Source organism: Bubalus bubalis, chromosome 6 (assembly GCF_019923935.1).
Source record: "Bubalus bubalis isolate 160015118507 breed Murrah chromosome 6, NDDB_SH_1, whole genome shotgun sequence".
Classification (NCBI taxonomy): Eukaryota; Metazoa; Chordata; class Mammalia; order Artiodactyla; family Bovidae; genus Bubalus; species Bubalus bubalis.
In genome coordinates this window covers 55533459-55677637 of record NC_059162.1, presented here as the reverse complement: position 1 = coordinate 55677637, position 144179 = coordinate 55533459, and positions in this window count along the sequence as shown.

The window sequence follows — 144179 nt, the reverse complement described above, 5'->3', positions numbered from 1 at the left end:
TACTTCACTCTGTATAATAGGCTCCAGTTTCATCCACCTCATTAGAACTGATTCAAATGTATTCTTTTTAATGGCTGAGTAATACTCCATTGTGTATATGTACCACTGCTTTCTTATCCATTCATCTGCTGATGGACATCTAGGTTGCTTCCATGTCCTGGCTATTATAAACAGTGCTGCGATGAACACTGGGGTACACGTGTCTCTTTCCCTTCTGGTTTCCTCAGTGTGTATGCCCAGCAGTGGGATTGCTGGATCATAAGGCAGGTCTATTTCCAGTTTTTTAAGGAATCTCCACACTGTTCTCCATAGTGGCTGTACTAGTTTGCATTCCCACCAACAGTGTAAGAGGGTTCCCTTTTCTCCACACCCTTTCCAGCATTTATTGCTTGTAGACTTTTGGATTGCAGCCATTCTGACTGGCGTGAAATGGTACCTCATAGTGGTTTTGGTATGCATTTCTCTGATAATGAGTGATGTTGAGCATCTTTTCATGTGTTTGTTAGCCACCTGTATGTCTTCTTTGGAGAAATGTCTATTTAGTTCTTTCCTCTACATAGAAAACCCTAAAGACTCCACCAGAAAATTACTAGAACTAATCAATGATTATAGTAAAGTTGCAGGATATAAAATCAACACACAGAAATCCCTTGCATTCCTATACACTAATAATGAGAAAACAGAAAGAGAAATTAAGGAAACAATTCCATTCACCATTGCAATGGAAAGAATAAAATACTTAGGAATATATCTACCTAAAGAAACTAAAGACCTATATATATAAAACTATAAAACACTGGTGAAAGAAATCAAAAAGGACACTAATAGATGGAGAAATATACCATGTTCATGGATTGGAAGAATCAATATAGTGAAAACGAGTATACTACCCAAAGCAATTTATAGATTCAATGCAATCCCTATCAAGCTACCAACACTATTCTTCACAGAGCTAGAACAAATAATTTCACAATTTGTATGGAAATACAAAAAACCTCGAATAGCCAAAGAGATCTTGAGAAAGAAGAATGGAACAGGAGGAATCAACCTACCTGACTTCAGGCTGTATTATAAAGCCACAGTTATCAAGACAGTATGGTACTGGCACAAAGACAGAAATATAGATCAATGGAACAAAATAGAAAGCCCAGAGATAAATCCACGCACATATGGACACCTTATCTTTGACAAAGGAGGCAAGAATATACAATGGATTAAAGATAATCTCTTTAACAAGTGGTGCTGGGAAAACTGGTCAACCACTTGTAAAAGAATGAAACTAGAACACTTTCTAACACCATACACAAAAATAAACTCAAAATGGATTAAAGATCTAAACATAAGATCAGAAACTATAAAACTCCTAGAGGAGAACATAGGCAAAACACTCTCTGACATACATCACAGCAGGATCCTCTATGACCCACCTCCCAGAATATTGGAAATAAAAGCAAAAATAAACAAATGGGACCTAATTAAACTTAAAAGCTTCTGCACAACTAAGGAAACTATTAGCAAGGTGAAAAGGCAGACTTATTTATTTTTGTATTCCCAGATTTCAGCACAATACCCAGGAATATTGATTTAAAATTTCTTTAGTGTATAATGATTATACACTAATTATATAAAGAAATTATACCCTAATTTTTTTAGGGTATAATGATTACCTAAGAAGATAATATTGAATTATCAGAAAGGGTGTTAGGGTTAGTTTGGCAAGGCCAGTTGTAAAGGTCATGGATGGAAAGGCAACTTAAACAAAAATGACAAAGAAAGACTTTAGATTAGACACTAGAGGGCTTTTCTCATTGTCAGGGTAAAATACATTTTTCATGTTACATCACTCAAGATTGTGGTATCTCTTTCTTGTGGTATTTAATTTAATTTGATATTTTTATTACAGAACAAATACTATTACGGCAAATGGAAATAAGAAGAAAACATGAACCCAAATCCCTAGAAACTCAACAAATTATATTTACATTTATGTGGTGTTCTTCCTAGTCCCTGTAAACACACACACACACACAAATACACAAACTGAGTAGTATCTTACAAGTGGTAATCATAGTATATAAACAATTAATGTTTTTGATTCTTTTATGTGAATATTATATCCTAAATTTTGTACATAATGTTCACAATTATAATTTTAATGACTCATTAGAAATTCAGTCAATTTGAAAATGATGATCTGAGGACCTATCCACAGTTCAGAAAATTCCTATTGAAATAACAAAAATATATCAAAAAGAATATTTCAAAATCAGTTAATATATTTATTCCTTCATTAACCCAACAAACATTTATTGAGTGTAAGTCATGTGCTAGATAATTTTATAGACTTTGGATACATAATGGGAACAAAAGTTGATCTTTGATCTCATACTGATTCCAGTCTAGTGGGATGAGAGACATTTTCCCAAGGAACCTCAGAAAGATTCAGTTCTGGAGCTGGCAGGAAAGATAATCAGAAATGGGCTTTGGTGCATTGTTCAGGACAATTAAATAAAGGAATGTCTATAAAACAGCTGGGGCTATTGATCCCTCCACCTTCTATACAGGAACAGAGTAACACCTGCTCCTATCTTAACTGAATACTTAGGAAACTATTTCTAAACAAAGTGTTAAATTTGCCTCAGAGGGTCTTTATTGGGAAATGAGATTAAAGAAAGACCTGAGCTGGGGATAATTCTTGACCCACACAACAGTCCAAAGCAGAGGTGGAGTTTGAGGATGGGTAGAAAGACAGCTCCAGCCTGGCACAAGAATGAAGTAAAGAAAGCACTTTACTCCGAAGTCTGAGTAAATTCTCCCTTTCAATGGAATGGTTGCAAGTACTGAATGTGCCTGCCTGTTTCCTGCCCATACACTCCACAAGGAAGACTGATTGCTACAAGCACAGCCCCCTGTCAGCCTCATCAGGAAAAGGAAGAGTCCTTTGGTAAATCAAGTACAGGAGTGACAATAATAATCTTGCCACAATTTATGCTAAGTACACGGTCCTCATTTACTCATGTTAATAACAGCTACGTAACCAATAGCATTAAAGAGGATTATCAAAAGTAAACGAATATAACAGATAACCCTAGGGAAATAGAACTAGTTTAAGCTACAGAAGCGATCCTAAAAGGAAATCTAATTCATATTTTGGGAGATATTCAAGAAGATATTATATCCCTGAGTATATGTAGACCACTCTAAAAGAGAAGTAATCAGGAAGTTATATATATTTTTTTAATTAAATAAGATTTTTAAAATTAAAAACTCAGTAGAAGAATTGAATCATGTATGAGCATGGTTGAAAATGAATTTGGGTGATTTGGAAGACATAATTGAAAAAAACCTACCAGAACTAAGTAATAAGAGACTAGAAACCATGAGCCAATATAAAAGACAGGAAAGTTCAATCCAGAATAGACCAAAATAACTAATTAAAATTCCTGAGAAAAATATTATTTTCTGTCCACAGATGGGAGATATAATCAAATAAATTATAGAAGATTTATCTGGGCTAAAGATATAATTGACTAGGCAAATTGAAACAAAGACTTAGATGCATTTTAATGATATTTCATAATTTAAGAGCAATGAGAAATCCTTAGTCCCAGAGGGAAAATATAGATTATTTACAAAGGATCAAAAACCAGATTGACATCATTCTTTTTAATTAGGAGTAAAAGCTAGCAAGTAACTTATCAATCCTATTGGAAATCTCACACAAACTTGAGGATGTATTCCAGCAAAACAAAACAGAAATCCTGAAAAGTATAATTGAAGCACAGTAATACCAATATAAGACAGCAAAAGGAGAAGACAGTTATATAGCCAACTTAATCAGCTATGGGCAAAATTAGTGAGAGTGCTATATGGAAAAGTTTTTAATAAGAAAGACAATTCTATTACAAATCATGTGATTCAAAAATTGATCAAATAAAATCATGTGTCTTTTCCATTTCTCAATGAGGAAAATAGAGGCATTAAGCAGTTATAGGATAAAACAGATGCAAAGTCATAGTCCCAATAGCAAACACACTATAAGGTGAATGACTAAGATGTAAGAATCCACCTGCTATTGATGTTTAGAATAGATGCTCTCCTTCAAGGGGTAGAAATTAAGTGACACAGATAAACATAATTTTCTTTGTGGATCCAGTGGCTTCACTTAGATCTGAGGAGAATCATATATGCATTACAATGATATTATATATGTATTTATGTATTTTTAATTTATAGAATCAATTTACAGACAAAGCACAGCTGACAATTATAATTACAAATTATGTAAATGTAATATTACGGTTATTGTGGTTTCCAATGAGCTGACTCATTGGAAAAGACTCTGATGCTGGGAAAGATTGAAGGCAAAAGGAGAAGAGGGCAGCAGAGGATGAGACAGATACCATCATTGACTCAATGGACGTGAATTTGAGTAAACTCTGGGAGACAGTGGAGGACAAAGAAGCCTGGCGTGCTGCAGTCCATGGAGTTGCAAAGAGTTGGACACAACTTAATGACAGAATAACAGCCACAACAATAGTATGGTTAACAAGAGTTAAAATATAGAGGAAGAGGAGGAGGAAAATAGATGGAAAAAGCTAGGTTCACTAATTATCCTGCTTATCTAATGAGGAGTCAATTGATACTCTCTAAATTGATAAATAAAGAATAAGTAGAGGCCCAAGTAGCAATTGTGGTAAAGAACCCGCCTGCCAATGCAGGAGATTCAGGAGATGCAGGCTCAATCCCTGGGTCAGGAATAGCCCCTGGACTAGGAAATGGAAACCTCCTTCAGTATTCTTGCCTAGAGAATCCCATGGACAGAGGAGCCTGGCAGGCTACAGTCCATGGGGTCGCAAAGAGTCAGACAACTGAAACGACTTAGCATGCATGCATGCAGAGGCCTATATACATTTTTAAGTTATAAATGTAACTGCTAGAAGTATAAATAATATAACTAATAAAACAGAGATAAAAGTGTATCAAAATACTAACGTTTTATAGTTTGGCATAAACAGATACAATCTAAAGTTGATAAATCAAGAAATGGACATATAAGTATATTATTTAGAATTTACATAGCAATTCATGGTGAATGAACTTGATTATCATTACAACCTTGCTATATTGTTTCTTCTCAGCAGATTACTCAAGAGAATATCACTCAGTAATAAGTAATAAAAGGGCTCATAATTGTGATTCAATTTTGTGTCATTTCTCCAGGAGGAGAAGATTGCCTATGGTTTTTGTTCTGTTGCCTGATTTTAATCCCTATGTGAAGCACAAACTGATATAATGCCCAGTTCTGATGCAATGAGAATGATAGAAGAATTCTTTTAAGTAGAAGAAATAATTGGTGAGGAATCTGGTCCCAACACTTCATGGCAAATAGACAGGGAAACAATGGAAACAGTGACAGACTTTATTTTTGGAGGGCTCAAAAATCACTGCAGATGGTGACTGAAGCCATGATTAAAAGATGCTGGATCCTTGGAAGAAAAGTTATGACCAACCTAGACAACATATTAAAAATCAGAGACATTACTTTGCCAACAAAAGTCTGTCCAGTCAAAACTATGGTTTTTCCAGTAGTCATGTATGGATATGAGAGTTGGACTATAAAGAAAGCTGAGCACCGAAGAATTGATGCTTTTGAATTGTGGTGTTGGAGAAGACTGTTGAGAGTCCCTTGGACTGCAAGGAGACCCTACCAGTCCATCCTAAATGAAATCAATCCTGAATATTCATTGGAAGGACTGATGCTGAAGCTGAAACTCCCATATTTTGGCCACCTAATGCGAAGAGCTGACTCATTGGAAAAGACCCTGACGCTGGGAAAGAGTGAAGGCAGAAGGAGAAGGGGACAACAGAGGATGAGATGGTTGGATGGCATCACTGACTCAGTGGACATGGGTTTGGGTGGACTCCTGGAGTTGATGATGGACAGGGAAGCCTGGCGTGCTGCAGTCCATGGTGTCACAAAGAGTCGGACATGACTGAGCAACTGAACTGAATAGGAATTTTCAAAGGAAAACTAACTCCCCTGGGAGTACAAAAAAGACAATGAAGACCATGTGTCCAAAGTTTTTATTCTTAGTAATGTGTTCTGAATATGACACAGAAGACATGATCTTGTTAGGGTCTTTCAAAGTTCAGGCATCCTTCTCATGGTTTGTGACTAGAGTTTTGTTCATTAGGCCATTTATTTTTCCAAATACATCTAACTGATTTTGAAGAAAGATTTCACTTGAGACAGTTAATAATACTCATCCATCAAATGCAACGTGGATTCACTCTGGACAATTCAAATGACACTTTAAAGAAAATCTAGGTCTGCTATTTAGGGCCCTCCCTCTTAAGAATATTTGGCAAAGGCTTACAAAGTGACTGTGTCCAAATGCTCAGGGTATAGTGTCAGGTACATATCACCAGCAGTTGCAAACACCTAGGGCTATGGTCTCTCTTCCTACCATCTATGGCATCAACGTGCAGTATCATAAGCCAGACAGACCAGAGGACAACTTGTGAATCTTTCATAAATTGTGTGACCACTGGTAATTACAAATCCTCTCCAAAATCTCATTTTCCTCATTTGCTAATTGGACATATTGAAGATAATTTGGCATAACCTGCCTACTCATTGATTTGTTACAGTAATTAAATGAAACCATTTGTTAAAAGTTCTTTGTAAATTTAATGTGCTCTATTTATTACTAGTATTATCGTCTACACCATTGTGGGATAGATTTTAAGAAAACTCTTCTATTTGGCCTATTCTTCTCTATTTTGCTTTGGTCTAGCACTGAACATGTTGATGGTACAAAATTGCAGAAGGTTATGCCAGCGGCTTTCCTGCTCCCAGATCAAAGATGCTCCTCAAATCTTCCAAGCCAGTGAGATGGAATTTAAGTTACTTTGCTATAAATCATGACATGAGAGTTCCAATTCAGAATCTTTGTGGTTGGCTACTACTTCCATAAGCCAACCTCACATTTGGTATTTCCTTTTTCCGTCCTTCATTTCCAAGTTCTTCATCTTGTATTATTTCTAAATATGTCTCTCTCTACAGTCAATGGCTGGAAAAATTTTCTCTCTCTTTGATTTACTGGTCCCTTTGGCATTTTGGATTACTGTGATATTGAATGGTTTGCCTTGGAAACGAACAGAGATCATTCTGTCGTTTTTGAGATTGCATCTAAGTACTGCATTTCGGACTCTTCTGTTGACCATGATGGCCACTCCATTTCTTCTGAGGGATTGCTGCCTGCAGTAGTAGATATAATGGTCATCTGAGTTAAATTCACCCATTCCAGTCCATTTCAGTTCACTGATTCCTAGAATGTCGACATTCACTCTTGCCATCTCTTGTTTGACCACTTCCGATTTGCCTTGATTCATGGACCTGACATTCCAGGTTCCTACGCAATATTGCTCTTACAGCATCGGACCTTGCTTCTATCACCAGTCACATCCACAACTGGGTATTGTTTTTGCTTTGGCTCCATCCCTTCATTCTTTCTGGAGTTATTTCTCCACTGATCTCCAGTAGCATATTGGGCACCTACTGACCTGGGGAGTTTCTCTTTCAGTATCCTATCACTTTGCCTTTTCATACTGTTCATGGGGTTCTCAAGGCAAGAATACTGAAGTGATTTGCCATTCCCTTCTCCAGTGGACCACATTCTGTCAGATCTCTCCATCATGACCCGCCTGTCTTGGGTTGCCCCACGGGCATGGCTTAGTTTCATTGAGTTAGACAAGGCTGTGGTCCTAGTGTGATTAGATTGACTAGTTTTCTGTGAGTATGGTTTCAGTGTGTTTGCCCTCTGATGCCCTCTTGCAACACCTACCATCTTACTTGGGATTCTCTTACCTTGGGGGTGGGGTATTTCTTCATGGCTGCTCCAGCAAAGTGCAGCCATTGCTCCTTACCTTGGATGAGGGGTATCTCCTCACTGCCGCCCTTCCTGACCTTCAACGTGGGATAGCTCCTCTAGGCCCTCCTGCACCCGTGCAGCCAGGGCTCCTTGGACATGGGGTTGCTCCTCCCGATCGTTGCCCTTGGCCTCAGGCATGGGGGCGTGGGGTAGCTCCTCTGGCCACTGCCCCTGACCTTGGACGTGGGGTACCTCCTCTCGTCCCTGCCCCTGACCTCGGACGCTGGGTATCTCCTCTCGGCCGCGCCTCCCCCCCCCACCCCGCCCTGAGCTCGGACGTAGGGTAGCTCCTCTCGGCCATTCCTGTGCCGTCGCAGTTTGGTACTCTTGGCCACTGCCCCTGACCTCGGACGGGGGTTAACTCCTCTTGGCCACCACCCTTTGGGCATGGGGTCCTCCCAGCTTCTGCCCCTGACCTCGGACGTGGGGTGGCTTCTCTCAGCCGCGCTTAATAAAGCTGAAGAAGCTGAAGTTGAACGGTTCTATGAAGACCTACAAGACCTTTTAGAACTAACACCCAAAAAAGATGTCCTTTTCATTATAGGGGACTGGAATGCAAAAGTAGGAAGTCAAGAAACACCTGGAGTAACAGGCAAATTTGGCCTTGGAATACGGAATGAAGCAGGGCAAAGACTAATAGAGTTTTGCCAAGAAAATGCACTGGTCATAACAAACACCCTCTTCCAACAACACAAGAGAAGACTCTATACATGGACATCACCAGATGGTCAACACCGAAATCAGATTGATTATATTCTTTGCAGCCAAAGATGGAGAAGCTCGATACAGTCAACAAAAACAAGACCAGGAGCTGACTGTGGCTCAGATCATGAACTTCTTATTGCCAAATTCAGACTTAAATTGAAGAAAGTAGAGAAAACCACTAGACCATTCAGGTATGACCTAAATCAAATCCCTTATGATTATATAGTGGAAGTGAGAAATAGATTTAAGGGCCTAGATCTGATAGATAGAGTGCCTGATGAGCTATGGAATGAGGTTCGTGACATTGTACAGGAGACAGGAATCAAGACCATCCCTGTGGAAAAGAAATGCAAAAAAGCAAAATGGCTGTCTGGGCAGGCCTTACAAATAGCTGTGAAAAGAAGAGAAGCGGAAAGCAAAGGAGAAAAGGAAAGATATAAACATCTGAATGCAGAGTTCCAAAGAATAGCAAGAAGAGATAAGAAAGCCTTCTTCAGTGATCAGTGCTAAGAAATAGAGGAAAACAACAGAATGGGAAAGACTAGGGATCTCTTCAAGAAAATCAGAGATACCAAAGGAACATTTCATGCAAAGATGGGCTCGATAAAGGACAGAAATGGTATGGACCTAACAGAAGCAGAAGATATTAAGAAGAGATGGCAAGAATACACAGAAGAACTGTACAAAAAAGATCTTCACGACCCAGATAATCACAATGGTGTGATCACTGACCTAGAGCCAGACATCCTGGAATGTGAAGTCAAGTGGGCCTTAGAAAGCATCACTACAAACAAAGCTAATGGAGGTGATGGAATTCCAGTTGAGCTATTTCAAATCCTGAAAGATGATGCTGTGAAAGTGCTGCACTCAATATGCCAGCACATTTGGAAAACTCAGCAGTGGCCACAGGACTGGAAAAGGTCAGTTTTCATTCCAATCCCAAAGAAAGGCAATGCCAAAGAATGCTCAAACTACCGCACAATTGCACTCATCTCACACGCTAGTAAAGTAATGCTCAAAATTCTCCAAGCCAGGCTTCAGCAATATGTGAACCATGAACTTCCTGATGTTCAAGCTGGTTTTAGAAAAGGCAGAGGAACCAGAGATCAAATTGCCAACATCTGCTGGATCATCGAAAAAGCAAGAGAGTTCCAGAAAAACATCTATTTCTGCTTTATTGACTATGCCAAAGCCTTTGACTGTGTGGATCACAAGAAACTGTGGAAAATTCTGAAAGAGATGGGAGTACCAGACCACCTGACCTGCCTCTTGAGAAATTTGTATGCAGGTCAGGAAGCAACAGTTAGAACTGGACATGGAACAACAGACTGGTTCTAAATAGGAAAAGGAGTTCATCAAGGCTGTATATTGTCACCCTGTTTATTTAACTTATATGCAGAGTACATCATGAGAAATGCTGGACTGAAAGAAACACAAGCTGGAATCAAGATTGCCGGGAGAAATATCAATAACCTCAGATATGCAGATGGCACCACCCTTATGGCAGAAAGTTGAAGAGGAACTCAAAAGCCTCTTGATGAAAGTGAAAGTGGAGAGTGAAAAAGTTGGCTTAAAGCTCAACATTCAGAAAACAAAGATTATGGCATCCGGTCCCATCACTTCATGGGAAATAGATGGGGAAACAGTGGAAACAGTGTCAGACTCTATTTTGGGGGGCTCCAAAATCACTGCAGATGGAGATTGCAGCCATGAAATTAAAAGACACTTACTCCTTGGAAGGAAAGTTATGACCAACCTAGATAGCATATTCAAAAGCAGAGACATTACTTTGCCAACAAAGGTTCATCTAGTGAAGGCTATGGTTTTTCCTGTGGTCATGTATGGATGTGAGCATTGGACTGTGAAGAAGGCTGAGCACCGAAGAATTGATGCTTTTGAACTGTGGTGTTGGAGAAGACTCTTGAGAGTCCCTTGGACTGCAAGCAGGTCCAACCAGTCCATTCTGAAGGAGATCAGCCCTGGGATTTCTTTGGAAGGAATGATGCTGAAGCTGAAACTCCAGTACTTTGGCCACCTCATGCGAAGATTTGACTCATTGGAAAAGACTCTGATGCTGGGAGGGATTGGGGGCAGGAGGAGACGGGGATGACAGAGGATGAGATGGCTGGATGGCATCACTGACTTGATGGACGTGAGTCTGGGTGAACTCCAGGAGTTGGTGATGGACAGGGAGGCCCGGCGTGCTGCGATTCATGGGGTTGCAAAGAGTCAGACATGACTGAGCAACTGATCTGATCTGATTCCTGTGCCTAGGGTGACAAGAAATTCTGATTTGCCCTGGGGTACAATTAATGTCAGCTGGTGTGATATTTTATTTGGTTTTATATTATGAGTCCCAGATAACAGTTTCTTAAAATAAGTTGGAATAGGTTTGGTAGGCTTCCATTCTGTAATAAATGCCAGTTCTTGGCATGGTCTATTCCGTAGTGTGTGAGTAACGTGTGTAGTGAACCAAGTTTTCACTTTAACATGTGGTGAGAGATGAAAAATGACCAAGAACATTCTACTACATTTATTTCCAAATGCAGTATAACTGAGGCTTCCATTTCAAGGGAGCATGCACAGGTCCTGTAAGTACATAGCTGAGAACAGTCTACTTCTTTCTGGTCTCAGGTGGTACTGCAGGGAACATATGATGCCACCTACTTTGCCAATCATTGGTGTACAGGAGCCCCAGATCCAGCCTGTGAGATGCATAAAGGTACCATTTGCCAATCAAGTATCAATGAGAACTGAGGGAAACATGGTTTATGTATACATGAAATGTATGCATGAAATAAGACTAAACAGTTCTTCTATATAGAACATATATTGTATATGCTGAATATCCTTGGTATAGAGATTTTGCTATTGCTTTATACTGATATACAACTATTTAATTTTTGGCAAAGTTTATCAATTTTTGAAATACAACATTTCAGTAGCAATGAGCTCAAAATGTATGTTAAAGAAAGTGAAAGTGTTATTTTTTTATTTCTCTTGGTGACTTTAATGCTTAATTTTCTCATAATGCTTATCAATGTTTACTGCTTATTCTGGAAGCCATAAATTATATCAGCAACAAACTGGAAGATAAAAATCTGCCGATGTAACATCAGTATCTATTTCAAAAGTTAGTGATTGTTTCAAAATCTGGGCTGAAAAAAAGATAATTTAACTGATGCAGCTGCAGAATGTATGTTTTACAAATCACTCTAAGAACCAAGACTTTTCATTTAGATCAAAGGATTATAGTTTTAAATTAATTGTTTTTATTTTCAACTTACATTTTATTTTGAATGAATAAAAAGTGAAGCGATAGCTGTTAACATGTTGAGTTCATTGGCAGAAAAAGTAATACCAGTTTCCTAGCAGAATCATTAGATGCTTCAAAAAGAAAATAAGTTAATTTTAATGCTGGTTAAAATTTTTCATACCATACCTTAAATCTAAGTAAGGCTTTGGAAGTTAATAATGTTAAAGATAAAATATTGCCATTTTTGAATGCTATTGTGAAATAAATTTAATAGGAAAACCTTGAAGTCACAATTGCTTTGTTTGATAACAAAAATATAAAATTTTAAAAATACATTAGTATGGTAAAAACAGAGTTCTCACCAAATTAAGAGGTGTATGGAAAAACATAATTACCATATTATCCAGCAATCCCACTCCTGGGCATATAACCAGACAAACAATAATTCAAAAACTACTTCCACTCTTATGTTCAAGCAGCACTATTCACAATAGACAACACATGGAAACAACCTAAACGTCCACGGACAGACAGATGGATAAAGAAGATGTGGTGCATATATACAAAGGAATACTATCCAGCCATAAAAATGAACAAAGTAATGCCATATGCAGCAACATGGATGCAATTAGAAATTATTATATTAAATGAAGTTAAGTCAGAAAAAGAAAGACAAATATCATATGATATTACTTATATATGGAATGTAAACTATGGCACAAATGAACCTATCTACAAAACAGAAATAGACTCACAGACATACATAGACATAGAGATCAGATTTGTGGTTGCCAAGGGGAAGGGAGGGAAGGAGAGAGATGGACTGGGAATTTGGAGTTGGTAGATGCAAACTATCACATTTAGAATGGATAAACAGCAAGGTCTTACTGTATAGCACAGGGAACTATATTCAATCTCCTGGGATAAACACTAATAGAAAAGAATATTTTAAAAAGAATGTGAAAGTGAACTGAGAGTCACTCAGTTGTGTCTGATCTTTGCCGACCCCATGGACTGTAGTCCATGGAATTCTCCAGGCCAGAATTCTGGAGCGGGTAGACTTTTCCTTCTCCAGAGAATCTTCCTAACCCAGGAATCGAACCAGGTCTCCTGCATTGCAGGCAGATTCTTTACCAGCTGAGCCACAAGGGAAGCCCAAGAATATTGGAGTGGGTAGCCTATCCCTTCTCCCGGGGATCTTCCCAACCCAGGAACTGAACCAGGGTCTCCTGCACTGCTGGCAGATTCTTTACCAACTGAGCTATCAGGGAAGCCCAAAATATATGTGTAAAACTGAGTCACTTTGCTTACAGCAGAGGTTGACACAACATTGTAAATCAACTGCATCACAATTTTCTAAAAGCCTATGAAGCAGTTATATACTAGGGATTGATTTTGATGAACACATAATTTGTAATCATGTTCAAATAATTTGAGATAGACCACCAAGGAAAATAGAAGCTGTAGTTGTGTGTGCACATGCACACACACACACACACACACACACACACACACACACACAGAGTAGCTAAACAACAAAATTTGACAACACTGATGTTGAATTAAAAAAAAATAGAACTTCTATATAGCAATACAAGCTTTGTCTCTTCATTATCTATATCAAGAGGGTTTTAGAAATGTTTGCTCTTTTGAAGAACTGCTTTTTAAAGCAAACTTGTTTCATAAAGATATTATATGTTTTTATAAATGATCCCAAATTTTAGTTGTTTGTGCAAAAGCAGTTGAAAATATTTAATCAAATTACTACACTAATAGAGTATCAATAACCTTTTGAATTTTTAATAAATTGTAGTTGTGAACATAAAGGACAAATAAGATGATAAAATTTGTATAATTGTAAGATGTTATATGATAAAAATCTTATAACTGTGCTTGGGAATAGCTGTTTGTGGGAAGAATCCTACAATAAATTTCCTATTATTAATTGAATAAATCTGTGTTATATACTGAAATTGGGTGAAATTGAGAAGTTTTATGATTTTACAGCATCTATAGCTGGCAAAACATCCAAAAATCACGAATAGAAAAACTTATTTGGAGTTGTCAAATATTGCAAAAATATTTGTTAAAGAACAGAGACAAAAATATAGTAATTGTGGAAATATTTGTCCTAAACTACTTACATATTTCCATATAAAAAAAGTAAATTTGAGAAGATTCTTCATTTTGCAGAATAAGATCTGAAGTTACCTGATACCTTAACATTTATAGATAAAACATTTTTCTCATTTCAAAATATTGTAGAATAACAGAAAAATTAATTGAGGATGTCAAAGATTTCAAGTTTGTTAACTTTAGACCACAACTTCAAAGAACATTGCAAGGAATTTATGATAGCAAAAATAAAGAGATAATAATGAAAAAAAATATTCTTCTGAAAAGAACATCTTGTATTAGGATTCACCATGGTAACTGAAAGAATACAATGGTTTATATGTATATAAACAGAGAGAGACAGACAGACAGAGATACTCATGTGATTATGAAGGCTGAGAAGTTCCGCTAATGGTGTACTTCTAGCCCAATGGCAGAAGAAGATTAATGTTCCAGCTTAAAAACAGGCAGAGAGATGGAATCTCAAGCTTCCATCAGGTTGGATGAGGCCCACTCACACTAGGAGGGCAATCGCTTTACACAGTCTACCAGTTCAAATGTTCAGTTCATCCTGAACACTATTATAGACACATCAAGAATGAGATTTAATCAAGTCACCCTGAGGCTAAGACAAACTGACACACAAAATTACCTACCACATGGCTATAACATGGTGTTAAGATTTCCTTTTGTTCAGTCACTAAATCATGTCCGATTCTTTGCAACCCCATGGACTACACAGCACATCAGGCTTCACTGTCCTTCACTATCTCCAGGATTTTGCTCAGACTTCTGTCCATTGAGTCAGTGATGTAATCCAACCATCTCATCCTCTGTCATCCCCTTCTCCTCTTGCCCCAATCTTTCCCAGCATCAGGGTCTTTTCTAATGAGTTAGCTCTTAGCATCAGATGGCCAAAGTATTGGAGCTTCAGATTCACATCAGTCCTTCCAATGAATATTCAGGACTGATTTCCTTTAGGATTGACTAGTTTGATCCCCTTGCTGTCCAAGGGACTCTCAAGAGTCTTTTCCAATACCACAGTTCAAAAGCAACACTTCTTCAGTACTCAGCCTTCTTTATAGTCCAACTCTAACATCTGTACACCATTAGTTGAAAAAACATAGCTTTGACCATACAGATCTTTGTGGGCAAAGTGATATCTCTGCTATTTAATACACTGTCTAGGTTTATCATTGCTTTTCTTCCCAGGAACAAGTGTCTTTTAATTTCATGGCTGCAGTCACTGTCCACAGTGATTTTTGAGAGGCGTTAAGATAGGCAAGGCTAAGAAATTAATTGAAGTATCTAAGTTCAGTCAGTTCAGTCAGTTCAGTCACTCAGTCATGTCGGACTCTTTGGGACCCTATGACTGCAGCATGCCAGGCCTCCCCGTCTATTAACAACTCCTAGAGTTTACTCAAACTCATGTCCATTGAGTCGGTGATGCCATCCAACCATCTCATCCTCTGTGATCCCCTTCTCCTCCTGCCTTCAATCTTTCCCAACATCAGGGTCTTCTCAAATAAGTCAGTTCTTCACATCAGGTAGTCAAAGTATTGGAGCTTCAGCTTCAGCATCAGTGCTTCCAATGAATATTCAGGACTGATCTCCTTCAGAATGGACTGGTTGGATCTCCTTTCAGTCCAAGGGACTCTTAAGAGTCTTCTCTAACACCACAGTTCAAAAGCATCAATTTTTCGGCACTCAGCTTTCTTAATAGCCCAACTCTCATATCCATACATGACTACTGGAAAACCATAGCTTTGACTAGACGGACCTTTGTTGGCAAAGTAATGTCTCTGCTTTTTAATATGATGTCTGGGTTGGTCACAACTTTTCTTCCAAGGAGAAAGTGTCTTTTAATTTCATGGCTGCAGTCCCATCTACAGTGATTTTGGTGCCCCAAAATTAAAGTCTGTCACTGTTTCCATTGTTTCCCCATCTATTTGCCATGAAGTGATGGGACCAGATGCCATGATCTTAGTTTTCTGAATGTTGAGTTTTAAGCCAACATTTTCACTCTCTTCTTTCACTTTCATCAAGAGGCTCTTTAGTTCTTCTCCACTTTCTGCTATAAGGGTGGTGTCATCTGCATATCTGAGGTTATTGGTATTTCTCCCAGCAATCTTGATTCCAGCTTTTGCTTCCTCCAGCCCAGGCTTTCTCATGATGTACTCTGCATATAAGTTAAATAAGCAGGGTGACAATATACAGCCTTGACATACTCCTTTCTCAATTTGGAACCAGTCTGTTGTTCCATGTCCGGTTCCAACTGTTGCTTCCTGACCTGCACATAGATTTCTCAAGATGCAGGTTGGATGGTCTGCTATTCCCATCACTAAGAATATTCCACAGTTTATTGTGATCCACACAGTCAAAGGCTTTGGCATAGTCAATAAAGCAGAAGTAGATGTTTTTCTGTAACTCTCTTGCTTTTTTGATGATCCAGTTGATGTTGGCAATTTGATCTCTGGTTCCTCTGCCTTTTCTAAATCCAGCCAAATCTGGAAGTTCATAGTTCATGAACTGTTGAAGCCTTGCTTGGAGAATTCTGAGCATTACTTTACTAGCGTGTGAGGTGTGTTCAATTGTGCGGTAGTTTGAGCATTATTTGGCATTGCCCTTCTTTGGGATTGAAATGAAAATTGACCTTTTCCAGTCCTGTGGCCACTGCTGAGTTTTCCCAATTTGCTGGCATATTGAGTGTAGCACTTTCACAGCATCATCTTTTAGGATTTGAAATAGCTCAACTGGAATTCCATCACCTCCACTAGCTTTGTTCATAGTGATGCTTCCTAAGCCCCACTTGACCTCGCATTCCAGGATGTCTGGCTCTAGGTAACTGATCACACCAATGTGGTTATATGGGTCATGAAGATCTTTTTTTTTTTTAAAGTTCTTCTGTGTATTCTTGCCACCTTTTCTTAATATCTTCTGCTTCGTTAGGTCCATACCATTTCTGTCCTTTATTGTGCCTGTCTTTACATGAAATGTTCCTTTGGTATCTCTGATTTTCTTGAAGAGATCCCTAGTCTTTCCCATTCTGTTGTTTTCCTCTATTTCTTTGCACTGATCACTGTGAAGGCTTTCTTATCTCTCCTTGCCATTCTTTGGAACTCTGCATTCAAATGGGTATATCTTTCCTTTCCTCATTTGCCTTTCACATCTTTTCTTTTCTCAGCTATTTGTAAGGCCTCCTCAGACAACCATTTGCCTTTTTGCATTTGTTTTTCTTGGCGATGGTCTTGATCACTGCCTCCTGTACAGTGTCACAAACCCCTGCCCATAGTTCTTCAGGTACTCTATCAGATCTAATCCCTTGAATCTATTTGTCACTTCTACTGTATAATCGTGGAATTTGAGGACTTCCCTGGTGGCTTAGATGGTAAAGCGTCTGCCTACAGTGCGGGAGACTGGGGTTCAAACCCTGGGTTGGGAGGATCTCTTGGAGAAGGCAATGGCACCCCACTCCAGTATTCTTGCCTGGAAAATCCCATGGAGGGAGGAGCCTGGTAGGCTACAGTTCATGCAGTCACAAAGAGTCGGACATGACTGAACGACTTCCCTTTCACTTTCTTTCACTGTATAATCGTAAGAGATATAATTTAGGTTATTCCTCAATGGTCTAGTGGTTTTCCCTATTTTCTTCAATTTAAGCCTGAATTTGGCAATAAGGAGTTCATGGTCTGAGCCACAGTCAGCTCCTGGTATTGTTTGTGCTGACTCTATAGAGTTTGTCCATCTTTGGCTGAAAAGAATATAATCAATTTGATTTCGGTATTGGCCATCTGGTGATGTCCATGTGTAGAGTCTTCTATTGTGTTGTTGGAAGAGGGTGTTTGCTATGACCAGTGTAATCCCTTGGCAAACTCTATTAGCCTTTGCCTTGCTTCATTCTGTATTCCAAGGCCAAATTTGCCTGTTACTCCAAGTGTTTCTTGACTTCCTACTTTTGCATTCCAGTCCCCTATAATGAAAAGGACATCTTTTTGGGGTGTTAGTTCTAGAAGGTCTTGTAGGTCTTCAGAGAACCATTTAACTTCAGCTTCTTCAGCACTACTGGTTGGGGCATAGAAGTATCTAAATATAAATTTAAATAATTGCTCTGCTTATGTGATTTTAAAAAGTTAAGATGGCTAAAATTCTATTTTTACTTTGCTTATGTTATTTTAAATGTTCGAGTAATTGTTAGCAATATCTTTTTTTTCTCTTGACTTTCTGGTGGTACGTTAGTCTCTAAGTCATGACCGACTCTTGCAACCCCGTGGACTGCCAGGATCCTCTATTCATGGATACTGGAGTGGGTTGCCATTTTCTTCTCCAGAGACTCTTCCCCACCCAAGGATTGAACCCATGTCTCCCTCATGCAGGCAGATTCTTTTACCACTGAGCCACCAGGAATTCCATCTTGTCTTTCTAGATACATGGATAAATATGAAAGACTATAAACTCTGTTTTGTTTAAAACAGTTTGAGTTGGATTCCCTGCAGTTTGCAAGCCAGTGAATCCTAACACCATACTTACTAGGACTCTTTGGAAGAAGTTGGTAGATAATGGTTGTGAAGCATAGCATCCTGTGTCATAAATTCTCCACCAAGGCAGCTATTCCTATAAATCTGGCAAATAATTTCCAACAGATATGTATACAAAATGCCAAGATAGCATCAAGTCCCTAATAATATTTTAATACCATTTGGATAATGCTAATTACAACTCCCATGCATTCAACTTTTTCCCTACAGTTTCTCTACTTTCTCTAAGTACTCTGCCCTCCTTATAGCAGTAATCAATATTCATGGTAAAGAATTTGAAAGAGCTGGAGGAGTAGGCTGAGAAGTTAATAATCTCTATAGAGTAATTTAAGACCCCCTAGAATACCTACTATTCAAATATAGTTTCTGAATCATACATGAATTTAGGTAAATCTAAATAATATGGGATTTAACCCTACTTAACTGTTGTCTCCTCCAGCTTTTCTTAGATTTTGATGCATATGCTGGTGAAGAGGAAACTATTATAAGTAATTAGACATCTAGTCTTTCACCCAACAAAGATCTATTTATTTATTTATGAAGCACTTGTTGTATATCAGAATTTGATTTACCTGTTATGCACCAACCTAAAAAATAACATTCCAACCTTTGTGGAGTTTATAACCTGTGGGTAAGGGAAACTAACAACACTAATTTTAAGTGAATTCAATAATAAATTATAAGGAAATAAGTTATATGGGGAAAAATAATATATATATGGAAAGAGAGATCTTCTTCTTGGTGGATGGATCAAGAGCGAGAGGCAGAGGCTGGATTTTAGCAAAGACTTAGAGTGGACATCTGGGAGGAGAGAGTCCCAAACAGAGAAAACAGCTAGGATAAATGCCCTAAAGAGGGAGTGAGCCTAACCTGTTTGAGAAAGAGGGAGACAGTGTGGTTGGTTTGAGTGAGCAAAAGACAGAAGAGGTGATGGCATTGAAGGCCTTGACTATAACTCTGACAGAAATGAATTAATTTACAAATTTATCTTCTTCCTGGCAAGGGAGTTCCCCTCTACTTAGGAAGGAACTGAAAGCTGGCTGCCATGTGTAAAAAGGCAAAAGCACGTATTTGTTGGTAAAAGATGAAATAAAAACTCATCATTTTCCATAGAACACTCATGCAAATAGAATGTATTTCAACAGAATGCCCTGAAAAACAAAGAGATGCCAGCTGGAGGAGGAAAAGTGGCAGTTCTTCACGGGCAAGTGACAGAACATCAAAGCCTTGGACTGTGTTATTAGACCGAATGAGCCTCAGTCCATTTCCATGGCAGCCTGTGCACGAAGTGATTGATTCTCATCATCGTAACCTGGTGTACTTCCCACAACAGCAGAAGGCTAATAGAAAAGAGAATGAGATGTACGATTTCTTAATGTGTGGTCCATGGACCACCAGCGTAGTATCACTTGGGGACACTTATGAAAATGCAGATAACTGGATCCTTCCCAAGCATACTGGATTATGCTGTCTAGGTCACTTTTATGCATCTAAAGTTTGAGGACACTGAATAAAAAGACAACTTCCTAAGCAACTCTCTGGATTTCTATAAGCAGAGCGTCCTATGCCAGGTCCCCCAAATGTTTAACCCTGGTGTCTTTTGCTTACGACTTATCAGGGTCACTGATCTTTGAATTAGATGAAGAGGAAATAGTTGAGAAAACTACTGTAAGACGTGATTTAAATAAACGTTTAAATCACGGTTCATTTCTATAACTGTACAATCATTTCAAAATGTGCATTGTCATTGGGTAGAGGTCACCTTTTCATAGTGATGTTTAGATTCAAGTGTGTATTAGTTTCTCTGAGTGTGCTGTTGTTGACTCTGAAGATTGAGCCAAAGAGAAGTAATGATGGCTAAATACCCGAGATCTATTGCCTTGTTAGTGATGTTAACGGCCAATGACAACACAATCTAAAGAGATTTACCGTTTGGCTTTAGAAGAAGTATCAAGCTAAAAGTATAATTAAAACGTTTATTAACCTGCCAAGTTGAAAAGGGTAGGTTAAGAATTATGGTGTCTGAAGGGTAGCAATGATTTCTTTTCATTCTTTACTATGCCCGCGTTGTCTCGTGGAATATCCCTACCTAGTCTATAGGAACTGAGGAGACGGGCTTACTAATTTTCTTTAATTTCTAGTTTGAGCTCCAAAAGACTTTGAAAAAATTCTTTCTCGAAAAGCGAGCAATTGTTGAAATTCTCTAATTACACTGTCTGAGACCTTTCTTCATACTGGGGTGATGCAGACGGTCTCTCAATTTTTTAAAGGCCAAATTACTTTGCTTCAGGATCCTCTGGTGATGGGCCAAATGAGATGAGCCTAATTTAATATGTCTCTGCTGCTTTTCTTTCAATCCAAAGGGGCATCCATCATGGGCTTCTCATTCTGACTGGTATTGATTAGGTAATTGCCCTCAGCTTGTCAAACTATCATGATTTTTTATAAGAATGAGTCTTTTCTAGAGGAAAGTAGACCTAAGAGAGAGAGAGATGTAGATTTCAATTAGAAGTTTGCCCAAAAGACAGTCAAGGATGGAGAGAGGAGATAGGGGCCAAGGGAAGGAAGAGGGTAAGAGGAGAAAGAAGAAATAGTGTTGTATCCTTCTAAAAAGCAGTTGTGTGAATTACAACGATCCACTCTGTACAACTGAGAAAAAAGTTCCAGCCCAGCACATAACGCCACTTAGTGAAGGCCAGTTATGATAAAGCCAACCATGTGCTTGCTCAAAGCAAGCATTAAAAAAAAAAAAAAAAAAAAAAAATACCAGCCTTACTTAAGCTTCTGTCTCAGGATAAAGGTGGAGACTATTCTTGTGGCTCAGGATAACTGCTTTCTTTTTCTTTTCTAGTCTGATGTAAATAAACATTACCCAACACTTTCATTTATCCTAGATTATTAGGGGGAAGACAGAACCCCAAAAAGAAAGGAAAAACTCCTGTCAGGAAAGGAGTTTCTCCAAGAAACCACATAATGTAGATTTGGGGAAAGTCTTCTTAATGGGACAGACATCCCAAGCCCAGAGACATCTTGAGAGAAAAACTCTTCCTTCAAGACACGCTGAGCTGTGTACAAGACAAATTTGGCCCATATGGCTTTATGTGAAATAGAGCAAGGTTACGAGAGCTCATGTGAAGAGCCTAGAAAGTCAAAGAGAGCCTACATCTAGGGTATCATTATAGTTAACAACCTGTTCCAGGCAGTGCTGGGTGGCCATGAGCTGTATCAAGCCAGCAGGGAGAGCCTTCCTGCTGCAAAGTTTTCATATAATCATCCGCCATCCCCGCAGATATCCAAGGCTAGCTGGATGCCCTTCAATTGAGAGTGCTTAAGAATAAAGGATGCAGCTTGGTCACCTTCAGACAATTCTAGAAATAATCCCTTAAAACACCAGTGCCTTCTATAAAGTCACTTTAAAACAATTGACTCTTTAACCAGATTCTTTCTCAGACTTCACTGGCCTTAAGCCCTTTCACATTTGGAAGTCTTGCCCCTCTCCCCACCATACGTCAACATTTACTAAAAATATACCCAGGATCCACATTTAACCTAATATTGGTATGATTTTTTTCAAAAAAATACATGTAAATTTGCTTTTGAAATCATTTGGCTACTAGTAACTGACTTGATTCACAACTTGTTCTGAACTCTCAGCAATTACCATGCACAGTTGAAAATTTCACAAAGTGAGAAAATCTAAACCTACAAATTGTTTTCAAATGCAGTGAAGTTTTAATGAATACTAAATTTAACATTTAATTAAGTTGGCATAATATCACATAATGTTGGTATGTAATACCACATTTATTAAAATCCATTCTGCGACTTTCTTTGTGTATTTTGGAACCAATTTTCTGAGCAAAATGCTCAGTCTTGTCTCCCATCTCAAATGAAGATGCACTCTGACCTTGGTTCTTTCAATGGTAGTAACACGAGTACAATGGAACATATTGCTTGTTGGATCTTTATAGGAGTTTTGCAGTATAAATTGTAAAAGTTTGTCCCTTGCAAAGTGAATTTCATATTACAGCTCATCTCCTACTGGGGACCAGGAATGTCTGAGCAAATGGACAATTTTGTTGGACTAGGTACTTGGTACTGGATGTTCTATTACCCTAAGAAAATATAAACCAAGGATGAGTCTCGGCTCCACCTGAAACTACTTATCTGTTACCCAGAGAAAGATCATAGTAAGTTGGTGTTACTGAGGAAGAAAGAGAAGATACAGGAAAAATAACGAAAGGAAATGGAAACTGTTTTTTTGTTTTAGCTTGCATTTCTGGGCTTCAAGGTTGCCCTTTCCATTTTAATTTCTTTTTCACACAATCTCCTTTTTCTTATCTATGTCTCAAAATAATTGCCAATGGCATGTTGTAAATGTGTATTTACACAGTAAATACACGTAGATGAAGCAGATCAAAGATCGCTTCCATTGCATTCCTTCATTCTTCCAGGTTGCCTTCCCCCAGGAAAACTCCAATTATTGGTTTAGCTGACGCGTGTACCTGTGCACATCTGCACATGCACGTAACAGGTACACGGGCACACTCACAAGTGGGCACTCTCGGGGTTTTCCTGCTGGGATTCACCCTCCTTGGATGGCAGCTAAGGCTATAAACCTTGCATCAAGCTCGCCACCTGACCTCCCCATTCCACACTCTCTCCTTTCCTGGCTCCTGGCTCCAGCTGACTGGGATTACCAAAGAAATGGCCCACCACCTTGTAGTGTGCAGTCTTACTGCTGTACGTTTTCTGTGAATCTAGACAAAACTACTGAATAAAGAGTAAATGCTGTTTATTTATTTTGCTCATATTTCTTCCACTTACACGATATTGGATTTTTTCTCTCGTGTTCAGTCATAACGTATGTGTATATGTGTATGTGTACATATGTATATATATAGTCTCTGTGTGTTAATGTCTAGCCAAATTTACATTTATATCCTTTCATATTTTCAGAATTAGTCACATTTGAGCTTTCTCTCTTAAATTGGATGTCGAATGTGCCTTTTGGATCTTCCCTATGTAAATAATGTGTGAAATAATCAAAGCAACATCATGACCTGAAGGCTGAGTCCTTTGATGAACAAGACTTTATATGGGATTATCATATGGCATTTCCAAACTAAATTATGAGTCATGTAGAGTACCGTTGCATTATCAGCCCTCAGTTTGGAATTTGTACATTTTACAAGGAGTAAAATAAAGGAATAAAGTAAAAGACTTGGAATTGGGTGCCCTTACTTTTAACATGACATTTTTAAAAAAGAAAGAATGGAAGGAAAGTCATCATTTAACATCCCCTTGACTGTCCAGGTATGGTTCCTGAAACTTTGAAGGGAACCTTATGTTCTATATTGTCTCTTAGATTCTATTACCTCATATACTTAAAATCAACATGTTCAAACATCCTTAGAAATTAGCTAATCTAACACTCCCTCTTTACAAATGAGGGAACTGAGCAGAGCTAGAAACACAATCCAAAGCTCCCAACCCTTGAACATTTTTCCACTAAACCTCACAGCTTCCTTAGACAACCATATACACAGACAAAACTTCATCAAAACATCAAAATGACAACACATAAGTGAAACGAAGCAAAGGTATCCTACATATGAAATATCAGTTTCCTAAACAAAGTTATTTATACAGTTTGTGAACCATTTCTGAAAACACTGCACCATTCAAATGGGAAAATATTTTATTCTTGGCTAAATTCAATTTTTTTCTTGCTTTGACTATGCTGCCTGCTGCCGCTGCCAAGTCGCTTCAGTCGTGTCCGACTCTGTGAGACCCCATGGACTGCAGCCTACCAGACTCCCCCGTCCCTGGGATTCTCCAGGCAAGAACACTGGAGTGGGTTGCCATTTCCTTCTCCAATGCATGAAAGTGGAAAGTGAAAGTGAAGTCGCTCAGTCCTGTCCGACTCTTAGCGACCCCATGGACTGCAGCAAACCAGGCTCCTCCATCAATGGGATTTTCCGGGCAACAGTACTGGAGTGGGGTGTCATTGCCTTCTCCCTTGACTATGCTATTACTCTATAATTTCTTAGAAATGGTAACAGAGAAAACAAATACTGTTTCCCTCCCCCTTTTTTTTTTAAATTGGAGCCCTAAAAGAGAGTGACATGTGTCCTTAAGTATCCCCCTTATATTTCCTTCTAGTGGTCTGCAGCATAGACAGCCATTTCTGCCAGCTCTAACCCTGGTCTACTTGATATTGGGTTTGGTGTTGGAGAATTTACATCATCTCTAGGAGTGAGCAGATTAGTGGTAAATTGTGTACATTGAAGTTTGTATATCACATCACTCTTTAAATGTTCCTCCAAGGCTCCTTTAGACCATTAGAGGTTCCTTGTGGACCATTCTTCTGTAAAGACAATGCTATCCAATCAACTCTGCATTTGATAGTGTTGATATTCCAACAGGTAAGACCACCATATAATGTAGCAATAAAATCTAGATATAATTGCTGCTTTATCAAAAGCATGACTGTAAAAATCACTTACAAATCCATGAGTCACAAGAAGAGAAAATGTAATCCAGATATAAAACTACTGTCCTATGATACAGAATAAAACGGTTTCTTCTGCCCAAACCTACTCCATATAAAAATACAGTTCATCTGATCTCATAGCTGACCCATGTTGGATTGCCTGTATCATCAAAGCAGGATAATTTGACCTAAAATAAAATATATTATAGGGAAAGAGGCTTTATCAACCCTTATGGAAGAAATGTCTAAAACAGGGTACAGTCTTTCAAGAAAGTATTTTAAAAGTCCTTTCAGTTATCAAACTGAAAGTTTTGTCAATTGCTGGGATATTTCCTTGGTCCCTTCAGTGTGGGCTAATATTTCAAGGAGCAAGAGGGTCATAAGGCCAAAACTGACAAAGGTGTTGTAACTTCTCTCTTTGATATTTCATAAATATCAGCACTGGGATTTCTAAATTCTCAAAGCTTTCTTTCTTACCCTGATTCAGAAGTCGTACCTCTTCACTGAAAATGGCATAATCACTAAACCAGAAAGTGACTGTAAATACACACAAACTTGTGTGACCCAAAGGGGTAAAACAGAAACCATGACAAAGTGAAGAAGTAAAACAAAACAAAAGAAAAAAAAATCACTGGTCACAATTTCTTTTCCTTTTTATATATTCCTTCAAAGCAGACAGTCATGGTATCTCTCCAGTTCACCAGTATTGAAGTAGACAAATTTGGTTAAATGATGGGCTTCTAGCATGCTCAGGCTTAGTGTTACTATCTCAGATTCATTTGTTAAAGTCAAACAAAATAATCTACATTATATTATAACATTCACATAGCAATAAACTGAAACTTGCCAAATCCTCTATTTCTCCTGAACCAGTTCAGACTATGGATGTTCATTCAGAGAAACTCTGTCTTTGTAATCAATTATTTTCAGATAATTAAAAATATTTAGGAGCCAAGACCAGGACTCTCTTCATAGTGATCTTTAACAAAACTGAATGGCTTCAACATGGAACTGTGGCAATCAGAAAACCTCTCATGTTCACAATTATGTGTGAATGCAAATATCTCCTTACTCTAATGAAATAATGATGCCTTATTTTCTGCAGTTTCATTGACAAATAATATGAAAGATGTTTAAATGGGTGTGTGGCAGGGTGAGGGTTAAATCAGATTGTAATTAGATTGCAGTATGCATGGTCATGTGGTTAACAGTAAATTTTCCTTGATTAACTGGTCCTGTTTGTTAAGAGCCCCTATTAACATTAGTACTCTCCGCGTTGGCTGTGGAGACACACCATGGACCAGTGCAAAATTAATGAAGGCAGGTACGCATGCTGATTAGAATGTGGCAGTTTAATAAACTCTTCCAACATTAAATTATTTAATGCATTCATGCTCATGCAGGCTATTCGATGGTCAGCTTGACCACCTATGTGTTAATATTGGGAATTGAAATGCAGAGAGTGGAAGAGATATAGTGGTGTATGAGATAATTAGCTCTCATGTCTGATAAATGGGGCAATACCTATGTGTGCGCATGTTTTAGGACACCACAAATGGTGCTTTCATTAGCTGGAATCTTCTGTGGAAATTTTTATAAACGTTTAGTTTGATTTTTGCACCATAAACAGTGGGTCTGATGGCTGTAGTCACTGTCAGTAAAATATTTGAGGCAAATTTCAAGTCAGCTATAAAGTAAACTGTCTTATTAAAATAAATAGGTCACAAAAATTAAATAGGAAGCTTATCAATAAACATCTCTAATCTGGACATAATCTCTATCAATCATATAGAAAATATTTTATATAAATATAAATTATTTCAATATAGTAAATACAAATACCTATTAGACTGTGAGCAAAATAATAAACTCTTACATTTGTACAATGCACTATAGTTTATACAATGCGTGTACATATGTTTTTCCATTTAATCCTAATCATAGCCATCTTTGGTGCACAGTATTTGATAATAAGTAGCCAATCAGAGTCTTAAAATCTCTCAGTTCTTGTAACTCAAAATCCAGAGCTTTCTAGCACAATTCCACAAGTGCCCACAAAACCAGTGTTTATAAGAATAAACTATTGTTTATGAAACAAGTTCGTTTTTAGCAGTAAATGAGTATTCTGCAAACCTAACCTCTCTGGAAACAGGATGCTACTCAGGTTTGGTGGAAACACAAAGAGGAGATTTCTATACTTTAACACAGTCTAAATATAAACAGGCTTCTCTGGTGGCTTAGTGGTAGAATCCACCTGCCAGTTCAGCAGACGTAGGTTTGATCCCTGGGTAGGGAAGAAACCCTGGAGAAGGAAATGACAACCCACTCCAGTATGCTTGCCTGGGAAATCCCATGCCCAGAGGAGCCTGGCTGGCTACAGTCCATGTCATCACAAAAATGTAAGACACAACTTAGTGACTTAACAACAACAGCAAGTATCAACAAGTCCTTTAAATGACTTACATTTTCCTAGATCCGAGGATACTTTCTGGATGTAATTTAGGCATTCGTAGGGACTTTCAGTGTTTGCTTGGAAATAAGCATGCTAACACAAAAACAATGCAGATTCTGGACCTTGGAAATAGTGTAGAAAATATAAACTATGCATTTGTGAAGTCACCGAATCTAGGTTTACTGAGTGAAAAAACCACTCACTGTAAAAATAAGTCCCGGAAGAATGACAATACATTTCTCCATCTGGGATTTCTATTATTTTGCCATTCCCATCTTCAGTTCTTCTTACAATCTTAGGATGCCAGCTCAAATAACAAGGAGAAAAGGATTCTTGCTCTTACAAAATCAAAGGACAGTAGACAGGAAGCCTGGAAAGACTAATGTACTGAATCTAGTATAGCAAATCTATCTTCTAGTCTCAGACATTCCCAAGAACTGGCAGCATGACTTTGAGCAATTAGTCAGCTTCTCTAGGTCTCAATCTTTTCAAATGTAATTGAGGGGATTGGGGATAGGAAACTCTCAAGTTCCTCAAATCTCTAGCAGGATCTTCTAATTGTCTTTTACCAGGAGAAAGGATGCCAAGGGTCTTTTTTCCCACCCCCAGTGGATGAAAAAAGAGCCTGTGAAAATCTGTAGCAGACAAAAACACACCACCTTTGAACCACAGCCTCGGCAATTCCCCTTCTCCTAAGAGCCTGAATGGGTAATTTGGGGTTTTGGCTGGCCTCTGATTACTCCATGGGCCTTAACCAGCCTGGATGGTCTGATTGAATTCATTCTATTGTTGCGGGTTTTTTTGTTTTGGTTTTTCCATCTCTGGCTAGCTTCAAAGGCTGCCGTGATCATGAATTAATATTGTTCTGTTGGTTAGCTATTACAATGTTGGTTGCAGTATCACTGGTGCTTGTCCTCGCTGCTTTCCTTTGACAATGTGGACAGTTATTGATGTCTGGCACTTGTTATAGGTGGTTGGCAGCTATGTGAATATTGTAACTTATGATAGGCTTTCCACAACATTACTGTGGTGTCCATGAATTCTGACAGTTATTTGAAGGATATAAGAGGTGCCAGTCCACTTTTTGCAGTCATGGTGTTTGCTGACAAAATGGATTTTATCTTTCTCTGGAGTTGGCAGAAAATCTGTACAATTAGGAGAATAAACAATTTCCATTTGTTTGTAAATTTTGAGTCAATGAGCATTGTGGAAAATCACTGTATCCTATCCATCTAAATTATTTACTACAAAGTAAAAGTAGCAGTGGCTGCGCTATGCTGGAGCAGCTGTGAAGAGATATCCCACGTCCAAGGGAAGAGAAATCCAAGCAAGATGGTAGGCGCTGAGAGAGGGCATCAGAGGGCGGACAGACTGAAACCACAATCACAGACAACTAGCCAATATGATTTCACAGACCACAGCCTTCTCTAACTCAATGAAAGTAAGCCATGCTGTGTGGGCCCAACCAAGATGGATAGGTCGTGGTGGAGAGGTCTGATAGAATGTGGTCTACTGGAGAAGGAAATGGCAAACCACTTCAGTATTCTTGCTTTGAGAACCCCATGAACAGTATGAAAAGGCAAACAGATAGGACACTGAAAGATGAACTCCCCAGGTCAGTAGGTGCCCAATATGCTACTGGAGATAGTGGAGAAATAACTCCAGAAAGAATGAAGGGATGGAGCCAAAGCAAAACAACACCCAGTTGTGGATGGGACTGGTGATAGAAGCAAGGTTCAATGCTGTAAAGAGCAATATTGCATAGGAACCTGGAATGTCAGGTCCATGAATCAAGGCAAATTGAAAGTGGTCAAACAGTAGATGACAAGAGTGAACGTCGACATTCTAGGAATCAGCGAACTAAGATGGACTGGAATGGGTGATTTTAACTCATCTACTACTGTGGGCAGGAATCCTTCAGAAGAAATGGAGTAGCCATCATAGTCAACAAAGAGTCCGAAATGGAGTACTTGGATGCAATATCAAAAATAACAGAATGATCTCTGTTCATTTCCAAGGCAAACCATTCAATATCATGGTAATCCAAGTCTATACCCTGACCAGTAATGCTGAAGAAGCTGAAGTTGAATTGTTCTATGAAGACCTACAGGAAATAACACCCTAAAAAGATGTTCTTTTCATTATAGGGGACTGGAATGCAAAAGTAGGAAGTCAAGAAACACCTGGAGTAACAGGCAAATTTGACCTTGGAGTATGGAATGAAGCAGGGCAAAGGCTAACAGAGTTCTGCCAAGAGAAGGCACTGGCCATAGCAACATAGCAAACACCCTCTTCCAACAACACAAGAGAAGACTCTACACATGGATATCACCAGATGGTCAACACTGAAATCAGATTGATTATATTCATTGAAGCCAAAGATGGAGAAGCTCTATACAGTCAGCAAAAACAAGACTGGGAGCTGACAGGCTCAGATCATGAACTCCTTGCTGCCAAATTAAGACTTAAATTGAAGAAAGTGGGGAAAATCACTAGACCATTCAGGTATGACCTAAATCAAATCCCTTATGACTATAGTGGAAGTGAGAAATAGATTTAAGGGACTAGATCTGATAGATAGAGTGCCTGATGAACTATGGACAGAGGTTCATGACATTGTACAGGAGACAGGGATCAAGACCATCTCCATGGAAAAGAAATGCAAAAAAGCAAAATGGCTGTCTTAGGAAGACTTAAAAATAGCTGTGAAAAGAAGAGAAGCGAAAAGCAAAGGAGAAAAGGAAAGATATAAGCATCTGAATGCAGAGTTCCAAAGAATAGCAAGGAGAGATAAGAAAGCCTTCCTCAGCAATCAGTGCAAAGAAATAGAAGAAAACAACAGACTGGGAAAGACTAGAGATCTCTTCAAGAAAATTAGAGATACCAAGGGAACATTTCATGCAAAGATGGGCTTAATAAAGGACAGAAATGGTAGGGACCTAAGAGAAGCAGAAGATATTAAGAAGAGGTGGCAAGAATACACAGAAGAACTCTACAAAAAAGATCTTCATGACCCAGATAATCATGATGGTGTGATCACTCACACTCACCTAGAGGCATACATTCTGAAATGTGAAGTCAAGTGGGCCTTAGGAAGCATTACTACAAACAAAGTTAATGGAGGTGATGGAATTCCAGTTGAGCTATTGCAAATCCTGAAAGATGATGCTGTGAAAGTGCTGCACTCAGTATGCCAGCAAATTTGGAAAACTCAGCAGTGGCCATAGAACTGGAAAAAGTCAGTTTTCATTCCAATCCCAAAGAAAGGCAATTCCAAAGAATGCTCAAACTACCACACAATTGCACTCATCTCACATGCTAATAAGTAATGCTCAAAATTCTCCAAGTCAGGCTTCAGCAATATGTGAACCGTGAACTTCCAGATGGATTTAGAAAAGGCAGAGGAACCAGAGATCAATGGCAAACATCCGCTGGATCATTGAAAAAGCAAGAGAGTTCCAGAAAACATCTATTTCTGCTTTATTGACTATGCCTAAGACTTTGACTGTGTGAATCGCAATAAACTGTGGAAAATTCTTCAAGAGATAGGGATACCAGACCACCTGACCTGCCTCTTGAGAAACCTATATGCAGGTCAGGAAGCAACAGTTAGAACTGGACGTGGAACAACAGACTGGTTCCAAATAGGAAAAGGAGTTCATCAAGGCTGTATATTGTCACCCTGCTTATTTAACTTATATGCAGAGTACATCATGAGAAACACTGGTCTGGAAGAAACACAAGCTGGAATCAAGATTGCCGGGAGAAATATCAATAACCTCAGATATGCAGATGATACCACCCTTATGGCAGAAAGTTGAAGAAGAACTAAAGAGCCTCTTGATAAAAGTGAAAGAGGAGAGTGAAAAAGTTGGCTTAAAGCTCAACATTCAGAAAACAAAGATCATGGCATCTGGTCCCATCACTTCATGGGAAAAAATAGATGGGGAAACAGTGGAAACAGTGACAGACATTTTTTTGAGCTCCAAAATCACTGCAGATGGTGATTGCAGCCATGAAATTAAAAGACGCTTACTCCTTGAAAGAAAAGTTATGACCAACCTAGATAACATATTAAAAAGCATAGACAATACTTTGTCAACAAAGGTCCGTCTAGTCAAGGCTATGGTTTTTCCAGTAGTCTTGTGGATGTGAGAGTTGGAGTATAAAGAAAGCTGAGCACCAAAAAATTGATGCTTTTGAACTATGGTGTTGGAGAAGACTCTTGAGAGTCCCTTGGACTGCAAGGAGATCCAACCAGTGCATCCTAAAGGAGATCAGTCCTGGGTGTTCATTGGAAGGGCTGATGTTGAAGCTGAAACTCCAATATTTTGGCCAACTTATGCAAAGAGCTGACTCATTTGAAAAGACCCGGATGCTTGGAAAGATTGAGGGCAGGATGAGAAGGGGACGACAGAGGATGAGATGGTTTGATGGCATCACTGACTCAGTGGTATGGATTTGGGTAGACTCCAGCAGTTGGTGATGGACAGGGAGACCTAGAGTGCTGTGGCTCATGGACTCGCAAGGAGTCGGACACGACTGAGCAACTGAACTGAACTGCAAAGTAGCTCAAACCAGGTTAAGTGTTCACTTTTTACTTTCAAACCTTTGGCTTCTTGGAAACCCAAGTGTTAGAGAGCATTTTATCTGAATAAAAGTCTACTCCCAATAGACAGCAAAGTCACAGCAAACACACAGAATGAGTTCAAAACAGCAACAATAATTAAGCATTTCGAATGGCATGATTAGATGGCTGGGGTAATGATAATGTGGTTAACATGGAAATACAACTTTGATATCATACACAAAGGGCATTTTCAATGCCCTTCTAAGCTCAAGTAGTTTTCTTAGCAATATCATTTCCTTTGCATTATCTAGTGCAGTATATTCAGTATTTTCCAGGTATATTAAATTCATTTAACCCTTATGACAACTCAATGAGATGAGCAATTTTTGTCCATGGTTCACATATTAGGAAACTGAGTCTCAGAAAATTTCATTAACTTTCCCATGTTCATGGAAGGCCAAGATAGAGGCAAGATTCAGACTCAAGTTCTTAATCTCTGTAACTGTACATCAAAACCTATACAGTTCAATAGGTAGCCACTAGTCACATGTAGCTATTGAGCAGTTGAAATGTGCCCAGTCTGAATTCAAATGTGCTACTAGGGTGAAATACAGCTGATTTGAAGCCTCAGTATGGGAAAAATTAATATAAAATATCTCATTATCAATTTTGTTATATTGAGAACATGTTAAAATGATAATGTTTTACATATTTGGAGTTAAATAAAATATTTTGTTAAAACTAATTACACCTGTTCCTTTTACTTTTTAATGTATCTACTAGAATATTTATGCAAATATTACACACACACCAGCTATAGGTAGCTCAGTTGGTAAAGAATCTGCCTGCAATGCAGGAGACCTCAGTTCGATTCCTGGGTAGATCCCCTGAAGTAGGGATAGGCTACCCACTCCAGTATTCTTGGGCTTCCCTGGTGGCTCAGCTGGTAAAGAATCACCTGCAGTGCAGGAGCTCTGGGTTTGATCCCTGGGTTGGGAAGATCCCCTGGAGGAGGACATGGCAACCCACTTCAGTATTCTTGCCTGGAGAATCCCCATGGACAGAGGAGCCTAGTGGGCCACAGTCCATTGGGTTGCAAAGAGTTGGATATGACTGAGTAACTAAACACACAGCACATTGATTGATTCAGATTCTTCACCCACGTGGCTTCAGTTCTATTTGTTTTCCATATTTTCCATCATGGGAATATTTAATTTATACAAAGACCCATAGACAGCTGAGGGGTGGAGGGGTAGGAAAGCCAGAATTTCTTTTCCTTCAACCAAAAACCATGATGCTCTCAATATTGTCTATCTCCTGCCATGTTTCATGGACACAACCTCATGTGGAATTTAGAATAGTCGAATAGTTGTCCATCAACAGTAATTATAAACCGAAGTGAGCCTCTTCACCCTGTCATGGAACTCTTCTGATTTACAACAATAACCCGTACTGGCATCTTTTAAATGTTGGGAATTCCTGGCCAATCAAATGTCAGCTTCTATCAAGTGCAATTACCTAAGCTAAAGTCTTCAAGAGTAGGCATTATATATTATTTATTATTTTGTAAAAGAGACTAGCATAGGCTCTTTGGAGAATACGATAGTGGTAGTCAGAGACTTTGGTCCAACAGCACCAGTGAAATCTATTTAGGGAGGGAGAAGAAGAAATCCCTCACAAGGTATGAAAAAACAGCTCATTTTATTCACAACTGTACAAATATCTTATAACCAACATAATCAACCAAAACACATTTAGGCCATTTTCACACAGCAGTTTCCCTTTGAGGAAAAAAAAAATTGTCACAATTAACTTTGGGGGAAGTATTTGTTGCTGACTGACTGAACTTATCTTCTAAATGAAATTAAAAAGTCCACAAGAGTCATGAGGTACATGCACCAGAAAGAAAACTTTTAAAAACAATTATGCGAAGCTGCGTCAAAAGCAGAGTCTTGTTTACATTCTCACCAACAGAGCAGAGGGTGCCCTTTTCTCCACACTCTCTCTAGATTAATTGTTTGGAGATTTTCTTGATGAGGGCCGTTCTGATTGATGTGGGGTGATACCTTGTTGTAGTTTTGATTTGTATTTCTCTAATAATGGGTCATGTTGAGCATCTTTTCATGTATTTATTTGTCATCTGTATGTCTTCTTTGGAGAAATGTCTAAGTCTTCTGTCCGTTTTTTTTTTTTTTTTAATTGAATTGTTTATTTTTCTGATATTGAGCTGCATTAACCTATTTGCAGGGAAGGAATGAAGATGCAGACATAGAGAACAGACTTGTGCACACACCAGGGGAAGGAGAGGGTGGGATGAATTGAGAGAGTAGCATTGACATATATACACTACCAGTGTAAAATAGCTAGCTACTGGGAAACAGCTATATAGCACAGGGAGCCCAGCCTGGCACTCTGTGACAACCTAGAGAGGTGGGGTGGGACAGAGGAGGGAGGCCAAGAAGGAAGGGATGGGTGTGTGTGTGTGTGTGTGTATAATTATGGCTGATTCACGTTGTTGTACAGCAGAAACCAACACAACATTATAATTACCCTCCAGTTAAAATATAAATAAAATAAAAAAGCAAAGCCCAGGAACTATCGACATCCTCATGATAAGGAAACAACACATATGAAAAGCCAGAGAATAAGGGTTGTAAGCTTTAATGAACATGCATAGGACGTGGACTTATGCCCACATTGGACTTACATACTGCACATGAGTTAAGACATGAAAGAAGACTGAGATAGGTAGATGTAGGGGGAAAGGTATCAAACCTCCACTCATAAGATTCACTTTGACTTGAGTGGTAAATACATGCCATTTTAGAAATAACTGATCAAATAGAAAAATCCAAATTTAATTGTTTTTGAAACAGTAAAGACAAAAGCAACAAAATCTTAATGTTTTTTTCCTCACCTCTAGCTAAAAACCAGCTAAATTATCAAACCAAATTTGGCATGCCCTTGATGGCATGCTTTCAGCATGATGTTTTAAAAATTAAACTCTGGAGTGATCTTTAAACATTAATGGAGGTCACATGCAAACTCCATTCCTGCAACAGAATCATCATGTCCATCTCTTCAAATGTGAGTCTCAGGCCCCAGAGCTGGAAGAACACAAAGAGACATTCTTATCCTCCCTTCTCTTCCTCTTCTTTGGGTTCTCGGAACATCTTTTAAATATTTCTGTAGCACATCTAATTCTTCTCTAATACATTTTGCTGGCTTTGGTGTTCAATTTAATTTAAATCAGCAGAATAATCCAAGTGAATCTAGGTTGCTGTAATGTTACATTAGTAAGATCTGATCCATTTGCAGCTGAGGTAGACCCAAAGTCATTAACATTTACTCAATAGGCTTCCAGCAGGTGACTTTATGAGAGGAAGCAGACGCATCTGAATGTCACCTTACCACACATGCGACTATTAATAGATTTCTGCTCTGTCCATATACAATTGCTGCATCCCATTCTAAGGGAATGGATAATGCCATTAGTTTAATTTATTTTTAAATACATGGAATTATACAGAAATGTTCTTTAAGAAGCTTTGACAGTTAAATGGGTCCAAATTTTACACAGGAGCAGTGGGGATCGACCTCAATGGCTTTCTAAGTGCTAATTACTAAACTTCAATGCTGCATGACTCAAAGAGCTAAACCACAGAGAGAGTGGTGAGAGGTTGTGGGTTCTAGTCTCCACATCAATATAATGACCTAAAGCTGACTTTCTAGAACAGAAAAGTAAAAACAAACACTCCAGCTGTCTGACTTCTGCACCAGGGCAAGGAAATTGGTTGGAGACCTGTAGCCTCAGATATAGGTTCACACATCCTGAAGAAACTCAGCCCCTTGCCAAAAGGAGCTTTTATAACCAAACTATAAACCAAACTTTATAAAACCAAGCTAATTAATTAGTACAAAAATAAAGGAAAATTATGAATGCTGACAAAAATGTAGAGGGAATTCTATAAGTCCAGAGAATGAAGAAATCACATGAGCCCATTAGGCTTGTGGAAACATTCGGGGATATTGGGATGAGGTAAAGGGAACACATAGCAAGAATCACAGGACGTTATTAGTTCTAGTACTGGCATATCTCTGAGCCATGGTTTTCCTCCTGTATTAAATAGGAATGATAGTTCGTTCCTGACCTATAAATGCACAAAAATATTGTGGAGGAAACAAGATCATGAGTATGAAAGCATTCTAAACACTATAAAGAACTGAAGTGCTATGGAAACTGTTATGTATTATTGGGTTGCTGAATTGTGAGAGAAATGAAGCCTTCCTAAAACACACTTATTAAAAAGACAGTTTTCAACAGCACACTCAGATGGTTTGGGAGTATGTGGCATATGCCTCTGTGCAGAGCACCACAAGATACAGAGGGAGTAACGTTGCTAGTATCTGTATCTGTGGCGTGCTCATAATCAGGAGGAAAAATGGTCCTGCACATAACCCCACCCTATAAGTGAATAAACCCCACGTTAAACTAAAAGGAGAAGAAGAAAAAAATGGGTAAAAGAGAGGAAAGGAAGGCTGGAAGAAGTGAGGGTGGGAGAGAAAGAATGCAAACTTCTCCAAAGTCTCCTGGCTGATGGGAGTGTGAGCAGCAGTGCCTAGAGCTCAGCGGTCCAGCCAGTCACACCAGCTAAAGCTCCTCTTCAGTGTGGTGCCTCCTCCCCTCCTCTTGCCTCCCCTTCTTTTCACTTTCCCCATCCTTCCACATAAATTATCTACCTAAGTCTGGCCTCCCATTTTCTAAACAAATTCTGTTCCCTGCATTCTGTGTGACCCTTCTAATCCTGGTCAGTCTGGTCTTTCTTAGTTCTCTCCCTTTATTCACTTGCCCATGAACTTGAACAGCAAAATAAGATCCTAAGGACTGAGGAGACAAACTAAGATCTGTCTTACAAGGTGAGAGCATAAGGGAGACTGTAAATACCTCTATACAAATATAAGAGGATGACACACAAAGATCTGTGGGATTATAATAGTTTTCATTTATTGGTGCCTATCGTAGGCTAGGCATTGCTTCAAGTACTTTACTTAACTCCTTTAATTCCCTCAACCACCCTATGAGATAGGTAGTGTTCTTATCCCACCTTTATAGAAGAAGACAATGAAACCCAGAGAGGGTACCTAATTTGCCCAGTCACAAAGCTTCAAGTCTGACTAAGGAGTTTGCACTCCAGCCACTAGAGGAGACAGGTGACTAGTTAAAGAAATGAATCAATGATCAACATATTGAAGCGGGCTTTGTAGGACTAAGAAGCGAGGGCTGGAACATTGTGAAGTAAGGGTGATGCCTGCCGAAGGGGTCAGAGCCAAACCCGAGAGCACAAGCTCATTGCAAGCTCCTGACAAGGTACAATATTGTCCAAAGTCAACCCCTCTCTAGGCGATGTTTTCTCCAAGGCTGATTTGTAGGGTGAGTCATGTTTGAGAAATTAAATTTGTATTGGTTACCAATCTCATTAAACTCAGGGAATAGGAGAGTCAAATGAAGCAGAATGAGAACCAAGCTAAACTCAGTGAAGGCCATACATTAAATGTAGCCCAGACCCCCAAACTTATTACAGATCTGGGAAAAACCCACTAATCAGGGGCAGCAAAGCGTCACATTCCCAGGGGCTGGCATGGCATGAAGGTTTGATGTGTCATCTATTTTGGCTCATGCAGTATTCCCCCACCAAGCCTGTCTATGTTTATAAGATGTAAAAGCAATAGGGATTTGTTCCACAAGCTCAAGTAATCTGTATTAAAGGTGGTGGTATCTCTTCTTTTTTTTTTTTAATATTTGTAATTTTTTTCTCTTTGGTTTCATGAAGGTTTATACTATATGCAATATTGAGAGTTACTAAAATGAATTGTTTTCATGTATTTAGTCTTTAGGAGAAATTATTCAGATACATTCCAGAGACTAGTAATTGACTGTTATTAGTATTAATAGGAATTACACAGCCAAATCTCAATGCCATGCACTAAAAATTTGCCCCTTAGGATCAAGCCTCAAGAATAATTTGAACATGTTGAAATGTAATTTCCAGTTCACAGACCTTTCATAGAGGCTAAATAGATATGGGAGTTTAGTTTTGAGATAATAAAAAGAAAACTTCCTAGTTTGTGCTGCTTGGAATTAGAAATATGTAATAATTAATCATATTTTTTCAAAATGCAGGAATCCTTTTGGTATAATTCATAGCACTGAATTGATACACAGGAGAAGCAATTAATTCTATGAGGAACTCTTAACAGTGGGTATTCTCTATGCATTTCTTGAAATAAAGGTACCTCTGGCTATATTTCTTTCTTTAAGAACCATTTCCTTAGCTTTCAAATTTCTTTAACATAATATTTGAGTATCTTAAAAATACATTATTGCCTTGTAAGTAGGTTGTAAAAATTACCAGTCCACACAAATTTTATCAGTTTGTCTCATGCTAGATTTTACTTCTAATGCAAAATAAAGATATTGGCCTTCTTGCCTTTTTAACTGATAGATACAATTTGTTCTGTACCTTGGAAGAAACTGTAAGTCTGCTATACACAACTACTGATACATAATTTAAAACATCAGTAAAGTCTAAGGAGAGCCTCCCAGGTGGCTCAGTGGGTAAAGAATCTGCCTGCCAATGCAGGAGATGCAGGAGACATGAGTTCGATCCCCGGGTTGGGAAGTCACTCTGGAATAGGAAATGACAATCTGCTCCAGTATCCTTGCCTGGAAAATTCCACGGATGAAGGAGCCTGGTGAGCTACAGCCCATGGGGTCGCAAAGGGTTGGCCATGATTGAGCACACACACATGTGAGGAAGTCTAAGGAAAGGCAATCTTGATTTTGCTGATTTTGCCTATTGAGACAGGAAACAGGTAGCCCCTTTCATGTGTATATCCTCTGTGTTAGTCTGGTGCTTTCTGTTATTATACCACAAATCAACCTACCCCAGTTCTTCCACTGCTCTATATAAGCATCTTCCATGTTTTGAAACTTAATTCAACAATCATTCCACACCAGAGGATATATCGTGACTTGTGAAATGCTCAGTACCTTTCCATAAAAAAAGATGAACTAATTTTACATAAGCAAGTTTAAAATGTCAGGAGGACAGAAGTGGATCTATATGAAATTATTTCTGAAAAAGAATTTCATTTTTGTCCATAGTGCATGAAAAACAATGAAATAGCCAAGAAAACATTTTGATATTTTACGGTTCTTTTGGCAGGTCAGTCTTAGACTCTTAAACCTTGGTATTCTAAAATCATATCTATATGTTCAGTTAGAAGATAAAATATTCTCTGAAAGTTTGCTTTCAATAAAACCCAAAGTAGGTGAATGATAACAAAAAGGATTAATAAACTACAACATGTGCTATTTTACTGATGTGATGGGGAGTTAGGTTTATTACTTTTCAATTGCCTTAATTTTTCAAAAATTCCTGAATAAGAGGTCCTGGTAACATTTCCATTGTGAAGTATACAGTCTTGGAATTCTAGCCCCCAAAACTTTAAACAGATCTACTGTGAACATATGGATGTCTTCTATTCAAAAACAAAAAATGGAGACTTCTATGGTGGTCCAGTGATTAAAAATCTGCCTTACAATGCAGGGGTTGTGGGTTCAATCCCTGGTAGGGGAGCTAAGATCCCACATGCCTCATGGACAAACAACCAAAACATAAAACAGAAGCAATACTATAACATAGTCAACAAAGCCTTAAAAAAAAAAAAAAAACTAAAGTGATTTTACTAAAGCATCCTGGTAACCATGCTGCTGCTGCTGCTGCTAAGTTGCTTCAGTCACGTCCGACTCTGTGCGACCCCATAGATGGCAGCCCACCAGGCTCCCCTGTCCCTGGGATTCTCCAGGCAAGAACACTGGAGTGGGTTGCCATTTCCTTCTCCAATGCATGAAAGTGAAAAGTGAAAGTGAAGTCGCTCAGTCGTGTCTGACTCCTAGCGACCCCATGGACTGCAGCCTACTAGGCTCCTCCGTCCAAAGGATTTGCCAGGCAAGAGTACTGGAGTGGGATGCCATTGCCTTCTCCACTTGTAACCATAAGCCAGGTCAAAATGTCTTGGAAACTGCACATCTCACGTGTCTCCTGATAAATTCAAAAGTAGTGCCTTTCACCAAGAGGTATGTGAGAAAGAACATCATTTATGAAAAGCCAACTTTAGGTGAACCATAATTTCCTCTTTAATGTATCTGTCCTGGTTTGGGAAAATTGTTCTACTTTCATATCAACATTAGGTCTTTGAGTGTGTGTGTGTGTGTGTGTGTGTGTGTTTTCCTGAACTGCAAGTGAACTCATGAAGGTCTTTTTTTTTTTTTTTTTATCTCTTCTATAAGCTCTGAAAAACAATTATTTTCATTTTTAAGATAAGCACCCACTGGTAACTGTGGTGGTCTGTATTTATGGAGTAATATTACCTAAAAAGACCACAATGCTCTGCCTCTTGTGAAGTGACTCTTATTTCAAGAATCTCCAAAGAATGTATCCCTGAAACTTCACAGTGAATAAGTTTTAATATGTCAATATTTTAAAGGATAACATGATTTGTAAAGAGCCCAGGAGTGAAGTGGAAGCACTGCTATCAATGATACTTTTGAGAATGGAATATGTTGTCCAGGTTCCTTGAAATAGGAATCAGGAATGGGGAAAATTGCTCCTTTGTTTTTCATAAATTGGAGGAGATAACCTTCTAAGCAAGGAATGAGGGACACCAAGACACAGTGCTAAAAACAGTCTGAGGGAGGAATAGAAAGGAAATTCCATTGGAAAATTCTAAATAGTTACATTTTTTCAAAAGGCAACAGGCCTATTTAGCTTGATCAAACCCCTTTACTCCTCTCTTTTTGAGATTTACTAGTATTCCTATATTTTATTTTCATTTTTCAGTGTTCTTCAACATTTCTCTCTATAGCTGCATTTACCTAGCGTGGACTAAGCTCAGACATCAGAGTGGCCTCTCCTGGCCTAGTTGGTCTTCCCTGGCCACATCTTGAACTTTGGTGCCCTTATATTTTTGCAAAAGGAGTGCCTGAAGTAAGAATTGTCTCTTTCCCTATATTGTAATCCTCCCTTCTTCCAGGCCCCAATTCAAAGACTTCTTCAGTTGAGGACTTACCTTTTGTCTCCTGACATGTTATACATTGGGCATAAGCTTGCTATGTAATGGTTATTTTACCACTCGCATGCCACGTATCAATGTCACTACGTTTAAATGTCAGATTTAGTGTAAGTTCCCAGAAGAATGAAGACGTCTTTCACTTTAGTGCATCTTCAGTGTGTACGGCACAGATCTTTTCATATAATAAGAGGTCAATTATTGTTTCTTGAGTAAAAAGTAGGCAAGAGATAATATGAACAGAAAATATGAAGACTCTTAACCATGAGAAGCTACTCACATTTTAAAGCATATTCACACTTGGAAACAAGTACTGTAAGACTACAGAAATCTGAACTAAGCAGTGATCTCAAAGATTTCACTAAAGTAGATGTTGAAAGTGGAATGAGATTAAACTACTAAATTTGATAAGCAGTGCTCTAAATCTTTCAAAAGGAGATCTTTGAAAGACACACATAAATGAGGAAGAGGCAAACTATGATCTGAAAAGCTAACAATGTGTACGTCTTGATTCAAAACGCAAGTTACACTCCACCTTTTGGGCAACTTGGAGGGCAGAAAGGAAGGGAAACGTTATGCATTTTAAAAAGAATTTCCTTTAATTCCAAACAATCCTTCACATGGGAAGCTTAAAACCTATTAAAATGTCTTATCTGATAGTTTGATCACCTACTATGGTCATGTTGCATCTAGGGGCAGCAAAGCCAGAAGGTGCAGAAACTCTGAAGTCACACTGAGTGTCAGTAATCTGGCCAAGAGAACAATGCATCCCTTCCAAATCCTTGACTCATTCTTTGACCATGAGGCTATATTTTAGACACCTCTTATATAAGGAAGATAATAAGAAACATACTTTTTAAAGAGTTAGTCAGTTCAGTTCAGTCGCTTAGTGATGTCCGACTCTTTGCGACCCCATGAATCGCAGCACGCCAGGCCTCCCTGTCCATCACCAACTCCCGGAGTTCACTCAGACTCACGTCCATCAAGTCAGTGATGCCATCCAGCCATCTCATTCTCTGTCGTCCCCTTCTCCTCCTGCCCCCAATCCCTCCCAGCATCAGAGTCTTTTCCAATGAGTCAACTCTTTGCATGAGGTGGCCAAAGTATTGGAGTTTCAGCTTTAGCATCATTCCTTCCAAAGAAATTTCAGGGCTAATCTCCTTTGGAATGGACTGGTTGGATCTCCTTGCAGTCCAAGGGACTCTCAAGAGTCTTCTCCAACACCACAGTTCAAAAGCATCAATTCTTTGGTGCTCAGCTTTCTTCACAGTCCAACTCTCACATCCATACATGACCACTGGAAAAACCATAGCCTTGACTAGACAGACCTTTGTTGGCAAAGTAATGTCTCTGCTTTTGAATATGCTATCTAGGTTGGTCATAACTTTCCTTCCAAGGAGTAAGCGTTTTTCAATTTCATGGCTGCAGTCACCATCTGCAGTGATTTTGGAGCCCAAAAAATAAAGTCTGACACTGTTTCCACTGTTTCCCTATCTATTTCCCATGAAGTGATGGGACCAGATGCCATGATCTTCGTGTTCTGAATGTTGAGCTTTAAGCCAACTTTTTCACTCTCCTCTTTCACTTTCATCAAGAGACTTTTTAGTTCCTCTTCACTTTCTGCCATAAGGGTGGTATCATCTGCATATCTGAGGTTATCGATATTTCTCCTGGCAATCTTGATTCCAGCTTGTGCTTCTTCTAGCCCAACATTTCTCATGATGTACTCTGCATATAAGTTAAATAAGCAGGGTGACAATATACAGCCTTGACGTACTCCTTTTCCTATTTGGAACCAGTCTCTTGTTCCATGTCCAGTTCAAACTGTTGCTTCCTGACCTGTATACAGATTTCTCAAGAGGCAGGTCAGGTGGTCTGGTATTCCCATCTCTTTCAGAATTTTCCACAGTTTATTGTGATCCACACAGTCAAAGGCTTTGGCATAGTCAATAAAGCATAAACAGATGATTGTCTGGAACTCTCTTGCTTTTTTGATGATCCAGAAGATGTTGGCAATTTGATCTCTAGTTCCTCTGCCTTTTCTAAAACCAGCTTGAACATCAGGAAGTTCACAGTTCACGTATTGCTGAAGCCTGGCTTGGAGAATTTTGAGCATTACTTTACTAGCATGTGAGATGAGTGCAATTGTGTGGTAGTTTGAACATTCTTTGGCATTGCCTTTCTTTGGGATTGGAATGAAAACTGACCTTTTTCAGTCCTGTGGCCACTGCTGAGTTTTCCAAATTTGCTGGCATATTGAGTGCAGCACTTTCACAGCATCATCTTTCAGGATTTGAAATAGCTCAACTGGAATTCCATCAACTCCACCAGCTTTGTTCGTAGTGATGCTTCCTAAGGCCCACTTGACTTCACATTCCAGGATGTCTCACTCTAGATCAGTGATCACACCATCATGATTGTCTGGGTCATGAAGATCTTTTTTCTACAGTTTTTCTGTCTATTCTTGCCATCTCTTCTTAATATCTTCTGCTTCTGTTGGATCCATACCATTTCTGTCCTTTATTGAGCGCATATTTGCATGAAATGTTCCCTTGGTATCTCTAATTTTCTTGAAGAGATCTCTAGTCTTTCCCATTCTGTTGTTTTCCTCTATTTCTTTGCATTGATCACTGAGGAAGGCTTTCTTATCTCTCCTTGCTATTCTTTGGAACTCTGCATTCAGATGCTTATATCTTTCCTTTTCTGCTTTGCTTTTCGCTTCTCTTCCACTGTGATGTAAGTCTTCCTAAATCACGCAATCCAAGTATAGTACTGTTACTTGCCTCCTTTCTCTAGTTACTAAGGTGTTGTGAAATCTGATCACACCTAACTAACCAACATTTTTCTACCACTGAACAGTTGAATACGTAAAATACTTTTCTAATTTAATCAAAGTAATATAATCTTGACTTTTCAGATATATCTTAAATGTCTGAAGGCTCACCACAATGCCATGCACAAAACAGATGTCTAGTGTACACATATATTAACTGATTAAATAACTGAAACATTTTTTCAAAAGTGCTTGTGAGGTACTGGTAAATTGATGCATATTCTATAAGCTACTTTGTAATGTCACCATCTAACCCTCTGCATGTAAATATTTATAGGTTCAACAGCTCTAGAAAAAGTCAACAGAGGTCCCTTTCCCCATCAAAACCTCTGTGCTCTAAAACATTCCCCTAACAAGATTCTGGTTTCATCATCTCTCTCAGACAGGATTCTAAAGGCACTTCCATATTTAGAAGTGCTGAATTTATTTGAATACCAAAAGCCTAAACCAGAGTTTATTTGCCTTCTTACAAACACTTCAGTAAGACAGATCCAACAGCTATCAATTTAAGAGCAACATCTGGATCTCTCATACCTGCCTAATAGATGCAGAGTGTTCTGCTCAAGGATTTTAAGACAATACACAAGAAAAAGGATACAAAGCTAGCAAACCTTATGTACTACAGAATAAAAAGCACAGCTCATTCTTCCACAATTGAGAGGAATAGCGATTCTCATAGAGGCTTCCATTGCAATTACTTGGAAGATGGAATCTCTCAGAGGAGAGTTTGCATCTGTCTTGAGAGTTTGTCTGCAGGACAGGTATTTATAAATTTCCACTTCCCTGGTTTAATTTCAGTCTTAGGTGAGCAAACAGGCATTTGTTTCACAATGCATCTCTTCTTGCCAACCCTTCAGATTATCTCCTTTGCAGTTTGGTGATCAAACCCAGAGAAAGCTACAGTTGGGTCACTCATGGGTCACTTTCTTAAAATTCTCCACCCTGCTCTACTTGCATCCAGCAAGGAGACAGCATTTTTGGTCACTTGTTATCAGACCATTTCTTAGGTAAAGAGCAAGAGAAAACGCACAGTTGCTAATAAGCTCATTATTAGTGATGCAGACTGCCGGTCAGCTATTGCCAGTTAATGACCAAAAATCACCATGTAGACAACTGACATTTTGCCTGAACACACTTCTCTGGCCAGTGATAATTAACCTGGAGGTACAGAACCAGTCATTTTCTTAATACAACAAGGCACCTCTTTCAAAGTTGGGGCTCTTCCTGTTTTAATAATCAAAACGAAAAGACCTTTGGTACTTAATATTTAAACAAAATGTTTAATATTTACACAGTAAAGTTCTTCTTCTGATATTAAACCCACATTAAAGCAGGGATGGAAATTGGTTTATAATCTCTGACACTAGGCCTGGAGCCTTGTAGTGTAGTAAACAATGTCACTCTTCAGATGGGCACCACCTGCAATGGGTTCAGAAATGTCAACTGTAATTAAACATTTTATTTCAAGGATAATTCATAGGTTACGTACATGAAGGTTATGTACTGCTTTCTGCCATGAGAAATTTCAAAGTACTAGGCTGTGTAAATAAGAAGCAGGTCTTCCTTTTTTTTCTTTATTGCATGTTTTTTAAAAAGTGCATGCAAACTGACAGAGACCTAATTAATTTTATCCTTAAACACACCCATCGTATTTTGCAAAGATTTTTAAAGTGAATTTCATGAAGTTGACTGGTAGTGATATGTCTCTACCTTACCAATTATTTCTTCTAACTGCAAGTAAGAATACTATTGGGGGAAAAAAGGACATGATTTGCCACAAGCTCACATAAAGTAATGGCAACATTAGGATTGGCTGAATTTTCTGAATTTTACTTTGGGGCTTTAGTTTTAACTTATGGTTTCAGTGAAAGCCTAAAGAATATTTATTATTTTTAAAAGGATGGCAAGTTATTCAAATGTGTGGGGGTGACCTAGCACCTCCAAAAATGGCTCCCAATGGTAATGAGAATTTAAAATGAAATCAGTCAATTAAGAAATATGTGTTTGTGCATGTGTATGTCTGTGTGTGTACACACACATATACATGTACGTAAGAGGAATGTTATTTAACTTATATGCAGAGTACATCATGAGAAATGCTGGGCTGGAAGAAGCACAAGGTGGAATCAAGATTGCCGGGAGAAATATCAATAACCTCAGATATGCAGATGACACCACCCTTATGGAAGAAAGTGAAAGGGAACTAAAAAGCCTCTTGATGAAAGTGAAAGAGGAGAGTGAAAAAGTTGGCTTAAAGCTCAACATTCAGAAAACTAAGGTCATGGCATCTGGTCCCGTCACTTCATGGGAAATAGATGGGGAAACAGTGGAAACAGTGTCAGACTTTATTTTTTGGGCTCCAAAATCACTGCAGATGGTGATTGCAGCAATGAATTAAAAGATACTTACTCCTTGGAAGGAATGTTATGACCAACCTAGATAGCATATTCAAAAGCAGAGACATTACTTTGCCAACAAAGGTCTGTCTAGTCAAGGCTATGGTTTTTCCAGTGGTCATGTATGGATGTGAGAGTTGGACTGTGAAGATAGCTGAGTGCCGAAGAATTGATGCTTTTGAACTGTGGTGTTGGAGAAGACTCTTGAGAGTGCCTTGGACTGCAAGGAGATCCAACCAGTTCATCCTAAAGGAGATCAGTCCTGGTGTTCATTGGAAGGACTGAGGCTGAAGCTGAAATTCCAATACTTTGGCCACCTCATGCGAAAAGTTGACTCATTGGAAAAGACCCTGATGCTGGGAGGAATTGGGGGCAGGAGGAGAAGGGGACGACAGAGGATAAGATGGCTGGATGGCATCACCGACTGGATGGACATGAGTTTGGGTAAACTCTGGGAGTTGATGATGGACAGGGAGGCCTGGCGTGCTACAATTCATGGGGTCGCAAAGAGTCGGACACGACTGAGCGACTGAACTGAACTGAAGAGGAAGGAAGCAACTCTTCATTCTTTCTGTACTAGTAAAAATTCATTCACTGTTCCTTAATAGCAATTTCTTAAAAGCTAATATAATGATTCTGAGACTTCCAGTATACTTTCCTCTCCCTCCAGCTTAATAGTCTACATCTTTTCCTCAAAAACAAGGCTCAAGGGGAAAGACCTTAAGTGAAAATGTTTAAATATTTCATTAAAATAATAATAAAAAAATCTGGGTTGAAATGACACTTTTTTATGCTTTTAACACAGCCCATTCTCTTTAAAGAGTACTCTTTTCTCTAATTATTTAAGGCAAGAAGAAAAAGAATAATCTGTTTATGTCTCACTTGCTCTCTCTCCCTGTTCCTTCTGAGCTACTTCACAGACAAATATTTTATGACTTATGTCATCTACCAAAAAGAAGTCCTTACATACCTAAATGGGCTTCCCTGGTGGCTCAGATGGTAAAGAATCTGCTGGCTTAGGTTTAATCTCTGGGTCGGGAAGATCCCCTGGGGAAGGGAATGGCAACCCACTCCAGTATTCTTGCCTGGAAAATACCATGGACAGAGGAACCTGGCCTACTCCAATCCAAAGGGTTGCAAAGAGTCTCTCATAATTGAGCAACTAACACGCAAACGTCTACCTAAACAAGCTTGACCAAAAAAAGAAAAGAGGCGTTTGCTAAAAACAAGCAGAACCCCACTTCCACCAGGTGGGACTCTGCAGAGATGCCCAGTACTGACCCAATGAAAACATGCCCCTGTGGCACCATTTCTGAAATAAAATGCTAGTCTTTGTCTCTGTGAAAAATTCGCTTATAATAACAAAAAGCTTTAGACATAAACTCTTCAAAATCACTATTATAAGATGAGTGTTATACAGATATTATTATTAAAAGAGCTTTAATTGTCCTTCCTTTAATTAATGGTCTTTTCTTTTGAAAATATGATAACTGTAAAAGCTATGTGTAAATATGGGAAAAGGAAATCATACATTAAGAGATAAACACTATGAATTATATGATTATTGATTTTAAATTACATTATAATTTAAAAAATGATATTTAAGAGAAATACTTGAAGGAAATACGACAAGAGTATGTTAAAATGATGGGGTTACGAGTAGGAATTTTTTCCATTTCCCAACTTTCTGTAATGTGATTGTATGACTTTAATTACTAAACAGCTATGTCAAGTAAGGAGATAATCACCTTGGGGGATTAAAAAATCTGCAATGCATTCGTTCATTGAACCACAGTAATAAGAGGTAAAGAAGAAATTCAGTGAAAGCTTGAACCAGACACAATCTGTCTCCACATCTCTCTTGCAACATAGAATAATCCAAGAGTGTTGGCAAAATACAATGAAGAAAGAAGGCAGAGCATAGTCTCAGAATGTTAGTTGGTTTGAACCTGGAGCTTCTGTTTAACTAACTTTAGATTCGAAATTCTAAAGATTTCCTTTCTCTTCCTATTAAAATGGTGCTGTACTGGCTGCAAGATAGAAGACAAAAGCTTTCCTAGTTCAGCTATAACCAATCCTAGTTAGAAAAGTAGTAAGGACTGTGGTTTTGGTTACCTCCTGGTAGGCTGCAGTCCGTGGGGTCACTAAGAATCGGATACAACTGAGGGACTCTCACTTTCACTTTTCATTTTCCTGCATCAGAGAAAGAAATGGCAACCCACTCCTGCGTTCTTGCCTGGAGAATCCCAGGGACGGGGGAGCCTGGTGGGCTGCCGTCCATGGGGTCGCGCAGAGTCGGACACGACAGGCACGGGGGAGCCTGGTGGGCTGCCGTCCATGGGGTCGCGCAGAGTCGGACACGACAGGCACGGGGGAGCCTGGTGGGCTGCCGTCCATGGGGTCGCGCAGAGTCGGACACGACTGAAGCGACTCAGCAGCAGCAGCACAGCTATCACAAAAAAGGATTACAGCACAAACAACACATTTCAACTGCATAAATCTCCACTGAATCAGATCAGCCTTAAATGTTAAATTTACAGTGCATTTTCAAACTCAAAAAGTAGAAAGGATATGTCTAAAGCCACAATGCTAGCAAATGACAGAACCGATAATATGGCACAAATGATCACCTGACTGTTCCATGAACTTCTTCATTCAAGCCACATATGTACACATATGCATTCTTTGTCTCAGTCAATTAACATGTGGTGAATACTCGTCATGTGACTTATGTGAGTATCATGTTACTTATCATGAGTTCAATCTCATTTTACCTCTCAACCTAACATAATTCCTCACTGCCTCTTCCAACCACACTCTCTTCTCTGCAAAAAATTCCATGATTGGAGCAGATCGGCTACAATGCCAATGCCAAAAGCCTTCCATGCAATAAACCCCATTAGCCACCCTTCCAGATACAGGGTTTGAGCTCAAGACTTCTTACATAAAAAATGAGGTGAAGCTCATGGCAGCCATGGAAGAGTAATTAGAAAGAATATTCTTCCCCTAGAGACTTCTTTGCCTACTGAGATGGAAAGGCTTAGGAAGAAGAATCCTAAAGCACCATACCTGATCAAATAAGAAGAATTCATTTAGAACAAATACAACATTAAAAGCTAATTTTTTTCACCACAAAATTAATTGATTAACTTTTCACTCTACAAATACATTACTAAAACTTTCTCACTGCACAAACTCTCCAAACAAAATTAATGGTTTTGTTTTGAAAATTAATTTAGATATTAAAAAATTATATTTTCCACCAAGATCTCAGTTACTCAGATTAAATATTAACCAAAAGCTGTCTTCTGCTTAAATAGAATTTAGCCTTTGAAGTGTTTTTATTAATCTCTTCTGATGTAGGTGCTTGAAATTCTATGAAAGTGCTGCTGCTACCCGTTCTGTGCATCACTTACTGTAATTTATTTTCAGAACATAATTCTATTTATAAATGAAAATCCTATTAAAAGAAGACAAGAAAAATTAGTCCGAGACTTTGCATTGGTAGAGTAGAAGCAAAATGAGCGGCCTAACCTGAAGTGACATTTACAAATTACCTGTTAATTTAAACCAGGTTGAGGGATGACAGAATTTAGTCAGACTGACAGGAAGTACCGAAGGAATGACAGTTGGGTCTGGAGTGGTCATAAAGCTCTCACTGCTGGCACATTTATCTGTGTTCCTCTTGTATCCCACCACCTCCCCTGAAGCTTCTTGCCTAGTAAATAATATATTGGTAAAAATATTTACATTTTTGTCAGATTAGTGAGTAAAGGTTTTACACAGTCGGAAGCGCTCCTCTTTTGTTTAAGGGGAGGAAATCATTTATTTAAAAAGCCTTCAGGCTTTAGTCATGTGAGTGACCTCACTACACACACACAATCCTATTATTTAGGTCCACATATCAGTAGTTTTCTTTATGAGGGTTTTTGAATAAGCATGAGGGCCCAAGAAGACTATAGATAGCTGAATACCATTCATGGGCATATAGATACATCCCTCTCACTGTCCGCCTCAGTGTTTCTGAGAATAAGCTATCAGAAAGAGCTGGTGCTCCTTTGACTCCTTCTACTCATTTTTTGAAATGCAACATCCAAAAATATTTTGTAAATAAAAGTATAAAATACTTTGAAAAGGAAGCCAAAGAAGGGAAAACTGCAATAGGCTTGGATTTTTTTTTTTTTTTTTTTTGCTCTTTAGTTGCTCATTTATGTCCAGCTCTTTTGCAACCGCATGGACTGTAGCCCGCCAGGCTTCTCTGTCTATAGGATTTTCCATGAAGAATACTGGAGTGGGTTGCCATTTCCTTCTCCAGATGGACTTTTTAAAGTTCAATTTAAATTACTACCCTCCTTACTAAGTATCTATAGATATTATACATTTTTAAGTAGATTTTCACTTCAGTTCAGTCACTCAGTTGTGTCCAACTCTTTGCGACCCCATGAATCGCAGCACGCCAGGCCTCCCTGTCCATCACCAACTCCCGGAGTTCACTCAGACTCATGTCCATCGAGTCGGTGATGCCATCCAGCCATCTCATCCTCTGTCGTCCCCTTCTCCTCCTGCCCCCAATCCTTCCCAGCATCAGGGTCTTTTCCAATGAGTCAACTCTTTGCATGAGGTGGCCAAAGTATTGGAGTTTCAGCTTCAGCATCAGTCCTTATGAACATCCAGGACTGATCTCCTTTAGGATGGACTGGTTGGATCTCCTTGCAGTCCAAGGGACTCTCAAGAGTCTTCTCCAACACCACAGTTCAAAAGCATCAATTGCAACACAAATATATTATTTACAGTCATCTGTTTTCTCATGAACAAGACCTCTTTGTACCTTAAAATACAAAACTGGTGTTAATTTTTAAGTAGGGGACCACCTTTACATTCATCAATTAATGACAAATACATTTTGATAACATAAATATACGTTAAATAAAATGAGTGATAAAACAAAAATAGATCATCTTTGCATCCTTAAATTAATAACAATAAAACATATTGCTGTTTTATCTGCCTGCATACTAGCTAAGGCTCCTGCTCTTTTTTGTCACTTTTACATGAATGTCAAGAAATTTATGTATTCTTTTTTCTTGTTTACCCATTTTGGAATTCTATGGACTGTGCAGGGATAATTCTGTAACAGAAAAGTAATTGCTATGGATTATTCACACCCTGATTCTCAGAATCTTTACACAACTTTCAGCAAATATTCTGGGCTGGAAAATTACTGGGTGTAGGCTTTCTTCTCTAAACAAATATCTATTTGTGATAATGGTGCCTACCAGAGACTCTGAACCATGACTGTTGTTTCAAGAGCAATGTTACCAAAGTCAGAAAGAACTCTATCTTCAAATTTTGATCCATTGTTTCTGATGCTGTACCATTTGTTATCTAGCAATAAGGAATAATTCAATCTCTTAATACTAGCATAATCAGAATAATCACAGTAATTTTAGCTTTTCCCAATAAGAAACTAGTTCTTTTTTTAAGTTTTTTAAAGTTTTATTATTGGGGTATAATTGCTTTACAATCTTTAGTATTAGTTTCTGCTGAACAACAAAGTGAATTAACTATGTTGTTGTTTAGTCACTAAGTCATGTCCCACTGTTTGCAAAACCATAGACTGTAGCCTGCCAAGTTCCAGTATCCATGGGATTTCCCAGGTAAGAATGGGTTGCCATTTTCTTCTTCAGGGGATCTTCCCAACCCAAGGATGGAACCTGTGTCTCCTGCATTGGCAGGAGATTCTTTACCCCTCCCTCTTGCGCCTCCCTCCCCCACCCCATCCCACACCTGTGGCTCATCACTGAGCACGAGACTAAATGTTAAATTTGAGTGAAAAGTTTTGAAATCTGTGATTCTGACAAAGAGAGTCTGTTGGAAAAACAAATCCAGTTTCATTCAGTTCCTCAACCTAACTGGGTGAGAGCCAGTCCCATACAAATTCCATAATTTGTTCTCTCCAAACAAATTTCATAATTCCAATTATCAGGTCATTTAAAATTAATACCAAATTTTAAACAAAGTTCAGAAAGGATAATAAAGAGAAATTATTCAACTCTTTCTCATTCCTCCACAACCCAAATGCCATAGGAGCTTTCCTCCCACTTCCATCTTCTATAAAAGTGAAAGGCAAGAGACTCCCTTGTCCTCTTTGGCACATAGAGAAACACTTGTTATGCTAAGTGCTACTTTTGAGTCTTTCTTTAGTTTGAGTTTAGAGATAAATTATAAGTTATCTGTGTCTTAGACTCCTCAGTCATATTGCTGTCAAGAAGCATATGCCTGTTTGGACCTGGTTACAAGATTTATGAAATGTTACTCTGCTCCAAGATTGATATCCACGTCCTTATTCAGTATATCAAGGGCGTGTGATAATGGTAGCGATCAATGTTGTTTTAACACTGCACAAAGGCCAGAGTGTCAAGGCCATCACTTCATTAGACAACAGGACTATTGATTATTAACTAGAGACTGGCTAAAATCGAAGTACCTGTACAATCTCCCCATGCCAAAAAATTACTGGTAGGCAAACATATTACATAATCTGTCAACCACTGAAACTTTCTCAAAGCTAAACAGAGGGTATGAGGAACATTCCAAAGGGTATTTCATGAGCAATTTCTTCTTTATGGTCCCTAAGCTTCTGCTCTCCTATCTCCTAAAGTTGAAATAATTTAACATTTGCAGCATTGCTTGAATCCTGACCGTATGGTATAAATGCTCATTAAGAAATAAGGAAAAGGGGTATGAGAAACTGCTAAGGTTTTATTCAGTAGGTATGGAAGGGAAAGAAAGGAAGAAAGAGGTTACAGCTGTGAAGGGAAACAACTAAGGACTATTTATCCCCTACATTTCTCTAATCTTCCGATTTCTGCCTTTTAAAAAATAGTAAATGTTTTCTAAATATCACTAGGCTAAAGGAAACCACACAGTTTTCCTTCCCTATCCAGAGATGTATTATCATTTAAATACCTGATCATTTTTCACATGCAAATTTATCAGATGCCCATTCTCTTGGCCCTAAGCTACCAGTTATGAAATTTATACTCTTACTGCAGGTGTTAAAGAGGCTTCTCTATACTGGAGTTATATATTTGGATACTAAAGCAATTTCCCCATTATGTCTTCTTTAATTGGGCCATGCTTCCTAAACAGCACAATTTCCCCCTTGACCAGTCCTCTCTGTGCACACACTTAGAAAACAGGGAGTGGGTTAAAAGGAGGGCATTGGGAGAGAAAAAAAAAAAAACCTGTTTGAAATAGTGATTTGCACACCTCTAATGGAGCTCTAAGAACTCATCCTAAGTAAAGCAAATGGCATGAGGCATGTGGAAAACTGATTAGCGAGGACCAAAGCAGACATTTATTGCCCAGAGGTAGAAAGTCCACTAATCTTCCTGTTAAACCTCTGTTTTCATTTCCTTCTCAACTAACCTCATTCTGGACCAAATTCATCACCTGTCTTAAGCTTCCAATTGCTACTGAAATCGACGTCAAGGGAATAGTAAATGGGAATCTCATGGGGCATTATTTCCCCTTTCCTCCCCGAATTCCCAAAGATCATTTTGAAATGCTGAAATGTCAGGGCCTTGACCCTTTACAACTTTTATTACATTTCTGCTTTTCAGAAGTAGCCTTAGGAATCCCACATCATGGTTTGAGACCATTAGCAGTAGCCTTGAAGAAGGGTGATAAGACTGACTTCAGTGAGTTGTTGACCACGCAGAGCAGAAATCTCTAACTAATTACAACATGAGGATACAATGGAAGCCTTTGGTGTCATGAGATTAATTCCCAGGTCAAGCAATTTTTCTTTGGTGGTGCTAGACTGGTATGGTGGAGCCCTTTTGACAGGTGAGAGACCCTAAAACTGAAAATCTTAAAATAGATCATCAGGGAGTTCCCTGGCTGTCCAGTGGTTAAGAATTCACCTTCCAATGCAGGGGGTTTAGTTTCCATCCCTGGCTGGGGAGGCTAAGATTCCCACATGCCCTGCAGTCAAAAAACAAAACATAAAACAGAAGCTATATTCTAATAAATGCAAGAAAGACTTTAAAAATGGTCCACATCAGGAAAAAAAAATCTTTAGAAAAAGGATCATCAAAGCTGGAACAATTTGAGTAACAAAACAAGCAGCCATATTAGATTATAACTCTAAATATAAAATAAATATATATGAGCCCATATTGTTATAAATAAATGAAGGAATAAATAAATGAGAAGAGAAAAACGTCTTCGCAGAAGAATTTTTAATAATTGACACAGATATTCTCCCTTCCAGAAGGAGGCTTTTAGTGCCCTGTTCCGCATCCCCCACCTTCACTACCCTTGACCTGGACTGGATTTAGTAACTTTCTTCCAAAGAACAGAGTGTGCAGGGGAGGAGTGGGGAGTAAGTTTACAATGGAAAAATTTGCCAAATATTACCTACACCAGATGATCAAGATTAGTGTCACCAGTGATAAGTTATGTTGATAAAACAGAATCTGACAAGAAGAGCATTTCACTTTTGTGGTGCCGTGCCCTGCCAAGTCGCTTCATTCATGTCCGACTCTGCGACCCTATAGACTGTAGCCCACCAGGCTCCTCTGTCCATGGGATTCTTCAAGCAAGAATACTGGAGTGGGTGGCCATTTCCTTCTCCAGGGGATCTTTCCAACCTAGTGATCAAACCTGCATCTCTTATGTCTCCTGCTTTGGTAGGCGGGTTTTTTTTCCACTAGTGCTACCTGTGAAGCCCCACCTTTGTAGTTTTCTTCCCTAAAAGGTCTTCCAGTCTACTTCCCTCCAGCCTACTCAGAAGGAAAACATCAGACAATACCAAATTAAGGAAGTACAAAATAACTGACCACTAATCTCCAAAACTGTCAAGGTCATGCAAACAGAGAAAGACTAAGAAACTGTCACAGACTAGAGGAGACTAACATGTGACATTTGAATACAATATAGTGTCCTGAATTTGATCCTGAGACAGAAAAAGGACATTCATAGAACAACTAGCAAAATCTAAAGTCTGAGGTTTAATTGATGGTAATATGCCAGTGTTGGTTTCTTAACTTTGACAAATGAACTCTCCTGTATAGAATGTGGACGTTAGGGGAAGCTGAGTGAGAGGTACAGAGGAACTCTTTGCATTTTCTTTGAAAATTATCTGTAAGTGTAAAATTATTCCAAAGTAAAGAGTTTATTTAAAAAATCCAAAAATGTTTTTTAATGATCCACTAGAATTTTTCCCATTCTGTAAAGAAAAGAAATAGAATAGAAAATAAATACAAATGTTAAGAAAACCATGAAAGGGTGATAATCCATTTATACTATATATATATATACACATATGCTCACATGTACATATGTAGATGTATATGTGTGTGTGTATATATATATATATATAATACAGACACATGTATATTCAGTTCAGTTAAGTTCAGTTGATCAGTCGTGTCCAACTCTTTGCAACCCCATGAATCGCAGCACGCCAAGCCTCCCTGTCCACCACCAACTCCCAGAGTTCACTCAAACCCAAGTCTATTGAATAGGTGATGCCATCCAACCATCTCATCCACTGTCGTCCCCTTCTCCTCCTGCCCTCAATCTTTCCCAGTATCAGGGTCTTTTCAAATGAGTCAGTTCTTTGCATCAGGTGGCCAAAGTATTGGAGTTTCAGCTTCAACATCAGTCCTTCCAATGAATATTCAGGATTGATTTCCTTTAGGATGGACTGGTTGGAACTCCTTGCAATCCAACGGACTCTCAAGAGTCTTCTCCAACACCACAGTTCAAAAGCATCAATTCTTCGGCACTCAGCTTTCTTCACAGTCCAACTCTCACATCCATACATGTCACTGGAAAAACCATAGCCTTGACTAGACAGACCTTTGTCAGCAAAGTAATGTCCCTGCTTTTTAATATGCTGTCTAAGTTGGTCATAACTTTTCTTCCAAGGAATAAGTATCTTTTAATTTCATTGCTTCAATCACCATCTGCAGTAATTTTAGAGCCCAGAAAAATAAAGTCAGCCACTGTTTCCACTGTTTCCCCATCTATTTCCCATGAAGTAATGGGACCAGATGCCATGATATTAGTTTTCAAAATGTTGAGCTTTAAGCCAACTTTTTCACTCTCCTCTTTCACTTTCACGAAGAGGCTTTTTAGTTCTTCCTCACTTTCTGCCATAAGGGTGGTATCACATGCATATCAGAGGTTATTGATATTTCTCCCGGCAATCTTGATTCCAGCTGTGCTTCCTCCAGCCCAGCGTTTCTCATGATGTACTCTGCATATAAGTTAGATAAGCAGGGTGATAATATACGGCCTTGATGTACTCCTTTTCCTATTTGGAACCAGTCTGTGTTCCATGTCGAGTTCTAACTGTTGCTTCCTGACCTGCATACAGATTTCTCAAGAGGCAGGCCAGGTGGTCTGGTATTCCCATCTCTTTCAGAATTTTCCACAGTTTATAGTGATCCACACAGTCAAAGGCTTTGGCATAGTCAATAAAGCAGAAATAGGTGTTTTTCTGGAACTCTCTTGCTTTTTCCATGATCCAGTGGATGTTGGCAATTTGATCTCTGGTTCCTCTGCCTTTTCTAAAACCAGCTTGAACATCTGGATGTTCGCAGTTCACGTATTGCTGAAGCCTGGCTTGGAGAATTTTGAGCATTACTTTACTAGCGTATGAAATGAGTGCAATTGTGTGGTAGTTTGAGCATTCTTTGGCACTGCCTTTCTTTGGGATTGGAATGAAAACTGACCTTTTCCAGTCCTGTGGCCACTGCTGAGTTTTCCAAATTTGCCGGCATATTGAGTGCAGCACTTTCACAGCATCGTCTTTCAGGATTTAAAACAGCTCAACTGGAATTCCATCACCTCCACTAGCTTTGTTTGCAGTGATGCTTCCTAAGGCCCATTTGACTTCACATTCCAAGATGTATGGCTCTAGGTGAATGAGCACACCATAGTGATTATCTGGGTCATGAAGATCTTTTTTGTACAGTTCTGTATATTCTTGCCACCTCTTCTAATATCTTCTGCTTCTGTTGGATCCATACCATTTCTGTCTTTTATTGAGCCCATCTTTGCATGAAATGTTCCCTTGGTATCTCTAATTTTCTTGAAGAGATCTCTAGTCTTTCCCATTCTATTGTTTCCTCTATTTCTTTCCATTGATCGCTAAGGAAGGCTTTCTTATCTCTCCTTGCTATTCTTTGGAACTCTGCATTCAAATGGGTATATCTTTCCTTTTCTCCTTTGCTTTTCACTTCCCTTCTTTTCACCTTTATTTGTAAGGCCTCCTCAGACAGCCATTTTGCTTTTTTGCAGTTCTTTTTCTCGAGGATAGTCTTGATCCCTGTCTCCTGTACAATGTCACAAACCTCTGTCCATAGTTTATCAGGCACTCTGTCTATCAGATCTAGTCTCTTAAATCTATTTCTCACTACCACTGTATAGTCATGAGGGATTTGATTTAGGTCATACCTGAATGGTCTAGTGGTTTTCTCCACTTTCTTCAATTTAAGTCTTAATTTGGCAATAAGGAGTTCATGATCTGAGCCACAGTCAGCTCCCGGTCTTGTTTTTGCTGACTGTATAGAGCTTCTCCATCTTTGGCTGCAAAGGATATAATCAACCTGATTTCAGTGTCGACCATCTGGTGATGTCCATGTGTAGAGTCTTCTATTGTATTGTTAGAAGAGGGTGTTTGCTATGACCAGTGCATTCTCTTGGCAGAACTCTATTAGCCTTTGCCCTGATTCATTCTATACTCCAAGGCCAAATTTGCCTATTACTCCAAGTGTTTCTTGACTTCCTACTTTTGCATTGCAGTCCCCTATAATGAAAAGGACATCTTTTGGGGGTGTTCATTCTAGAAGGCCTTGTAGGTCTTCATAGAACTGTTCAACTTCAGCTTATTCAGCATTACTGGTCGGGGCATAGACTTGGATTACCATGATATTGAATGGTTTGCCTTGAAAATGAACAGAGATAATTCTGTTGTTTTTGAGATTGCATCCAAGTACTGCATGTTGGACTCTTTTGTTGACTATGATGGCTACTCCATTTCTTCTAAGGGATTCTTGCCCACAGTAGTAGATACAATGGTCATCTGAGTTATCAGTTCAGTCACTCAGTCATGTCCGACTCTTTGCGACCCCATGAACCGCAGCATGCCAGGCCTCCCTGTCCATCACCAACTCCCGGAGTCTACCCAAACCCATGTCCATCGAGTCGGTGATGCCATTCAGCCATCTCATCCTCTGTTGTCCCCTTCTCCTCCTGCCCCCAATCCTTCCCAGCATTAGGGGACTCATTTTCCAATGAGTCAACTCTTCACATGAGGTGGCCAAAGTATTGGAGCTTCAGCTTCAGCATCAGTCTTTCCAGTGAACACCGGGACTGATCTTTAGGATGGACTGGTTGGATCTCCTTGCAATCCAAGGGACTCTCAAGAGTATTCTCCAACACCACAGTTCAAAAGCATCAATTCTTCGGCGCTCAGCTTTCTTCACCATCCAACTCTTACATCCATACATGTCACTGGAAAAACCATAGCCTTGACTAGACGAACCTTTGTTGGCAAAGTAATGTCTCTGCTTTTGAATATGCTATCTAGGTTGGTCATAACTTTCCTTCCAAGGAGTAAGCATCTTTTAATTTCATGGCTGCAATCACCATATGCAGTGATTCTGAGTTATAGATAGTTGATAAATACATAGAGATATAGATCAAACCATCATGCCAATCGATCATACACTCATTTATTATAGTATTCATTCATTCACTATTACTGAGTCACTGCTATTTTGAAACTACTACATGTGAGGCACTTGGCTATGGACTTGGAATTCAACCATGACAAGAAGAATATGGATCTCCAAGGAGCTCTTATTTAAGTTCATTCTTTTGTGTTCCAAAAGAATCTTCCAAAACCTTCAAGGATTTCATGTATTCCTCAAAAGCATTGTTTTTTGTTTTATTTAGTAAAATTCCTGGATTTCTATCTGAATATATCACTTACTGAGTCTGTGTTCTGAGCAAGATTCTTAACATCTACCTGTATTTCTGTTTTCTAGTCTATAAAATGTGAATTATATAATTACTATCTCCCAAAGCTGTCTTAGATTTCCCAGATGCACAGTGGTAAAGAATCTGCCTGCCAATGCAAGAGACACATTTTCTATACCTGGGTTGAGAAGATCCCCTGGAGTAGGAAATGGCAACTCATTCCAGTATTCCTGCCTGGGAAATCCCATGGACAGGGAAGGCTGGTGGGCTACAATCCATGGAGTCACAAAAAGTCAGACAGGACTGAGTACACATATACATACACACACAAAGCTATCTTAAGGATAAAGTAAATCCTCACATATATTATAAATTGTTATGCAAATGCTACCTATAACACAAAGAACAGTTACTGTGCTATACTAGTATCCATTAGGAATAGGTAGGAGGAGGAAATCAGAGTACCAGAAAAAGCCTTCTCTACTACAAAATTTTCCTTGGTGTCAGCTCTGGAACTGAATATGTAAATATCCAGAAGAAAAGAACACAACAATTTTGCAAAGTAAGTAAAAATTACACATTGTTAGCCCCATAGATAGATGAGGTACCTGAGGCCAAAAGGTATCGAATAACTTGCTCAAAATTCCACACTGAGCCAGAGACTCATGAAAACTTAGAATTTAGTCCCCTTCATGTTGAGTGTTAGTACAAAGATTTTGTCATTTAGCTCACCTTTTGTGTTTATGCTTACTTCATCAGGACTCAGGATCTAAAACTGCAACTTGGATTTATCAGTGACTGTGATTGGGAGATTTATGTATGATTGTTTCACCAGATGACACACCAAAGCCCTCAAATTGCTATTCTCCTATGCATTTGCAATTAGCTAGAAAGTTCCTCACTGATTGCGCATGCTCTGTTTTATCATCTCAAATACCATATCACTAACTATCCATGAGAAGCTTCTACTGCAAGTTATATGCCAGTCCTTTCTTCTCTTCCCTTCCCTGTATTGTATGACACAATTAAATTATGATGTATACTGGTATTTTAATGTTATATTTATAACTGTACATATGCCCAAAGGCTTTAGCAGGAGTTACATTTTTATATCTTGAAAGAAATACATATTCAAAACATCAGTTTTTGAAAAGCAAGAAAATTCCTTTAGTAGTTTTCTTCTTTTTGCAAGACAAGACTAAAGTCAAAGTTTTCCCTAGGCTACTTTATGAAACATTAGATCAATTTGAAAAGTTTTTTGCCTTTAATGAAAAATATTCCAGTGGTTCTCCTAGCTATTCTTTTATACACAGGGCACATATGTGACAGTCTATTTCAAGTCAACATTTCAAGTCCATGGTCATTTAGTGAGTTCTAAGTTCTTGAGATACCAAAAAAAAAAAAAAAAAGATGAGTTTTATTCCTCAGAAAGTTTATTATCCAGTGAAGACAGAAAACAAAACAAACAGGAAGTGATATAATAATCTTGTGTTAGGCATACATATAAGATGCTGCTGAGGTTTATTTTAGCTGGGGTTGTTGGGGAGAAAATGAGGAAGAAAAAAGGTGAAGAAGGAGACATTTTCAAGCTGGATCTTGGAAAATATGTGTGGGTTTAATAGGAGAACAAGAAGAAGTACATATCTAAGCAGAGACAGTAATAGTAGCAGAGACCCAGAAAAATTTAGGATATTAAGAAGTGCATAAATTTAAGGAAACTGACACCAATGATCTCAGCTGTCTCTAGCATCTAAGTGGTGCTGAGGGATGGCAAGAGAATACCCAGAAACCTCTGGCAAACCTCATCTTTGCCATTACCCAATGCTTCACAGAAGCAAAGATGGCTTCTGATTCTCTTTTGCTTTCCATCTCCTGTGCAAATGTCTTTCATTGTTGGAACTACAGCAGATTTCTACTGGCAGAGACTCTAAGAAACTTAGTTCTTATGCTTCAAAGCCCTTGCAGCATTGGTAGTGCGTAGAAGACTGGAAATGGTATTAAGCTGCCAACAGACAGTCTGGTTCATTGTGTAAGGAAAGTCAATATCTGGGGTAAATATTATTTAAATGCAACCCATTGTAACACTTTCAGTTCTCAAATGTACTGGAAAAACAAACCAACAAATACAAAAAAAAGAGGACCAGTTTCCAAGAACTCTTGAACTCTGCTCTGCTTTATTATTGGTTAGTCGCTAAGTCATGGCTGACCTTTTTGTGACCCCATGGACTGTAGCCCACCAGGCTCCTCTGTCCATGGGACTTTCCAGGCAAGAATACTGGAGCAGGTTGCCATTTCCTTCTCCGGGCGATCTTTCCCACCCAGCAATGGAACCAGGGTCTCCTGCATTGCAGGTGGATTCTTTACCAGCTGAGTCACCAGAATTCTGCTTTACCCTTTTCTAATTCCCCAAAGTTTTTGCCAATTCAGGTGAATCGAAAATCAGTACATCAAGCCCCGTCCACTCATTGGGCCTTCTGAATCCAGTTCCAACTAACTCAGTCTCCAAAATTACTCAATGATTCATGAGACTTCTGAAGGTTTGAAAGACACAGGAAATGTTTAGTTTTGACATATTGAAATGGGATCAGGCTTAAGGATAAAATCTTATATGAGAATGATTGTGGATTCTAACAGGATTTTTTTTGCAATGTTCTTTAACTTATAGGAAATTTCCAAAAAATACTGCAATTCTGACCACTTACACAAACACACATACATAGATACTAGGTTCGTATATCCTTCTCTTGCTCCTCTTGCTCTTAGGATAAAGTTCAGATTTGTAAATAATGTCTACTGGGCACTGCAAATTATGGCCCTTGACTACCTCTCCAGGTTCATCTCACATCCCTCTGCTCCCCACAAGGACCTCAGAGTCTGCTTTGTCATTGTTCAGTCTTTCCTTACAGATGTCTTTCTTCATCTCCCAGGGACATCTTTGTCCATGCCTCCTCCCCTGCCTTCTCCCAATTATCTCCTCAGTGTCAGTTTACATGGGACTTTCCCTGTGCATCTCCCTTGCTCATCAGTCTAAAGCTCCTGTCATGGTCTAGGCTTGTTTCCCCATCATAGTCTATGCTTTTTCTACATAGAATTTACCTAGTATAATCACATAATTTTGTGCATAATTTATTGCTAATTGTTTGTTCACTTTCTATCTCTTTCAGTAGCTTTTATACAGGCTATGAATTCTGTTCATCTTGTTTATAATTGCATCTCCAGAATCTACCACAGAGTGTATTATAGTAGGCATTCAATAACTATTTGTTGGAACAAAAGACATAAAGAGTAAGGAAGGAAGAAAGGAAAGAAGGAAAGGAAAGGAAGAAATACTAGCACTTTCCCCCCATTATCATTTTGCACAATATCTACTCTTTCATTAAAAAAAGGTGGTGGAGGGGAGGGGGGCATTATTTCCTTGCATTTTCCCTTGATCTACAAAAACACTAGAAATTAGTGAGTTCTTTGATTTCAATTTGTTTAATGTATACATGTAAAACAGCAACCATTAATTCCTTTTCTTAGAGCAATTGAAATCTCAGTCTTTGGGGGGATATTCTTGAAATGTGGACCACTGCCTTGGGAATGAATTTTCTGTGTGAGAAAGAATGACAAGTTTCAACAAAAGAGAAACAAGAAGCCACATCCATAGACTCTGGATCAGACTCTGCCAGTGGACAAACTCTGAGGGGTCTGACATCTGGTCTAGGAATAAGAAGGTTTTTTGAGCAGCCGCAACACTCTCTTTGCTTGCAACTTCTGATCTGTGGCAGCTGCATCTTCAGAGTGGCAGTAAACCAAAAATGGGTGAAATTAGCAGAAAAACACAGTTATTTGCATGTTATAATCTAAAATAGGCCACGGGATGGTGAGAAGGAAAGAACGATTTGATCCAAAATTACTGTAGACTGTAGCCAGAAGTTGAACTGCTTCATTTCAAATGTGTTATCAATAGGTGATTGTCAAACAGCTTGTGCTTTTATATATAAACTAAATCAGAGATACAAATGCAAAACCCAGCATCCAGGGACATCATTTGGATTTTTAAATGCTCCCTAGGGAACCCAGAGCCCTTAAAGCAATGAATGGATTACAATGAAGCAAAATACACTATTTTCATTTCTGACAGATATAATCTTATTAAAAAATGGCCTGTTACTTAAAAGAAAATGATATCCATTTTTAGGAACCCAACATTGAAATTTCAAGAGTTAAGAACCCCCTCAGCTTGAATAAACTCATAAACATATGAAATTTAATTTTGTATTATTCCTTGAAACTTCACACTTAACAAGCAGCAAAATTGGCATTGACTTTGTTATTCCGTCAACTTAAAAGGAAAGAACACAATTAGGGATGTAGCAATTTTTCCACTCCTTTTTCTGTCCCTCAGCAGCTAAATGGCACTATTGTGGAGCAGTAACTTAAACAGCAAGCAGAGATGTTGATGATCTATGCATTGAGCAAATCTCACAAGATCAGGTTCAACAGATACATTTAGGAATCTGCTATTGGGAGAACCAACACACACACACACAGCATCTAGCAAAGAAACAACTACTAAAAATTGCCTGGATAGAAGTAAATCATAGAGGTGAAAATGATGGTATCTGAAGCTAGACTGCCTACGCCTTCCGCCTCTACTACTTCACAACAATGCAATTCCAAATCATTTGTACCGCTGTGCCCTAATTTTCTCATTTATAAAGTAAGATTAATACTATTATCTTGCCCAATGATTGTTGTGAGCCTTCAATGAGCTAATGAATATGAAGTGGTTATGATAGTCACCTGAAGCATGGTAACACAGAGATTTGTTATTGTTTGTTTAGTTGCTAGGTCATGTTCAACTCTTTGCAGCCACGTGGATTGTAGCCCACTAGGCTTTCCCAGGCAAGAATAATGGAGTAGGTTGTAATTTCCTTCTCCAGGGGAACTTCCTGACCCAGGGATTGAATCTCTGTCTCCTGCAATGGTAGGTGGATTTTTTTTTTTTTTTTTTTTTTTACCACTGTGTCACCAGGGAAGCCTATAATGTATAGATAATAGGTCTTATTAAGATGAGGACACTTTCCAATGAAAGTGTCCTAATTCTTGGACTTTTCCTCCAAAACAATCATATTTAGGGGTACCTTTCAGGATCTTCATTCATTGCTAAGTGCTCTGTCCTTCTGTATTATCCCCTGTTCAGTTCAGTTCAGTTCAGTTACTCAGTCATGTCCGACTCTTTGTGCCCCATGGATTGCAGCACGCCAGGCTTCCCTGTCCATCACCAGCTCCCAGACCTTACTCAAACACATGTCCATTGAGTCGGTGATGACATGCAACCATCTCATCCTCTGTCATCCCCTTCTCCTCCCACCTTCAATCTTTCCCAGCATCAGGGTCTTTTCCAGTGAGTCAGTTCTTTGAAGCAGGTGACCAAAGTATTGGAGTTTCAGATTCAACATCAGTCCCCCCAATGAATATTCAGGACTCCAGTCCATGGTACTCTCAAGAGTCTTCTCCAACACCACAGTTCAAAAGCATCAATTTTTTGGCACTCAGCTTTCTTAATTGTCCATCTCTCACATCCATACATGACTACTGGAAAAACCATAGCTTTGACTAGATGGACCTTTGTTGGCAAAGAAATGTCTTTTGTTTTTAATATGCTGTCTAGGTTGGTCATAACTTCTCTTCCAAAGAGAAAGTGTCTTTTAATTTCATGGCTGCAGTCATCATCTGCAGAGATTTTGGAGCCCAGAAAAATAAAGTCAGCCACTGTTTCCACTGTTTCCCCATCTATTTGCCATGAAGTGATGGGTCCATATGCCATGATCTTCGTTTTCTGAATGTTGAGTTTTAAGCCAACTTTTTCACTCTCCTCTTTCACTTTCATTAAGAGGCTCTTTAGTTTTCTTCACTTTCTGCCATAAGGGTGGTGTCATCTGCATATCTGAAGTTATTGATATTTCTCCTGGCAATATTGATTCCAGCTTGTGCTTCATCCAGTCTGGCATTTCTTATGATGTACTCTGCATATAAGTTAAATAAGCAGGGTGACAATATACAGCCTTACCTACTTCTTTCCCAATTTGGAACCAGCCTGTTGTTCCATGTCCAGTTCCAACTGTTGCTTCTTGACCTGCATACAGATTTCTCAGGAGGCAGGTCAGGTGGTCTGATATGCCCATCTCTTTCAGAATTTTCCACAGTTTATTGTGATCACACAGTCAAAGGTTTTGGCACTGTCAATAAAGCAGAAGTAGGTGTTTTTCTGTGACTCTCTTGTTTTTTCAATGATCCAACAGATGTTGGCAATTTGATCTCTGGTTCCTCTGCCTTTTCTAAATCCAACTTGAACATCTGGAAGTTCATGGTTCACATTCTGTTGAAGCCTGCCTTGGAGAATTTTGAGCATTACTTTGCTAGCGTGTGAGATGAGTGCAATTGTGCAGTAGTTTGAAGATTCTTTGGCATTGTCTTTCTTTGAGATTGGAAGGAAAACTGACCTTTACAAGTCCTGTGGTCATTGCTGAGTTTTCCCAATTTGCTGGCAAATTGAGTGCAGCACTTTCACAGCATCATCTTTCAGGATTTGAAATAGCTCAACTGGAATTCCATCATCTCTACTAGCTTTGTTTGTAGTGATGCTTTCTAAGGCCCACTTGACTTCTCATTCCAGGATATATGGCTCTAGGTGAATGATCACACCATCATGATTTTGTGGTCATGAAAAGCTTTTTGTATAGTTCTTCTGTGTATTCTAGCCACCTCTTCTTAATATCTTCTGTTTCTGTTAGGTCCATACCATTTCTGTCCTTTATTGTGCCCATCTTTGCATGAAATGTTCCTTTGGTATCTCTGATTTTCTTGAAGAGATCTCTAGTCTTTCCCATTCTATTGTTTTCCTCTATTTCTTTGCATTGATCTCTGAGGAAGGCTTTCTTATCTCTCCTTGCTATTCTTTGGAACTCTGCATTCAAATGGGTATATCTTTCCTTTTCTCCTTTGCTTCTCTTCCTTTCACAGCTATTTGTAAGGCCTCCTCATACAGACATATTGCTTTTTGCATTTCTTTTTCATGGGGGTGGTCTTGATCCCTGTCTCCTGTACAAAGTCATGAACCTCCATCCACAGTTCATCAGGCATTCTATCTATCAGATCTATTCTCTTGACTCTATTTCTCATTTCCACTGTATAATCATATTGGATTTGATTTAAGTCATACCTGAAAGATCTGGATGTTTTCCCTACTTTCTTCAATTTAAGTCTGAATTTGGCAATAAGGAATTCATGATCTGAGACACAGTCAGCTCCTGGTCTTGTTTTTGCTGACTGTATAGAGCTTCTCTATCTTTGGCTGAAAAGAAAATAATCAATCTGATTTTGGTATTGACCATCTGGTGACGTCCATGTGTAGAGTCTTCTCTTGTGTTGTTGGAAGAGGGTGTCTGCTGTGACCAATGCATTCTCTTGGAAGAGCTCTGTTAGGCTTTGCCCTGCTTCATTTTGTACTCCAAGGCCAAATCTGCCTGTTCCTCTAGGTAGCTCTTAACTTCCTACTTTTGCATTCCAGTCCCCTATAATTGAAAGAACATCTCTTTTGGATGTTAGTTCTAGAACATCTTGTAGGTCCTCATAGAACGATTCAACTTCAGCTTCTTCAGCATTACTGTGTAGGGCATAGACTTGGATTACCATGATATTGAATGGTTTGCCTTGGAAACAAACAGAGATCATTCTGTTGTTCTTGAGATTGCATCCAAGTACTGCATTTCAGACTCTTCTGTGGACTATGAGGGCCACTCCATTTCTTCTAAGGGATTCTTGCACACAGTAGTAGATATAATGGTCATCTCTCTTAAATTCACCCATTTCAGTCCATTTTTAGTTCGTTGATTCCTAAAATGTTGATGTTTATTCTTGCCATGTCTTGTTTGACCACTTCCAATTTGCCTAGATTCATGGACCTAACACTACAGGTTCCTATGCAATAATGTTCTTCACAGCATCAGACTTTACTTCCATCACCAGTCACATCCACAACTTGGTGTTGTTTTACTTTGGCTCCTTCCTTTCATTCTTTGTGGAGTTATTTCTCCACCGATCTCCAGTAGCGTTTTGGGCACCTACAGACCTGGGGAGTTCATCTTTCAGTGTCCTATCTTTTTGCCTTTTCATTATGTTCATGGGATTCTCAAGGCAAGAATACTGAACTGAATCATTCCCTGAATGATAATAATTCTCTCTTTATGATGCTGAGTGACATATGATCTAAGGCAGTTGCTGTAAAGGGCTAGAGAGTAAATACTTTAGGCTTTGCAACTACTGAAGTCTGTTGTTGCAATGTAAAAACTGCTCTAGACAATACTTAACAAATGAGCCTGATGTGTTTCCAGTAAAACTTTATTTATAAAAACTGGAGGTGGGCTAAACTTGGCCCCCAGACTGTAGTTTACCTACTCCTGATCTAATGGTTCCTACAACTAAGAAAACTTTGCAAAAGTAGTTTCCTAAATGAAAGGATTTAGAAAAGTAGAATTCAAATTTCTTTAGATATTTAATCCAAGGTTTCACAAGGCTTTCTCTCAAAAGAAGTCCTTCCTGATATTGCATTTAAACTCTCCTGAGGGATTTAAGAAGCCTCGGTTTCCTATCAAAATGCAAAGGACACTTCAGACTGATACCAGTTTACCTGTTAATAAATGTTTACTCTGAGACAGTCAATGTTTCAAGGGCATTATGGATTGTCTTACTTAACAATGATGATGGAAAAATCTCAGCATCAACACTTTCAGAATGTATCCACATCCTGCTCACTTCTCCTTACCTCCACCAGTACCCTCCTGATCCCAGAAAGCTTCAGGCCTGATGTGGTTTTATTAGAGTAATAACTGCTCTCCATGTTCTTACCTTTACTCCCTATGGTCCATCCCTAAATTTAACAGCCAGGGTGGTCTATATAGAATGTGTCAGATGATGTCATTCTTCAGCTTGAAACCCTTCAGCAACTCTCCTTCTCAACTCAAAGTAAATGCTGAATGCCTGATGTAGCCTGTGAGACCTCCAAGCTGGCCATTATCTTCTCTCTGACCTCATCTTTTACTATCGTCACCCTCTACTTATTCTGAGTCTCTTCCTGCTGGGAGGTTTTAAGTCACATGTGGCTTTTCCTAGGTGACATGAGCCTCCCGCCTTCACATGGTTGTTTAAATGACATCTTCCAAGTGAGCCTACTTTGATTTTTCTATTACAAAATGCATCCCACTCATCTCTCTCCTTATCCTTTCTCTCTACTTCATTTTTCTCTATAACTCTTGTTATATATTTATTTGTTTTTCATATGTGTGTGTCTCCTTCCACCCACTAGAATGAAAGCTAAAGGGAGTAGGGATTTCTGTTCACTTTTGTGTCTCCAGCGCCTACACATGGTAGGTACTTCACAAATACTTGTTGACACATGAGTCTATGAGACCCTTCCATGTTCCAGAGGCAGTTATAATGCTTTATGAGTATTAAGGTTCTTTAATCCTCACAACTTTGTGGATGCCTGCTATTAGTAACATAATCCACATTCTCAAATGAAACCAAAGTATTGAAAGATTAAATGATTTGCCCCAAATCACATGGCAAGTAGTGGAAGAATGCACTTGAATGTAGGTTATTTTGCCCCAATGTCTGTGCCACCAATCACCTCCTCCCCTTATATATCCTCTATTTTCCTGAGTGAGGGATGATAATTATCTGATTTTATAGGTAAGAATGGTGAAGCTTATAAACATTAAGTAATTTGCTCAGGCTCACAAAGCCTGGATATTACAAGGCTCAGATTGAAACTTGTTTGCCTATCTCAAAAACTGAAAATATTAATCACATTTTTGAATACTATGAGATGTGATAGGCTTTGACAAAGGAAGGCTGATAAAATTTTACAATTAGACCATTCACATAGTGTTGGGTAAGCCAACCACCTAGAAATCCTTTTTCCAACATTACTGGATATGACTAGTGTTTTGAAGTTTCTTCCAGAATTCAGGGAGTTGTCAGACAACATCAATAAGCCTGGGTAAAGACGCTGTTATCATACTCACTGCATTAAGGAGAAAGAAAGACAGAATGGTGCAACCTATGCACACGGTGACACAGCTGCCTGTAACGAAGGAGAAAATAAATCTAAGAACTTAACATTTCAAATTTGACCAAGTAGCTCATTCTGATGCTCCCAAATTAAATTCCAGCCACCTTGGTTCAGATACGCACTTGCTGGGATTCAAGAAGCACTCAAAGATGGTGGCAATGTGCAGAGAAAAAGAATCACTCCACTTGGAGCACAAGTAAAAACAATTCCTACCACTGAGCATATGTTGAGTTAGGATCTTATTTACATGAAGGGAAATGACAACAAAGATCAGGAGCAGAAGCAATGGCTGAAATGGACCCCTCGTCAGAAACAAGCATGGGCTGAGCAAATCCAAACAAAGGTAACAAACATGAAAGAAAAGTTGTTTTGATTTGTAAAAGCATGAAAAAGAAGGGACCATCTGGAAATTCTAATTTTTAAAAGGACATGGATAAACACAAATGCTTTATTTCGTATTTTATAAAAAAAAGTTAGGTACATAAGGAGGCTATAAATACTAAGGATGTGCTCTTGCTTGCATTTTAAAGCAGCTAAAATTACAATGATGCATCAAGAAGTATCACAAAAGACCTGGAATTTTAATAATTTGGAGAGGGCTTCTGATGCATGAAGGCAAGGGGAGGGATTAGCTTCTTGATATCCAGTTCTCATCACACCAGGACTCTCATATTAATGTTTGTTAGGAAAAGGAATCCACCATAATTCCTGCTGCCTTAACGTTGAACAGAAATGTCAATATGTTTTATTCAACCTTTTATTTTTCTTCATAAGGTAAAATCTGGCTCATATATCTCAGTGCATAATAACCCTCAAAAGGTCTAAAGAAAGACAAGAATTATCATTATTTAGAACGTACAACTACAAAAATATTTTATGCACATGTGTGTCTGTATATGTGTGTACAATGTGTGTATATATGAACACACAAAATCTTTTAAAACATTTCTCAAAAGGTTAAGGAAATAAAATACTATAAGAAAATCTAATATTATTTTAAATGTTACATGCAGAAGAACATTTTAAGCTGGTTCCGCTGTGTCTAGATATACATATGTCTGCACACAATCAGGATATGTATAATAAAAAGCAGTCACAAAATCTCAGAAACTTGACAATGATGAACAGAAATAATTTGATTAGAGAACATAATCTTTGAGGATAAAGAAAAGTACATAAAATCCTCAAAGCTGAACTCAACATTTGTGGGTTGGAGGGAAAGAGATGAGATTTTAAAAATATTTTGCTAAAGTTTCATAATTCAGAATGCTGCTCTGAAACTGATCAAAAAATATGAGCTATATCTTTACTATTATCTACAGCCACAGCCATGCATGCATGGGTGTGCACACACACACACACACACACACACAGTCACACACACACAACACTAAATGGAATTTGTCACTATGGGATATTTAAAAGCCAGACTTGCTGCATTTAAAATGTATGGAATTTATTTTTAAACCAACCATATCTGAATTCAATGCCTTATATTTTGAGTTTTAATTCCAATCATGCTAATTTTAAGTCACAAACATATATCTGCCGGTAATGAAGGTTGTTTAATTAGGTCCAGATAAAATAGCTCCAATTCTGTTTCTGATCCACCTGTCAAAGCAAATCAGTCTTTTACATGGCTAAAAAAAAAACAAATTAGACTAGCTGATGACTTTTTGAATATTCAAGTAGACACACCGAGGATAAATCCAAACAGAACTTGTGACTGAACAAAAGCCTGAAACGTGACCTCAAAGATGAAGATATCTTATTCTGCCAAAAGCACATTTGCAGGCAGGGTTATCCCAGTATTATGCAGTCAAGGATGGGGTACTAAGTAATGGAAGGATAACAAAGACTAAGCAAGCACTATAAGAAATCAAATATGCCACAGCTTAGAGCAATGCACCAGCTCAAACCAGTGCAAAATAAACACAAACAATGACAAAATTGTTACAGAGGGGGTCAGTTTAACATTCTTTCTTCCAAGGACATTTCAAAACCAGAGACAGCCTAACTCATGGAGGATACATTATCCAGTTACATATAAATTATTTTCAAGGCTACTACAGATAGAAAAACTATCCCCCTTACAAGTCTAGTATGACTAGTTCTAGTCTTATGGACTCTAGTTTACTTGTGTATAAAGCACTATGCATTTGATGATAGATCCACAATGCAGATGAGTAAAGTGTTTTGAAATTGGTACACTGGACACAGGAACAGGGAGCTTTAGATGGATAGATGCAGAGAGGAGGAGAGAAAGAATAACCAGAAACCCAGATTTGTGGACTCTGACTAGTAGTTGCTTCTACATAAAATTTTCAGTACATTCTGTCCTCATGTGGTTAGCACCTGAGCAGAAACGTGAGGTGGAGTCAAGGCTCCAGATGTGTGGCTATCCTCCTAATTCCTCATGACTGCATTCAGAAAAGAGATCCATGCTCAGCTCTCTCAGTCCCAAAGTGCTTCACATAGAGACACAAATATAAAAATAATGATCTATGCTGTAAACATTTCACAGAAGATACATAGATTTTATACACATACACACACACACACACACACATATATATATGCAATATCTTTATTTTATTATATATATATTACTTGTAATATATAGTAATGTTTTACATACATATACATTGCATATAATTTACTGGGGGAAAAGATAAAAATAATAGAAAAGTTGACTTCATTTGAAATAAAATTAGTTTCCATTCTTACCTTATACTATACACAAAATTAACTCAAAATGGATAATAGGTCTAAATGTAAAAAATAAAAATAAAATTTCATTAAATAAAATTACCAGACAAGTGTAGGATAGAAAACTTCCCTGGGGTAGATAAATGGGGTAGATAAAGATTTCTTAAAGACATCAAGCCCATAAGTCATAGAAGAAAATACTGATAAACTGGACTTCAAAGTAAAAGTCTTTGCTTTTCTAAACATATCATTAGGAAAATAAAATTTAAGGCACATGCAAAAATGTTTTTGCTATATCTATGGTGTGTTAGTCACTCAGTCGTGCCCAACTCTGCGACCCCATGGACTGCAGCCCACCAGGCTCCTCTGTCCATGGGATTTTCCAGGCAAGGATACTGGAGTGGGTAGCCATTTCTTTCTCCAGGTTGCTGTATCTATAGCTGATGAATAAGAAAAACAACTTAGCTATAAAAATGGTTAAAAGATTTGAATACAGACTTCCCCCAAACTGAATTGTACAAATGGCTAATAAGGACATAGAAAGAAGTTTATCATCATCAAGTCATCAGGGAGACATGCAAAGTAAAACCACAATAAAACACCACTCTACACACATTGGAATGGCTAAAACTAAGAGACTGACCAAACCAAATCTTGGCAAGGGCATGCAATAACTGACATTTTAATATATGCTGCTATGTGCTGTGCTGTGCTTAGTCGCTCAGTCGTGTCTGACTCTTTGTGACCCCATGGACTGTAGCCCACCAGGCTCGTCTGTCCACTGGGATTCTCCAGGCAAGAATACTGGAGTGGGTTGCCATATCCTCCTCATATGCTGCTATAAAGTGATGTAGACACTTAGAAAACAGTTTGATAGCCTCTTATAACATTAAAAATACACCTACCACATGACCCAGAAAATCTATTCAAATTTCACCCCTGGCTTGGGTCAAGTTTAGAAGTTACTTGACCCAGAAACTAGAAAAAACCCTACATATCTATCAAGAGAATATTGCCTGGGAAGGAGCACAAAGTAACATTCTCAAAGATGGGGATCTTTTTGTATCTTGAGTGTGTTAAATGTGTCAAAAACTCATTGAAATATACATCGAAATGGGTACATTTTATTATACATAAATTATACCTCAATAAAGTTGATTTTAAATTGGAGTTGAAAACACTTCAGAAGACATCTATTGTAACCTTTTTATATTATAGATGAAGAGTGAAGACCAAAGAACTTTGTCCAGCTGAGTCAGACGGTTTATAGATCTAATAGAGGTCAGCCAAAAATCCCACATCCTAAATCCCAGTCAAATATCCTGTGAAACCGCTACCTTTTCACTAAGCAAGAGAATCAATTTAAATGTGAGTTAGCTTAAGATCGTCTGGAAATGCGGAATTTTAACTCCTTGAAAGTTAGGAGATTTTGTGAGGGGAACAATGATGACGATAATGATGGTAAAGATGATTTTGTTTCTACATGTTCCATTCTCTCATTTCTAAAAAATAGACCCTAGTTTCCATCCATTGCTCCCCATTCTCCAATCATGTAGTGTGGGCATTGAACTTCAACTCCTGCTCCAAGGGACTGCATGTGACCCAGGTCACATTGGCCATCATTCCACTACGGTTGCCACTAGCCACATGTGGCTACTCAAAATATGGCTATGCTATAAATAAATAAGTTGAACTGATCTTTTACATGTCCTTTTTGGTTAAAAAAAAAAAGACTGTAAAATACATTTTATGTTGATCATATGTAAAAATAGTAATATTTAGTATATATAATGAAATATACTATCAAATTAATTTCACCTGTTTATTTTAACATCTCTATAGACATTTTAAAATTACATATACAGCTCCCATTTGTGGTTAGCATTATATTTCTGTTAGATAGCGCTGGTTTAGACAATTCAGGCATCCATAAACTTCATGTATGGTTTTTAGAAAGGCATGTCAGATTATAGCAGAATTGATTGTACTTTATCCAATAAATTATTATAACTTAGTTTGTGTGGGACTATCACTTGCACTTGAAAGTGTCCTACATATCATCATTCCCAAACTAGGTGTAAATCAAAATACTGAACTGCATTGTATAAGCCATGGTGGAGTTCTCGGGCACTTTCACATTCATTACCTTCTTTTATCAGGTAGTTATTATTATTATAAGGAAGCTGGGGTTCAAAGAGATTATGTGAGCTGACCAAGGACAAACTAAGAAATAAACTGAGTTGCTAAACCAGGTGTTTGGATGTCAGACTCCAAATCTTTCCTGTTTGGTACCACACTTTGCTGATCCACTTAGAATGTTACCTTTTGATGCTGAAGGTAACAGCATCAGAAGGTAAATGGAAATTACTTGCCATGTGTGGGTCTCTGCCCAGGAATGACTCCACCTAAAAGGTGATTTGCAATGTGCCTCTGATATTAATATGCATTCCAAATGTTACTAGGCCATATAAAGCAACTGGTGGCTACTTGAAATAGTCAGAAACACTATATTATAACATAAGAAACAGAAATTAAGAGAGAGTTCATTCATGAACTGAGCAAGGGTATTTTTTGGAAGCTTCTAATAACAATATAAAGCAGTGAAAGGTTGGATAGTAAGGAGTTTATACCTCTTCAGGGCTGTTCAGTGGAGAGTTAGACTCTATACATTGGGCCCAAGAATACAGGCCACCAGGTTCCATATAAAAGGACTGGGAATAATTCAATGGGTTCAACCATAGCCTTGGAAATGTCATTCTATGGTCTCTAAGCTTCTCAGATTATTTGGTTTCCTAGATGCCATGACTCAGATATTTCATGGAGACAAAATTTTAAAAGTGCAATTTTGAATGAAAATAAATAATTTCTATATTCTGTATTGTGTATTAACTTAAACAAATTCCCTGGAGAATGAATGTCCCATAAAGAGCAGTGATGTTGACATTTTGAATATGTAACACAGAGTGCGAGCGTGCATGCTAAGTTGCTTCAGTCGTGTCTGTCCCTTTGCTACCCTATGGACTGTAACCTAACAGGCACCTCTGTCCATGGGATTCTCCAGGCAAGAATACTGGAGTAGGTTGCTATGCCCTCCTCCAGGGGATCTTCCCAACCCAGAGATTGAACCTGCATCTCTTATGTCTTCTGCATTGGCAGGCACGTTCTTTACTCCTAGTGCCACCCAGGAAGCCCCATAACAGAGTCAGTTCAGTTCAGTCACTCAGTCGTGCCCAACTCTTTGCAGCCCCATGGACTGCAGCATGCTAGGCCTCCCTGTCCATCACCAACTCCCAGAGTTTACTCAGACTCATGTCCATTGAGTCGGTGATGCCATCCAACCATCTCATCCTCTGTCATCTCCTTCTCCTGCCTTCAATCTTTCCAGTGTCAGGGTCTTTTCAAATGAGTCAGCTCTTCACATCAGGTGGCCAAAGTATTGGAGTTTCAGCTTCAACATCAGTCCTTCCAATGAAAACTCATTGGACTGATCTTTAGGATGGACTGGTTGGATCTCCTTGCAGTCCAAGGGACTCTCAAGAGTCTTCTCCAATACCACAGTTCATCAGTTCTTTGGTGCTCAGCTTTCTTTATGGTCCAACTCTCACATCCATACATGACCACTGGAAAAACCATAGCCTTGACTAGACGGATCTTTGTTGGCAAAGTAATGTCTCTGCTTTTTAGTATGCTGTCTAGGTTGGTCATAACTTTCCTTCCAAGGAGTAAGCGTCTTTTAATTTTGTGGCTGCAGTCACCATCTGCAGCAATTTTGGAGCCCCCCCAAAATAAAGCAGTCTGTAACAGAGTACTAGGCCCAATTCTCTACCAAAATGCACAAAATGCACAGTTGCTAAGTCTTGTCGACTGTTTGTGACCCCATGGACTGCAGCGCTCCAAGCTCCTCAATCCTTCGCTATCTTCCAGAGTTTGCTCAAATTCATGTCCATTGAGTTAGTGATGCTATCTAACCATCTCATCTTCTGTCACTCCCTTCTGCTTTTGCTTTTAATCTTTCCCAGCATCAGGGTCTTTTTCAATGAATCAGTTCTTCGCATCAGGTGGACAAAGTACTGGAACTTCAGCTTCAGCATCAGTCCTTCCAACAAATATTCAGGGTTGATTTCCTTTAGAATTCATTGGTTTGACCTCCTTGCAGTCCAAGGGACTCTGAAGTCTTCTTCAGCACCACAATTCGAAAGCATCAATTCTTCGGCACTCTGCCTTCTTTACAATCAAACTCTCACATCTATACATGCTACTGGAAAAATCATAGCTTTGACTAGACAGATTTTTGCTGGTAAAGTGATGTTTCTGTTTTGTAATACACTGTTTAGACTTGTCAAGTTTTCTTTCTAAGGAGATAGTTTTTTGTTTTGTTTTGTTTTTAATTTCATGGCCACAGTCACTGTTTGCAGTGATTTATAAGCCCAAGAAAAGAAAATCTGTCACTGCTTCAACTTTTCTAGCTTTTATTTGTCATGAAGTGATGGGATCTAATGCTCTAATCTTAATTTTTTTGATACTGAGTTTCAAGCCAATTTTTTCACTCTCTTTCACCTTCATCAAGAGGCTCTTTAGTTCCTCTTCACTTTCTGTCATTAGAGTGGTATCATCTGCATATCCAAGGTTGTTGATATTTCTCCCAGAAATTTTGATTCCAGCTTGTGATTCATTAAGCCCAGCATTTTGCATGATGTACTCTGCATAGAAATTAAAAAATCAGGGTGAGCATATATAGCCTTGACATACTCTTTTCCCAATTTTGAACCAGTCCATTTGTTCCCTGTGTGGTTCTAACTGTTGCTTCTTGACCCATATACAGGTTTCTCAGGGAATAGTTAAGGTGCTCTGGTACTCCTATCTCTTGAAGAATTTTACAGTTTGCTGTGATCCACACACTCAAAGACTTTAGTGTAGTCAATGAAACAGAGTGAGTGAAGTTGCTCAGTCATGTCCGACTCTTTGCGACCCCATGGACTGTAGCCTACCAGGATCCTCAGTCCATGGGATTTTCCAGGCAAGAATACTGGAGTGGGTTGCCATTTCCTTCTCCAGGGGAATCTTCGTGACCCAGGGATTGAACCCAGGTCTCCCGCATTGTAGGCAGACGCTTTACCGTCTGAGCTACCAGGACCTGGATAATGTTTTTCTGGAATTATCTTGCTTTTTCCATAATCCAATGAATGTTTGCAATTTGATCTTTGGCTCCTCTGCCTTTTCTAAATCCAGCTTGTACATCTAGAAGTTCTCAGTTCACGTACTGCTGAAGCCTAGCTTGAAGGATTTTGAGCACAACCTTGCTAGCCTGTGATGAAAGTGAAAGTTGCTTAGTCATGTCCGACTCTTTGTTGACCTCATGGGTCCCTGGAATTCTCCAGGCCAGAATCCTAGAGTGGGTGGCCAATCCCTTCTCCAGGGGATCTTTCCAACCCAGGGATCAAATCCATGTCTCCCACATTGCAAGTGGATTCTTTATCAGCTGAGCCACGAAGGAAGAGAAATGAGTGCAATTTGTACAGTAGTTTGAACATTCTTTGGCATTGCCTTTCTTTGGGATTGGAATGGCATTTTCCAGTCCTGTGGCCCAAGGATACTTTGGGCAAAGGGTGATTCACTTCCCAAGTGGAACAAAGTTTGGCTGCATCACATTTTATTACACTATTCAGAATGGACACACAATTTAAAATTTATGAAATGTGTTTTTCTGCAATTTGCCATTTAACATTTTGAGACCACAGTTTATCACATTAACTGAAACAGCAGAAAGTGAATCCATGAATAAGAGAGAAAACTGTAGTTACAGTGATACACATCTTGGATTTACCAGAATAGCCCTAATTTCAAAATCCTTTATCATTGTCCCCTTGAGAGAACAACTTATATCCTAATTAAAATATATGTTCTTGTTTTTAGTTACAAAAATCTGCTTTATAGGGCTTCCCTGATAGCTCAGTTGGTAAATAATCTGCCTTCAATGCAGGAGAGCCCTGTTCAATTCCTGTGTCAGGAAGATCCCCTGGAGAAGGGCTAGGCTACCCACTCCATTATTCTTGGGCTTCCCTTGTGGCTCAGCTGCTAAAGAATTCACCTGCAATGCAGGAGACCTGGGTTTGATCCCTAGGTTGGGACTATCCCCTGGAGAAGGGAAAGGCTATCCATTCCAGTATTCTGGCCTGGAGAATTCCAAGTTCAAATCCTCATCCTCATGGAGATTATAATTTAGCGACAAACTGAGGAAACTACATGTACCAAAGGAATAGAAGGCAGGGGGATTTGTAGAAACTGCCAAAGGCAGGGGATACTCTTAGAGCATGTGCTAACAGTTGCCCAGCTTACCCTAGTCTCTTCAGCCTGAAACCTGGAGGGGCAGAAACATTTCCTATTAGGTGTCTGGACAAGCAGGGATAGTTGCCTAACCTCTCTGTGCTTCAGTCACCCTATCTATAAAATAAATATGATCATACCAATTTCACAGGGATGTTGTGGAAATTAAAAGTGTAAGTATAAGCACTTAGTGCTTGTTGTTATTGCTATTTAGTTGTTGTTGCTATTTAGTTGCTTAGTGTCTGACTTCTTTGCAACCCCATAGACTGTAGGCCCCAAGGCTTCTCTGTTCATGGGATTTCCCAGGAAGAATACTGGAGTGGGTTGCCATTTCCTTCTCCAGGGGGATCTTCTCGTCTCAGGGACTGAACCCAGGTCTCCTGCATTGGCAGGTAGGTTCTTTATCACTGAGCCACCAGGGAAACAGTGCTAGGTACACAGTAAGCACTTTGCCTTTAGCAGCCAAAACAGTATAGCAATATTCATTACCACTTCCTCTTGAGTGGGACTTAACTTCACTTAACTTTCCATAAGGAAAGACAGACTTATTTGTTGCTCCTTAAAAAACAAACTAGCAAAACTTTGCTTGGATACCCTGGGGAATATGTAAGTCGAGGAAGCTTTGGACTGAAATTTCCCAAAGTGAGTGACAATTAGCTTTGATTCTGCCCCTTGCCCCCAGCATGGTAGAGGAGCAGCAGCAAGACTAAAAAGTTATGAGTCAGTAATTTTACCTCAAGTATGTCTTTACAGCTTCCTTTCCAACTCAGTTTTCTCTAATGAAAGTTGCTGTATAAGCAAAAAATATTATTAGTATTAATAAAAATATTTCAGCCATGCTGCTTCTTGCATCATATGTAATTCATTAGCAGCAGCTCATAGATGAAGCAAAATTTTCATGTCAAATAATGTTTTATGGGTGTTTTTGAATATTATACTCACTGGGTGTCCCCACATCATGATGAGACCTCCCTAGGAGGGAAGACAGACAGTGGAGGCTTTTTGAAGCCCTTTCTTTTTCAGATTTGCTTGGGGGAAAGGTTTGTTTCTGTTTTTTGTTCAGCAGCCACAGTGCCGGGAAGTTTAGGTGCTTCTTAAAGGGCATCTGTTGTATTGTTCATGGAAATAGGATTTATAATGATGTTAACTCAAAACAAGAAATTAAATATAAAAAGGTTAATGAAAAGTTTCAGTCATGATTACAGTCACCATGATCAATCAAAGGCCATAGAAATGGTCTTTTTACAATTAAAATATCCCAACACATTGTTATTTATCACAATTGCTTTATTGCAGCAGCAGGCCACAATTAATCATATAAATCACCCCAATGAACTAAATTCTGAGATTTCCCTTTTGTCATATAAGAGGGCTATGTTATTGTTAAAGCTGATGAAAAGAAATTTATCATGATATTCTGATTTAAAATACTCTTATTAAAAGGATCTCCAGTGCAAAGATTATAGGGAAAACCTAAACAGGGAACTTTAGTAAATTTTTGAAAGCTCATTAGGTTTTAAGAATAGATAAATATCTCCCATGCAAATGCACAACAATGTTTTCATAAAGGTCTATCAAAAGATGAATTAACTGGGCCTTATGCTTGGCAGCCATTCCTTCCTTCATTCATTTATTTATTCATTCATCAACCAGCCTGAGTACCTACTATGTACCAGCCACTCAGCTGCGGCCCAGAGCTGCAGCATCCATGGTTCTAACCTCATGTAATTTAGAGTCTAGCAAGCAAGAATGCTATTGCAATAGTTATTGCAAAAGTGGAGAATGCTATGATAGAGTATAAAAGACCCCCCAAATTTATAGGAATTTGGGCTGGTGGGTGAAGAAAGGGAATTTCAACTGAGACGTGACAGACAAGGAAAAGTAGTTAGATAGGTCATGGAGAAATGGTCAGGCAGAGAAAATAGCTTGTACAATTGATTACTGCTGTATGGCTGGGACCTGGCACATTGTAGATACCTGATAAATATTTATGGAATAGATTAATGTAGACTGTTATACTTCCAGAGGTACTTGGCTTCTTATACTCAGTCATGCTCTAGAGATGTATGTGCCCCAGAACAAGGCCCCCTCAGCCACCTCCTTTTCTTGCCCATATTCCTGCACAGATAAAACCTCACCAAGATGAAAATGCCAGATTGAGGATAAAGAAAGAGAGAGATGTCATAAAAGGGCAACAGAGAATCTCTGTTGGGTAGGAGACAGGTGGAGAGGAAGGAACTTCGTATTGACAGTAGCCGCCCTATAGGTTCACCTGATGTTGGCACTGGGGAGCCAAGTATATGTCTATCAGAGCCTGGGGGCTTTGTCTTCCCATTAGAAGATGCCAACTTCCTCTCTCAATGTTGTCTGATTTTCTAGCAATCAAGAACATCACCTTTTTTAATTGCTTCTCCCCTTCTCCAAAAGCCAGAACCCAGGGCTATTACTCTCCTGGCTCACATGGCAGGATGAAGTCTGCTTCTGGCCCACTCTCTGCTCAATGGCAAATGAGCCTGAGCCCGTTAGGTCCAGGGTTACTATGTGAAACTCTGCAGTTCGCCCTATGCACAAAGGCAGTGAGTGGCAGCTGAAACAATCCTGGACTCTACTTTCCAAGTTGAAGGCCCTGGCACTGCCTGTTCCCTCACAGAGGTGGCATCTTTCTCTAATTTGTTCACTTGAAGATGATGCCTTTTTAAACTCCCACAAGTCACTGTATAATCCAGTTGCATCCCTGTTCTTTTGTATTCCCCATCCTTGTGGACACTTGGATACATGGATATTAGCTTCATATTTAACACAAGAGTTTTCACGTTAAAAAAAAAAAAAAACTGATCTAAACCAAATGACTACTTCAGCAAAATGGAAAAGTGGGACATGGCTATACTGGGGTTGGGGATGATGTTATCAAAGTGGAGGTCTTTGTAGTCCTAGGTGCAAGGCTGTAATTTGTTCTTCTAATGTGTTCCTGTGTAGATCCAAAGGCATTGTTGTAACATCACTGTCTCCATGGCAAAGCACCACCCAGCACTGGAAAGCCCTAATCTCACAGGCCTAATACATAAAGATTAAGGACATAGTTAATGCCGACAATGTATATCCCTTAAACCAAACAACCTCCAAGCTATCAAGAGAAGACACATAAAGCTAAAACACTTCCCCAAGACTAGGTTTCATAAAGGAAACAAAGAAGAATGAGATTTTGTCTCTGCTGTCCCTGCCTTTAGATAATTTAATCTTCCCAGGTGGTAATAGTGGTGAAGAACCTGCCTGCCAATCCAGGAGACATAAGAGACATGGGTTCGATCCCTGGGTCAGGAAGATCCCCTGGAGAAGGAGATGGTAATCCACTCCAGTATCCTTGCCTGGAGAATTCCATGGACAGAGAAGCCTGGTGGGCTACAGTCCACGGTGTTGCAAAGAGTCGAACACTACTGAGCGACTAACACTTTCACTTAAGATAATTTACATACAGTAAAAAATGGGAAAACAATTGTGTTTTCTACTGTGAATATACAGATAAAAATTGCCCAACAGCACAAATATAAGGTGGAAAGTAAAAATACTTCTTAGTGTGTATGAATATAATCAGGGAAATTCATGTCAAGAGTAATCACATGTCACATTTTGCCCCTGCTTTATTCATTTCAGAGTGCATGCACATATGATTCCCATTGAACCTCACAATAATCTTGTGAAGTTAGGCAGGCCAAATATTTTCATATTCATTTTATACCCAAATGAAGTAGTTCCTGGGAAAAAAAATTAGTGACTTGCCCAAAGTCACGGAGAACTCAGACCAGAAAACAGCCAACCTGACCCCGAGCTTTCTTTGACAAAGATGTAGACTGGAAAACAAAGCTACATGTCCCTTGTATGTATGTTTGTGAGGCCACGGGGTTGCTGTGACTATTCCTGGCAGGACTATTTTTGCCATAAATTATTATAAGTATCCAACAGAAGAAAACCTGGTGGATGAGAGGTGCCGACAACATGTGGCAGTTAACTGAACATACAATCAGGGGCTGCACCACTGTGGAGGCTCTGGATTATATCAACAGGCATAATGATGTTGCTAAAATTATGCACCCACAATTATCCCTCGAAGGTAAGGTGATAAATGGATTAACTAAGTACCGGGAGCACAAACCTTCAAATATTTAGAAATTGACTGCTGCAAAGTGTACAGAGACAGCAATGTATCAAAGAGTAGACATTCCAGGTGATTAGTATGCTCTTTATTCATGACAATAATTTAATAATATGTTGACATGTGTCCTCCATGTAGTTGAAACATTTTTTAAAAAGAAAAAAATTAAGCATTTATATGTTGGCACTGGCAAAAGGAGGCAAAAGCAAGTAGAGAATTGAAAAAGCATCAGATTAAAGCAGAGATGGTTTCCCAGACTGTATAGACAATCACTGCTTTGTAAAGAACAGTTATCTCAAGCACCAACAGCATTTCATATTTAAGTACCAGAAATCTGTATGTGAGCATTAACTAATCTTTAGAAGATGTCAAATCAAGATACAGGAAGAGAAGATGTGTGCTTGCCAAGAGGATGGCGAGCAAGCAGGTATCCTGGGCATTGTTGTGGTGGATTCCTGTGAGCCTCAGAAGAGGCATGGCAAGGTGGGAGTGGCCCGTCTGGAAGCACAGGAAATCTCAGGGATCAGACATGCCTTACTTGCAGTCCTCACATGGTTCTTACTAGCATTGCATACAATGCGCTTGCGCTTAGTCACTCAGTCGTATCTGACTCTTTGTGATCCTTTGGATTGTAGCCCATCAGGCTTCTCTGTATATGGGATTTTTCAGGCAAGAATACTGAAGTGGGTTGCCATTTCCTCCTCCAGGGATCTTCCCAACCCAGGGATCAAACCCATATCTTCAGCATCTCCTGCATTGCAAGCAGATTCTTTACCCACTGAGCCACCAGGGAAGCCCCAGGTGAGTATTTAATTCCTGTTAAGCCTCAGTTTCCTCGCTCAGTCATGCCCGACTCTTTGTGACCCCATGGACAGCAGCCTGGACCAAGCTCCTCCATCCATGGGATTTTCCAGGCAATAGTACTGGAGTGGGTTGCCATTTCCTTCTCCAGGGAATCTTCCTGACCCAGGGATCGAACCCAGGTCTCCCACATTGTACACAGACGCTTTACCATCTGAGCCACCAGGGAAGTCCCATCTAAAATATAGGAGTAATAATTGCTCCAACCTCATTGATTTGTTGTGAAGATTAAGCAAATAAATGTGAATGTTTAGCTCTGTACTTATGGAGTACGTACTCAGTAGTCACTGTCACCTTCATTATCATTATTGCTGCTCTGTCTCAGGCCACCAGGACATATGTATGCTATAGATGATTAGGAAAGCCTTACTTTTCTCATGGCATTGTGTCATTAATCAAGTGAGTTCCTACATCTGTCTCCATCAGTATCTTTACACTCCTTCATGTTTCAAAGGGATACACATGGTCATCAGGCAGCAGGCTTCTTTTGTTTGTTTATAGCATTTGACGAGAGGCTTTTCAGTCAAAATAAATAGGAAAGTGACCAAGATCAGCCAGTGTAGTAGTTATAGCTCAGTATTTGATAAGGATGGAGGTTTTAAATTAATCACATAAATAAGGATAGAGAACTGCCTCTGTTTTATGTTCATCCGTGCTGGCCAGGTCCCCATTACCATAGATAATTGAGAACTGACTGTATTTATTCCCAAAGACTTCCTTAAAATGGAAACATCTCTGTGGCATCTATAAGATTCAATTAGAGGACCTTTATAAGCACACATCTAGTTGAACCAAATGAGAGATAAATTAACCTATAAACAGCATGCTCTTTCTTGTGGAATCCTCTAATGGCCTGATTTAGGATATCAGCAGATGGGAGGTCAGTGCCCAGTGCTTTCAGAGTTCAACCCATTCATTACAATAAGGTTCACAATGCCATGAAGAGGTTCGAATGAAATACACTCCAGTAAACCTCAGAGGGGGACAGTTCATGCATGTGCAAGGCATGAGTTTAAGGCGGCAGACGATGATTTTGTATTTGTAGACAGGTAGGGGGTCCAAACAGAGCCACTGCACATTTATTAAGTTGTATTCTTTCAGGGGAGAAACTCTTGCTGAAACATCTTACCTGTAAGCTCCTTTAAGCTTTTAGCCGAAATGCTCTAGTTCACATACAAAGAAAATTGCACTGTTTGTCACTAGTAAATGTCCTCTAACATCAGGGTTTTAGTGGGAAAAAGACACATTAAAAAGGTACCTGATCATCCTTGTATCTCTCCTTACTCCAGCTGAGAGTGCTTTCTCTGAGTCCTTTCTTCTCAAGACAGGGAGAATAAAAACTATATCTTGGATCCTGCCATATTATAGCCCCAAATAATACGTGCTTGTTTTTTGTTTTTGTTTTTTTTTTAACCAATGCACTCCAGAAGCCTGGAAAAAAAAAATCTGCTTTTGTGGCCATGTCCACTAACAAAAAACTTTATAAATTGTCTGTAAACCAAATTAAAAACATCACAGTAAGAAGACATCCACGTTTAGCATACATGTATAAGATCACAGGGCATCTTGTTGGTTTAGAAATGCCCTGTTTTATATGGTGCTAGCAGATAAGGATAACCTTTTACATGTGCTGTACAGATGATCCTGGGGTACAGTGAGATGGGCATGTCAATGAACTGTAAATAACAAATTGGAATCTTGATCTAATGCTTCCCCTGAGAACCCATGCTGAGAGGGACTCTTAAAGATGACGTGGCTTCTGAGCCTACATTAGTACTTCAGTAAATGCATCCCTTCAGATATAAGTCTCTAATAGCTCTGTTTTCTACTAAATTCCAATGTATAATTAATAGTTTTATGGTATAGTTTTAAAAATATGTTCTTCATATTTTATTATTAACTTTGTGTTTTTCCCATATAAGTATTTTTATATAACTACTCTTTTTACCTCTTTTCTCAACTAATCAAAATCTTTATTGAATCCTGGATATACTTTCACTATGCCTGTAGTTTATAGGAGTAGGTTGGTTGATTAGCATTTATGATATCCAAGTTAAAATATTAAAATCTGAAATTTTGGCACTTCAAGATATGCATTTTAGAATAACTAAATGGCCTGCTCTGCCTGAAATATTTGGTGGTGCATATAAATTCTTCTCTCCTAAAAACAAATTAGTAGCTATAGCATGAAGCTTTCTTCCTGGCAACAATGGTTATAAACCACCAGGATAAAAGATTTCTTCTTCATAATAATTAATATCTACCTCTCTGCCATGTATTCACTACCATTCTCTTGACCACTGTTGATTCCATCTCAGGAAAAAAATTCCAGTCGTATGTAGATTGTGTACTTAGTGTAGTCCCTTCTCTGTGAGGTTGCAACATGCTTAGGGGTTCCTTCAAGTGAATTAAATGGCTCCCCTCTCTGTTGCACAAAGTTCTTCAAAAATTTTAAATGTTTGCTCATGCAAACTTAACTATCACTTAACTACCCACTTAAGTGGGTAGGTCCTCCCCTTTTTTCATCTCAATTGTAATTGAGCAACTTCACTTTCACTTTTCACTTTCATGCCTTGGAGAAGGAAATGGCAACCCACTCCAGTGCTCTTGCCTGGAGAATTCCAGGGATGGGAGAGCCTGGTGGGCTGCAGTCCATGGGGTCGCACAGAGTCGGACACGACTGAAGCGACTTAGCAGCAGCAGCAGCAGTATTTGTTATGACGCACACATTCTTTCACTAAATGTGTGTTTGATAAGCATTATATACCAAGCATTATGCAAGGTATCTGGGAAATAGGAGAAAATGAAATATACCACAACTAGGGATCTCACAAAGTTTCATGTGCCAGGGACTATAGGGAATTATTACACAGTGTTGGAAAGAGTATAGGAACCATATAGGAAGGGAACCTAATCCAGACTTGGGGAAGGCAGCAAAGGCTTCTAGGAGAATGAGACATCTCAGTTTAACCTAATGGAACATAGACACCAGCCAAGGAAAAGAGAGAAGGATAGAAATTGATTCAAATCATCAAGGAGGAAGAATAGCATATGTGAAGATTAAGGAACAAGAGCGTGAGCACTGCATATTAAAGCACCTGAAAAGACAAGCCAAAGTTTCCAAAGAGAGTGCCAAAAAATGCCTGTACTGATCACCCAAACTAATGTAGTCCATAAACCCACACCCTGTGCTGCCTCCACAAGATGAACTTGCTGTGTTTTTTCATAGATTTTGTAAGTACAGTAGAAGCTCACTAGCCATTAAGATTTCAAATCTGTGTAATAAACTATACTGGAAAAATATGAAAAAGAATATATCAGAATCATTTTGTTATACACCAGAAACTAATACAACATTGTAAATTAACTATACTTCAATTTTTTTTCTTTTTTTTAATTTTATTTTATTTTTAAACTTTACATAACTGTATTAGTTTTGCCAAATATCAAAATGAATCCGCCACAGGTATACATGTGTTCCCCATCCCGAACCCCCCTCCCTCCTCCCTCCCCATTCCATCCCTCTGGGTCATCCCAGTGCACCAGCCCCAAGCATCCAGTATAGTGCATCGAACCTGGACTGGCAACTCATTTCATACATGATATTTTACATGTTTCAATGCCATTCTCCCAAATCTTCCCACCCTCTCCCTCTCTCACAGAGTCCATAAGACTGTTCTATACATCAGTGTCTCTTTTGCTGTCTCGTACACAGGGTTATTGTTACCATCTTTCTAAATTCCATATATATGCGTTAGTATACTGTATTGGTGTTTTTCTTTCTGGCTTACTTCACTCTGTATAATAGGCTCCAGTTTCATCCTATACTTCAATTTTTTAAAGTAGATTTGGAATCTGTATTTGATCACTTGATTTAAAGTGGCATTTAAGTGAAGAAATATAAATGTGATGTTAAAAACCATAAATGCTTTTTTAATATACACCATAAACATATATTCATTATCAATAATTTGATGTAGAGATAAGACCTTTTATTTAAGAAGGAATCCTCTCACCAGCATTTTATTTTCTCTCTGTTGCATAAACCATATCTGTAATACATTATGAACAATTTTCAGTTTAGATTATTGAGGGATAGAGGAAGAACTTAAAGACAATGGGAAGTAATTTGAATGCAGATTTTTATGGAATTCTCTCAAACATTTTATAGTTGTCTTATCTACACCTGATTTAACAATTTTTAGCAGATTTTGTTGGATATTTTCAAGTATGTAAAACATTTTTTTTACAGAAACAACATTTTAAAAAATTATCCTAATCCTTTATTTTTTCAACTCCTCCTAAAATCAGGGACCTTAAACCTAGAGGCCTATTGTATATGTACCATTTGGAATATTGCATGATACATAATTCAGTTCAGTTCAGTCACTCAGTCATGTCTGACTCTGCAACCCCATGAACCGCAGCACACCAGGCCTCCTGTCCATCACCAACTCCCGGAGTCCACCCAAACCCATGTCCATTGTGTCGGTGATGCCATCCAACCCTCTTATCCTCTGTTGTCCCCTTCTCCTTCTGCCCTCAATCTTTCCCAGCATCAGGGTCTTTTCAAATGAGTCAGCTCTCCATATCAGGTGGCCAAAGTATTGGAGTTTTAGCTTCAACATCAGTTCCTCCAATGAACACCCAGAACTGATCTCCTTTAGGATGGACTGGTTGGACCTCCTTGCAGTCCAAGGGACTCTCAAGAGTCTTCTCCAACACCACAGTTCAAAAGCATCAATTTTTTGGTGCTCAGCTTTCTTTATAGTCCAACTCTCACATCCATACATGACTACCGGAAAAACCATAGCTTTGACTAGATGGACCTTTGTTGACAAAATAATGTCTCTGCTTTTGAATATGCTATCTAGGTTGGTCATAACTTTCCTTCCAAGGAGTAAGTGTCTTTTAATTTCATGGCTGCAATCACCATCTGCAGTGATTTTGGAGCCCAGAAAAATAAAGTCAGCCACTGTTTCCACTGTTTCCTCATCTATTTGCCGTGAAGTGATGGACCAGATGCCATGATCCTCATTTTCTGAATGTTGAGCTTTAAGCCAACTTTTTCACTCTCCTCTTTCACTTTCATCAAGAGGCTCTTTAGTTCTTCTTTGCTTTCTGCCATAAGGGTGGAGTCATCTGCATATCTGAGGTTATTGATATTTCTCCCAGCAGTCTTGATTCCAGCTTGTGCTTCCTCCAGCCCAGCATTTCTCATGATGTACTCTGCATATAAGTTAAATAAGCAGTGTGACAATATACAGCCTTGACGTATTCCTTTTCCTATTTGGAACCAGTCTGTTGTTCCATGTCCAGTTATCAGTAAATATTTATTTAATGACAAAATAAAAACATGATGCTAGTGAAGCAAATTTTGAAAGACAAAGCAAGTCAGGGTAAGGGGTGTGAATATTATTCTAAGAGCAATGGGTAGTTAAAGAAAGATTTTGAAAGAGGATAATGGCACAGTAGAGGTGATACAATTTTATTTTTAAAAAATACTTTTCACTCGGGAAAGAGTGTGAGAGAATGAAGCTCACCAGTTAAGAACAAACAGTAAGCCATGATCTAGGCAATATGATGGATATGAATTGTGAATAAATATTAAGTGAATGGTTAGTAAGAAGTGTTTGGGAGACAGAATTCACAGCGGCACTGATTGTTTTCTTAGGCCTCCCCCATAACATTAATTCTACCCACTGACAGCTCTAGAAGGAAGGAGCTAGAAATCCCTTCTCATTCATCTTGGGATCCTCCCATAAAAACCAGCTGAGTTCTCATGTACAATATACATTCATCAAATGTTCCAGGTTCCAATAATGGTTTAAACTTTTGGTATGTTTTGACTCATACAGGAAATTTGAGCTGAATGTCAGGGAATCTGAATAAGGTTTTATCCATGTTTTCAGGACCTAAAAGAAACAAAGATAAGTCCAAAGAAATCAAGCAGAAAAAACATTCAGAAATCAAGCTGTTTATATTGTCATTTTCTTCTTCCCCCCACCCTCCAGGATAATCTGTAAAACTGATGGATTGGAGGATTTGTCTTAGAAGGCGAGAATAGAGATGTTTTGTGCTTTACTGTTATTTGGGAGAGGACAGTGCAATAAGTTAAAGAGCAAAAGTGAATGCAACCAGCAACAGCATTTCCTGAAGCCAGCAGTGAATTAGACTCTCAGAACTTCCATCCTTTCAAAGATGTTTCTAGAAAGAAAAACTTTCAGGAGAACATAAAGGAAAGCAAGGACTAAGATCAGTAGAGAGGAGGCAAGAATCCTTTAAGCACAGAAATAAGAACATATATGACATCAACAGGAACACTTTTTTCAATTTTCTCACTAGCCTGTAAGTTTCCTGATTGGCAGAGACTTTGTCTACTTATATAAAAATTGTTGTATTAACACTATTTATTGTGATGTCTGGCATAAAATAAATATTTGACAAATGAACGAATGTAAGGTAGTGATGAAAAGTGAAATTAAAGTCTTAAATGTCTGATAAAGTGTCTCTATACTTCAGTAGGAAATGGTTTTTAAAGAGGTAGTGGGAGTAAGAATGATAAGAGAAGAGCAACATTTTGGAAAGAGTGATGTAGTATCTGTGCACAGGAGAAGTAGGAAGAAGGAGGAGTTCACCTATGGAATACTGTGAAACTGGAATAGAATTGGAAGGAAAGTTATGACCAACCTAGATAGCATATTCAAAAGCAGAGACATTACTTTGCCAACAAAGGTTCGTCTAGTTAAGGCTATAGTTTTTCCTGTGGTCATGTATGCATGTGGGAGTTGGACTGTGAAGAAGGCTGAGCACCGAAGAATTGATGCTTTTGAACTGTGGTGTTGGAGAAGACTCTTGAGAGTCCCTTGGACTGCAAGGAGATCCAACCAGTCCATTCTGAAGGAGATCAGTCCTGGGATTTCTTTGGAAGGAATGATGCTAAAGCTGAAACTCTAGTACTTTGGCCACCTCATGCGAAGAGTTGACTCATTGGAAAAGACTGTGATGCTGGGAGGGATTGGGGGCAGGAGGAGAAGGGGACGACAGAAGATCAGATGGCTGGATGGCAACACTGACTCGATGGACATGAGTTTCAGTGAACTCCGGGAGTTGGTGATGGACAGGGAGGCCTGGCGTGCTGTGACTCATGGGGTGGCAAAGAGTTGAACATGACTGAGCGACTGATCTGATCTGAATGAGATCCGAAAGGAAGTGACAGATGTAAAAGATATAACAAAGAATTGTCTGAACTTGAAGATGAAGTGATGTGGCAAGAGAGAGAAGATAAGGAGCCCAGGATAAATACAGGGTTTGGAGTTGCTACAACTGGAAGAGAGTATGTGTAATGAGTCCAAAACAGAGAAGACAATTCTGAGTTCCTATGAAAACAAATTCATCCAAATCTTGGGTCTGTGGGCGCATGGCCAAAAAGCAAAGCACAAGGGATAATGAGACAATGTAAACTACCAAGTCAGAATTAAAGGGCAAAAAAGAAATGAAACAGATTCATTCAAGAGACAGCAAATCCATTTCTAGGTTCTCAGAATCAGGAAGTAAACCAAGGTAAAGTCAGAGTAAAGAAGGAGGTAGAATTCCAGCTCATAAATATACCAATAACTAACATTTATATAGAGTTACTATATGCCAGGCACAGTGACATTTTGTCTTTACATAGATGATGACTTTTTACCCTAATTGTTTGATTTCTAGTTTACAGATGAGAAAACCAAGGTAAAGAAAGGCCAAATTTCTTGCCCGTGGTCACACAATCAGTGCAATGCCAGAATTTATGTTCATAATCACCTGACCTTGCTCCCATGTAAGTTTATTAATCAGAGCAGTTCATACTCGAAAAACCAGATTACCAACAGAAAGAGAAAAACTTGTGGTCTCTTAACACCCTTAAGGGATCTCTCCTCTATGTCAGCCTGATTCACTGCCTACCTCTGCAAGGTCAACCAACACCATTCTATACCTATCCTAACAGAAACAAGTATAAAAATCTTTTAAGCCAGGATAGATATTTTAGGTTCTTGTTAATTTTGAAAAATATGAAAGCTGCTTATAAAGAACACAGAATGCCTAGGCTATACTAATAGAGACTCTAAAATACTTAACTGCATAATTTATTTGGAGCTATAATTTACATTTTTCTTAAATTGCTTATCAATTTCCTAAGTTTTTACATCTCACAATTGAACTGCTTTCTAGTATTCCACTATCTTGCCATGCAAACCTATACATGATTCCATCTATTTTTACTGTTTAAAATGTATATATATGTAAATTATTATTCATTGGATCCTTTTGCATCTGAGATATAAATGCTGAATCAATGTGGGAAACATCAAGTGTCTGTTTCAACCTGACTTGATTATATCTAAATATAAAATATAAATTAGCATTTTATTTTTGGTTGTATTTATTGTTGTATTATATCATGCATTAATTAAAAACATATGTGTTTTAAAAACACCTAATTTACAATTCACCAGTATACACCACCATAAGTTCAAAATTTGTAAAGGCTGAAAGATTTACACCAAATATTTAACAGAATATAATATATACTTATTGATTATTTTTCAGATTTAGTATCGATTTTAGCTCAGTATTAAAGGTTTAAAAAATAGAAAATAACCAGGTTCCAAGAAGTCTGTGTTTTGTAACGTTGCCAAACATCATTTTTCTACTCTATTGATATGATTGACATATAGATATAATTTAGAGGGGAAACCATTATTAATATGAAGAAAAGTTATGACTATTGAATCATGACACTTTGCTGTTTTAAGTAATTTGCTGGCTCTGTGTTCTCAAAGAGAACATCGTTCAAATGGAGAACAGGTTAAGAAGTTTGCACCTTTTTAAAAAATCAAAACACTAATGGAATGAGACATTGGGATTTAAAATAAAATAAGTACCCAGAGGTGGAAAGTGTCAGGATGGCTACAACACCAAATCAAACTCTGTTCCCAGTTTTCCACTCCCAACCCTCCCTTCCCAAGCCCCACTCCTGGTTACAGAAATGTGAACCTTCCACAGTTGTCATGCAAATGAAAATTATGTCCACATGAGTGACCATGAATTATCAAAGAAATTTCATTTCATAAAATATGACCTACCTACAAAATTTGAAACAAAGAACTCTCTGAAATGCAATGAGAGATTCTAGGGGGAGATATCCCATAATTTATTCTGGTGGTTCTTTTTGTTCAACTGTAGAATTGATTAAAATATAGGGCTAAAGAGAAAAGATTTCAGTTTTATCCTTATTTTGGTCCACTGAATTGTGTTTTTGTTTTTTTTGTTTTTATCTCTATCCTGTAGTTTCCTCCTCAACCTTAGAAATAATGAGCTGCTCTTGGACATAAGAGAAGTTGAGGGTGGTGGGGTGAATACAACCCTACAAATCCATCACTAGAATGAGAGGAAAAAAATAACTGAGATTATAATACAATATTTGACAATATATGCACTACTGTACTGGCTCCCTGGTAGCTCAGTGGTAAAGAATCTGTCTGCAAATCAGGAGACACAAGAGATGCGAGTTCGATCCCTGGATGGGGAAGATCCCCTGGAGAAAGAAATAGCAACCCATTTCAGTATTCTTGCCTGGGAAATCCCATGGACAGAGGAGCCTGGCAGGCTGTTACAGTCCATGGGGTCACAAGAGTCCATCACGACTTAGCGACTAAACCACCATACTATAGTACAGGCTTCCCAGGTGGCATCAGTGGTAAAGAACCCGCCCGCCTTTGTACACAAGCACATAATGCAGTTATTGACAATGTACATTGTCAATTGATGCATCATCTTGGGAATTTGTCTTATCTCTGAAATGTGTTTGGAATTCATCCATTCCAAATGCGTTTGAAATCCATTATATCCCAACTTTAAATTCCTACCATTTATTGTTTGAGCTTAATATTGACCCCAAGCTGGGTTACTTGCTCCCTGGCTCCTGCACATGAAACCATTTGCCATGTTTCAAACATTTTCTTTTAAAAGCATGGTTCTCGTTATGCCATTTGCAGTTCCCAAAGCTTTGATGTCTTCCCATTGTCTCTCAGGTAAAATTCAGAGCCTTTACTTGGCACTCAAGACCCTATTTGCATTGGCTCCAGTCTCTCCTTCCAGCCTCATCTCCTTCCGCCCTCCCTCAAGCTCAGACCATCCTGTTCTACTTGCTAATCCCTAAATGTGCACGCCCTATCACACTCCTGAGTCTTTGTTTATAATGTTTCTTCTATCTGGAATGCTTTTCCTTTTATTTCCTTTTTTCTTTTATTTCCTTTTTTCCTTTATTTCCTTTTATTCTTCACCTTGTGAAATAGTATTCCTCGTCAATGCTGAAGTCAAAAGTTTCCTTCTCTGTAAAGACCTCTGACTTCTACCATCCCAGAGAGAAATAATTTCTTTCATCATAGTCAATTGAATGTCTTCATTTCCCCCTAAGAGATATTTAGGTTTTGGGAAATCATGGCTTATTTATCTTTATATTCCTATGACTTAACATACAATAAGTGGTCAATAAATACTTGTTAATTGTAGGGAAGTTGAGTTGTGCTTTTATTCCACACAAAATAGACTAGTTATAAGACAAGTGAAATAAAATACCTACATATCTGGCATTCTTTACTGAGTCACAATCAAAGATAAAGTTTATAGGTTTGCATAAGATGTGATCCCTAACATTTATAATGTTATAAATTCATTGGGAAAACTTACAAATAAAATAACACATGCGTTCATTTGACAAGGATTTGTTAGGAACTACGTATAAGGCCACCTCATGCGAAGAGTTGACTCATTGGAAAAGACTCTGATGCTGGGAGGGATTGTGGGCAGGAGGAGAAGGGGACGACAGAGGATGAGATGACTGGATGGCATCACCGACTCAATGGACATGGGTTTGAGTGAACTCCGGGAGTTGGTGATGGACAGGGAGGCCTGGCGTGCTGCGATTCAAGGGGTTGCAAAGAGTCTGACACGACTGAGTGACTGAACTGAACTGAACTGATGTATAAGGCATTTTAGTAACAAATATTATTGGTAAATATTTAAGAAATTCATAAGAGGTTGAGATTATTATCAGATGGAGCAACTAGGAAAGGCTCCATAGAGGCATGAATACGTGACTTGGACTTAGAATAAGATTAATAATTTTTAAAAAAGCAGCCAATGCATCATGAGTGTGAAAGATTGCAATAGAAAAGCAGGTTGCATAATAGAAGAAGCAGTTAAGCCCATTTGGCCAGAAGGTAGCATATATTTAAGGCTATATTTAGAACTGGACTAGACATTTAGTGAAGATTAGATTGGAAAGGACCCTAATATAAAATTTAGCAAATGGATCTTATTTCAAAGTCTTTGTTGAGTCATGGAAAGTTAGAGTAGACAATAGTAGTCTGAGACCACTGTAAAAAACAAGGAAAGAGAAAGAAATGAAGAGAAAATTTTTGAGAAATATTGCATTAGTGTAGGATCAAGGGGAAGAGGAAACAGATTGGGTGGCAGCAATGGAAAGGAAAAAACTTCCAGGTAGTAAATAAAAATGAAAAGTTGTTCTGAGTCTAAGCTCAAAAGTCTAATATACAGATATGGGCTTAAATTTCAGCTCCATCAAATTCATAGTCATTTGAATTTGATGAAGCAATTTATTCATGCCTCAGGGTTTTTTTTAATTCTAAAATGGGGACACTAATATGCCTATATACATATGTATTTATATATATTACAGTACAATTCATAGGTATGCTATGGGAACTATCATGAGACAATGCATATAAAGTGAATAGAAATGCATAGAAGACAAATGTATATAAGGCAAACAGAAAGGAGTTAAGAATGAGTCAATAATTGAGAATCTTTGTAACTGGGGAGATAATAGGTTCACTGGCAAACTGAGAAGCTGTATTCAGATATGGTTTGGGAAATAATGACAGTTTGGTTTTAGACATGTTAAGTTTCAGGTGGCAGTAGACACTGAAATACTGACATCTGTTAGGCAACTAAAGACCTAAGACCAGGGCACAGGAGAAATAACAAAATGGAAACATAGAAATTTCTCATTTATTCATTCATTCTTTCAACAAACAGTTATCAAGTGTGTTCTCCATCCCAAACACTGCAAAATGGGAATGCAATGTGCAATGTGCTTGATGGGAACTGATGAGAAAAGTAAACACAAATGCTGTGTTTTTATGGCAAGCAATCTATTAAGGACTCAATAATCACAAATAACTACAAACTATGGCTAAGAAATGTAAAGGAAAATTCACCTTCTTAAAAAATCACACAGGACACTGCCAATATGGCTAACACAACCATTTCAAAGTACAAAGAAATATATGCAGAAACTAAACTTTGAGGTATGGTTTGTATCCAAGTCCTTGGAAAAGATAATACAGTCCATGAACAAGATCAAACAGAATAAGTCAGAGAGGTAGAAAGCAAACTCAGGCATGAAAGGATTGTGGAAACCATGGAAGAGGACCTTTCAAGAAAAGAGGGAATTTCCAACTATCTTAAATGATGCAGTAAGGTCAAGGAAAAAGGAGGATAAGTACAAACAATTAGGAATATACTGAATAGCTTTAAAAGAACTGCAGAGAAACAATCAACATTCAATGGGTTAGGAAAATGTTGGCAGAGATGATGTGGTAGTATAATTATGCTCAGATCAGATATTGGAGAATTCCAATCCAAGAAATCAGCAAAATTAATAAAGTAAATGAAGAATGGGAGTCTTAAGGGGCCTCTGAGCAGTAGATTAAAAACAGGATGGGATACAAAAGTAGAGCTTATATTATTGTTGAGATTATCAATGAACACTTGCAATGTTTCATTTAATTTAAAAGCATCTGTTATCCTAATGGTTCTTCCCCCACTTAAAATTTTATGATTTTTGATGATTTAATTTTCCACTAAACAAAGAACTAAGACTTCTAAATATGCTAAGTATGAAAACTTTATCATCTGCTCTTATGGTTTTGGGTAACTGAGAAAATAAGCGTGAATGATGTGGTTTCAAGATTTTTCAGTCGCACCAGCCCACAGAACATTTAATATGAAATGATGCAATTGTAATATAGGAGAATAAGTAGATCTTCATTGCCAACACTAAATGAAATTCAACAACAGAACAAAACACCACCAACATGGTTCTCTCAGACAGCCTCAGTTATCCCCAGCTCCTTTGATTCACCCTATCAAATGAATGTTCATCATATTAAACCTGTGGCCACACAGACAAAAAGCATGAAAACATGTGTGGTAACCACATCAATACATCTGACCCATGTGGGTCTTCAGAGAAAAAGCCAAGAATGGAGGGTTGGACTAGAAATAATCTGAAAACAGAAATTTTTTGAGTGCTGCTGCATTATTTGATTTACCTCTCACATCTGATAAAATTTGAAAGAAAAAAAATATGAGAAGGAGAATGAAGAGATAACCTCTGCGCGCGCACACACACACACACACACACACGGGGAAGGATGAGGAAAAACTTTCTTATAAATCTTGTTTAGAACATTATATGGAGCTGTTTAGTATTCCCATCTAGGCTTCCTTTGTGGTCTTAGAGTGGATCAAGTCTTATAGCCATTCTTCCTCCTCAACAAAATTTCTGGAGGCTAGTGTGACAATGAGGTCTCATCTTTACACACCTCATCCGTACTTTATTGTAAACTTTATGCAAACTCAAATTTCCCGAGACACAAAAGAATCTCTAAAATTTTCTGCAGCCTTTCTCTCAGATATGGCACAGTCTGTTATTAGACAATTTTTAGGGCAAGAAGAAACTTGAAAAGCATTGGATCTCTCCCAGAGATGCTGGACCAGAGTCATTCCCAGGTCCACTGGGCCACTTCATAGGCGGCTGATGACATCACTAACATAAAATTTCCACTGATATATAAGTTCTTACCTAAGCACTAGAGCAACAATTATTTTCCCTAAATTAAAAAATAACTGAAATTCCCCCATTACATCTCATGTTTATTTTATTGGCATGCAACAAACATCTCAGATTTTCAAATAATCCAAGTCGATCTATGCTCACAAATCGAAATGCAGAAAACGGGGACCAAGTCAGAGCAATTATTCTTGCCTGCATCATCTTTCAGCACAGTGACTGAACACACAGGCTATAGAGACAGACTGCGCATGCATGCTCAGTCGTGACTCTTTGTAACTCCATAACTATAGCCCACTAGGCTCCTCTGTCCGTGGAATTTTCCAGGCAAGAATACTGCAGTGGGTTGCCATTCTCTTCTCCAGGCAGAGCCAGACCATTTGAGTTAAATACAGCTCTGCCACATAGTTTCTTAAATACTTTCCCCCAAATTTGGCATTTGCAAATGTGGGCAATGACTGTACTTATCTTGTAAAGTTGCTGGAACATTAAATGAGATTATTTTACTTTACTTACAACAGTGCCTATCATATAACAAGCACCAAAAAAAAACCTTTTAGTTGCTATCATAATAGATCATTTTATTCCATTTATTCAACACTCAACACACTTTTTTTTTTTTAGAAATATATGTCTTGCTATAATTTTATTTTTTTTAATTTAATTTTATTTTATTTTATTTATTTATTTATTTATTTTTTGTGTCATTCTTTTTTTTTAATTTTATTTTATTTTTAAACTTTACATAATTGTATTAGTTTTGCCAAATATCAAAATGAATCTGCCACAGGTATACATGTGTTCCCCATCCTGAACCCTCCTCCCTCCTCCCTCCCCATTCCATCCCTCTGGGTCGTCCCAGTGCACCAGCCCCAAGCATCCAGTATCGTGCATCGAACCTGGACTGGCAACTCGTTTCATACATGATATTTTACATGTTTCAATGCCATTCTCCCAAATCTTCCCACCCTCTCCCTCTCTCACAGAGTCCATAAGACTGTTCTATACATCAGTGTCTCTTTTGCTGTCTCATACACAGGGTTATTGTTACCATCTTTCTAAATTCCATATATATGTGTTAGTATACTGTATTGGTGTTTTTCTTTCTGGCTTACCTCACTCTGTATAATAGGCTCCAGTTTCATCCACCTCATTAGAACTGATTCAAATGTATTCTTTTTAATGGCTGAGTAATACTCCATTGTGTATATGTACCACTGCTTTCTTATCCATTCATCTGCTGATGGACATCTAGGTTGCTTCCATGTCCTGGCTATTATAAACAGTGCTGCGATGAACATTGGGGTACACGTGTCTCTTTCCCTTCTGGTTTCCTCAGTGTGTATGCCCAGCAGTGGGATTGCTGGATCATAAGGCAGTTCTATTTCCAGTTTTTTAAGGAATCTCCACACTGTTCTCCATAGTGGCTGTACTAGTTTGCATTCCCACCAACAGTGTAAGAGGGTTCCCTTTTCTCCACACCCTCTCCAGCATTTATTACTTGTAGACTTTTGGATCGCAGCCATTCTGACTGGTGTGAAATGGTACCTCATAGTGGTTTTGATTTGCATTTCTCTGATAATGAGTGATGTTGAGCATCTTTTCATGTGTTTGTTAGCCATCTGGATGTCTTCTTTGGAGAAATGTCTATTTAGTTCTTTGGCCCATTTTTTGATTGGGTCATTTATTTTTCTGGAGTTGAGCTGTAGGAGTTGCTTGTATATTCTCGAGATTAGTTGTTTGTCAGTTGCTTCATTTGCTATTATCTTCTCCCATTCTGAAGGCTGTCTTTTCACCTTGCTAATAGTTTCCTTTGATGTGCAGAAGCTTTTAAGGTTAATTAGGTCCCATTTGTTTATTTTTGCTTTTATTTCCAATATTCTGGGAGGTGGGTCATAGAGGATCCTGCTGTGATGTATGTCAGAGAGTGTTTTGCCTATGTTCTCCTCTAGGAGTTTTATAGTTTCTGGTCTTACATTTAGATCTTTAATCCATTTTGAGTTTATTTTTGTGTATGGTGTTAGAAAGTGTTCTAGTTTCATTCTTTTACAAGTGGTTGACCAGATTTCCCAGCACCACTTGTTAAAGAGATTGTCTTTAATCCATTGTATATTCTTGCCTCCTTTGTCAAAGATAAGGTGTCCATATGTGCGTGGATTTATCTCTGGGCTTTCTATTTGTTCCATTGATCTATATTTCTGTCTTTGTGCCAGTACCATACTGTCTTGATAACTGTGGCTTTGTAGTAGAGCCTGAAGTCAGGTAGGTTGATTCCTCCAGTTCCATTCTTCTTTCTCAAGATCGCTTTGGCTATTCGAGGTTTTTTGTTTTTCCATACAAATTGTGAAATTATTTGTTCTAGCTCTGTGAAGAATGCTGTTGGTAGCTTGATAGGGATTGCATTGAATCTATAGATTGCTTGGGTAGTATACTCATTTTCACTATATTGATTCTTCCAATCCATGAACATGGTATATTTCTCCATCTGTTAGTGTCCTCTTTGATTTCTTTCACCAGTGTTTTATAGTTTTCTATATATAGGTCTTTAGATTCTTTAGGTAGATATATTCCTAAGTATTTTATTCTTTCCGTTGCAATGGTGAATGGAATTGTTTCCTTAATTTCTCTTTCTGTTTTCTCATTATTAGTGTATAGGAATACAAGGGATTTCTGTGTGTTGATTTTATATCCTGCAACTTTACTATAGTCATTGATGAGTTCTAGTAATTTTCTGGTGGAGTCTTTAGGGTTTTCTATGTAGAGGATCATGTCATCTGCAAACAGTGAGAGCTTTACTTCTTCTTTTCCAATTTGGACTCCTTTTATTTCTTTTTCTGTTCTGATTGCTGTGGCCAAAACTTCCAAAACTATGTTGAATAGTAATGGTGAAAGTGGGCACCCTTGTTTTGTTCCTGACTTTAGAGGAAATGCTTTCAATTTTTCACCATTGAGGATAATGTTTGCTGTGGGTTTGTCATATATAGCTTTGATTATGTTGAGATATGTTCCTTCTATTCCTGCTTTCTGGAGAGTTTTATCATAAATGGATGTTGAATTTTGTCAAAGGCTTTCTCTGCATCTATTGAGATAATCATATGGTTTTTATTTTTCAATTTGTTAATGTGGTGTATTACATTGATTGATTTGCGGATATTGAAGAATCCTTGCATCCCTGGGATAAAGCCCACTTGGTCATGGTGTATGATCTTTTTAATGTGTTGTTGGATTCTGATTGCTAGAATTTTGTTAAGGATTTTTGCATCTATGTTCATCAGTGATATTGGCCTGTAGTTTTCTTTTTTTGTGGGATCTTTGTCAGGTTTTGGTATTAGGGTGATGGTGGCCTCATAGAATCAGTTTGGAAGTTTACCATCCTCTGCAATTTTCTGGAAGAGTTTGAGCAGGATAGGTGTTAGCTCTTCTCTAAATTTTGGTAGAATTCAGCTGTGAAGCCGTCTGGACCTGGGCTTTTGTTTGCTGGAAGATTTTTTATTACAGTTTCAATTTCCATGCTTGTGTTGGGTCTGTTAAGATTTTCTATTTCTTCCTGATCGAGTTTTGGAAAGTTGTACTTTTCTAAGAATTTGTCCATTTCTTCCTCGTTGTCCATTTTATTGGCATATAGTTGTTGATAGTAGTCTCTTATGATCCTTTGTATTTCTGTGTTGTCTGTTGTGATCTCTCCGTTTTCATTTCTAATTTTATTGATTTGATTTTTCTCCCTTTGTTTCTTGATGAGTCTGGCTAATGGTTTGTCAATTTTATTTATCCTTTCAAAGAACCAGCTTTTGGTTTTGTTGATTTTTGCTATGGTCTCTTGTTTCTTTTGCATTTATTTCTGCTCTAATTTTTAAGATTTCTTTCCTTCTACTAACCCTGGGGTTCTTCATTTCTTCCTTTTCTAGTTGCTTTAGGTGTAGAGTTAGGTTATTTATTTGACTTTTTTCTTGTTTCTTGAGGTGTGCCTGTATTGCTATGAACTTTCCCCTTAGGACTGCTTTTACCATGTCCCACAGGCTTTGGGTTGTTGTGTTTTCATTTTCATTCGTTTCTATGCAAATTTTGATTTCTTTTTTTATTTCTTCTGTGATTTGTTGGTTATTCAGCAGCGTGTTGTTCAGCCTCCATATGTTGGATTTTTTAATAGTTTTTCTCCTGTAATTGAGATCTAATCTTACTGCATTGTGGTCAGAAAAGATGCTTGGAATGATTTCTATGTTTTTGAATTTACCAAGGCTAGCTTTATGGCCCAGGATGTGATCTATCCTGGAGAAAGTTCCATGTGCGCTTGAGAAGAAGGTGAAATTCATTGTTTTGGGATGAAATGTCCTATAGATATCAATTAGGTCTAACTGGTCTATGGTATCATTTAAAGTTTGTGTTTCCTTGTTAATTTTCTGTTTAGTTGATCTATCCATAGGTGTGAGTGGGGTATTAAAGTCTCCCACTATTATTGTGTTATTGTTAATTTCTTCTTTCATACTTGTTAGCATTTGTCTTACATACTGCGGTGCTCCCGTGTTGGGTGCATATATATTTATAATTGTTATATCTTCTTCTTGGATTGATCCTTTGATCATTATGTAGTGACCATCTTTGTCTCTTTTCACAGTCTTTGTTTTAAAGTCTATTGTATGTGATATGAGTATTGCTACTCTTGCTTTCTTTTGGTCCCTATTTGCATGGAAAATCTTTTTCCAGCCCTTCACTTTCAGTCTGTATGTGTCCCCTGTTTTGAGGTGGGTCTCTTGTAGACAACATATGCAGGGGTCTTGTTTTTGTATCCATTCAGCCAGTCTTTGTCTTTTGGTTGGGGCATTCAACCCATTTACGTTTAAGGCAATTACTGATAAGTATGACCCCGTTGCCATTTACTTTATTGTTTTGAGTTCGAATTTATACACAATTTTTGTGTTTCCTGTCTAGAGAATATCCTTTAGTATTTGTTGGAGAGCTGGTTTGGTGGTGCAGAATTCTCTCAGCTTTTGCTTGTCTGAAAAGCTTTTGATTTCTCCTTCATACTTGAATGAGATCCTTGCTGGGTACAATAATCTGGGCTGTAGGTTATTTTCTTTCATCATTTTAAGTATGTCTTGCCATTCCCTCCTGGCTTGAAGAGTTTCTATTGAAAGATCAGCTGTTATCCTTATGGGAATTCCCTTGTGTGTTATTTGTTGTTTTTCCTTGCTGCTTTTAATATTTTTTCTTTGTGTTTGATCTTTGTTAATTTGATTACTATGTGTCTTGGGGTGTTTCGCCTTGGGTTTATCCTGTTTGGGACTCTCTGGGTTTCTTGGACTTGGGTGATTATTTCCTTCCCCATTTTAGGGAAGTTTTCAACTATTATCTCCTCAAGTATTTTCTCATGGTCTTTCTTTTGTCTTCTTCTTCTGGGACCCCTATGATTCGAATGTTGTAGCATTTAATATTGTCCTGGAGGTCTCTGAGATTGTCCTCATTTCTTTTAATTCGTTTTTCTTTTATCCTCTCTGATTCATTTATTTCTACCATTCTATCTTCTAATTCACTAATCCTATCTTCTGCCTTTGTTATTCTACTATTTGTTGCCTCCAGAGTGTTTCTAATTTCACTTATTGCATTATTCATTATATATTGACTCTTTTTTATTTCTTCTAAGTCCTTGTTAAACCTTTCTTGCATCTTCTCAATCCTTGCCTCCAGGCTATTTATCTGTGATTCCATTTTAATTTCAAGATTTTGGATCAATTTCACTATCATTATTCGGAATTCTTTATCAGGTAGATTCCCTATCTCTTCCTCTTTGGTTTGGTTTGGTGGGCATTTATCCTGTTCCTTTATCTGCTGGCTATTCCTCTGTCTCTTCATCTTGTTTAAATTGCTGAGTTTGGGGTGTCCTTTCTGTATTCTGGCAGTTTGTGGAGTTCTCTTTATTGTGGCGTTTCCTTGCTGTGTGTGGGTTTGTACAGGTGGCTTGTCAAGGTTTCCTGGTTAGGGAAGCTTGTGTCGATGTTCTGGTGGATGGAGCTGTATTTCTTCTCTCTGGAGTGTAATGAAATGTCCAGTAATGAGTTATGAGATGTCTATGGTTTTGGGGTGACTTTGGGCAGCCTGTATCTTGAAGCTCAGGGCTGTGTTCCTTTGTTGCTGGAGAATTTGCTTGTTATGTCTTTCCCTGGAACTTGTTGGCCCTTGTGTGGTGCTTGGTTTCAGTGTCGGTATGGAGGCGTTTGATGAGCTCCTGTCAATTAATGTTCCTTGGAGTCAGGAGTTCCCTGGAGTCAGGGTTTGGACTTAAGCCTCCTACTTCCAGTTATCGGTCTTAATTTTACAGTAGTTTCAAAACTTCTCCTTCTATACAGCACCACTGATAAAACATCTACATTAAAGATGAAAAGTTTCTCTACTGTGAGGGTCACTCAGAGAGGTTCACAGTGTTACATGGAGAAGAGAAGAGGGAGGAGGGAGTTAGAGGTGACCCAAATGAGATGAGGTGGAATCAATAGTGGAGAGAGTGGGCTAGCCAGTAGTCACTTCCTTATGTGCACTCCACAACTGGACCGCTCAGAAATGTTCACGGAGTTATACAGGGAAGAGAAGAAGGAGGCAGGAGACAAAGGTGGCCAGAAGGATAAAAGGGGGAAATGAAAAGGAGGGAGACAGATCCAGCCAGTAATCAGTTCCTTAAGTGTTCTCCACCGTCTGGAACACACAGAAATTCACAGAGTTGGGTAGAGTAGAGAGGGGTTAGGGAGGAGATACAGGTGACCTGGTGGAGAAAATGGAGAGTCCAAAGGGAGAGAGAGCAGTCAAGCCAGTAATCTCGTACACTAGTGAAAAATGGGTCCTGAAGATTGGGTTCTTAAAGGTACAAAATTGGTAACAAATACATAAAAACAAAAATTAGAAATCTAGAGTAGAGTTTGGAATTTCAAAAATGCGATGTTAATGAAAAGAAGAAGGAAAAGAAAGAGAGAAAAAACGAACAAAGAAAAACAAACAAGGTCGTGAAAATTATAAAGAAACTACAGGTACAAAATTGATAACTAATACCAAAAAGCAAAAATTAAAAATCTAGAGTAGAGTTTGGAATTTCAAAAATACAACGTTAAAAAAAAAAAAAAAAGAAGAAGAAGAAAAATAAAGAGAGAAAACAAACAAACCAACAAAAACAATGTCGCAAAAATTATAAAGAAAATACAGGTACAAAATTGATATCAAATACCAAAAAGCATAAATTAAAAATCTTGAGTAGAGTTTGGAATTGCAGATATACGATGTTATATAAAAGAAGAAGAGAAAGAAACAGAGGAAAAAAAAAGTCACAGAAATAATGAAAAAAACTATAGGTACAAAATTGATAACATATATCAAAAGGCTAAAATTAAAAATCTAGAGTAGAGTTTGGAATTTCAAAAATACAATGTTAAAGAAAAGAAGAAAAAGAAAAAAGAAAAAAAAGAAAAAAAAAACCACGGTCAAAAAATTATAAAGTATATATATGAAGTTTGCTGAAGAAGAAAAAAAAAATAGGGTCTTTTTTTTTTTTTTTGCAAAGTAATAGTTATAAAAGTGAAAATTAAAGGACAATAGAGGACTTAAAAAAATTTTTTTTTTTTAATAAAAAAAAAGAAAGAAAGATTGATCGTAAAAATAGTAAAAATATATCTAGGTCTTTCTCTGGTTTGTTGTGAGTATTGTGGGTTCAGTTCATTTTTGGCAGTTCCTTAGTCCGACTTATATTTCTCAAGATCTATAGGCCCCTTCCTATGCAGTCCGTAGTAACCACAGGGTTTTAATCTATGGCCTGTAGCTTCCAAGGCGTTTCCCTCTGTTATAGCTTCTTCTGTTTGCTGGTCTCTTCAGTGTCTGGTTCCCGCCCTGACACAAAGGGGATGGTTGAGGACACAATTTTTTTTTTTTTTTAAATTTAGGCTCACTTGTTCAGCCGCGCTGTGGGGAGGGAGGGAGGGATGCTGCAAACAGATAACACTGGCGTGCGCTCGCAGTGCCTCAGCCACACTGGGTCTGCCCCCGCTCACGGCGCGTGTAGCCTCCCTGCCCACACTGCTCGGGCTCTAGGTTGTTCCGCCGGGAACAATCAGAGGCCGGCCCTGGGCTGAGCTCCCAGGTCCAAGCCGCTCAGGCTCAGGCACTTGGGTAGTCCTCAGAGGCGCAGACTCGGTTGGGCCTGCGTTTTGTGCTCTTCCCAGATCCGAGCAGCTCAGGTGTTGAGGTGTTTGGTGGGTGCCAATGCTGCGACTTATCGCCTCCCCGCCACTCGGTTATCTGGGTGTAAAACCGGCGCACCTTCTCAGGCAGATGTTGACCGTCCAGACCCCCAAGAAGTTTTAGTTAGCAAAGAAGCCTGCTTACAGTTTTATAGATAGTGTCTCTCTGGGGCTGCGATTGCCCCCTTCCGGCTCTGGCTGCCTGTCACCGGAGGGGGAAGGTCTGCAGCCGGCTATCTCTGTTCAGTCCTTTGTTCTGTGCGCGGGCCTGGCGGTGTCTTAGGTTAGGGCTGGCTTTTCGCGTGGTAGATATCCCACAGTCTGGTTTGCTAGCCCAAATTATTTCGCTCAGATAGCGCTCAGGACATTCGGCCCGATTCTTACTCTAAGGGACACAGCCCGCGCCGCACTTCCCTGCCCAGCCCCCACTTGCTAATGCCGTGTGCAGGCGTCTGCGCTGCTTCTCCGCTGGGGGAGTTACCGTAGGGCTCACAATCCGCGATTTTTAATTGTTTATTCCCCCCCCCCCCCTTTTATGTTGCCCTCTGTGCTTCCAAAGCTTGGCACAGATTCGGCAGTGAGAGGGTTTCCTGGTGTTTGGAAACTTCTCTCTTTTTAAGACTCCCTTCCCGGGACGGAACTCCATCCCTCCCTCTTTTGTCTCTTTTTTTGTCTTTTATATTTTTTCCTACCTCCTTTCGAAGAGTTGGGCTGCTTTTCTGGGTGCCTGATGTCCTCTGCCGGCATTCAGAAGTTGTTTTGTGGAATTTACTCGACGTTTAAATTCTCTTTTGATGAATTTGTGGGGGAGAAAGTGTTCTCCCCGTCCTACTCCTCAGCCATCTTGGCTCCTCCTCCTCAACACACTTTGAACATGTTTTTATATTCCTTTATTGAATACCTATCTCCACATAAATAACCAAGGTTACTGTTTTTAGGACGCTTATGGTTTGAGCAGTGAATTTTGATTCCAGCAGGTTAAAGACTGGGGTATTCGGTAAAAGTGGGCAGTGACGCATGGTGTCATATGTACAATCCAGCACACATGAGAACAATTGTTGCGGTATTGTTCCTCTGCCCACCACAATGCATACAAGAATCACATTTTATCACCATTTGCTTTTGTATTTATCTTCCAACTTGAGCTCATTGAGTCAAGCTTCGCTGCTGCAAATCCGGTGCAATTGCACAGGGCCCCACACTCAATAGGCCCCGCACTTGACTTAATGCTCTGTCATGAAATCCTTGATGATTGTTGAATTCCCATTTTCACTTTGTGCTATTCCTTCAAATTATACAGCTGGTCATTCCTGGAACCATGTCCTTTTCATCCCTATAACTCCATGAATAGTACTAAAACCTTGATAAATTTTACTGAAGGAATGACGTTTATGAACAGATGAATGAGTTAACTGCATGGATGAGTGGATGACTCTGAAAACAGTCAAATGAGACATTTAAACCCAAATGCGCTTCCCTTGTGGCTCAGGCGGTAAAGCGTCTGTCTACAATGTGAGAGACCTGGGCTCGATCCCTGGGTTGGGAAGATCCCCTGGAGAAGGAGATGGCAATCCACTCCAGTACTATTGCCTGGAAAATCCCATGGACAGAGGAGCCTGGTAGGCTACAGTCCATGGGGTAGCAAAGAGTCAGACATGACTGAACACACTTTCACTTTCATATTGTTTTTTCCTTAAAAGGCACAATGAGTGGTCAAGCCAGGATCCCATAAAGCATTGCCAGGGATGCTAACCATCCAGTGGCACAAAGTCCCTGGCATTGCTTTGCTGGGTTTCAACCATGGAGTTCCCACCAGTGTTAATGGGCATTGGGAAAGGGAATCAATGGTGGGCCTGAGTGAGGCCTGCAGTATTCCTTTTGATAACTGGATTCAGTCACATTTACTCCTTAAAGGTTATTAGTTATTTTAAATAATTTTGTTAAATGCTCGAGAGGGAAAATGAAGACGTATTAATAAACACACAATTATACAGGTTAGAGCAACAATGCAGTGCTGGTCATTCAGGAACCTTGTGCTAATTTTAATTAGCTGCTTTCCCTTGCTTTCAAATGTAATTAAAGGAGCTTAGTTGTGCTCAGTGATGCAAGCCACCTTATTTAATCACTAACATTATTTCCCTGAACTATTAATGATTTTCAAAACGCTTGTTTATGCAGAATTAGAACAGTAATTACCTTACCAGTTAATTTTGTACCTTCACATTTCACACCTAGCTCAAACGTCATTCATTTACCATGGCTTCTCTGTCAAAACAAAGAAATGCTTGTTCTAAATGTGCTTCTGAGTGCCAAATTGAAAGCCAAGTTTTGTAACACTAATAAAGTAGCTCCCAAGTGAAACAGGTGTAGTAATTTAGACCCTTCCTGTCTCGAGCTTGCACGTACATGCTATGTCTTTTCTTTATTAGCTTTAAAATGAGAGCTTGGTGTGCAAAATAAGCTATTTAATTCAGACTTGTGGAGTAGAATATAATCTTTAATTTAAACTAGTGCAATAAAAAGAGGCCTTTAATTTTAACTGGCATGTGCGTGTGAATTTGAATTAATAATCCAGAAAATTGAAACTGTTTTGCTGCTGTTGCTGGATATTGACTGTTCTTCACATGCCCTTAGTTTCACTCACTCGATTTCTCCCTAACCATAGCTAGTGCTTTCTGTCCCATTTTTTTTTCCTCCCTTATGATGTAGTTGCTTTACGTAAGGCAGAGCTTTCTGGAAAAACGTCTCAGTTGACTGAACTCCCTTTTCCAAAAGAAAAGCACTTTATTAAAGAAACACTAAACCTGCAAATTTAGTTTACAAAAAGAAAATAATTGGTGTATTCATTATAGCTACTTAAGATCTAATTCAAGTGTACTCTGAATTCATGCCTGTTTGAATTCTTAGATGGGAAGAGTATCTACCCACATTCCTAACGACAAAGTATCTCTGAATCCAAAGGCACCAATTTCTGTCCTGAAGTTGATCTCCTATCAGAAACAAATTTTTAGAAAATGTTCAATTTTACCTATGATGCTGTTGTGATAATGATTTAGATAGAATGCAATCTTACCTATCTTACAGAGTTGCATGAGGATTACCTATCCAGGAAACCCCCAGGTTTGCTGCTAACCCTGACTGGACACTCCTTCCCTGCATCCCAGAAACACTGAGCATGTGTGCACACAATCAGCTCCTTATCACTATGTATGAATTCCTCCATTAATGTGGGGCCTTTGTAATTGATCACACTTCTTTGCTAAAAACATTTCCCAAGGTCTCAACACCTCAGGGCTGGGGCTATGTCTTTTCAGTTAATATTTGCATATGATGTAATAAATTTCTGAGGTGGAAATTAAGACCAGAAGCATAAGTGTGAACTCCAAAATGTCAAATAGGTGGACTATTGTGCAAAAAACCACTGAACTGAAAGAATGTCAAGAATATTGGGAAATATAAAATACACATTTTAGGGTAGTGAAAGGGAGAAAATAATTTCATTAGGAATTATGAGAGTTTATTGCTTTTATCTGATAGCATTAAGACTAGAAAGAGGGAGGAAAAAAAAAAAAAAAAGGAAAAGGAAAAAAAGGAGATTCCTCAGGCTAGTATATCTGGGATCAAACAACACTGTAGGCAAGCTCCTGACAGAGTTGACACTGAATACATGCAGCCTCCTCTTCCCCACGAAGTATCCCACCAGGCCTTCAGCAGGAGGAGCCAAAATCTGCAGGAGAGACGAGAGCGCCCTTTTAAGGGAGAGACCATGGATGGAATCCCAAAGGCCCCACTAACTGCCAAGCCAAATATAGCTAGATGATAAACAGCCAGCCAGCCAGAAATAGATATGCACTTATGTAAATATCTATACCTTTCTGATAGTTCATAAAGCTCTTTTAATAGAAGGCAAAGCTTTTCATTAATTAAAGCTCAAAATTTAAATTGCTATAAGGCAATCATTTGTGGAGGTAACACTCCTTGACACCAGAATGCAGTAGTCAACATGGGTAAGGAACAGCCTTACTTGATTTCAGCTGGGTGGTTACACAGAGAAGACCTGTGCAAAGGCACTTGAAGCCATATAGAAGATTTAGAAAAGGCAGAGGAACCAGAGATCAAATTGCCAACATCTGTTGGATAATAGAAAAATGAAGAGAGTTCCAGAAAAATATCTACTTCTGCTTTATTCACTATGCCAAAGCCTTTAATTGTGTGGACCATGACAAACTCTGGAAAATTCTTCAAGAGATGGAAATATCAGACTACCTGACCTGCCTCTTGAGAAATCTGTATGCAGTTCAGGAAGCAACAGTTAGAACTGGATGTGGAACAACAGACTGGTTCCAAATAGGGAAAGGAATATGTCACGGCTATATACTGTCACCCTACTTATTTAACTTATATGCAGAGTACATCATGTGAAATGCTGGGGTGGATGAAGCACAAGCTGGAATCCAAATTCCCAGGAGACATAGCAATAACCTCAGATATGCAGATGACACCACCCTTATGGCAGAAAGCGAAGAACTAAAGAGCCTCTTGATGAAAGTGAAAGAGGAGAGTGAAAAAGTTGGCTTAAAACTCAACATTCCGAAAACTAAGATCATGGCATCTGGTCCCATCACTTCATAGCAAATAGATGGGGAAACAGTGGAAACAGTGACAGACTTTATTTTGGGGGGCTCCAAAATCACTGCAGATGGTGACTGCAGTCATGAAATTAAAAGACATTTGCTCCTTGGAAGAAAAGCTATGACAAACCTAGAGAGCATTTTAAAAAGCAGAGACATTACTTTGCCAACAAAGATCCATCTAGTCAAAGCTATGGTTTTTCCAATATTCATGTAGAGATGTGAGAGATGGACTATTAAGAAAGCTGAGCATGGAAGAATTGATGCTTTTGAATTGTGGTGTTGCAGAAGACTCTTGAGAGTTCCTTGGGCTGCAAGGAGATCCAACCAGTCCATCCTAAAGGAAATCACTCCTGAATATTCATTGGAAGGACTGATGCTGAAGCTGAAGCTTCAGTACTTTGGCCACCTGATGTGAAGAACTGACTCATTGGAAAAAACCCTGATGCTAGGAAAGATTCAAGGCAGGAGGAGATGGGGAGGACAGAGGATGAGATGTTTGGATGGCATCATTGACTCAATGGACATGAGTTTGAATAAGCTCTGAGAGTTGGTGATGGATAGGGGAGCCTGGCGTGCTGTAGTCCATGGGGTCACAAAGAGTCGGACATGACTGAGTAACTGAACTGAACTGAACTGAGCGCCACCTGGGAAACCCATGATGGGAAGCCCATGGTTTTGTATAGTATAGCTTTTATTTCTTGTAATTTGGTCAAATCTCCCCACACTAGGATTAACTGCAGAGAACAATCTCCTGGATGGCAGGATTCACGTTGTATGCACCTATTTCCTATTTTGTACTGTGTTCAGTAAAGTAAAATAGTAGATAAAACCCCCAAGTTAATGATATACTAATTGATATATTGTTTAAGTCATTGGCTAAACAAAAGCCAAATCTTATGATACTTTTCAACCTGCTTAATTCCCTGTGTATACAGTTCAGCACTGGCAACCCCCTTAGTCTGTGTCATGGCTGTGTACTGTACATACAATTTCATTTAGTGTTGATTATGGGCTTAGGTGCCAGGGATTGTGCTGAGCTCTGAGAAAGCAAAGATTAATATGGCCCCACCCTTGCCCCTAGTGAAGGAGAGAGATACATGAAATAAGCTGAACATGATGTGGTATGAATCACAGAGGGGGAAAGAATCCCTCCGAGTAGATTATCAAGGACTTCTCTGGTAGTCCAGTGGTTAAGGTTTTGCCTTCCAATGAAGAGGGTGCAGGTTCGATCTCTGGTCAAGGAACTAAGTTTCCATAAGCCTTATGGCCATAAAACTCAAAACAGAAAAAAAAAAAAAAATATATATATATATATATATATATAGTAAATAATTCAATTAATACTTTTAAAAAATAGTTCACATCAAAAAAAATCTTAAAAAAAAAACCAGATTATCAATTCTTTCAAAACTTTCTAGGAATATTTGGTATACACATACTCTGTATGATGTTTTGGCTTTATTCTTTACTATAATCCTAGAAGATGATCGAGGATTTTTTCAGTTCTGAAATGTTGACTACATTTTCCTTAAGTCATACTGGAATACATTCTAATATAAATCCACTTCCTATTATTAAAATCTCCTTACTATAGTGACAAGAGTCTTTCTTCATTAAGATTATTTCCCATTCTTTAATAAATGAACCCTATTGCACTCTTGGTGGGAATGTAAATTGATACATTCACTGTGGAGCACAGTATGGAGATCCCTTAAAAAAAGGAAAACTAGGAATAAAGTGACCACGTTGCTGCTGCTGCTAAGTTGCTTCAGTCGTGTCCAACTCTGTGCGACCCCATGGACGGCAGCCCATCAGGCCTCCCCATCCCTGGGATTCTCCAGGCAAGATCACTGGAGTGGGTTGCCATTTCCTTCTCCAATGCATGAAAGTGAAAAGTGAAAATGAAGTCGCTCAGTCGTGTCAAACTCTAGCAACCCCACGGACTGCAGCCTACCAGGCTCCTCTGTCCAAGGGATTTTCCAGGCAAGAGTACTGGAGTGGGGTGCCATTGCCTTCTCCGAAAGTGACCATACAACCTAGCAATCCCACTACTGAGCATATACTCTAAGAAAACCATAACTGAAAAAGACACACATATCCCAATGTTCATAGCACCACTATCTTCAGTACCTAGGGCATGAAAACAACCGAGATGTCCACTGAAAGATGAATACATAAAGAAGATGTGGCACATATATACACAGACTATTACTCAGCCATAAAAAGGAACAAATTTAAATCAGTTCTAGTGAGGTGAATGAACCTAGAGCCTGTTACACAGAGTGAAGTAAGTCAGAAAGAGAAAAATAAATATGGTATATTAACACAAATGTAGGGAATGTAGAAAAATAGTATTGATGAACCTATTTTCAGGGAAAGAATGAAAATGAAGGTGTAGAGAATGGATTTGTGGATAATGAGGGAAGAAAAGAGTGGGATGAACAGAGAAAGTAGCATAGACACATATACACTACCATGTGTAAAATAGATAGCTGCTGAGAAGTTGCTGTATGACACAGGGAGCCCAGCCTGGCACTCTGTGATGATCTAGAGGGGTGGGCCGAGGGAGGGGAGGGAAGTTCAAGACAGAGGTGATATATGTATAATTATGACTGATTTACGCTCTTGTATAGTGGAAACCAACACAAAATTGTAAAACAATGTTCCTAAAATTAAATAAATTTTAAAAATAGAATGGATTCACAACAAAGTCCTACTATATAGCACAGGGAACTATATCCAGTGTCCTGGAATAAACCATAATGGAAAAGATTATGAAAAAAGTATGTGTAGCTATATTCATAACTAAGTCACTCTGCTGTACAACAGAAATTAACACAACACTGTAAATCACCTATACTTAAAGAGAGAACAAAAAAAGAAGAAGAAAGAATACTTTGCAAATATAATTGAAAGTAACTTTCAAGTTACTTTTCACTTTTCTGTATCCTTCTTCTATTTTCTCTTGTATTTCTTTTTTCCCTTTCCTTTCTCCATCCCTCACTTCCTGTAAACATATGGTCTTGGAAGACATTCTTCATTGAATATAAGGGCTGATGAAACCACTATCTACCCTTAAGGCTCTGACAGCTTTGTGGGGAAGATGTGATCAGGTGTTACTAAAGTAATCACAAATAAAGTACTTGGGAATTCAAAGTGAATAAAAATGAATAATCAGAAAAAGAGTGATGGAAGAATTAGATAGGTAATTCCCAGAGGAATGAGAGTTGAGGAAATGCATTCTAGGATAAGAAAGCAGGTAACAAGAAGGAGAGAAAGAGAGAGAAAGAAAGAAAAGAAGGAAGGAAGAAGGAAAGAAAGAAATAGGGAGGGAGGGAAAGAGGGAGGAAGGAAGGATGAAATTTGGTGTCCTTATGAAATTCCAAATAATAATCATTATTGGGTGAAGAAGTAAGACATGTAATGGAAAATGAAACTGCAAAAGCAAGTCAAAGTCAGAGGTTGGGTACCCTTGCATGTCGTTTAAGAGAACATTCTCCAGGCCACTGAGGCCTCAAGAAAAACAATAAAAATAAATGAGTGTCTCCTTGCATTTTAGAAGATAGAAATGATAAAGCATGAACTTTGAAATTAGGAAGAACCAGTTTAAAGCTTAACAATTCCATTTGCTAACTGCTTAAGCACAAGAACATTTCTTTTCTTTTTTTTTTTTTACGTTTGCTTCTGGTTTTTATTTTTCCAGATTATATCAGAAAACACAGAAGGAAACAATATTTTCAGATTATATTAGGCAACAGTGCCACATAATACATTTCTGAAAAGTAGTAAAAACATAACCTTGGTAAATAAATGTAGCATGTTGATTTGGTTGATTTATTCATTCCTTATGTACTAGAAACAAAAGGCTATCTATAAAATGTAATAACTGACTTGAGCATTAATATCCGGTTTGATATATTCTGAGTCACTAAAATTATAGAGAAATCCAACCTTGAAATAAAGTTTTACTTTTTTCTGTTTGTTTGTTTTAATTTAAATTTATTTATTTTAATTGGAGGTTAATTACTTTAAAATATTGTATTGGTTTTGCCCTACATCAACATGAATCCTCCACGGGTGTACACATGTTCTCCATCCTGAACCCCCCTCCCACCTCCCTGCCTTTGGGTCACACCAGCCCCAAGCATCTTGTATCCTGCATCGAACCTGGACTGGAGATTCATTTCTTATATGATATTATTTCTTAAACCTCTCCCTTAGCTTCAGTTTCCCCATTGGTAGAATGGGATAATAAGCCTCCCTCATGGATACATCCTGGAAGTGAATCCTTGCACTGTTGCAAAATGCCTGTGCCTGGTATAGAGGATAAGCCATAAAATGTTTCCCATCCCCTTCCTTGTGTTTCCTATTTGCATTAATGATATGTCTTATGTGTTTTGACACCTCACCTCCCCTTCCCCACCCAGTCAGTGGACAAATCCTGTCAATTCTGCCTCTGCACTAGCTCTTGTATCCATATTTTTAGTGACCTTATCCGATCATCTTGTTCAGTCACTTAGTCATGTTTGACTCTTTGCAACCCCATGGACTGCAGCACGCCAGCCTTCACTATCTTCCAGAGTTTGCTCAAACTCAAGTCCATTGACTCAGTGAGGTTATCTAACATCCTTTACCCTATTTCAGACCTAGATTTCTACTTGTTTGAGCTATTGCTTTAGGCTTCATTCTGATTTAGGCCACCTCTAAGCCATCTACTCTCCAGCCCATCCTGCTGAGAGGCTGGATTCATATTCTTGTAGCCCTTTCCTGGTTCTATCAGTGCCCTAGCTAAAATGTACCCATGGTTCTGAATAGTCTGCAGAGTTAAATCTAAACTCCTTAGTTTCATATTCAGGGCCCTACAATGCCTGGACATACCTTTTTCAATATAAGCCCCCATTAATTACTATATTTCAGTCAAATAAAAAAATTTCTTGTTTCCTACATTGCTCTGTGGTCTTCAGACTCTGCATCTTTGTTCATGTCATTCACTGCCTGGAATCTGTTCCTCTTAGCACAGTTCATTCAACCGTGAAGGAAACTGACTTGATGAGAAAGACATTGGGGGAAGTTAGAAAAAACTGCATCCTTGATGACATCATTGAACCACTGAAATAACCAATCTTAGGGCCACCCAACCTCAGAACTTCTTGTGTAAGCTAATAAATTATTTGTGGTTTAAGAGAGTTGCATTGGGTTATTTTATAACTAACAATTAAAACCATCCTTTATGATAGTATGGCTACTCCCTTAAAGAGCTCATAATTTAGCATGAAAACATAGGACAAATAACTTGCAAACAACTATTTGTATATTGGGATAAAAATAAACGTATCTTCCAGAAGGATTCATGTCTCCATTCTCTGTACCCCTGTGAAACTAGAATTGTTGAATCATTCTGCTCCATTGGCCACAAGAAAACCAGACTTCAGAAATAATTACGAAGTTTACCAATGTTCCAAATACACCAGTAACCCCACTCTACTGGCCTAGAAGCTGTCTGACTTCTCTCCTAACAAGACATAAAGGCAGAAGAGATGATCTGTGGGCTTCCTTTCCTGCAAAGAATACATACACAGTACCTGCTATGGTTCCCATGCCTGGCTTTACTGTTGTTCTCCTTTCAGGAGAATTCTCTCTCCTGGCCTGCAAATCATTTCAGAAAATTAGATTTTACAACTTTAGAATGAATAAACAATCCCTTTCTTGTCTAAAATTTAACTTTCCTCCTCAGGGGACTTCTAGAAGCGTTTCTCTAAAAAAGCTAATATGGCCATTTCCACCCCTACTTCTAAGGAATCTCCCCCAAAATAAGACTTTGATGTTACAGAGTTCCTCTGTTGGATAATCCAACATGAATATTGTGTTCTAAACATCTCCAACTTCATTATTAACTTTTACATAATAGTGTTATTTACTTGAGTGAGTACATGCATTGTCTTCTAAAGCAACAAGTTTTCTGAGGGCAGTTTTCTTATCTGTTTCATCTTTGTTGTCCTGGCATAGTTTCCTGAACATCACTGTTGCTGTCAAAAATAAGGAGTATATAGAGTAGCTAGGTCTTCCCAAGTGGCTCAGTGGCAAAGAATCCACCTGATGATGCAGGAGTTGCAGCAGATATGGGTTCAATCCCTGGGCCGGGAAGAACTTATGGAGGAGGGCACAGCGACCCACTCCAGTACCTGAAGAATACCATGCACAATCTCATGGACAATCTCAGGGACTGTGGCTTGGAGCCTGCCGAAAATAAGAAAACTCTTATTTTCTCTCTTCTCTGATTATCTCAACTATGAATTCTGCCCTCCTGAACCAAACAAGATATTTATGTCACTTTAAATAATTTCAAGGATGAAATGAGACATAAGAAAAAAATAAATAAAAGCATTTCAAAAATAGCCAGTTTTATAAAACTGAAGTTTTATATGCAGAAGTTTTAAACTCGATGAGACAATGTATACTGTTCCTAAGGTGATTTCAAAACAGCACCATTTGGATAACCTACTTTGTAGCCTGCAATTTTCTGCTTTTTACATGAGGGAATATATTTATTAAGCTATTTATAGATTTTTAACATATAATTTACTGTCCTAAACACTCATTTCTTGATCTTTGCTCTTTATACCAGACATCCATTTAGTACAGCATATATAATTCAACTGTCATAATAAGAGAGGCAAAATGAAAACACTGTATTAATTTAGTACAGAATTATGTTTTAGTAACTTTTTTCCTGCATTTTGGTTATATTATTTATACATATAAATTAAATAAATCATTTTCATAAGAGTTTTAACCAAATTTGAATGGGCTTTTTGTAATGGTTTCTACCTCCTACAAGTTTAATGATACCATATTGAAGGAATTCTACAATCACTGAAAGGATTCTAGAAGGTAGCACAGTAGTTGTGTTGCACTTATTCAAAAGTGATACGAAAGGTCAATTCCATTTAAGATTTCAAATATAGACCCTAATTTTAAAGCTGTTGAACACCTTACATATAATCATGAACACTTTATGTGTAATAGTGGCAGTGTTAGTTTAAGAAAAATATATATTGAACTTTACACTAAATATATTTAACATTTAAATATGTTCTGTATCTTAAAGAGCTAAGGAAACTTAAGGTGACAAAAAATATTTCTAATATTTCTGCAATGCCCAGGATTCATGGTCTCCAGGCAACTAAGAGCACATAGCTGCACAGGATATGGCCTGTTCTTCAGCACTATTGTGTGTTTGGTTGATGATTTATTCAAACCGAGTTTCAAACCTGCTATTAGCTCCCTCACTGCTTTAACACAACTAGTCCACCATTCATAACTGTTAAGGACCAGTTCATCAGAACCGGGACAGTTTAGGCTTCCAAACTTGTAAAAAATAAGTTTTTTTTCTTGTTAGCATATATGACTACAAACACTATTGGTCCATTCTTTCACAACCTCCACTTTTTGTAAATACTTTCAAAAACATTTACCCAGTTTTTAAACTAATCTGTCAAGGGAAACATACTTGAATTATAAGTACACACAGAATTTTTTGAGATATTTTTTGTTTGTGGTTGATAGTGGTGGCCCTTGAATGCCTCTCAACTAATCATGGGTGAATAATAGTGGCTTTCATAAAATTCAAATAAACCACAGCATGCATAACTTGAGAGCAATAGGTGACCAAGCAACTAAAAACTTGATGAGATCTTCTTAAAAATGTAACAGAGAAATGACCGTTTAACTTAGGTTTTTGGTCTTCTTCCATTAAAAAAAAAGAATGTATAGTAATGGATAAATCTCAAGAGCATAACACTTCAGGAAATAATTAAAACACAGAGGAATAAATAGAGCATATGTCATTTATATAATGTTAAAAATTGGCAAAAAAAAAAAAAAAAGATTAACCAAAAATCCAGTAATGGTTACCTGGAGGATTCAAAGCTGAGAAAGTGAGATTTAAAGAGGCAAATAAAAGACTTCCAAAATTCCTGTGATAACTTTAGAAAACAGCATAAATCATAGAACCACACTCTGAAATTAGTTGGTAGATAGTAGGCAAAATTGTCTTTCTTTATAATTATTTTTGGTGAGAAAAGCTTATTAAGATTTTCAGGGGGGCAAAAAGGCTTATGGCATACTAGTTCACTTTGAAAATGTCAGTCTTAATATTATAAAGCTCAGAAAGTCTTCTCAGGAGAACCTCCTGATGTTTTGCACATCCTATCAGGAATGTGGACAGAGGAATAAAGTGGCATTTGATCTGCTGGACAGTGTGGTGTTTGTCTTTGGCTATCAATTTAAAAGGGCTGCAATTCCACTCATCTGGAGAAGATTAGAATACTCTGCAAAATCAGAGAAAATGCAACCATAGAATGCTGGCCAGTCATAGAATGCTCCCCGGCTCACTTTGGAAGAGAGCATAGTCCTACCTAACTGCACATGGATTAATAAACTACATTCTCAACACACTAACGCCACGAGACAAAAATGTTCCTGGGCCCTCACATTTCAAATCATGAACCATAAAGATTACCTGACATGGAAATTCTTCATTCAAAAGGAAAAAAATTCACTTTATATACAAATAACATTTTATTTTTGAATCTGAAACTTCGAGAAATTAATCACTTATTTAGATAATCTGGAAGGTTTTATGTGTTAAAGTGAATATACTTAGTCGTATGCTGTCTGTTGAAAGAAAGCTCACATTTTAAATTCCAAGTTTAAAACTGAATAATTTCAATAGGTTTTCATATGTTTCTCTAAAAGCACATGCACCTGTTCTAAGAAGAGAGTGTTTATTGCTATAATTATTTACAGGCCATTCAAATTCAGGATGAGGCATGTATGCATGCATATATACATGCATACCCATGGATACAGATACACACAGACACATGCACACATGTATATACATATTACATAGATACATAGATATATGTATTTGAGTAAAAATTTGAATAAAAATATACTTCTTTTTTGTTGCCTTAAAATTAATTTTGTGCTGTGTTGTACTTAGTCACTCAGTCGTGTCCAATTCTCTGTGACCCCATGGACGGTAGCCCACCAGGCTCCTCTGTCCATGGGATTCCCCAGGCAAGAATACTGGAATGGGTTGCCATGCCCTCCTCCTAGGGATCTTCCCAACCCAGGATTGAACCCAGGTCTCCTGCACTGCAGGCAGATTCTTTGCTGTTTGAGCCATCAGGGAAGCCCAAAATTAACTTTAAAGGATTTCAAAATTGCATTACTCATTAAATACTATGTGCCTTGGTGGTAAAGAATCTACCTGCCAATACAAGAGGCGTGGGTTTGATCCCTGAGTCAGGAAGATCCACTAGAGGAGGAAATGGCAACCCACTCCAGTATTCTTGCCTGGGAAATCCCATGGAGGAGTCTGGTCAGCTACAGGCCCTGGGGTCTCCAAAAGAGCTGGACTCGACTAAGCAATTAAACAAACAACAAATATTCTATAAGCCTTGTATTACACCATTATATCACTGAACACAAATATTCCCCCAAAGAACTGGCTCAGGAAAGTGGGAGAACATAGCTCTGTGTCCTATCCTTGTTTGGGTTGAAGTCCAACTAAGTCTAACCAGGAGAAAATGACTTCCTGCCAAGAGCAGAAACAAAGGCAGAGGACAGTGTTAGCCTTGGACCGTGGGGAAATTGAAGGCAGTCATGGAGACTCATGCTTCTGGACTTGCCCATCTGATCAGGCCTGGGAAATCCTGAAAGGATTGGTGTGAATCAAGCATGTTTTCTTAGGTTCTGATTTGTCTGTTTATTTTTCTATAATAAATCTTCAGTACATAAGGCTTTAGGATGAAACTCCAGCACACACAGGCTAATGAAAGAATGATATCTCCTGGATCGAGTGTTTTAATCCTTGAGCCCTTTCTATACCACTCCATCTCCTAGAGCTTAGTGAACTACCTGAAGCCAAGCTTCCACAGTGAGAAATGAGTGGAGACCTTGCAATTTGTCAATCTCAAGTCACAATGTGGGCAGAGTTGTTCCTTTAGTAATTGAATCTAGGTGCAGTGTAGGAACAGAGTAGCTGAGTTCTAACACCAGCTCTGCCATCAACTTACTGTGTGCCCCTGAGCAAGTCACTTCACTTCTCTGAGCCATTGTTTCCTCCTCTGTAAAATAAGATTTTTTTAATTACTTTAATGTGGTCCAAGGACCCTGGAAGTCTCTGAATTCCTTTCATGTTGTTGGTGAAATCAACAATCTTTTTGAATAATAATACTAAGAGGTCATCTACCTGTTTGACTTTCACTGGCTCACAAGTATCCACTGGAATTTTCCGGAGACAGCGTGAGCCAGTCATTAGACAGAGGTATGTCTAATACCTTGGTAGCTCACATAAGCAAATCAAAACCTAAGCAAGAGCCATCTCAACCAAATCCAGGAAAGTAAAACTTAAGAACACTAATCACAAATAGCTGAGGTAGGTTTCCCAAACAAGACAACCTTAAGCTATAGGCAAATAATTTCTTTGCTTTGCTTTCATCTTCTCTATGAAAACCTTGGCCCTAGTTCCTGCTGGTGGACCTCTCCTAATCACTTTCTTTGGCAGTGCCCAATTTCAATCCATGCATACTCAAATTCTTGAAAAGTTTAACATGCCTCAATTTATCTTTTAACACACATAGTATCAAAATAAAGGTAGAAGTATATATGAAAATCTAGCTATCTTCCATTAAACCATACCTTAAAAATATTTACCAAAGTAAAACAATGTCACTCTTGTCATTAATAAAAATATAGTTGCTTCTCATAGAAATGTGTTATTTTATTTATTGACAACATATTTAGTAATATTATTTTTAAATGAATGAATAAACACTTGAAATTTTCACTTTCAACATCTAACAAATAATAATGACAGCTACAGCGCACATAAACCAAAACTCTTTGGGGTCCTCAGTGATTTTTGACATTGTAAAGTAGCCCTGAGGTCAATACGTTTGAGAACTACTGAATAAGATTATATCTGAGACCCTTTTCACCGTTATGATTCTTTGATGTTTTATATATCATCAGATATTACCTAGAGTGAGCAACATCACAGGAGAACTAAAATCTCCAGTTCACTTTGTCCTGTATAGACATAATCTATAAATAATTCATTGAAAATATTTCCTAAACTAAACAAAAATTGGTAAATAATTATCTACCCTGAGAACTTATTAGACGCAAAATCTTCCCCCAAAGAGTGACCCACACCTATCTATATATGGTTTAGCCTGCATTTTGACATCTCTGTTCCTAAAATTTTTATTTGCAGTGTGTTTAGCAGAAATTAGTACCTGTTCCAAAGTCAGCCACTTGTGGAGTATAGCAAGCCCATACAGCGACTCAGTGCAAAATTCTAACCAAGAGTGTCTTTGTCTTATTGAAAACAAATTAATCAATCAGGTCTTCACCTTGAGGAACTTGTAGGTGACATGTGGAGAGCTCTATAAAGAGCCCTGTTTCACACACTCTGAAAGGCACATGGACAGAACTGATCCACAAAGTAGGAAGAACCATATGAGAAGCAACAATTAAACAGAAACCATGAGACAGAAGAAACCGAGAGAAAAGCCACCAGTGAATAAAACAGGAGAAAGGGGAAGTGGAAACAGAGGGAGGAGCAAGGACAAAAATAATCTGCTGCACAAGAAGGGCAAACTGCTAGAATTGCTTCAGCCTGCTGGAATAGTTTCCCACATGATGGTTCAGGTGTCCAAAAGCCAAGTGCTCAACTGCTAGAGTTCTCCTTACATGTGTTCCGTCCCTAGGTCATATCCAACTCTTCGCAGCCCCATGGACTGTAGCCCACTAGGCTCCTCTCTCCGTGAGATTTTTCAGGCAAGAATACTGAAGTGGGTTGCCATTGCCTTCTCCAGGGGATCGTCCCAGAACAGGGATCGAACTCATGTCTCCTGCACTGGCATGTGGATTCTTTACCACTGAGCCACCAGGGAGGTCTTATACCCTTTCTTATTTTATGTATATGTGCAATAGCCAGGGCTTCCCAGGTGGTGCAGTGGTTAAAAAAAAAAAAAAAAGAATAATAATAAAGAAAATCCACCTGCCAATGCAGGATATGCGAATCCTGTTCCTGGGTCAGGAAGATCCCCTGGAGAAGGAAATGGCAAGCCACTCCAGCATTCTTGCATGGGAAATTCCATGGACCAGAGGAGTTTGGCAGGCTGCAGTCATGGGATTACAAGGAGTCGGATACAACTGAGCACACAAGCACATGCAGTAGCCAAGGAAACTGTGATGTGTTTCTTTATTTCCTAAAAACCCTAACTAACACAGCTCAACAGGGCTGGAGCATATATTAGGAAATTGAAATTTAAAAGAATGAGCAAGGGAAACACAGTGTATTTATCTAAAGCAAATTTGCATACATAACCTTTAGAGAGTTATGTATATGACTTCCTACATACATTGTATATTACATACAAATGAATAATAAACAAATGCATAATTTTAGAGTTGTAATCTCCCTCCTATTTAAAGAACTCACAAAATATCAATATAATTCCAATTACCAGCAGGGATTGGAGAGAAACTGACCAGTGCTAAAACAGGGTGAAAGAAAAGGAGAAAGGACAGTTACTCAAGGGCAATGAAAGAGTTCTACTCTTTGGGAACTTGTAAGAGAGAGAAGCTAAGAATAACAGCTGAAAGCAAAAGAATAATAATAAATTGATATTAATTATTAGAGACCAAAATGGGTTAAAAAAGCCTACATTTCCAAAGAATCCCTTCTGTTCTTCCTGAGAAACAGGATACTTAGATTTTTATATTGCTTATCTGCCTCCACTGCTAAAAGGTATCAAGAGTAAGGATATCACAAATTTCACTGGCTGATCATCTATTCACTATCACATTTCTCCACCTATTTACTACTTTATTCAGTATATTTGTGTTGAGTGTTAGGATTAGTGTTGGAGGCCCAAACAGATTAGGCATTCAGGGACTTTTGGGGAATGAGAGGAGTAAATAAAGACTGCCAGGCACCACCATGGCTACAAGCATGGTACAGTCATGGCCCATGCTTCCAAGAGTTGATAATCAAAGAAACAAGAAACTAAATTCTTAAGGTGCAAGGTAGTTGTGATCCATGTCTTGAAATGGCCATCAAGTCTTGACCAAGGCTATAGATGACTTCTACCTGCAAGGAACAGGAAAGCTTTGTGAAGGAATATTTCAGCTAGGTCTTAGAAAGTGAGTAGGTTTATGACAGGTAAAGATGACATAAAAATGGATGTGGAAGGCAAAAATAAGGCCACACAAACAGACACAAATGGGGCCTATTTGAAAGACATCAAAGAGAAGTCCTAGTGAAGGAAATTTTCTTAACATTGTTTCATAGGTACTAGTGTAATAAGGGGAGAAGGCAATGGCACCCCACTCCAGTACTCTTGCCTGGAAAATCCCATGGACAGAGGAGCCTGGTGGGCTGCAGTCCATGGGGTCGCTAAGAGTCAGACACGACTGAGCGACCTCACTTTCACTTTTCACTTTCATGCACTGGAGAAGGAAATGGCAACCCACTCCAGTGTTCTTACCTGGAGAATCCCAGGGACGGGGGAGCCTGGTGGGCTGCCATCTATGGGGTCGCACAGGGTCGGACACGACTGAAGTGACTTAGCAGCAGCAGCAGCAGTGCAATAAGGACAAAGAGTTTCAAACCTGGATGACTGCGAGGATGACTGTGGCTTTAATAACAATCTGGAAATAAAGAGCTGGAAACAGAGCATCAGAGCCCAGTACAGGTTAGCACTAGAGATGGGAATTTGGATACATTCAACTTCCAATGCAATGCAGGAGACACAGAAGAAAGAGGGTTCAATCCCTGAATTGGGAAAAGCCCCTGGAGGAGGGCATGGCAACCCACTCTAGTGTTCTTGCCTGGAGAATCTCATGGACAGAGGAGTCTGACGGTCTACAGTCCATGGGGTCACACAGAGTCCGACACAACTGGAGCGACTGAGCCCAAGATAGTCTTGAGGTCATGACAGGGAATGAGAGAGAAAACGCAAGAAGAGGAGAAGCCTGAGGAAACAGCAGAGCTAAAAGCTGTGATAACAAGGCAAAAGCAGGAAAAGATCAAGTGGAAAAGACAACAAAGTCAGAAACATAGAAGAGGACACTGAAAGATGTTCTCCTGGAAGCCAGATGAGGAGTTTCACATTGCTCAACTGTGCAGGCTGTATCCAGTCCATCAGGAGATCAAGTTGACCCAACCTTCCAAATCTGTTCAGTCTGACCACTTTTCACTCTTGTCATCCCCACCAGGTCTCATCCAAACCCTCATCTCCTCCTGCCTCGGACTGATGCAGTCACCCTGCTTCTACATGTATACCCGCAGTGTTCTCAGGCCAACACAGCAATCCCAGTGAGACTTTTCAAATGGCAGGCAGATCACATCAGTCCTCTTCCCAATAACCCTTCACTCGCTCCCCAGTCTTTAAAAGCCAAAGAGCTTACAATGACCAACAACTCTCAGTCCTCACGTGACCTCTCCATGTGTTACCTCTCCAAACTCATCTCTCAATACTTGCTCCAACTCACTGTCTCCATTCTATCACTGCCTCTCCTAAAACCTAACACATTCCTGCATTGGGGGCCTTTGCACTACTGCTACTGCTACTGCTAAGTCACTTCAGTCGTGTCCAACTCTGTGCGACCCCACAGATGGCAGCCCACCAGGCTCCCCCATCCCTGGGATTCTCCAGGCAAGAACAGGTCTCCCTTTTAGTTCAAATGAGAAATCTAGGGCACAAAATTCAAAGAAGTAAGGTAGTACAAATGCCAATTCTGAGAGGGACTGATGCCTTAAATTTTGAGACATCTCATTTGCCTCATCCAGTTCTGGCTCTCTGTATGTTTCACAATTGATAATACAGTTCTTATTTCATATATCAATTACTTACTGTCTACATTCTTCATTTAGAATATAAGGACAGAAATTTTTAGTTTCTATGTTCATGGATACATTTCCAATGCAGGAACAAAAAAGGGTGGTATGGCCCAGAAACATCACATGCTGCAGATAAGTCATATAACTTAGAGATTAAAAAATGGTTGAAAGATTTGGGAGTCAATCTTCCCAAGAACACAGTCAAGGCCAGAAAGCAAAGTCTGGATGGTTAAAGAAAGATGGTTAAGAAGTGACAGCAGTGAATAGAAGGTCTACTTTTTAGAAACAAAACAGTAATATCCTGAAGAGTAAGGTGGTAAGCATCAGTTCCTGTTCTTGGAGTTTTTCAGGGAAGGAAAGTTGAGAAGTAAGTTCTTAGCTTGCAGGGCAGAGGCAGGCTGGATTGTGGGGCTGGGCTGGTAATCAAGGTTTGTAAGGAGAGGGATATCCATGGTTTACAGAAAAAAAGGAAAGATCCAGAGAGGACTGAGTTGTTGGAGATGCGAAAGACAAGTAATGATTGGTTTGGTGAAACCTAGGGTGAAGGAAAAGAAGGGAAAACAAGCCAAGAAGAGGAAATAAAAAGACAAGAAGCAGATTAATAAAAGGAAGTTTTTTGAAGAGACGGTCACAACCACAAGGACTTGGTGTGACACAAAGCTCAGGAAACTATTACCACATCACTTATTAGTAGCTCTTGCTCCTGTACTGAAAGCAAGTTTACAGCTAGGAGGAATGTCAACCAAACTGAAGACTAGTTTACAGAGGAAAGGTTCAAAGTAATAGGTAAAAGCAGGTAGTCAAGTCTAAAGATACATTCTCAGACAAAGGAGCCTTGCAGGTATTACTGACTCAATGGTCATGAATTTGAGCAAACTCCCAGAAGATAGTGGAGAACAGAGGAGCCTGGCATACTGTAGTCCATGGGGTCGAAAAGAATCAGACGTGACTTAGCAACTGAACAACAACAAAGATAAATGCAACTGACATGTCCAACTGTGTGTGTGTGCTCAGTCACGTCCAACTCTGCAACCCCATGGACTATAGCTCATCAAGGTACTCTGTCCATGGAATTTTCCAGGCAAGAATATAGAGTGGCTTACCATTTCCTACTCCAGGAGATCTTCCCAACCAAGAGATTGAACCTGTATCTTGCATTCTCTTGCATTGGCAGGCAGACTCTTTGGCACTATACCACGTGGGATGTCCAACTAGTAACATCAAATTAACAATCCTTTTTAGTTCTTCAACAAGGGATTCCCAGTTTCTGTAGCCACTAAGAGATTCACTAATCATCTAAACTTGCAAATTCATTTACAAATTAGACTCGCTACCACAAGCTGTGAATGAAGGGTTCTGATCTTAGGACGTTGGAAAACAGGGTGAAAAAAAAAGAGACAGGCAATTTTCATCAGTGTCTGCAGCCAGCTAGAGGGATATACAAAATCACATTTCAGATGAAGTATGAGCACAAGCAGTATATTCACCTGGTGCTCACAAATCCCAGGGAAAGTTAATTAGCCACTTGGGGATGCAGCTACATTTTCTCTACCTTAGATGTACTGTGGGAAGAGGGCAAAAAGTTGGAATCACTTCTACTAGGAATGAGATTAGTTTATACATTGGTTTCAAGCCCTGGTTTCTCACATACGTGAAAAATGAAACTAGAAACATATGTGCTCTGAGGTTGTACCTGATTCTCTCCTTGTTTTAACAAGGACATCTAGAATGGTGATCAGGTCTGCTGTTTCATAGCAGGACTCACTCAAGCTTCCCCAGAGAGTTCATCAAAGTACTCATCAATATTTCACACAAGAAAACAGTAGCGACTTTTCCCAGGATCTTGAAGGATATCTACCTATCTATCTATTTATCTATCTATCTATCTATCTATCTATATCTTCCCCCTGCTCCTGTATTCCTAGAAACTCCAGCTACACATTGCATCACTTAGCTTTTTCAAATCTGCCCCAACTGGGCACATTTTGATTGTTACAGCTTCAGACAATCCTGAGTGGTGAATTTCATTTTTATTGTATGAAAAACATGTAAAAATAGGAACGCTTCAATGAAAACAAATATCATATGCATCCAAAGCAATCAACTTATCTTTCCAGGTTTACTCAAAATCTTGGTTAGCGCCTAAGAGACATGAGTCCAATCCATGGAAAGATCCCCTGAAGTAGGAAATGGCAACCCATTCCAGTATTCTATACTGGAAAACTCCATGGACAGAGGATCCTGGCAGGCTACAGTCTATGGGGTTGAAATGAGTCAGGCATGACTGAATGACTGAGCACACAAACACACATTTTAATTGTGCAAGTGTTTTATCTTCTAAAGCATGACATAGCTAACTTACACATCCATGAACAGTATGTGCACACCATTTTCAACAAATCCTTTACTATATAGTTTCAGCCCAATAGCCACAGGTGTAAGAGGCGGCATGTCTGCAGTTCTCAATCACAGTCTCTTTTATTATAGGCTAAGAGTTGGACACGACTGAGCGACTTCACTTTCACTTTTCACTTTCATGCATTGGGGAAGGAAATGGCAACCCACTCCAGTGTTCTTGCCTGGAGAATCCTAGGGACAGGGGAGCCTGGTGGGCTGCCGTCTATGGGGTAGCACAGAGTCGGACACGACTGAAGTGACTTAGCAGCAGCAGCATGTCAGTCTGCATGATCTATAGTGAATATATTGGGTTTTGTGCTCTTTCAGAAGTTTCAGCCAGTGTCTACAAGCCCTTCACTTGGTGTTCCTGAGAGTCAGAGAGCCTCAGGGAGGGGTGGACGAAAGTGGAAAATATAAATAACAAATCAAAAATTACAATTGATTGGATAAACAATTTCCCTTAGTCTGTTTCTTAATAAGTGATCGATTTTATGATCAATATTCATTATTTCCCAGAACATACCAAACTGCTTATTGAACAAATGAATGGCTGAAACTACAATGACACAGAATCAAAAAGGTGAACCAATTTCTTTAATAACATGGGTTGAACTGACTGTCTCATCTTACCTGGTTGTTCCACATCAATGCACTTTTCTGCATAGCCCTTTGGAAAGGCTGAAGTTCAGGAAAACAGGGGAGGTAATTCATTATTCATTGCAAGAAATGGGCTTTGGGAGCACATGTTTATATGTGTGAGGGTTGAGTTGCAGTTTGAGCTGGGTTGTCTTTTGTCTGTTCACAGTAAATTCTCCAAGCTGCCAAGCCAGGCTCTTTCTAAAGGCATTGCCTTTTGAATCTGGTGAACTCCATGGATGTGTAGAGAGTTGGAAAACCCAGAGCATATCTACTTTCTAGAAATATTTTTATTAAAACTCAAGAACATGACTAATACAGATTTGAGGTGAAATCATTAAGGTTAAACAAACTACTTGGTAGCCAATATCATCATTTTGTTTGCCCATTCTATGATATATTTCAGAGAAATTAATTGAATTTAACCAATTCTGATAAACTATGATAGACATCCAGAATCTTCTACTCTGTTGTTGTTGTTCATTTGCTAAGTCGTGTCTGACTTTCTGTGAACCCATGGACTGCAGCACACCAGGCTTCCCTGTCCTTCACTATCTCCCAGAGTTTGCTCAAATTCATTGAGTCAGTAATGCCATCCAGCCATCTTATCCTCTGTCACCCCCTTCTCCTCTTGCCCTTAATCCTTCCCAGTATTAGGGTCTTTTCCAATGAGTTGACTCTTCACATCAGGTGGCCAAATTATTGGAGCTTCAGTTTCAGTATCAGTCCTTCCAATGAATATCCAGGGTCAGTTTCCTTTAGGATTGACTGGTTTGATCTCCAGTGGTTCCCTTCATCATTTTGAAATAATATGATGACCCAAAGAGTTTCAGATGACTGTCTTCTCCCTAATTTTTAGTGAGTCCCAATAGTCTTGTGTACATAAAAAGAGACTGTGGAGAAATGCAATTGCTCTGGCAGTTGATACTAGTGCTAACTTCACCAAACTGCTGACACTAGTGTGTGAACAAAGTCCACCGTTTGGCAGCAGTAGTTAGCATCACCCTCCCCTGGTGATGAGCAGTGTCCAGGCAGGCCTCCAGCTTTGCCGCAGTACCCCTGCCCTTTGCAGCCTGCAGGGGAGTGAGGAAACACAGCAGCCTGTAAGTCCCTTTGGGGTTCTTCTTTCTCATCTCTCATCTCATAGTCCCATAGTGTCTATAATAAATGCCTAATTACCCAGCTCTATGAGTAATGCTGGACCGATCAATTATGAAAGCAAAAAATGATTAACTGGTTAAAAAACAAAACAAAACAAAAACACATCACTTACTTAAAGTCAGTCATCCAAGGCTTATCCAACTACTTAGGAAAATCTCATTAAATCAGACTCCCCTAATTAGAAATTAGATAATTCTGACAGGAGCAAAGCTCAGTTTTACCTTTGTACTGTCTGTAAAAAAATATTTTTGCAAAGCAAAGGAATAATATGCTATACAAGGCTTAATGATTTTGTAAATCTCAAGTTCTAGGGTAGATTCAGTGTTCCCCTAAGTATCCTGACAGCAAGTTGTCAACCTTGAAGCTATCTTCATACTGTATATAAACCTGTATCTACAGAAAACACTCAAAGCCTTAATTGTAAAAACATTCTTATCTATCATTAAAGGAAATCTGGGAAAGACTTTACTAGGTAACATAACTGCAGCTGAGTGGTAATTAAGGCTATTTTAATACATGTTTAAATGTCTCATTTATATTGCATCATCAGGAATCCATAGAGTAAAATTTCTAGACAACTGAGATTTTAACTTTAAGCAGAAGTATTTATTTATTTCAATAAGTGGGGTCTGAGGCTGAGTCCACTGCCTCCACCTTGCTCAAGTTCAAGTCTTTTTCCTCAGCTTCTCACCTGTAAAATGGGGATAATGATGGTAACTCTTCTGATGTTGTTCCATTGTTCTGGATATTTAATAAGACGATACATAAAAAGTCTTTTTTGTTTGTTTGTTTCGTTTTCTGAATGTTGAGCTTTAAGCCAACTTTTTTTTTTATTTTATTTTTAAACTTTACATAGTTGCATTAGTTTTGCCAAATATCAAAATGAATCCACCACAGGTATACATGTGTTCCCCATCCTGAACGCTCCTCCCTCCATAAAAAGTCTTTAGATCAAAGTTTGTTCCACAGTAAATGCTCAGTGAGTACAAATTACTATTATTTAATCCTTTTTGAAAGAACTTAGAAAAATATATTGCCTTTTCCAACAGAATGAACAGAGCATAATTTAACCCGTTCTTATTTATTCAAGGTCACCATCATGAAAATAATCCTATTATGCTATAAGGGACTGCTTTTTCCTTTATTCAGTTCAGTTCAGTTCAGTCACTCAGTTGTGTCCGACTCTTTGCGCCCCCATGAATCGCAGCACGCCAGGCCTCCCTGTCCATCACCAACTCCCGGAGTTCACTGAGACTCAGGTCCATTGAGTCAGTGATGCCATCCAGCCATCTCATCCTCTGTCGTCCCCTTCTCCTCCTGCCCCCAATCCCTCCCAGCATCAGAGTCTTTTCCAATGAGTCAACTCTTTGCATGAGGTGGCCAAAGTACTGGAGTTTAAGCTTCAGCATCATTTCTTCCAAAGAACACCCAGGACTGATCTCCTTCAGAATGGACTGGTTGGATCTCCTTTCAGTCCAAGGGACTCTCAAGAGTCTTCTCCAACACCACAGTTCAAAAGCATCAATTCTTCAGCGCTCAGCTTTCTTTAAGTCATGTCAAATTATCATATTTATATTGGCCTTCAATAGTTCTCCCTCTTGTCATCACTGTTCATTATCTGCTATCAGTATGTCCCTGGTGTTTATAATAAAGTGCCTTATTTTATACACAATGGTCCAGACGAGGTTCTATGAGTAAAGCAATGCTTTCCTATGAAGCACATTACATATGCTTTCTGGAAAGTTTTTCAGCACTGTCAGTAAGAACTTTTCTATGTTCTGAATTTTAGGCTAGTCTTGATGACTACATTTGCTAGAGACCTGGGATCTCCATAAATAGAGTGCCATTATATTTAAAAGCACTAGGTATATATTTAAAGTTCCATAATCTAGAATTTTCACTGATATTGATCATCCCCTAGTTATTAATATTTTATAGAATTTATTTCTGTGTCTCATGAGCTCCTTTTAACCAGTACAAGGCCAGTGTAATCAGAGTTGCTTATATGGATTCTGTAGAGGAGGATTTGATAATGTACTGTTTCTTCTTCCTCTTTACCACCCACTTTCACCTATGAGTTATATCAATCTTAAAGGTACAAGTTTGGGGGATTTTTTTTTTTTGGTAGAATTTTTACCCAGTCTTTCATAATTTAATCTGAACTCCCTGAAATAAGGCTGAAATTAGAAAAAAGAGATATGGAAAACTGTTAACAGCAAAGTTTCCAAGCATGGTGACTGCATTCCTCTAGTAAGTTTTCATCCATCAGCATCAGACTCAGCACAGAGTACAGACTTTATCTTACATGTGTTACATTGAAGGTTTTTTCATCTCATGAAGTATAACATAAGCTGATGTGGCACTCAGGATTTACAGAAAATAGATGTATTTTGACTCACAAGGGTAAACATGTTTTCTCCAGAGAACAGGTAGATGTTAAAAAACATGGATGTTTTAAAATGTTATATTATAAAATACCCATCTTATTCCTCCCAATGTCAAGTATAAAGGGACCATGATCTAATTATGGTATTTGATGGCAATCATCTGTGATAGTGAATACAAATAGTTGTGCCTTCCTGTATCTGATGACAATGTTTCAGGGAATGGGTAAAGGAAACCAAGAAGAAAATGGAAGAAAGAAGTGAGGTGATGGCCCACCATCCCAGAAATTAAAATGAAACCCTCTACTTCTGCTGCCAGGCTCAAGGACAATAAGAAGAAGAAGGTAATCAACCCAGCAGCTTTCCTGAGAGGACTTATAGTCTTTGAAAATAATGGTTTTGTCTCTACCTTGCTGTGGGACCCCACTCTAACACAGTTAAACTAGACAACCACAATTCAAACCCCCCCACTGAAAACAGGCATAGGTCAGAAAAACTATTTGAACACTTACATTTTAGACCTCAGAAGAAAAGCCAAACCATATTCATAATTCAAGGGAAGGCAACAAACCATCCATGGGAAGATACCATCATTTGGGATTCAAATCACCTACACTTTGACCAAACACCTTTGCCATGGCTGGGGGCCATGTCCAGGTCCAGTCTGAGGACTGGCTGTTCCTTGGCCTAACCCCTTTTCTTCTGGTGGGCCCAGTACAGAAGCACACTCTGAACTGGAATATTACAGCTGCAGTGAGTGCTTTGTCCTGCCAGGCAGTTCTGAATTTCTACAAAAGTAGAAAGAAAAAATTGACTGCTACAAAACCCTAGAATTTATGCATCATCCCCCCAGCTTCTTAGTTTTGTACATTATCATCTCAGTCTCTCCTTGAATTTCAATAACCATTCACCATCTCCAAGGACTGAGTCTATTTACTTCACTCATGTTCTCTATCAAAATCTGTTTTCAAAAAGTCAAATTAATTCATTCTGAGTGACATAATTTCTTCAAGGACTTCCATAACCCAAGGAGATTTGCTTTGTAACAGAATCAGTGCTATAAATGCAGTTTCTGATTTGGGGTGTATAGTGATACACTCTGATAGAGAAGGAAAATATCAGTTCTTCTACTGGAATGACCAAAAGTTCATTTGAGTTTTTCCATAATATGTTTTAAAAGTTTACTAATATCTAACAGAGATATTAGATTGACCCCAGTATCCCCATGCAGTCTGCTTTTCAAGTCACATACCATGTGAGTTACACAAGGTACCCTATGGACAGAAAAGGAAGTTAAGTGTAGAAGGGGGGAACTCAGAATGCTTTCCTTGTCTTGTGAGATTGTGCTGCTTTCTTAGCTTAAGAGATGTGTGCATTGTTACCAAGTTGTAACTAAACAAAGCCTTACAAGTGGATGAGATTTTAAAATTTTTGCAAAAAAATCTTTTCACTGGCATTATTCACAAGCTGTTACAGCAAAAAGTTGAAGCTAAAAGTGTCAAAGTCCTACTGGATTAATAATAGCAATGACAACCACAAAACTTTTATAATATAGTAAAATATTTAAAATTCCCTACAGATACAAAGGGCTCATGAAAATATTTTGTATCACATACAAGTTAGCTAATTATCTCACGACCAAGAATTAGAAAATCTTGAGACATTAATTATGAACTTCCTGACTTTTTTGGAAATAAAATACTTGATCTGGCCTTTAATGTCAACCATGGGTAAGAAACTGCATTAAAACCAAAAGCAAAAAATTAAAACTTAGACAATGGAAATAATGTTTAAAAATTAGTATTTAGAATCATTTCCATTTTAATATGCTTTTATTAACGAAAATGATATGTCTGTCACCTGTAAAAGTTTTCATATCTTCATACTTCTTAACAATTTGAAAATAGAATATTGTGACCTGTTTAAAAATCCTCTAGGACAAAACTCTCAGAGGAATTTAAATTCATTTGTTAAAAAATATTAAAGTGTATACCTTCTAATTAGCTTGCAAAGACAACTAATTAGCATCAAGAAAGATGGACATTTGCTTGCCAAGGAGCAACACAATTGCCTGAATAGTGCTGGAGGAAAAGAAAAACTGGGTGTCACAAATTGGTAAATGCAGCCACGTCTTTTTTCATTTTACCTACATACTTTAATGAGCATTTCTCTTAGCTATAAAAGACATTAAAATAAACTTTTAAAATAAGCTGAACTTAGAACCAAATCAAGTAATATTACAAAGTATTTAAAACAAGATGATAAATATTTTTTAATTATAACTTATCATACTCATAATAATAATAATTTTGTGACAATAAAGGGCTTTGCACTGTTACTAAATAAAATATTTTATTTCACTTTTGTTTCCTCCAGTTAAAATGTTTGCATATGTTCTATTATGTATGACCATATTCCTGCAATACTACATATATAATTTATAAATCAATAAATATGCATATTTGGGGCTAAGTACTCAAAAAAGTTTATTGATACGATATATAATTTTAGAACTCTGAGCAACTACTACTTTTAGGAGGTTCACTTTTACTTCCTTCTTCTAACCCTTTCAATAAAATTTCTCAGATGGAATTTCCAATTTTAGCAAATAAATGAAAAATGTGGGCAGAGAAAAGTCTTTCCTTTTACCTCTGAAGGTGTGCTCAGAATCCACCTATGTGTAAAGCAATCTTTAGAACTAATCCCACCTCAAAGCTGAACTAGATAAGTGTGGTGGGGCTAACAGACATAGATAAAAATCTGTATAGTCAGTAGCTGCCCAATATGCTACTGGAGATCAGTGGAGAAATAACTCCAGAAACAATGAAGAGATGGAGCCAAAGCAAAAACAACACTGAGTTGTGGATGTGACTGGTCATGGAAGTAAAGTCTGATATGTAAAGAGCAATATTGCATAGGAACCTGGAATGTTAGGTCCGTGAACCAAGGCAAATTGGAAGTGGTCAAACAGGAGATGGAATGTCAACATTTTAAGAATCAGTGAACTAAAATGGACTGGAAAGGGTGAATTTAGCTCAGACGACCACTATATCTACTACTGTGGGCAAGAATCCCTTAGAAGAAATGGAGTAGCCCTCATGGTCAACAAAAGAGTCCAACATGCAGTACTTGGATGCAATCTCAAAACTGACATAATAATCTCTGTTCATTTCCAAGGCAAACCATTCAATATCACAGTAAACCAAGTCTATGCCCTGACTTAGTAATGATGAAGAAGCTGAAGTTGAATGGTTCTATGAAGACCTACTAGACCTTTTAGAACTAACACCCCCAAAAGATGTCCTTTTCATTATAGGGGACTGGAATGCAAAAGTAGGAAGTCAAGAAACACCTGGAGTATCAGGCAAATTTGGCCTTGGAGTACAGAATGAAGCAGGGCAAAGGCTAATAGAGTTTTGCACTGGTCATAGCAAACACCTTCTTCCAACAACACAAGAGAAGACTCTACACATGGACATCACCAGATGGTCAATACCAAACTCAGATTGATTATATTCTTTGCAGCCAAAGATGGAGAAGCTCTATACAGTCAGCAAAAACAAGACTGGGAGCTGACTGTGGCTCAGATCATGAACTCCTTATCGCCAAATTCAGACTTAAATTGAAGAAAGTAGAGAAAACCACTAGACCATTCAGGTATGACCTAAATCAAATCCCTTACAATTATACAGTGAAAGTGAGAAATAGAGTGAAGGGAATAGATCTAATAGAGTACCTGATGAACTATGGACGGAGGTTCATGACATTGTACAGGAGACAGGGATTAAGACCATCCCCAAGAAAAATAAATGCAAAAAAGCAATATGGCTGTCTGAGGAGGCCTTACAAATAGCTGTCAAAATAAGAGAAGCAAAAAGCAAAGGAGAAAAAGAAAGATGTATCTATTTGAATGCAGAGTTCCAAAGAATAGCAAGGAAAGATAAGAAAGCCTTCCTCAGTGATCAGTGCATAAAAATAGAGGAAAATAATAGAATGGGAAAGACTAGTGATCTCTTCAAAAAATCAGATATACCAAGGGAATATTTCATGCAAAGATGGGCTCGATAAAGGACAGAAATGGTATGGACCTAACAGAAGCAGAAGATATTAAGATGAGGTGGGAAGAATACGTGGAAGAACTGTACAAAACAGAGCTTCACGACCCAGATAATCACAATGGTGTGATCACTGACCTAGAGCCAGACATCCTGGAATGTGAAGTCAAGTGGGCATTAGGAAGCATCACTATGAACAAAGCTAGTGGAGGTGATGGAATTTCAGTTGAGCTATTTCAAATCCTGAAAGATGGTGCTGTGAAAGTGCTGCACTCAATATGCCAGCAAATTTGGAAAACTCAGCAGTGGCCACAGGACTGGAAAAGGTAACTTTTCATTCCAAGCTCAAAGAAAGGCAATGCCAAAGAATGCTCAAACTATCGCATAATTGCACTCATTTCACATGCTAGTAAAGTAATGCTTAAAATTCTCCAAGCCAGCCTTCAGCAATATGTGAACCATGAGCTTACAGATGTTCAAGCTGGTTTTAAGAAAGGCAGAGGAACCAGCGATTAAATTGCCAACATCTACTGGATCATCAAAAAAGCAAGAGAGTTCCAGAAAAACACCTATTTCTGCTTTATTGACTATGCCAAAGCCTTTGACTGTGTGGATCACAATAAACTGTGGAAAATTCTTCAAGAGATGGGAATACCAGACCACCTGAACTGCCTCTTGAGAAACCTATATGCCAGTCAAGAATCAGCAGTTAGAACTGGACTTGGAACAACAGACTGGTTCCAAATAGGAAAAGGAGTATGTCAAAGCTGTATATTATTACCCTGCTTATTTAACTTATATACAGAATACATCATGACAAACTCTGGGCTAGAGGAAGCACAAGCTGGAATCAAGATTGTTGGGAGAAATATCAATAACTTCAGATATGTAGATGATACCACCCTTATGGCAGAAAGGGAAGAACTAAAGAGCCTCTTGATTAAAGTGAAAGAGGGGAGTGAAAAAGTTGGCTTAAAGTTCAACATTCAGAAAACTAAGATCATGGCATCCAGTCCCATTACTTCATGGAAAGTAGATGGGGAAATAGTGGAAACAGTGGTAGACTTCATTTTTTCTAGGCTCCAAAATCACTGCAGATGGTAACTGCAGCCATGAAATTAAAACACTCTTACCCCTTGGAAGGAATGTTATGACCAACCTAGACAGCATATTAAAAAGCAGAGACATTACTTTGCCAACAAAGGTCCATCTAGTCAAGGATATAGTTTTTCCAGTAGTCATGTATGGATGTCAGAGTTGGACCATAAAGAAAGCTGAGCACCGAAGAATTGATGCTTCTGAACTGTGGTGTTGGAGAAGAGTCTTGAGAGTCCCTTCACTGCAAGGAGATCCAACCAGTCCATCCTAAAGGAGATCAGTCCTGTGTGTTCATTGGAAGGACTGATGTTGAAGCTGAAACTCCAATACTTTGGCCACCTGATGTGAAGAATTGACTCATTTGAAAAGAGCCTGATATTGGGAAAGATTGAAGGCAGGAGAAGGTGACAACAGAGGATGAGATGGTTGGATGGCATCACTGACTCAATGGACCTGAGTTTAAGTAAACTCCAGGAGGTGGTGATGGACAGGGAGGCCTGGCGTGTTGCAGTCCATGGGGTTGCAAAGAGTTGGACACGACTGAGTGACTGAACTGAACTGAACTGAATACAACTGGGTTAGTGGTTAGCCTAAAGTGGGAAAATGTGATATTTCTAGTTATTCATTTGTTTCAAAGATTTTTCTTAAGTTCCATCAGGCTCTACCCCAGATTCCAGAGAAACAGAGTTAACTTTAAAATTCATTCATTCTTGGAAGTAGACACAGCTCATCCTCTTTGCCTAGGGAGGACCCACGAGAATCCTATCTTAGAAATAAGGAAGCCATGTAGCCCCGCTGTGTAATAGTTATACAAATTGCATTTGCAGTGTATCTTTAAATTGCAGGAAGCAGACGCGCACCTGTGATTTTAAAATATTCCTAACAGTGTCCTCTGGATATGCTCCACCTTCAGCTACAAACATTCTGCCGGCAAAGCTATTCCAGTCACTCTATTTCCTTCCTCAGCCCTTCTGTTCCTCTGCCCACACGTTTCAGGAAACTACCAGAAGCCACCAGGCAGGCAGCTGCCACCGAGCACCAAGTAAGGATGATGATTTTAACTTCTTGGGGTACATTTTCCAAATGCCAGAAAAAGCAGAATCAGAGAAAACTAGCCATCTGACCATGGCACCATGCAGGCAAGAGGACAAATTCTATTCTGCCCCCAGTTATAGAAGCGGGCAACTATTTCAAGATCTGTTTTATGTGCTTGTGGTTCAGAAACATTTTTCCTTGAATCAACACTGGCAAAATCACTCTGACTTTTAATACAGCCCTGAGAAAATACCCCAAATCTGTAAAACAGGCTTACCACTACACAACACACTCCCATGGGAGATTGGTGCTATGGTTTCCCTCTTTAGGGTCCTTCTTTCCAACTTTCAAAGAAACATCCATCAGAACTTAATGAATAGCAATGTGAAACAACAAGATACATCGTTTCAGGATAGATATGTATGTAGAGAAAGTATAAAGAAATGCACCAACCAAATTCATTATCCTTTTTCTCACATAGAGGAGAAGAAGAGCAAGGTCAGCAGGGAGGGAACCCTCTACTAGGAGGTAAGCTCTGTGTCCAAAACTGGGGTGGAGGAGCTGCTGGGTGATTGTCGCAAGTTTCACTCTCTCGGGAGTCTTAAGTATAGTTTGTATTACATTTTTTTTTTAACCCTTATGTCTTTGATTCCATATGACACCAATGTTTTCATTACCTAAACTTCTCAGGAGAAAGAGACAGACCTGAAATCAGATAAGCCAAATTTAAAACCAGCTCTGTCACTTACCAGGTTAGGTAGTTTTCTTAACCTATCTAAGCATTGGTTTTATTTATCCGAAAAATACGCAGAAATCATAGTATCTATTTCAAAGATGGTTGGAAGAAATAAAGTCATGAATGCAAGAACTGAGTACTGTGCCTAGTATATATGAAGTACTTGATAAATGTTATTTTAGTAGCTAAATCGTGTCCAACTCTTTTGACACCCCATGGACTGTAGCCCACCAGGCTCCTCTGTCCACGGAATTTTCCAGGCAAGAATACTAGAGTGGGTTGCCATTCCCTTCTCTGGGGGATCTTACCAACCCAAGGAATGAACTCATGTCTCCTGCACCGGCTAAGCGAATTCCTTACCACTGAGCCAACAGAGAAGTGTTAGTCATCATCAGTTATTATTTTATGCTTTCTTAGTGACTCGCCTACTAACAATCTACTCAAATTTGGACTGTTATTCACTGAGCAGCCTTTTTCATCTGGTCCTTCTTAAGTAGCAAGCAATGTATAGAGTACCCAAAGATGTGAATATCCATCAGAGGAAGCCATGCCCTTTCAGCCCAAATTCCACATTCCCCAATGTCTTAAAACAAACATCTTCTGCATCAGAAAGCAGCCACTCATATTATTTTTAGCTTCAGGGATTAGGAATGGATTGGCTCTAGTGTTAATGCACCAGAAAGTGGTTTTATTTGACACTAATATCAGAATAGTTTCACTGTAAGCTAGATACCATATACATATATTCAGCATGTTGGTTTTTCCCACAGTTCTAGACCTGAACATTATGATAACAATATGCACAAAAATGCAGGTACTCAGTATCAGTGCCTTTAGCTGTCTGAAACCAAGAACTTCTGTAGCATGTAAGGCAACTTCTAAGAATCTTGCCTCAAGACAAAACTGCCCAGCATTCACCAGTACTACCTGGCAGCATAAAGCACCATCAGACATCCTTCCCGCTGAAAGGTTTCCCGTGGAATAATGCAACTCTGATATACAATGGGATGCATTCAGCCCTTAAGTTGCCATCTCTGCAGACATGCTGGCTGTTCTCCATAGACTGAGGATGGCTCTTTGTCAGACCAAAGAGGTAATTTCAACAGCACCATCAGTCGCTTGGCTAGTTGTTATCGGCACTGCTCAGGGAGCCATGAGGGTGGGAGTTAATCCAGGAGAGGTTTCAAAGCCTTTGCTAGTAGCATAAAGACCACATCTGCTGCCTGACCACTGGCCATGGCCAATGAGCAGAGCCTAGATGCGTTCTATTTTCACCTGATTTTGTTCACTCTCCTCGTAGTGGTAAATCTACCCACATTAACTGTGGAAAGTTTATTTTACATACATTTATCTACAGGATTTGTGGAAAGGCTACATTTTTCTTTGGAGTTGCCTAATGCAGGAACTTTAAGCAGGTGTGTCCTCTGGTTTCACGAGGTGGCTGATAAATGAAGAAGGCCACTCCCTTTATCTTTTATGTTGATTATCCCTGCTCTTGAAGATAAACTGACTCAATTATTATCATTGAGTTTCAGCTCTCAGCCACAGCCCACATCAGTCAATCTTTGTATTGTGATCAAGTTCTCTTATTTACCAGCACTTTATCTGTCTTAGCCTGTGGCTCCATGGAGGTTTCTGTTACCCTAAGTCCAAGTCTGAGTCCTGTTTAGAACCAGGATTTCGTGACCAAAGGCCTAACTTGGCCAACAGCAGGAATGCCCTATCTGAATAAATCCACTGTAGCTGCCATATTCTTTATAAGATGTACACTTGCATCACTATCTTTAGTTTGAGATTAGTCCTTCCAGGTATCTAATGATAGCTGCTTTTCAGCTCAGAGATCTCTACTGGAGCATAACCGAGGATCACAAGGGAGAGGCAGTGTCTCACTATCAAAAACAGCATTTCTCTCCACCCTCTCTACCACACCCCCAGACCCAGACCCCCACTCCCATGTTTCTTCCTAATCTACAGCTCTTGGACACTGATATGAATGAGATCCAAGTTCAGAACGCATCATTACTTTCTACTTGTTTGTATCAATCATAATATACTGAGAGTCAGGATGTCTTTTAATTACATGAAGATGAGAGTCTACTCTCACAGGACTTTCACTTTAAAAAACAAAAACAGCCCAGATATAAAGAAATTGACCTCAAACACATGAAACATAATTTAAGTACTAAAACAAAATATACAGTTTCATCTATAAACATGTCTTTAGGTCTGTTTTGATGTAAAACTTCCATTGCTTTTCTGGACTGGCTTCAAAACAGTCCTTTTTTCTCCAAAAGCTCTGTTTAAGGAAAGATCTATGTTGGTCTGAGCTCTTACACTTCTCTGATTCAAACCTAAGCAGACTGGCATTGTGCATATCATGCATATAAATTTATAAGCATACAATTTCTTGAAAATTGACCTCAAAAAAAGTGTGTGAATGGGCCTCAAACAATGGCTGGTAAATAATAATAATGGGCACTCAATACATCTGAAAGATGAATTCAACCATTTGGTCATAAATTATGATTTACATTTTTTTCTATGTAAGATTCTACAAGAGACAATGATTGTTTTTTCTTGCAGTAATATCTAAATTCTAGCTCCAGAAAAAAACTTGGAAAAGAGAGTCAGGGACACTTACATATGCATTCCAAGAGGAAAACAGAAACCCAGGCAAATTCCATAAGAACAACCTATAACTGGTGAACCTGTTATCAAACACTTTCTTCCAAAATTCTATAGCATTAAGAGGTCTATTTTCATGGGGTTAAAAAAAAAACAACACAGAAATCCCCTTTAAAAAAGTAAAACTCTCACAAGAAAAAAAATTAATTAATTAAGAAACATGGTCATTCATTCCATTTTTATCTGGTAGCCATTTTGTTTCCTACTCAGCATATAAAGTCAGTAACTCTGAAACAATAAAGATGGGATGGGGAAACTCCTTACTAATGAAACACTTGAAATGAGCTCCCTAAATACTTTAACTAGCATTTAATTTATTTTTAATCAGGTGCTTATCATTTGTTAAATAAATTCCAAAGGCCCCAAGATTCCACAGCCCTTAGATAGGCTAATCTCCCATTGGGAAGCAACACATATTAAATAGTTGCTAAACCTTGGTAAATACACTTTTAATAATTAATTCTAGAAGTATTTAACTTGCAGTAATATACCGGATATTTTCAGCAATATTGTAATCCATGGGATATTGCCGAGGGATTTCTCAGATTAACACAATTGGGTCCCCGAGTCCCATCTGTATCCCTCATTCTGAATTAACAGCAGGTGATTCAACACATGGCTCCCAGCCTCTCTGTGTCTGAGTGACCAATGATTTTATTACCCTATCAGTGAGATCAAATCAGTGAAATGCATCAGCTAAGGAAATGCTTACTAAGGGATGAGATAGACAGTGGCTTGCAAGTCAACCTGGGTTTTCGAAAATGATAACTACTGAAAAGAAAAATTACTTTTCCTGTTGAGATGTGTAAATATTATGTAGATATTCTAACTCAATCTCTATGATGGATGGTGCTCAATTTTAAACATATTTCAATAATGCTTTAATAGGATGGAAGATACCCAAGATGTTGAAGGATCAAGGTGAGAATAAATTTTCTTGCACAGATGGTTTGGTCTTGTTTTTTTTTTAAATCCCTGGGATTCTTATACTTCTCACTCCATAAAAACAAGGATCTGCTTTCTTTCCTTCTTTAAAAAAGACATGAGTAGCCAGTTTCACATATACTCTATATGGCCGGTCCAGTTCTACTGAGCCTTCTCTAACATGATTTTCGTTTTCCCTACCCCTTATTGGTCATAAATTGCAACTCACAGTTTAGTTCAGTCGCTCAGTCATGTCCAACTCTTTGTGACCCCATGGACTGCAGCATGACAGGATTCCCTGCCCATCACCAACTCCCGGAGCCTTCTCAACTCATGTCTATTGAGTGAGTCAGTGATGCCATCCAAACATCTCATCCTCTGTCATCCCCTTCTCCTCCTGCCTTCAATCTTTCCCAGCATCAGGGTCTTTTCCAATGAGTTAGCTCTTCGTATCAGGTGGCCAAAGTATTGGAACTTCAGCTTCAGCATCAGTCTTTCCAATGAACACCGGGACTGATCTTTAGGATGGACTGGTTGGATCTCCTTGCAATCCAAGGGACTCTCAAGAGTCTTCTCCAACACCACAGTTCAAAAGCATCAATTCTTTGGCACTCAGCTTTCTTAATAGTCCAACTCTCATATCCATACCTGACTACTGGAAAAACGATAGCCTTGACTAGACAGACCTTTGTTGGCAAAATAATGTCTCTGCTTTTTAACATGCTGTCTAGGTTTATCATAGCTTTTCTTCCAAGGAGGAAGAGTCTTATAATTTCATGGCTGCAGTCACCATCTGCAGTGATTTTGAAGCCCCCCAGAATAAAGTCTGTCACTGTTTCCATTGTTTCCCCATCTATTTGCCATGAAGTGATGAGATGAGATGCCATGATCTTAGTTTCCTGGATGTTGAGTTTTAAGTCAACTTTTTCAGTCTCCTCTTTCACTTTCATCAAGAGGCTCTTTAGTTCTTTGCTCTCTGCCATAAGGGTGGTGTCATCTGCATATCTGAGGTGATTGATATTTCTCACAACAATCTTGATTCCAGCTTGTGCTTCATCCAACCCGGCATTTCTCATGATGTACTCTGCATATAAGTTAAATAAGCAGGGTGACAATATACAGCCTTAACGTACTCCTTTCCCAATTTGGAACCGGTCTGTTGTTCCATGTCCAGTTCTAGCTGTTGCTTCCTGACCTGCACACAGATCTCTCAGGAGGCAGATAAGATGGTCTGGTATTCCCATCTCTTTCAGAATTTTCCACAGTTTGTTGTGATCCACACAGTCAAAGGCTTTGGAATAGTCAATAAAGCGGAAATAGATATTTTTCTGGAACTCTCTTGCTTTTTCGATGATCCAGCGGATGTTGGCAATTTGATCTCTGGTTCCTCTGCCTTTTCTAAAACCAGCTTGAACATCTGAACATTCACAGTTCACCTACTGTTGAAGCCTGGTTTGGAGAATTTTAAGCATTACTTTGCTATCGTGTGAGATGAGTGCAATTATGCAGTAGTTTGAGCATTATTTAGCATTGCCTTTCTTTAGGATTGGAATGAAAACTGATCTTTTCCAGTCCTGTGGCCACTGCTGAGTTTTCCAAATTTGCTGGCATATTGAGTGCAGCACTTTCACAGCATCATCTTTCAGGATTTAAAATAGTTCAACTGGAATTCCATCACCTCCACTAGTTTAGTTTATAGTGATGCTTCCTAAGGCCCACTTGACTTCACATTCCAGGATGTCTGGCTCTAGGTGAGTGATCACACCACTATAATTATCTGTGTCATGAAG